A 142257-nucleotide genomic window follows, 5' to 3' on the forward strand; every position below is an offset into this window, starting at 1 on the left:
AGGATCAAGAAGGACTAGACCCACAGTGACTGAATTTTGTATTTACTCTGCCCACTTTCCTCCGTCCACTGTCCGTTCTAGTCTGAGTTAGGGCTGGAGAATGGGGCCCTTGGCTTCCTTTGTAGCTGCAGAGGATCCACTTATTCAGGAAACCAACCCCAAATCTGGAGGGCCACAGGAGGTGGTAGCCAGTTTGGCATTCTCCTCTCTGCAGCCTCCCCTTTGGGTCTGAATTATCTGAAAGTAGAATGAGGTCACTCCACTTCAGTACTCTTGCCTGGAAAATCACATGGGTGGAGGAGCCTGGAAGGCTGCAGTCCATGGGGTCACTAAGAGTTGGATACAACTGAGCGACTTCATTTTCACTTTTCACTTTCATGCATTGGAGAAGGAAATGGCAACCCACTCCAGTGTTCTTGCCTGGAGAATCCCAGGGACGGGGGAGCCTGGTGGGCTGCTGTCCATGGGGTCACACAGAGTCGGACACAACTGAAGTGACTTAGCAGCAGCAGAATGAGGTCCAGGTGAAAGTTCCCCCGACCTGCTATTTCCTTTCCGCAATGAGATTAGCATCCATTCCTGGGATCTAGCTGGCTGGGGCCATTTAGATAGATAAGGGCTCTCAAGTGGAAGCGTGGGTAATATAAGAGCAGCCATAGGGCTGAGTGTTAGGACCCCTGAGTTCTAATTCTGACTGATACCTGCCGCGCCTGTGGCCTTTGATCCCATCACCTAGTCATTCTACAAATACAGTTGCCTACTAGGTACTACCTATGGATCCGAAGGTGACAGGGTGGCTTCTGCCCTCAGAGAGTTCTCAATCTAGTGAGAAATAAACAAGCAAATCCTAGAGGTGGATGTATCCATGATGGGGGAGAACAGAATGCCCTTGGGGTGTATTTCAGGGGGGCACCTCTAGCCCTCTCTGGAAGAGCCTGGTCCGGGCAGCTTCCTGCAGACAGAGCATTTTAGGCCTAGACCTGAAAGATGTGAGACAGCCAGATGAATCAATATTTTCTCATAAGTAAGGTGAAAGAATTGTACAGTTGAATCTAAAATTTCCTTTCAAGCTTGATCTAGACGCTTAAGAAGTCCAGACTAATCTAGACTCCAGGTATCCCTAATACATAGCCCATTGCTAGGCACAAAAAGGCACTCAGCAAACGTTTATGAACTAAAAGAATGGATATACAGTGGAATTCAAAGACTCGAGGGATTTCCCTCTGTTCCCACCTAAACTGACTATTGCAGGGGTGGGGGCTGAGGTGCTGGTTGACAGTGGGGGGATCTCCTGTACCTCTTGGACCTTCCCCACCCCTACTTCAGCTTCCTTTGATCAGAATGTGAATCCCCTTTTAGGCGGCAAGCTGTGATAGCCAGAGTCTTCAGAGAAAAGAGACCGTCTCAGTTCCAGACAAGGTGCCGGCTGGGCTTTAGTCATGAATACACGTGGCTGCTGTCTGTCTGCAGCAGACAGGCTGGGGGGCAGACAAACAGACATAGAGCCGGAACAGCATGAGACTCGGAAATGATCCTAACTGCTGAAACTCAGTGCTCGGACTCCTGGAAGGGAGACCTGGTCTGTCACAGAGTGAGAATGCCTGACAGAGGATCGGATTACGTCAGGGAGCTCAGCTGAGGCAGATAGCGGGGAATTCCTGGGTCGTGTGTGTGGATGTGCCTAGGCGGCTGGGCTGGGCTGAGCTGAGCCCTCCGGTTGAAGGTGGGCGTGGTTGAAGGTGGGCGCGCAGGAGCTTACTCTTGGTGATCATGGTGTGAGGGGCTCTGGGATTAATGGTTTACTGAGCCTGCTAGATGCTTCGCTGGGAAGACAATTAGAAACACACATCCGTCCCAGCCCTGACACACTTCACAATCTGTGCCTGTGTCTGGGTGGGTCCAGATCAGCTGGAACGGATGTTAAGACGGCTCAGAGTAAGGACTGCCGTGATGGGTGAAGCGCAGGGTGCCCGTGGGAGGGCTGGTGAGAGATATCAAGGCCATGCTTTGGGGGTGAGGTGGGGAGTGGTGGGAAAGCAGTTCTCCTGGAAAAGAAATACATCTCAGGTGACTCTTGAGGGATGATCAAGAATTAGCTCCTTGCTCTCAGGAAGTTTACAGTTTAGCAAGGGATTTAAGATAAGTAAACAATTTACCATCTAATCCAAAGCAGACAGTGGGAAGGCTCTCAAGACCAGCGCATAACACAACATTGTAAACCAACTATATTCCAATAAAAATTTTGAAAGGTAAAATAAAAAATAAGAAAACTAGATAGGTTGTTGGGCCACTAGCACAAATTTAGGCACAAGAGGAGCACTTAAATGCCTGAAGAAAATATGAAGGAAAAACTTTTATATGTTAACCAAAAAATAAGCAGCTTCTTGCAGCCAGTTGCCCTATGCCTCATCTGATATCACAAATTTCACATCCCTGTATCTATAGTGTTAATTCTGTCATTCTCTTGGACAGATGAAAACAAACTATAATACATTTAAATTATGTATGTATTGTTTTTAAGAGACAGGCACAAAATGCCATGTACAGTTAAAAGGATGGGTCTTATTCTGGCTCAGGGGTTCGAGGGAAGGCTTCACAGGAGGCCAGTTGGACCAAACGGAGAGTAAACTGTGATGAAAGACGTCAGGGATGGGGTAGTGGGGTGAGAGAGAGCAGTAGGGGAGAAAAGTAGATGAGGGCTAGCTGAGCGCTCTATGGATCTGCTGAGCTTTGCAGGGGCTCCCAAGCTCTAGAGCATCTCCTGCCTTGGGATTTATCTGGGTATAGATACCTGGACCCCTTTCCTTTCCTCTGGGAAAAGGGCTGCTGCAAGCTGGAGGGCTCAGCTTACCACTGCTTTGCCTGAGACCACAATTATTGCATTTCCCTTCCTCAGAGCTCTGAGTTATAGCCCTCTGTAACTGTCACTCTCGGGTGGTGGACAGTATAGCCCTTTCTTTTTCAGGGGCTAGTGGAACTGCTTGATTATGAACCTGCTTATTAGCGGTGGCCTTCCAAGACTGGGAGGTGGGCTCTCAAAAGAGGATTGGGACTGAATTCTTCGTTGCTGACAAATTTGAGATTCTTGACTCAATTCTGCCCTCTGCTGACAAAACTAAGCCTAGCATGTTTTATGGAATGCCCAAAGCTGTGACCATCATCTGTTGGATCATAGAAAAAGTAAGAGAGTTCCCTAAAAACATCTACTTCTGTTTTATTGACTATGACAAAGCCTTTGACTGTTAGGATCACAACAAACTGTGGAAAATTCTTCAAGAGATGGGAATACTAGACCACCTGACCTGCCTCCTGAGAAATCTGTATGCAGGTCAAAAGCAACAGTTAGAACCAACATGGAACAATGGACTGATTCAAAATTGCGTCAAGGCTGTATATTGTCACCCTGCTTATTTAACTTATATGCAGAGTACATCATGCTAAATGCCAGGCTGGATGAGGCACAAGCTGGAATCAAGATTGCCGGGAGAAATAATAATCTCAGATATACAGATGACACCACCTTTATGGCAGAAAGTGAAGAACTAAAGAGCCTCTTGATGAAAGTGAAAGAGGAGAGAGAAAAAGTTGGTTTAAAATTCGACATTCAAAAAACTAAGATCATGGCATCCAGTCCTATCACTTCACGGCAAATAGATGGGGAAACAGTGGAAACAGAGGTGGAGTTTATTTGGGAGCTCTCCAAAATCACTGCAGATGGTGACTGCAGCCATGAAATTAAAAGATGCTTGCTCCTTGGAAGAAAATCTATGACCAGCCTAGTATATTAAAAAGCAAAGACATTACTTTGCCAACAAAGGTCCATCTAGTCAAAGCTATAGTTTTTCCAGTAGTCATGTATGGATGTGAGAGTTGGACCATTTCTTAAGAAAGCTGAGCACTGAACAACTGATGCTTTTCAATTGTGGTGTTGGAGAAGACTCTTGAGAGTCCCTTGGACTGCAAGGAGACCCAACCAGTCAATCCTAAAGGAAATAAGTCTTGAATATTCATTGTAAGGACTGATGCTGAAGCTGGAACTCCAATACTTTGGCCACCTGATGCGAAGAACTGACTCCCTGGAAAAGACCCTGGTGCAGGGAAAGACTGAAAGTAGGAGGAGAAGGGGACGACAGAGGATGAGATGGTTGGATGGCATCACCGACTCAATGGACGTGAGTTTGAGCAAGCTCCAGAAGTTGGTAATGGATAGGGAAGCCTGGCGTGCTGCAGTCCATGGGGTTGCAAAGAGTCGAACATGACTGAGCAATTGAACTGAAAGCTGTGACCACAAGTATATGTCTGCTTAGGCAATTTGTTCATTTAATGAGCCATTCATTCATTCATTCAACAAATATGTACTGAGCAACTACAATAATAGGTATAATATTATGCTTCCCTTGTGGCTTAGCTGGTAAAAAATCTGCCTGCAATGTGGGAGACCTAGGTTTGATCCCTGGATTGGGAAGATTCCCTGGAGAAGGGAAAGGCTACCCACTCTAGTATTCTAGGCTAGAGAATTCCATGGACTGTGTAGTCCATGGGGTCGCAAAGAGTCGGACATGACTGAGTGACTTTCACTTTCACTTTACTTTCTATATAACATTTATTGAGCCAGTTCTGGTTCTAAGCACCTTCAATATAGTATCATGTCCAAGACCACCCAGCCCTAGCTAGAAGTAACAAAGCTGGGAGGCAAACCCCATCAGTCTGACATCACAGCTCAAGTCCCTAAGAATCACCTTGTCTTGTGGGACCCAAATGGGCTCTGGAAATACAAGATGGAGCTACTTACAACCTAAATTCTAGTAAGCCTTACCAGGAGTTTGGGAAACTTTGTGCTACCAACTCTGAAAACAGTCCCCAAGCTATCCATTAAAACGGGAAATTTAATGTTATTCACAGGCCAAGCCTAGGAAAGATGTGACCAAGGAGAAGCTAGCTCTTCTCTGCAAGCCAGACAACTTGCACTGTCCCCCACTTGCAGCAGCAGGGAAAATACACATAGATGAACAGGAGTCCTGGGTGTTTTGGCAGTCCAAACATGGGTATTGCAGAAAGGAGTGGGTTTATTAAGAGCAGAGGTAACGCGAGGGCTGTGAGCACGGTGAGCTGACCTCCTAACAGCCCTGGGAAGTCGACAGGACACAAGTTAGAACAGCAAGCTGGCTCAATAGAGAGCTGACACTTCGTGGGTTGGTAGTCAATTTTTATAGCCTCAAAACAAAGATAATTCCCTCTGGAAAGTTGGCATAGGTGATTGGTTAGGGCGCTAGAGGGTGAGTACTGATGTGGGCACTTTTGCCAAGTGGGGTCAGGAAGCTGGTGGGTGATGATCAGAGGCCCTTTTGGCAACGGTTACAAAGGTGCTCAGTCAGCTTTGGAGGTGATGTTGGTTCTGGGCTCCGTGTCTGTGGCCTTGGTGAAAGGTCTTGCACCTGTGGCCTTGGCACAGACTCCACACTGGGTTCCAGGGAATTCCCTGGCAGTCCAGTGGTTAGGACTCCATGCTTTCACTGCCAAGGCCCAGGTTCAATCCCTGGTTGGGGAACCTTGCAAGCTGTGCGGAATGGGCAGAAAAAAAAAGTGTTAGTTGCTCAGTCATGCCCGACTCTTTGCGACCCCATGGACTGCAGCTCACCAGGCTCCTGTGTCCATGAGATTTTCCAGGCAAGGATGCTGGAGGAGTCCTGAATTCCAGCTTCCCTTTTACCACTATCCATGTATGGTCATGGCTGAGGACTTTCTCTCTGGAGGGCAGTTTCTTCATCTATAGCAAGATATTTGGATTGAAAAAATCTGAGTTCCGTTTCGACTCTGCTGTAACTTTTCCTGTGGTATTTAGCAACATATTAGAAATCTCAGTCACACCTTTTTTTTTTTTTTTTGCCCACCAGGCAACTGATCGCCTCACTACAGGACACTCAGGAGCCCTGTTCCTTCTGCTACCCCTGACGTAATGTCTTGGCTCAGGGGTCTGACACCCTGCGCGCCAAGCTCCACTCTGCCACTAATAGCCTATCTCTTGGCACCTCTCTGGATAAGAATTATTTTCTTTTGGGCTACCCTGGTGGCTCAGTAGTAAAGAAACTGCCAGTGCAGGAGACACAGATTCCATCCCTGATCTGGGAAGATCCCACACGCCTTGAAGCAACTAAGGCCATGAGCCACAACTATTGAGCCTGAGCTCTGGAGCCTGGGAACTGCAGCTACTAAGCCCACTACAACCACTGAAGCCTGGGCGCCCTAGAGAGGGTGCTCGGCACAAGAGAAGCCACCACAGCGAGAAGGCCTCGCAGCGCAATGAAGAGTAGCTCCCGCTTGCTGCGACTAGAGAAAAGCCCGTGCAGCAGCAACGACCTGGCGTAGCCAAAAATAAATAACATTATATAAAAAAAGAATTATTCCCCTTTGAACAGCTAACTTTCACTGTGCCCTAGTCACCGTAAGAATGAATTCACTCCTGATCACAGTTCTATGTAGATTCTAACATATGATTGTCCCCATTGCACAGATGAAGAAACTGAGACAGAGAAATTAAGTAACTGCCCTTGTGGGGTTACAGAGCTGGCAAGTGGTAGAGCCAGATTGGAGCCCAGGCAATCTGGCTCCAAAAACAGCACTCTCAGCCACCAGGCTTTGGCTTAGAGATGATTCTTTTTAATGGACTTGTTTTTTGACTGTGCTGGGTCTTCCGTGCCACTCGGGCTTTTCTCTAGCTGCAGCGAACGAGAGCTGCTTGCTCTCTTTTGGGGCACGTGGGCTTCTCACTGCAGTGACTCCTTCTGTTGCTGAGCCCGGGCTCTAGGACCTGCGGGCTTCAGTAGTTCCCAGGCTCCAGAGAACAGGCTCAGCAGTTGTGACCCACGGGCTCAGTTGCTCGACGGCACGTAGGATCTTCCCGGACCAGGGATTGAACGTGCATCTCCTGCTTTGGCAGGTGGATTCCTAACCGCCGAGCCACCAGGGAAGCCCGGAGAGGATTCCTGAGTGGCTCAAGTCTCCAGTAGCCTAAGCTAAGTCATAGTTCATTCAACCTGAAATGCTCCTCATGACCTCCTTGTGGGCTGGCTGTCGGATGAAACAAGACGTGAAGCTGTCAGACGGATGTTTCTTCAGCCTACTCGGGGTTTTGCTGGACTCTGGTCCTCCCAAGTCTCCTTCCTCCCAAACCCCCCATTCTGGCAGACACCCAAGCATGTGTTTCTGTGGATGGGAGCTGGGACAGCACGGGAGCTTATCAGACTCCCTGAGCTACAGATGATCTGATCTGGGACAAAGAACTGTCAGATAAGCCCAGTGCTGGGAAGTGGTCCTGGAAACCGCCCGAGGCAGGAGCTCTGTGCTGGGGGAGGGAGAGAACAGCCTTTCTGGGGTTGGGGGAAATGAGGGCCCTTGAATTACTCTCACTGCTGATTTTTAATGCAGACAAGTGCTCTTTCTTCGAGCTGGGAGGTGGGGTGGGTAGGTATTTGTGTCGATTTAGGTCTAGAACTTCTAGTCAGTATTTTGGAAAGGGGTCTCCTTACCTCATTTGTTAATGGCTAAATAAGAAGGTCTTTTTCTGCCCCTCACTTCTGTGTTCTTTTCTCAGTCTCTGAGGTTGTGTAACTCGCATTGCTGTGGGGTTGGGAAGTAGCAGGGGGCACTTACAGTTATGACTGGGGCAAAAGCTCTCACTGGATTCCCCGCTGGGTATCCAGTCACTAAGTTTGAATCCTTCCCACCAACCAACCCTAGTGAGTTACTGAGATGCTTGATGGACTGAGATGGAGAATAAGAAAATAAAAATAAACTCCTACCCAAAATAAAAATAAACTCCTACCTTGACAGGGGTCCATGCTTTCACACCCCACATTTGACTGATCCATCACTGACCCTATGAAGTCAGAGCCTTGGGTTAAACCCTAGGGCTGTTGATCCAGATGAAGCAGGGGGTTCATGAGACTCAGAATGGCAGCCAGAGAATGGGTTTCCATACTGAGGAGCCCCACCCCATGCTGGCCATGTGACCTGGGGCAGTTGACTCAGTCCCCTTGAGGCTAGGTTCCTGTCCATCAGAGGAGATCCTGAACTCTGATGCTCTCTGTCAGCTGGAAAAGGCTCCCCAGTGGTCAGGGATTTACGGCTGTGCCTACTGTGGCTCAGTGCTCAGTACTTCAGACTCCACTGAAATGCTGTTCCCTTGAAGGGGCTGAAGGCCCTCCTCTTCCTGGCCTGCGCCACAGCTGCCGCCCTGCACCCGGGGAGGTCCCGGGAGGTCCACACAGGGCAGAGGTGGGCGGGGGTGCCCAGGAGGAGGATCTGCCCGTGCTTGGCTCCCACCCGTGGCCTGAGCCCTTTGCCTCCCAAGCTGATCCTGGAATGTACACCCCTAGCCAAGCACATTCTTTCACCAGGTCACCAGCTCCTGGCCCTCAGGAAGGGATAGCAGCAGCTGGCACTTCCCTTGGCCCTGAATGACACTTGCACAGTCTGGCACTGGGGCTGTTACCTCCAGCCTGGATTAACCGGCTGGCCTTCACGCATAGCTTTGGAAAAGCCCAGTTCTTAACAATCACTCCTGTCAGAGCCTGAGGCAAAGGGCAGAGGGAACCTAGCCCTAAGCAGGAGGATTTGAAATCCTGCCGATTTCCTAGCTCTGGTTCCTTGCTGCACAGTCAGATATCTGTGCTCAGAGGATGGGGGGCTTTGTAAAGGTTATTCTCAAAGCTGGTGCTCTCTGAGCTCTTGGATGTCTGCCGTTCATTCAGTTCAGTCACTGGCTGCACTTTCACTCCATTCAGTTACTCACTTAGGCTCTGGGTGCCTAGCGAGGGTTAGGCATAGAGTATCGTGGGCCCACAAGGGTTACTGATATCGCCATGTCCTGAGGGGAACCTGTGTGCAGGGGGTGAGGTGGGTGTACACAAGGGAGGGGGCATTCTGTATTCTGGGGGCGGCCGGGCTGGGGATGGGAGCAGAGGCGAGCGGCAGGGGTGGTCCGGGGAGCTGCCTGCTCCCAGTGGTCTCCCAGGGGCTGCAAGGCAGAGGTGAGGAGGGGTGGCTGGAAGGGCAGGGCTTTGGTGAAGGGTCTTAGGAGCCGGGGCCAGGAATCACCCGGAGGACCAGGGAGGCTGGGGGACGGTGTCTAAGCTCTGTAACCATGTAGGTGAACTTGTAGACGGGAGCGATTTCCCAAAAGGCAGGGTAATCCAGCTATGATCTATTGCGGGCGAGGGAGGTTGGAAGAAAGCGATGAGGTGGTCGTTTTCCACCCAGGGTTGAGTCGACTTCCCTGAGGTGCTGGGGCTTGAGATCTGAGGTAAGACCAGGTTGGAAGGGGAGCTCCAATCCAGTCCCTGCTTCTACAGATGGGGTGCTGATCCGGACCAGGGAGGCTGGGAAAGGCTTTGGAAATTGTTCTTCCCTGATAAACATGTGTTGTTAAGAATGTGAATTGCTAACCTGAGTTGAGACCTCAGAGAGTCAGACTCCACTTTCTGTTGAGAGAAACTTTCTGGGAGGCCAGACCCCCAGCACTCCCTCGGGCCCTCCAGATAAGGCGGATAAGTCCTGGAGATAGTGGATGGGCCCGGGGCCCGGCCCTCCTGGGACACCCCCACCTCCACGGCTGACCCAGGCTGGAGTCTGGACGGCCCAGTTAGGGCCCCAGCAGGTGAGAAGGCCGCCAGCGGCAAGCCTGGAGCTCCCCGTCCACCTCGTCACCTCGGGACAGCAACTTGGACGGTGCAGGGAAGGGAGAGCAACCCCACCAGCCTGAGAGAGATGGAGCTCTCCTGAAGCCGCCCAGAAAACCCATCACTTCTAAAGTGTCACCTTAGGCATCAAATCTTCAGACATTTCTGGCCTCCAGCCCCTCACCCCACTGACCTTCTGAGTCATCTGTCAGATATTTCCTTTTCAGAGGAGGTAGATGGCTGGGAGGTTTTGCATGAAAAAAAACCATAGAAGTCTCAGGATCCAGGAGCATCTTGTCTGGCCAAACTAGGAACTGGGACTGGGGCATTAGGGTCTTTCCATACACTTGCTCGGCCCATGTGCTGAGCATGTGAAGTAAGCAGGGAAGACCTCAGTTCATTTCAGTTACTCAGTCGTGTCCGACTCTTTGCAACCCCATGGACTGTAGCACACCAGGCCTTCCTGTCCATCACCAATTCCTGGAGCTTGCTCAAACTCACGTCTATCGAGTCAGTGATGCCATCCAACCACCTCATCCTCTGTCGTCCACTTCTCTTGCCTTCAATCTTTCCCAGAATCAGGATCTTTTCTAACCAGTCAGCCGTTTGGCTACATCAAATAGCCAAAGTATTGGAGTTTCAGCTTCAGCATCAGTTCCTCCAGTGAATATTCAGTCTTGATTTCCTTTGGGATGGACTGGCTGGATCTCCTTGCAGTCCAAGGGACTCTCAAGAGTCTTCTTCAACACCACAGTTCAGAAGCATCAATTCTTCGAAGCTCAGCTTTATGGTTCAACTCTCACATCCATACATGACCACTGGAAAAACCATACCTCTTACTATGTGGACTTCTGTCGGCAAAGTAATGTCTCTGCTTTTTAATATGCTGTCTAGGTTGGTCATAGATTTTCTTTCAAGTAGCAAGCATCTTTTAATTTCATAGCTCCAGTCACCATCTGCAATGATTTTGGAGCCCCCAAAAATAAAGTTGGTCACTGTTTCCATTGTTTCTCCATCTATTTGCCGTGAAGTGATGGCACTGATTTAGGAAGAGGCAAGGAGACTCCCCCTCCCCGCCGGATTCCGGACCTCTACAACTGTGGGACGGTACATTTCTGTTGTTTTTGAAGCTGCCAGTCTGCTGTGTTTTGTTATGGCAGCCCTGGGAAACTCATCTGCCTGACCTGTCTGCGTGCTTTTATGAGCCGCCTCTTCAGCTCCTGCCTGTGCTCCGCCTCTTGCCTTTGCTTCTGCAGTTGTTTAATTCCAACAAGAAGCGCCTGCCCACGCAACTCTTTGATCTCACCAAGCAGATTTCTCCAGCTCTCTGGAGTTGGAGGCCTTTGACCTGAGCACTGGTCCTGCTCTGCAGACACTGGGAGTGGGGGTGGGGATGGGGATGCCATCTCTTCCTGCAGTGGGGGCGGAGGTCTACACGCCCCTCCACCCCCAAGCTAAAATTGAATCTCCTTCCCGTCACTTGTTAGCTGTTCATCGCTTGTTAGCTGTGCCGCTAGATTTAGTCACAGGGCTGCTGGTTTAGTCTCTTCTACAAGATGGAGGTTGGAAAAGGCCAACGGTACCCCATCTCCTGTGAGGGTCTCTATGGGCCAGAAAGCTCAATCAAACGCAGGAGATCATCAGAAAGAAATTCTGGGGCAGAAGCAGCAACGGAAAGGAGGGACTTGTCTACGCCCTGTGGTCCCAAACCCTCCTGCCACTCTGCACAGCAGGCAGACTTCCCTCCAGAGGAGGCCTGAAGGGTTTGGCCCACATGTTTTTCTGAGGATTCCAACACCAACTGGGCTTCATTCTTTTTTTAAAAAAAATTGTTACTATTGTCAAGCGAGTGTATGCTCCTCAGTTCTGTCTCGTCACAACAGAGATTTGGAGTGATGGACATTAAAGCCCTCGGCGTGTCACAGCTCTTGGGTCTTGGACAGACCGTGTTACAGCTCTCAGGTCTCGAAAGGACCATGTTATAGCTCTTAGACAAATCAGTGTTACAGCTCAATTTTATTTAGAAGATAGCAGGAAAATTCATCTTCAAGGCGTGAGGGCATGTCGACCCAAAAACAGGAGAAGAGCGCCCTGCGGGGGTGGCCCTTTGCTTCTCTTTTTATATGTTTCCCTTCCCCCTGGGCCTGCCCTATACAAAATGGGCTTAGTCAGGAGTGCTGTTCTACCTGAAGTGCTCACTCCGGTCCTCGGACCTTCCTTTGACCTTCCTCTGTTCTATCTTCGTGGGCTTTTCTCTTCCTTGTCTTTTGGACTCCTTTTCCCTATTCTAACTACCTAACATTATTATTATTCACATTTCACCGTGCTGTGTGTTCATGGCTGTGCACAGACTCTCTCCAGTTGCTGTGAGCAGCACGGGCTCTGAGCTGCGTGGGCTTCAGTGGTGGTGGCTTGCAGGCTTGGCTGCTCTTGGCATGTGGAATCTTTCCAGACCAGGGATTGAACCTGTGTCCCTGTGTTGGCAGGCAGATTCTTTACCACCGGGCCACCAGGGAAATCCACTGGGGTCCTTTGTGATCGTAGATATGCCCTGGTAATTTTACTTCATTTTTCTCCGGAGAAGCTCCCATGATGCTTCTCCAGTCAAAATCCTTAATTTGCCCCCAGTGTCCCATGTGGATCAAGCCCAGAGTCCTTCGCAAGGCACGCAAGGCACGCAAGGCCCCTAGACCGGCACTGCCTGCATCTCCCTGGATTCTCTATGTGTGCGCTGTCCCCCAGTGGCTTGAGAACACTTCTGTCCCTCCCCCAGCAACAGAAAATACTCATTCCTCAGGAAACCAAGCCTTTACCTTTTCAGGCTTGCCATTTTGAACCCCTTACATTGTGCAGTGCTGCTGACTGTCTTCCTTTTTCTACGTGCTATTCCATTTGAGGCAATGCAGTGCTGTGGTCACAGCTTTTGGAGTCAGACTTGGTTCAGTCACTTACTAGCTTGTGCTCTTGGACGAGTTATATAACCTCTTGGAGCCTTAGCTGTCTCAAATGCAAAATACCGGCTACTCCAGGGTTAACCTGAGGACGGAAGCACCGGGTGAGATGGCATGTCCTTGCTGTTGTTTTACAGGCTGGGAAGTGGAGACAAGAAAGCGGAGGGGCCCCGAGAGGTATGGGGATGAGAAGGTCTCCGGCGGGGAGCGGGTGAGGCCTGGTGCCAGGCCACTGGACCCGACGCTGAGCACTCTCTACAGCTCCACGGGGCACAGCTGCGACGCGTGCTCCTGACACCCCCTATTTCCCTCGCTCCTCAGTGAGCTCCCCCAGTCCTCCCAGCATGGACTCCAACAGGTGAGTCCTAGCAGACGCCAGCTTGAGTCCAACGGCCCTCACATTCCAGCGGTCAGTCCCCTATTCTCATGATGGGAAGAACCTTTGGGGCAGGCTGTACCCCCAAGGAACCCCGACTATTTGAAATGCCTCAGTCCAATCCACACGTCTGGTGCCATTTGGGGTGCTTGGAAAGCCCCCTACACACAGGCTAGGCTTCTTATCAGAAAGGGTGGACAGGCCCCAGTTGTAAATACCTTTCCTAGGGAGGGGTGAGAGGGAAGGAGGCAGGGCAGAGCCAGGAGGCAGCCAGGGCTGGGTTTGGCAATGCTCCCCACAACGTACCATCCATTCCTCCCAGTGTTGGCTTCCACGGCCCCCTTTCCTAGCAGTCTCTTCAGAGGGCGAAACTAAAATGGGGCGGGGGTTTGGATGCAGTGGGGAAGGCCTCCTGCAGTCTGCTCACCAGGGGGCACCCGCTGCCAGGCAATGCCAGAGTGGGAGGAACAGCTCGGTCAGCAGGTGGCAGTGTCCTTCCAGGGCCCAGTGAAGAAGGGCAGGTGCCCAGAGAAAGGGAAGAAAAACCCATCCTGTCCGGAACCTGGTTCCTCTTGTCTCTGAAGGTTTGGTGGAGGGGTTACCTCCTCCAGGAGGCTCCCCCTGGCCCCTCGGACAGGTGTTCCTGCCTCAAGAGACATAACGATACCCTTGTGTAGTGAGTGCTATCTGACCCCCACAGCTCCTCCAGGGCAGGTATTTTTTTCGTCTTTGTAGTCCTGGTGTTAGCACAGCTTTTAAAAACAACGTGGAATCAGGAAGAGGCACTGTACCAGCTAAAAGGAGGCTCATCCTCTACGTTTTCACATCAGTGAGCCGTTCTCTTTCTGCTCTGGGCAAAACAGAAATGAGCATGCTGCTGCTGCTGCTGCTAAGTCGCTTCAGTCGTGTCTGACTCTGTGCGACCCCATAGAAATGAGCATGAGCTGAGCGAAATGAGGCTAGGCTTGACAAAGGTCAGGTCGAGAGTGACCTGACAAAGAGCTCAGCTAACGAGCGCAACCTTTTCCCAGCACACCCGTGGCACGTCAGCACTCCAGAGACCGAAAGCATGCTGTTTTCCTAGGAGTGAGGCGACTGATCGGCGCGAGGTGGTTGGAAGGAGGAACCTTCCCAGAGTGGCCAAGAACGAGTGGCCCCTCAGGGTCCCGTGTGGCCTGAGAACGTCAGAGGGACTGCTTTATGGGGTCCCCTCCACGTATCCAGACCCCGTCCACCCAACCCCTGCATGAGGGTGCCACGGAAGATAGGAATATAGGTTTTAATCATTGTGCTGCTGCTGTTAACCAGAGTGCAATGAATCCACCCTTCATGGATGTGGATGCCACAGTGTAAATGAGCAAATTTCACACAGCCCATCGGTGACAAAGGGCCAGGCCTCTGGAGGGGAGGGGTGCCCGCAGGAGAAACGGGGTGAGGAGAAGGGTAGGGAGCAGACCCTGGGCTGGCAGTTTGCCCCTTCCACGTCGTTACATTCCCACCAGGACCCCAAGCAGGACCGGTCCTTTCCGGCCAGGGTGGCCAACCTGGGCCAGCCCCCGTGAACCCGACTTCCCTCCCAAGCCAGCCGCCTCCAGCCCCAGGGCCATTCTTGCTGAGCAGATGAGGTTTGGGGCAGGCCCACGGCCGGCCACCAGCAGGGAAGAGATGGAGCCCAAGGGAGGCAGGAGGGCTTTGAGACAGCCCTTGTCTGTTCTTCATCCCAGGAGACCCTCGGACGGGTGCAGAGCCAGGGAGAGGACAGCAGTGAGCAGCCATCCCCTGGGTCAGAACCCAGGAGATGGCAAAGGTGAGCCCACAGCAGGCAGGTGGCAGACGCTCCCGTAACTTTCTCTGCCTGAGCATAAGTGAGGACTCCCCACCCTGGTCACCTCGGCTCCAGTGGGGAGGAGGTGTGGCTGCGTCCCAGACACGTCTTCCAGTTTCCTCGGGTTGGTAGGGATTGGAGGTGGAGAGATCACTTAGAGCCCCGGGGCCTGACCCCACTGGCTGCGGACAGGAGCCGGTACCCAGGCAAGTGGTCCCAACTCTTGTTCAGAGCGGGTGGTCCAGTCTGGGACGCTGTGGCCGGGCCCAGAGACAGCTAGGAGTCTGAGACACACAGGGCCTCCACCGCGTCGCTCAGACCCTGGTTGACGCCGCCCACGGCCAGCAGGCAGTTCCTGAGGACGAGGCTGGAGCAAGCGCAGCGGGGCGTGGGCATGGCGGGGAGGGCCTCCCAGCGGCTCTTCCCCGGGTGGAACGCCTCGGCCGTCTCCAGGACCGTGGGCTGGTTCCCTGAAAGTGCGAGGGGCCAGGTCTCACCAAGCATCCAGCCACCAGCCCGCCCGGGGGAAGGGCCCACCTCCACCCTCCCTCTGGAACCACAGGCAGAAGGTGACCCACTGCCTGCCCTCCCTCCCTCCGCTCCGGGGGAGGTGACCCACCTCCCGCCTCCCTCGGGAACCTCAGGCAGAAGCCCAGCACCCTGGACTCCCTGAGCCTCAGGCTTTCCCCACCCTCTGTCAAACAGTCACTCTGCCCTTCCTGCCTTCTCAGTCCTTCCATCCCCTCAAGATGCAAGACGCAGTTTTCTTCCCCCACTGCCTGTTTTACTACACGTTTCTAGACACTACTGCCTCTCTCCTGCCCATGAGGAAGAAAGCTGCTCACACGGTCTAGCTCACGTCAAGTTCCTTTCCTGCATGGTAAAGTCGGGGAATCTGTCCACACTGAGTAAACTCTGGGTTCCCAGGAGCCCCACTGCCCACTTATCTCTCCCTAGTTGACGGTGGGACACCACCATCAAAGTTCCCTGATCTCTGGGAGGGCTCATCCAGCAAATCTTGAGTTCATCAGAACAGCTGATTTGATCAGACTGCTTTCCTACTTCCTGATAGAGCTGAGTGTCCAGGGAGAAGATAAAGAGGATCAAGGCCAATCCCTTCAACCTCCAGCCCTCCCTGTACAGGGCCCCGGGGACCTGGGCTCAGCCGGCCTGTCACGTGGTTCTCAGCATGTCCCTTATGCTCTCTGAGCCTCAGTTTCCCCCGTGTAAGAGGACAGAGAGACCACATCTGAGGCCCACCCACGGAGGCAGGACGTCGAGGCTGGGAGAAGAGAGTGCCTTGGAATCAGGTGGTAGGCAGGCGGTGTGCCAGGAGCCAGCACCCTCTTCTGCGCATGCACATCCAGAGTCCACGGAGCACCAGGCCACAGCCTGGAAGCTCTTTCCTTACCAAGCCCTCCAGCCACTATGACCCGACCACTCAGAGAGCCAGCCACAAAGTCTGCCCGCCGCTTCTTGAGGAAGAAGGAACGCTCCATCTTCAGCCATCCCCCTGCAGGCCGTGGGCGATGTCAGGAGAAACACAGAGAGAATGAGATGCTGACCGCCCCTGCCAAATACGCCCGAGTGCCAAACCGCTCTCATCCTGAGTGGCACCTTGATTCCATCTACCCTGTATGCTCAGGGCGTGTACAACGCCTCCTGCCGTGCGAAATGGCACTCAACCGACCCTCTCCATGCCTGTTGCAGGCCAAGGAACCATCAGCTCTTATCAGGAATCACCTTGCCCCACCTCCGTTTTCACGGACTTTAAGCTGGAAAGGCGGAGAGTGTCCCAGTCAGTATGCTCTGTTTCAAAGCCCTCCCTCATCTGGCCCTGGCTGGATGTTGTAAGAAGGAACAACAGCTGGGAAAGGCTTTGATAAAAACAGCCAGCCAATCAGAGGGAGCCCTGGACAGATGAAAGAATTTGATCCCAAGAGTAGCCCTGAATGGAGAGGAGCATTCAGACTTCTGAAAGGTTCACGCCGCTGGGTAAACGGGCCGGGGCAGATGGGTGGGATGGGTGTAAGGTGGGAGGAGGGCAGAAGGGAGGTGGGTAGCTAGGGCCTGGTGTCCAGCTTACCTTGCTCCATGTCGAACACATCCATCGTCCGGAGGAACTTGGGCTGCCGGTAGAGCCGGCCCTGCCGCAGGCCCCCCAGGCTATACAAGCGGTCGTCCAGGGTCACAAAGCTGGAGAAGGCCCGCTTGCAGGGGATGTTGGGGAACTTGGTCCAGGAGCGAGTCTCAATGTCAAAGACCTCGAAGGCGTTGACCGCATACTTGGACTGCCGTCCTCCTGGAGGCCAGGGCAGGGCACATGTTGGGCAGGAGAGTAAGCCCCTGGGGACTGGGGCTGGGTTCCTCCTTCTCACTGTTATTCAATCACATAGGAAGCTCCCTGAGGGTGGGGGGCTGTGTGATTAACCCCCAGTGCCCAGGAGATGCTGGGCACACAAATACTGCTTCTAACAGGAACTGGTCCGGGAGGGAAGGAGAGATGGACATGGGCCAGACAGCACATCTATGTCCTTACCCAGCACATAGATCTTGGAGCCTCGGAGGAAGGAGGTGGCGGCGTATCTCGGGGTGGGCATGTGTGCCAGAGACACCCACATGTCCTTGAGCATGTCATAGTGTTGGAGATGATTGTGTGGACGGAGGTCCAGGCCCATCCCGCCTGCTGCGTACACGCGGTAATCTAGGAGAAAGGGCACACAGCAGACACCGTGAGACAGGCCCGTGCACTCAGCCGCTACCTTGGCCAGGCTCTGTCAACCCCTTGAATCCCAGCACTGAAGCCCGGCCACGTTCCCAACCACTGCTCTGCCAGAGAATGGGTTGGTGGCACCATTAAAAGCTCCTGCCACACTCAAGCCTGGGTCTTCTTGAAGCCACGTCAGGCCTACGTGCCTTACCTTCCTTGGTGCCTGGCCCTTGGTTAAGCCCAAGATGCCAAGCCATGCCCAGAAGTAGACTGCGGTGGAGTCCAGGCCTGGACAACCCTTTGAAGGTCTTGTCCCCGCCATTCTCCTTCCAGGGCAGCCAGAGAGATGCCAAAGAGGGACAGTATTCCCCTGACGCCCTCCAGGAGCAGCCTGATGCCATGCACTCCCAGACCGGAACTCGAGACCTAGAGGGAGCCTCTGGAGATGAGGTCAGCCCTGCTGCCACTGGCCTTGTGGGACACTGGCCCGCTGCTGTCCTTTTCTTTCTCTGGATAGGGGAAGGCCATCCTCCTGGACACACAGGAAAGCTTGTGGGCTCCAGGAGCCAGCTTGCACTGAATGGGATAGGGCTGGGGGTGAAAGAGGGAGAGGCTTTGGACGAAAGAAGCTCTGAGCAGGCAGCGAGCTGGGCGCTCTGAGGAAAGGAGAGCTTCTCTACTCCTTGTGGCCGCAGGTGACACAGCACACCTGGAGGCCGTGCAGCCTCCAGGCTCCCCTCACCCCAGGACCTCAGGCAGCCCTCTCAAGACACAGCCCGACCCCCAGGGCCCTCTTCTCCCAGGGACCCATCCCTGCTCGGGGGATGTCTACTAGAGGCCAGTCCTCACCACTTCTGGCTCTAAGAGGCTTTTATTTTTCAAGAGAATTACAGGAATGAGTACTTCTTTCTACTTTCCAATCTTACTAAAGAGAGAAACAAAGAAATCCAAACCCTACACTGTGGCTAGGAGATGGGGCTTGCTAAAGAGACACTCACCTTACGCACACTCTGCGTCTCCCATTCCTCTTCTCACCTATACCTCTGAAGCTGGGAAGCTGCCCCTCCACTCCACACTACCAATCCTGCGTCCGATTCTTACTCATGCTTTCAGAATCACCTTGGTGTCCCTGACTGCAAGGCTGGGCTGAAGGTGGTGGCTCCTGTGGCCATCACCCTGCTTCCCACACTGTTACTGGGATAACCTTTGTATGTTTCTTTCAATAGATTGTTAGATCCTGAAAATTTGTTAATTTGTGGCCCTGGAATATGGTATAAAGCCTGGCACACGAGCATGTACATTTTTAGTAAACTAACTGCTGAGCCCATTCAGCGCCATAGTTAAAAGAGCACAGACTGGACCATCACCTTCAGGCTGTTACTTGGGCGAGTTACTCAACTTCTCTGGGCCCCACATTGCTTCTCTGTAAAATGAGGACAGTGGTACTACTTCCCTCATCTGACAAGTTCTGAGGGTCAAAGGGGTTAATACCTATTAAGCACCTATGGTAAGGACTCAATAAATGTTAGTTCTTAACTGTTCAGCACCACTTCTTGAGGCCTGGGGATAAAGGGCTCCCCTTTCCCTCTCCATTTCCCCATGGACCTCCAGGCCTTGCATCTTTCTTACTGGGAGTTCAGGAGGCGCTGTTGGCTACTCTGCCCTGAGGGCTTCTTGAGTTTCTCTGTCTGATCTTCACTGGTAAGACCTGGGCTCCTAAAGGCAGGGATCAGATCTTCTGCATCTTTCCTTCCCACCTGGGACCTAGAACTGTGCCAGGAACAGGGCAGGTGCTCAAGAAATACTGATTTCTGACCTACAGTAGACCTGACAGGGAGCTGAAATAATTTTGCAAGAGGAGGAGGTAAGGCTGCAAACCTCTAAGCCTGTCTGATCTGCATTTGGGGTTTTCTAACTCCTACTGGGCCATTTCCCATAAAACTGTGTTTTAGAAAAACAGTTTCCAGGGCCCATTCTCTGCTCTGGGCTATACCAGGCCAGAAAAGAAAGACAGGATGGGCTTGGAGAAACTGAGATAAGAAGCATAAAGCTATGTAGTGAGCACACACATGCCCTGAGAACCTAGTGAACCTGGGCAAGAAGCCGCAGGAGCATGAACCTCAGGAACGTTCTGGTCTCCACTCATCAGTACCTCTGAGATTAGGAGGCAGACTGTAGGGAGAAGGTCCTGGAATCAGGTCCCAAGACCCTCCCTGTGGGGCCTGGGTTGGTATGAAGATGGCATGAACAGGCCCAGGACCCCAAATATGTGTCTGGAGGTGGTGGCACCTGCAAGGCAGATTTCAAGGGATTTGCTACTGTGGGTGGGAGGCCCAACCATTCTGCTGAATGAAGGTATCCACAGGGATATGGACAGAGTGCCCTTTGGCTCTCCCCTCAGGCAGGCTTGCCCACCTTGCTGGGAGGAGGCTGCTGGGATGGAGTGGAGCTCTGGTATCATGTGGATTTACTACACACTTCACTTGTCTGAGCCGCAATTTTCCCACCTATGAAACCAGGCCAGAGGGTCTTTAGTTTCAGTGCCCATGTAATGTGACAGTGGCCTGCAGTCCAGGGCTGGCTTCCACCCCTTTTCCGGGGCCTCCCACCCTTCCTCCGCCCGCCCTCAGCCCTGGCCCCACTCGCCTTTGGCGGTGACCGAAATGCCCATGGCGGCCTCGCGCAGCGCGCTCCTCTTCTTCCACTTGCCCTCGTCGATGTTGTACATCTCCACGACCTTCAGGGGCAGCTGACTGGCGCCCACACCCCCGATCACCATGATCCGCTTCCCCAGGGCGGTGACGGCCACGCCGGCCCGGGCCGTGGGTAGCGGGGGCAGGGCGGTCCACTGGTCGGCCTCGGGGGAGTAGACCTCGAAGCAGTCCATGGGGACGCCGTTGTCGTCACAGCCCCCGATGGCATAGACCTGTCCCCCGGTTTCCAGCAGGGAGCAGTACACCCGGCGGCTCGGCAGCGGTGCCAGGCGCTTCCACTGGAAGTCCTTGACGGTGGGCACCTCCATGGCAGCCCCGGGGGCCCCGCCCGCCGCGCCCCCGCGGAGCGCGGAGCGAGCCCGGGGGTCGGTCAGCTACTCCGCGCCGCCCCTCGCCGTCTCCATCTCGCTGGGGTCCGCCGCCGCCCGCCCCCCGGCTAGGGCCCCGACGCCGGCCAGCGCTTCTCGGTCCCTCAAGACTCGGCGGCCCGGCGACGTCTGCGCTCGGCCCCGCGGGATGAGCCGGACGAATCAAGGGCGGCGGGGTCCCCGCGCGCCGCCTCCTGGCCTCCCAGCCCCCCGCCCCGGACAACTTTCAAGGGAAGACGCGGCGGGGTCTCCCCGGCACCGCTCTGTCCCCCGCGGGTCCGAGACCCTGGGGCCGCGCGGAAGACCGGGAGGGCCCCTGCGCGCTGGGCGCCGGGCGGCCTGCGGGCGAAGCGAGGAGCTGACACCTCCGGGCGCCGCCGCCCGTCCCCCGCGGCTCTCCCCGCCCGCCGACTCCCGCCCCCGCCCCGCGCGGCTCACACAGCCAGGCCGGAGGGTGCGGCGGGCGGCGGGGCGCGGAAAGCACATTACGCGAGAGCGGCGCGGGGCGCAGGGGAGGGGGCGCGCCGTCCTGCCCAGCGCGCGCCGCCGTCACCCAGGCGGATGCGGAGAACAAGTGAGCAGCCGGAGGAGAAGCCGAGCCGCCGCCGGGGGTGGGGCGGCCCCGCGCACAGCCTCCCTACGGCCGCCACACCTGTGCGGGAAGCCGCGTGCGCCCCGCGGCCGCTTTACATAAGCCTCGGTGCTACGGCCGCGGGGGAGGGAAAGGGCCCGGCGGGAGGCGCGCACCCCCTTGCCTACTGTTCGGGTAAAGCGGGGCCCTAGAGCCAAGTATCCGGATGACGGGCCGGGACTCGCTCCAGGGCGGGGTGGGCGGTTTGTGAGTGTTTGTTTTGGGTGAGGAGGCAGAGAGTCCAATTACCCAGTTTATCTACAATACACAGACCCAGTTCGTGACAGACTGGCTCAACAGTGGGCTCTGCTATGGGGGAGGTATTATCAGATGGTTTAACCTAATAGGAACGTGTTATGTGGGTGTGACACCCCCAGACCTGACACAGGGGCATCCGAACAATGTACACGCTAACCTGTGCACACATGCATAATTTACACATCGCCACCACACCGTCCACCCGGAAATGGTCATATCCACAGAGAAACTGACAAATGCACAGTTTGGCGGACACACAGCCAGCCAGAGACAGAAGTGGAAGGGCAAACACGTGAGTGGTCCCTTCCACATCATCCTTCTTTACACACCTTAGGAAGGGAAAACCTGGGTACCAAATCTGGGCCCTCCAGCACCAACCCACAGGGCTTGACAAATAATTCTTTCAAGACCGGCAATGGCCTTATCAGGCCAGCAGTCTGCAGTAACAGAGGTGCCCCTGAGGCCGGTGAGCCGCCTGGTGTGAGGAACTGCAGGCTTCTGGGGTCCCCCTATGCAGTTCTCCTGAACAGAGCCAAGTCTTGAAACACTCAGGCCTGGGAATCTGACAGACCTGGATTTAAATTCTGACTCTAAAAGAATTTAGAGTCTTACTTACTTACTCTGAACTTCAGTTTCCTTATTTTGTTTAGATTAAACTTTGTATTTTGAGATAAATTGTGGATTCCCTCGCGGTTGTAAGATATAACACCTTTTACCCAACTTCCCTCAATGGTAACATCTTGCAAAATGTATAGTATAATAATATCCTAACCAGAATATGGAAGTTATCAGTCAAGATACAGAAAATTCCCATCACCACAAGAACTCTTCATGTTGCCTTTTTTTAAAAAAAAGTTGAGCTATAATTGATTTACACTATGTTAGTTTCCGGAGAAGGCAATGGCACCCCACTCCAGTACTCTTGCCTGGAAAATCCCATGGACGGAGGAGCCTGGTGGGCTGCAGTCCATGGGGTCGCTAAGAGTCGGACACGACTGAGCGACTTCACTTTCACTTTTCACTTTCCTGCATTGGAGAAGGAAATGGCAACCCACTCCAGTGTTCTTGCCTGGAGAATCCCAGGGACGGGGGAGCCTGGTGGGCTGCGGTCTACGGGGTCGCACAGAGTTGAACATGACTGAAGCGACTTAGCAGCAGCAACAACAATGTTAGTTTCAGGTGTACATGTTGCCTTCTTATACCCATACATTCTTCCCTCTTGCCTCTATCTCTCCAACCCCTGGCATCCACTAATCTATTCTCCATTTCCATAGTTCTGTCAGTTCAAGAATGTTATGTACAGAATTCTCTGGCAGTCCAGTGGTTAGGACTTGGCACTTTCACTGCCGGGTCCTGGGGTTCAGTCTTTGGTTGGGGAACTAAGATCCCACAGTGATGGTCTACCACCGCACCCCCTGCAAAAAAAAAGAATATTATTGGGACTGGCTTTCCTTTTGCTCCCAGCATAATTCTGAGGAGATTCATCCAAGTCGCTGCATATATCACCAGTTCACTACTTTCTGTTTCTGAGTAGCATTCCATGGTATAGATACATCACTGTAGATTTTTGCAAAGATTAAAAGGGAAGACATTTGTAAAGTGTTCAGTTCAGCTTCTGACACACGGCAAGGGCCTGGTAAATCGCCATTAATGCCGTAACTATTACAACTACTGTCAACAAAACCAAGAAAAAGGAAATTTGCCCCTCACTGAGAAATGACTTCCTGTGAGAAACAGAAGTCACAGCTCCCGATAGGCCCATCTTAACATCTTGAGTTCTTGGCTTAAAAATTCCACTGCTTTCTAGTTTGAGTTTCCTGTACTTACATATTAAGCACCTCTAGAACCTTTCAGAAGACGGTTGTGCTGGGGCTCAGAGCAGCCCACCCCAAGATATACCACAATGGCATATTGACTGTTTTAAGTTAGTTATTTAAGAAACAGCAGCGGGAAAAAAATTGATGTTGAAAAACACTCTGAACTCCTTCTTTATCCCTGAAAGTGGGAAATAAATCTTCCATGTCAAAGTACCCTACCCAAACCAAGAGGAGAGAAAGCAACCTCACCACCAGAGGTAGGGAATTCAAGGCTAAGAAATTTGTATAAACAAATTTTGTTGTTTTATTAGTCTGCTACACCAGGCATGAATTCCTTTGTTAAATTTTCACAAATAGTGTTTATTTGTCTAAAAATGATATATAAACAACCTGCCCTGGTCACTTTGGGGGTCCCATTTCTATGGGATCTCTGGATATGTGAGTTAAATTTTTTATCCCTGCTGATAATCTTGTGTCCTTTTAAATATTAGACCAGCCGAAAGAACTCAAGATGGGGAAGGGAATATTTCCCCCTCCCCAAAAGTAATGTTCTGTTTATTTAATAAGAATGCATAAATTCAAAAAAATGTGATCTGCATTAATGAAGTTTCACTGGAAGCAACAAACATTTCTCTTTTTCCTGGAGGTCACAATCTGCCCAGAGGAACTGGGAACAAACCCTCAACCATCAACTTAAACAGTCTTCACAAGATTTGGACATGGTGATCAGAAGTATCGAAAGCCGTACATATTCCTCAAAGGGGTTTGTTGGGTGGGTCCACTTTCAGCCTCTGTTGCCCACTGAGCCTTCTACCAAAGCAGCGAGGCAAGGCTTCTTGTGGCCCCACCCACCCCAGCTGGGACAGCTCAGTGAGCAGGTATATAAAGCTCATACTACTTTATGTTTGCCTAACTTGAAATAAACTTGCACATCCGCTTCCCCATAATCTTGAAAACAACCCTAGGAAATGTTGTCAGTTAGGTATCAGTGTCTGCTTTTTAAGACGAGGACTCTGAGCCTTAGTGAAATGAAGTAATTGACTTATGACCATGTGAGCCGTTCAGGGTGGGTCTAGTTGGTGAATTCCGAATCCAGTGCCTTTCACTATATTCCAGTTAAATCACTAATGAAAGAATTGTATATTACTAAGGGCGTCAAACTTCTCTCCTCTCACTTTCAGCCCAGTTACAGTGAAGGAAGGAGCAGGGGCCCTCAGAGGTTTCAGGGACTACCCTCTCCCCGTTGCCATACAGTCTGGGCCAGGCAGCATAGCTGGGAAAGGACCAGAGTCAGCCCCCCGAATAGGACAGTTCTAACCTAATGTTCATGTCCTGCAATCATAATGCTCTTTGAAGGCTGTGGGATCCAGGGAGTCAAACCCTTGGAAAAGTACTAAGACAGGATGCCTTCCAGGCCACGGCCTCGTTGCTTGTTCTGGAAGTCCTGGCCTCTCTGCATCGCCCCCGCTCCTTCCCCCACAGCTCTTCCTCCCAGCCAGGTGACATCCTTTAGTCCTTACACTGAATGCACACTGAGGAAGCTTGTAACCTAGCAACCGCCACTTAGGATTCCCTGAGTCACCTGCCGTTTCCATGCCTGGGCTGAGTGCACCAGGCTGGGGACGTACGCAGTGCCAAGCAGAGGTGGGGGTCCAGTGATCCCCTTTGATTCCTCACCAGCTCATTCCAGTGAGTAACCACATTACCTGTCAGGAAGGTCTTCCTCTTTAGAGGAAGGATTTAGAAGCCTAAATCCTTCTTGCTTTCAGACTTTGTGTTGCATTGGTCTGGGTTTCTCTTCATTTTTAGATACTGTTTGAGTATTTGCCTTGGTTATAAGGTAGCACTGGAAAGGTAGGAAGGTGGGGAGAGGAAGTTCATGAAAGTCTCTAAACATGAAGCCTTGATACTCAGGAGCCTTTATTATTGTGATATTGATGCATGAGTCAAATTGGTTGAAGGGGTATTTAGCCTCAGAAATACTTATTAAGTATATTTTTAAAGAAGTCTCTTTTCGGGTGTTGTTTAGTTGCCGAGTCAGGTCTGACGTTTTTACAGCCCCATGGACTGTGGGGTCATCCATGGGACTTCCTAGGCTCCTCTGTCCATGGGATTTCCTAGGCTCCTCTGTCTCTAGGATTTCCTAGGCAAGAATACTGCAGCGTGTTGCCATTTCCTTCTCCAGGTTTTGGGTTTGTTAAGGCCTAATTTACATACAAGAAACTGCACAGTCTGACTCAGCATCAATAGAGTTTATTAGATATTCAGGGGCTGGCCTTCACTGAACTCTGTGGTAGGTAGTGGGGAAGCTGAGGGTGTTGGTGAGGGGACAGTCTCTGCCCAGGAAAGCAGGCAGAGTCCCAGCGAGGCATCCTGTGGTGACGTATGTGTGTGCAGGGCCTCAGGGGGCTGGTGGGGTGCCGAGTGCAGAACACAGTTGTGGTGGGAGTGGGGAAAGGAGAGTTGTATAGCTCTAAAGAGCTGCAGTAGCTTCTTTCTCCGTCTTCAGAAACGCAGTTTACCCTCCCGGGTGTGATGCTGGGGGACGGCAGCCTGCATTCCCCTGGGGCCCGTCTCTGTCCCTGTGCAGTTCTCTCTCCGCAGGCAGGCGGCCTTGGGAAGGTGTGTGGACTTTGGAGTCAGACAGACAGGGCTGAATCCTGGATCGCCCACTCCCGGCTGTGTGACCTTGAATGAGTCCCTGACGTCCTGAATCTCAGCTCCTCATCCGTGAGAAAGGGAAGAAGGAAACTACTTGTAGCACGACGTGCGGAACGAGACGCCAGGCGTGCCTCTGGGCAGGCAGCAGGTCCTCTGTAAAGAGCAGTGTGCTTTCTTCCCCTTGCAGGTTTCCATACTTCTGGCCAGAGAGCCTGAATAGCAGGCGCCAGTCTCACAAGGGAGGCACCTTACCAGAGCCCACACCTGTCCAGAAATCCAGCCATTTCTGGGTCTGTGTCTTGAACAGGATATTTCCTCCTAGCTAACTGGAATCTCTTCCACTGCAGCCTGAACAGTATTCTGATCAGGAGAACAGCTGGTGCTCTTCCTTTAGATAATCACCTTCTTATTCCTCATCTGAGGCTTGGGCTGGATTCAGGGAGCCAGGGAAGAGGATGACTCATCCGATTAGGACAGAGGCCACAGCAGACTAAGGGGAGGGTCGATCCCTCCCCAACTTGGAAAAGCCTCATTAGAGCCCCCTCCTGCCCAGCCCCGAGGAAGAATTCAGGGCTCGAGTGGACCTGAGTGGAGCCAGGGCGGCACCAGGGCAGCAGTCACAACCATCATCTGCATCTGTTCGCACGACACCACCAGCCTCTGGGGTGGCAGTCGGGGGTCCCTTAGGATGGCCTCGAATGAGAGGGCCTCACCTCCTGACCATGCAGCCTCAACTGGAGGGCGGAGTCAGCCACGTTCCTTCCGCTACCCGCACCCTGCCATAGCATGGAGCGCAGTGCACGGAGCGCGGCATGCAGCATGGCACTCAGCACAGAGAGTAGAGCCTGGAGCCTAGAGGGACGAAACGGGGGTCACCATACACGCATCAGTCTGCCTGGGAGCAACCTCTGCCCATTTAGGTAAAACCAGGACATTGGAAAGTGGATCACAGATAAGGCATTGGCAGGGTGGTCATCTTGATTTTCAGACTCACAAGATACACAATTTAGAAGGAAGAGTTGGGGAGCACAAATTCCTCTGCTCCTTAAAGCATCAGATGATAAAAGACAGCAGGAAGAGGAGCCTTCTCAGAAAGACCTCGGCTACTTCTCTGTGTTTATTGAGGAAATTGTAAGAGGAAATGGGGCTTGTAATAAAGCCTGAGGATCTGGGTTATAAAAAGGAAGAATTTCCTGCCCCGGGAGCATCAGAAAATTAAAATACCAGCATGAGGTGAGGTGAGAGACCATGGTGTCACTTCCCCTGGGAGGTACTGGAAATAGGAAAGACACAGGGCTGAGAGTCAAAAGACCTCTGTTCCAGCTCACATCTTGTCATAACCAGGCTGTGCACCTCTGGACCAAGCACATCTATTCTGGTGTCTGTAAAATGAGAGAGGAGGGAAGTAGACAGCGGCCTGAGGTCTGGCCCAGCTGGAGCGTCCTTCCGCAGCGGGCACGCAGGGTGGGAAGCCCTAGAGAAATAATCGTTTAACCAGAGTGACAAAGCAGGAGGTTCCAGAATGGACATCCTCACGTTCTTCTGGGTGGGGCAACCGTACAGAGGTCTGGCCTCCCTGGCTCTCATGGGTGCTCCCCACTCCCCAGGGTTCTGTCACCAGAAGGGACCGTACTAGGGACCTTCCCCTGGGGCTGTTGTGGCCACCAGCCTCGTTTCCCCAGCTCAGCCAGGGACCCGGGGACCTGGGCGAGCTGCCGCTGCGGCTGAGGACTGGCTCCTGGTAGACCTTGGGCACCCACCCAGAAGCCTGTGTTCTTGGATCCTGACATTTCCGGGGTGCCTCTTGCCTTTCCATAGGCTGCAGGAACAGGAGGCAGAGGACTCAGGGCTTAAGACACACTGATTCTGGCGCCTCCTCTAAAAGTAAAAAAATGGGAGCGTTTATCCCAGCTCACCAGGCCGGGGCATGGGGCCGGCCGTATCCTACACCCTTGCTGACCTGGAGGATAGTAAGGCCTTTGCAGGGGTCTGGGCGGCTCTGCAGAGGAGCTGGGGGCTGCCAGCTGGGGGAGGCAGCCGCGGAGCACTCAAACACAGCTCTTTAAATGCCCATTAGTAAGTTAATATCGCCATTTCCAGAGCCAGCCGCGTCCTCCATTCTTCTTAATTAAAAAGAGCTCCATGTCCTGGCAGAGCTGAGAGAGGGCTCTGAATGATTTACACACCATTCCCGCTGCTCCAGCTGGGAGATGGGCGAGGAAGATTGATTGGCAGATGGGCCGGCCTGCCTGTCAGGGCGGGCGAAGGCGTGCACGTGTGTGTGTATGCACTGGGGGCCCCGATGGGGGTGCTGGCTCTCCGGCTGGCAGGTTCTCAGTGAGCAGGGCAGAGGACATGCAGTCGGGTCCCAGGAATAAGGCGTTCCTCAACAAAAGGCTCGCCTGCTCACCTCCTGCAGGGGCCCCCACTTCCCAGCGAAACTGTCTCATGAGAGGACAAATGCTCAGGCTGGAGGCTGTTGTCTTGTCTTCAGCCAGGGCCTGGCCCAGAGGTGAGTATGGCTCACATAGCAAATCACACTTACTGCTCTTCTGTTGATCATCGCTGCTTACATTAGGAGGAGGGCTTCCCACGGCCTGACTCTCCTTCCCTGCCTCCCTAGGACCCCAGATTTTGTCTGAACCTGATGTGCAATGGGATTGAAGGCTCTGGGGCTGTTTATGGAGCTGCGAGGATGAGGACCGGGGTCTATGGGTTGGACTGGCAGGAGATGGCACTCAGTCCAGGGCCTCTAGAGAGCTGGGAGCTGGGAGCAGCTACCGTCAGAGGTCCTAGCATTTTTTGCCTCTCCCTTCTTGCCAGGCCTCGGGCAGCTTCTATTATTAGCTGAGCAGCCTCATTCTCCAGCCTGTGACTCTCACCTCCACCTCCGGGAGTCCACCATCTCCCACGGGTGCCCGAGAAGCAGGGTCGGCTCATCCTCCAGCTGGAAAGAGTGTCTGTCCACCCTCGTTGGGACCGTTATGGAAGAAGAGGGTGGTTTCCCTCTGGCACTGTCTCTCCTCACCTCCTCCCCTTGTCCTCTGTGCTCCGCATCACACAAGCGCACAAACGCACACACACGCCCTCCTCCCCAGAGGTTCTGGAGAAGGGACCAGGCGGAGGCACGTGGGGGTGGGGTGGGCACGGCAGAGCTGGCATCACCCTGTGCCCTGCTTTAACCCTCCCTCCCATGGAAGACCGGCAATCTGCTGCAGAAGCAAGGTTGCCATCTGGCGTGGTGACCTGCGTTCCCTCTGTGCTGGAGAAAGAGAAGGGAGAGGCGTGACAGGCTGGCTGCAAGTGGGCTTTGTGCGCGTGCATGCTTAGGAATAGAGATGAGCACCCAGCATAGGGGAGACGCAGGCCGAGCCGGGGTGAACCAGGCCATCTGGGAGGGCTGAGGCGCCCAGGGAGCGTGCACCGCTTGCCCAGTTGAGGCGAGAACACGTGTCACCAAGGATGCCGCCTGCTTGGTGCTCATGAGTCCTCAGTCCTCCCTGGACACCACCAGGGAAGTATACTGAGTGACACCTCTATTCGCGCCCTGACCCTGGGGTGGACACCCCGGCAGAGACCATCACCAGGGTCCTGTGAGTCCTTTTGCGTTCGACGGTCCTGGTCCAGAGGGTTGTTTTCTCCCTTGGATGACGCCACTATCCTGTGTCCCGGCCTCAGGAGTCATGTTCTGAGGGGTGTCTCAGTGCAGACTCTCCCGAATCACAGGTGAAGTTCTCTCATGACACTCTGGGGCTGTGCGTGGGGGTGTTGAGCAAGCATGACTCCTGGGCCACATCCAGGGCTCCACCTGTTCTTGTAGGGCATTGTGATCTAAGAACAGTTTTTACATTTTTAAATGGTTGGGGAAAAAAATCCAAAGGAAAATGTTTTGTGATACATGAAAATTATGTGAAATTCACATTTCATCGTCTATAAATAAGGTTAGATTGGAATACAGCCACGCTCATCGCTCACTCGTTTATGTGTCGTAGCGGCTGCTTTCCCACTGAAGTGGGGAGTGGAATCGTTGCAACAGAGAGCGTGTGGCCCGCAAAGCGTGAAATATTTACTATCCGGTCCTTTACAGAAAGTGTCTCTGTGCTGTCCCACATTTAGGCCCCTTTAAAGGGAAACTGAGGGATACCACCTTTTTCTTGACCACCTGCTTCTCGCTTCCCTTGACATGTTAAGCTGGCACAGGAATATCTTGTGGCAATGGAAGGAAACTAACCTTTGCTGGGCACCTACTGTCTAGCAGGCGCATTTCCTCTGTTTATCACATCCTCTTTACAGCAGTCTTGAGAGGGGCAAGCACTAACAGCTGCTTACATTACGAAGGCCTGGAGGCTCAAAGGGTTTCAGAAATCCACCCAAGCTCTTATGGCTGATCAGAAGAGGATTCTAGATTCAAGCCCAGTTCTGTCTGAAAATACTTTTCTTCCAAAGCCAGGATCATCCCCAGGCCAGCGTGATGCTAAGATGACTCCAACCACCCAGTGAGAACCCACCCCCATGGCTGCTGTCTTGGGCCTCCCCATGAACAGGGGGATGAGACTCTGGCTTCAGGGACCCAGACCCTGCTCAGGCTCAGAGCCTGGTCTCTGGGTGAGGGGAGTGTCCGTGCAGGAAGCAGGTCAACAGCACCACAGACAGCTGCACAGTCAGTGCCTCCCTCCTCGTTTCCTCATCTCTTGCCATCTACTTTCATCACTTATTAGGCTTCCTTCGGGAAGGCTCAATTTGCATTTAAATAGAAAACCTCCAGAATGGCTCTGATATAACAGTTAAGGTGTTAATTACAAATTCATTCCTCTTTAAATATTAAAGCATTTAGTACCTCTCTTGGGTGATGGAAGGCAGCAGGAATGAGCGGTTTTTATTGCTATTTACTGCAAAGCCCTTACAACTCCCCACCAGCAGAGGGCAGAGAGGAGGCGTTCTCATGGAAGGATGGAAGGATGTGTGTCTTGGGAACCTAAACTCACGCAAAAATAAACGACCAGCAGCAATCATTCTTGAAAGAAAGGAGAAGAGGTTCAGCAGGATGAAGCTTCTAGCATCGGGCAGAGGGACGTCTTCAGGTTGCCAGTTCCCTGAGTTGCTTATTCACCACCCTCTCCCATCACCAAGCCTAATGCCTGGCATGCAGTGGAGACTCCAGGAATGCTTACTGATTTAATGAATAAGTTAGCCAATCAGTCAGTTATGAGAGAGATCATTCATTCAACTACCGTTATGACTCAGGTGCTGTACTAGGTGATTTTCATAAGCCTCCTTGTTAAATAGTTTATTCCTCTGCATTGCCCCCAGAGCCCTGCAGATGATACACTCATTCTTCTTCGTCTTGAGGAATTGTACTTTGTGTTTCACATACTGATTTATAAATTCACCTTCCTATGCCACGGTTCAGAGGATGAGATGGCTGGATGGCATCACTGACTCGATGGACGTGAGTCTCAATGAACTCTGGGAGTTGGTGATGGACAGGGAGGCCTGGCATGCTGCGATTCATGGGGTTGCAAAGAGTCGGACATGACTGAGCGACTGATCTGATCTGATCTGATCTGATGCCATGGTGAATAATTATAGCAAAATTGAGAAGTGCACCAAGTTTTATTATTCCCATTTCACAGGTGAGAAAACAAACCCAGGGGAGGTGAAGACGTGAGCCTCAGAGCACCCAGTTCAACTGGAAGCTCAGTCAGAACCTGAACCTTAGTCTCGGGGCTCTCAGCCCAGATCTCTTTCAAGTGTCACACTCCCCTCCTCTCTGGCTGGGCTGGTTACTCCAGAACTTACAATGTCACACCCCAACTTGGCCCTTGTCCCCAGGTGCTGGGGCCCGAAGTCCAGCTCAGCCTCTCAGCCAGGCTCAGGGCCCGGTCGTGGCTTGCTGCTCTCTGCTGGGTTTGTGCATTCTTGCTTGTTGAAGTCCTGTTCCTTCTCCAGTGCTCAAGCTCAATGTCACCTCTTCCAGGAGCCTTTCATGATCCTGGCAGGCAAGAGCAATCTTCCCATGTTTCTGTAGAATTTTATCTGTGACTTACAACAATTTTCTTGCGTGATAATAACCACCACTGATATTCAGAGCGCTGTTCCAAACTCTTTACATATTTTTTATCATTCAAATTTCATATGAACTTAATAGTAGTTAACAAGTATATAGTGATTATTAGTGTTTGTGAACAGTTTTATATGTGTGTGCGTGTAAATTTTAGCCTGTAAGATAGTTACTATTATAGTGACTATAGTTCTATACATTTACTACTACTACTACTACTAAGTCACTCAGTTGTGTCCGACTCTGTGCGACCCCATAGATGGCAGCCCACCAGGCTCCCCCGTCCCTGGGATTCTCCAGGCAAGAACACTGGAGTGTGTTGCCATTTCCTTCTCCAACGCATGAAAGTGAAAAGTGAAAGTGAAGTCACTCAGTCATGTCCAACCCTCAGCGACCCCATGGACTGCAGCCTTCCAGGCTCCTCCATCCATGGGATTTTCCAGGCAAGAGTACTGGAGTGGGGTGCCATTGCCTTCTCCGTTCTATACATATGCATGTGTATAATTTAGCCTATAAGGTAGTCAGTATTATCCCCACTTGGCAGATGAGGAATCTGAGACTTAGGTTAAGTGACCTGCTGAAGGTCAGAGAGCCAGAATAGGGAGTGAAATCCAGACTGGCTGACCTTGGCGTCCACACACCATTTGGGTAGAGGTTCTATCTGACTCACCAGACGATCAGCAGTCTGAAGGTGGGAGCCAGCGTTGTGTGTCATTCTTGCCATCCTTTCAAAACCAAGCACAGCAACTTGTGCATAGCTGGTATTCAGTAAATTGAGCTGAGTTCAGACCAGAAGCTAAAAGTTCTGGATATTGGTTGTGTGTTGTCCAATCTGGGAGCAAACCTTTAACTGCAAAGCTAGAGTGGCCCAGCTGAGGAAGAAAGGCCCTTAGAGACGCTCACCCCTCCCAGTCTCACATCAGCCTGTCTCTAACACTGCTGCCTGTCTCCCCAGCAGAGGCACTGGGAATGCCAAGGTGACAGTGCAGAGACGGATTAAAATAAAACTTACCTGACCCGGGGAGAAGGGTATCAGTGATCGTCTGCCAAAGACAAACGAGGAGACGGGGCTGGAGAGGCCTGGGCGGGGGTCCGCCCGGGGCCCCTCCGAGGAGCAGGCTGGGGGCAGGGACAGCAGGGGCCCCAGGATCCCAGGGCTTCCTCCAGGACTCGAGTCCCCCGCTGCCACCTCTGGCTGATGAACTAGGATCATGTCCTACGCAGAGGGCTGCCTCCAATGCCTGGGAGGGGGTCCTCCACTCAGGAGGAGTGATCCCCCACCGCGAGAGCCTCGGCCCTTTATGGAGCTGGGCGGCTTTGCCTGCCTCTCCCTCTGTGGGCCTCAGCTGCCAGGGCCTGATCTCTGAGGAGAGAGGGTGCAGGGCGGACACGCTCGCACACGCAGACAATGACTGCCATGGAAACTAACCAGCAAGAGGATTTAGGGACTCCTCTGCCAGGTGGGAGAGAAGGAGGGAAGAGAGAAAGCGGCTGGCCTTTGTGGCAGGACCTTTATGCAAAAATGACATGTCCACTTCAGCCCTGATCCAGTGATGGCCAGTTTCCCTGTTCTGGGCTGTGGGTAAAATGCAGAGGCGTGAGTTGACCTTTTGGTATCAGAGCCCCAAACAGCCACCCTACACCTTTGTCCTTCTGTGCAGAGTGGGCATCAGCATTCAGAGAGGGGGAGCAGCTCCCTCGAAACACCCAGCACTGCTGGAAACGTAAGGCACAGGCTGCCAACCTTTCAGGGCAGTTTGGGTCAGTTTGCTTGAGGAGATGGCTTGCAGAAATGATGAAAAGTGCAGTGTCCCAAGGGGTAGCCAGATAAGGCTGCATTTTAAGCCCCATCTCCTCTATGGGGCGCAGCAGACTGTCCAGAGCTTGAAGACAGACAGCGGGGGCGATTGCAGAGATGTGGTACATGTGGCTTCTCCATTCTATGGCTCTTCTATTTTGGGAGGATTGTCTCTCTGGGCAAAAGAAAATCTAACTAGGGTAACATTTTTTTTTATTCTCTGAGGAGAAGGTACTATTGGAGTAAGACCATCAACTGAGCCCCAGAAATCCCACCAGCTATTCAGCTGTGAGACTTTAGACAAGTATGAAAGTGAAAGTCTCTCAGTTGTGTCCTACTCTTTGAGACCCCATGGACTTTACAGTCCATGGAATTCTCCAGGCCAGAATACTGCAGTGGGTAGCCTTTTCCTTCTCCAGGGGATCTTTCCAACCCAGGGGTCGAACCCAGGTCTCCCGCATTGCAGGTGGGTTCTTTACCAGCTGAGCCACAAGGGAAGCCCAAGAATATTGGAGTGGGCAGCCTATCCCTTCTCCAGCGGATCTTCCCAACCCAGGAATTGAACTGGGGTCTCCTGCACTGCAGGCAGGTTCTTTACCAACTGAGCTAGCAGGGAAGCCCTAATAGACAAGTTTATCCATCTGTAAAATGGGACTGGTGGGGTTGTGGAGGGGATTAAGTGAGGCAATCTGTGAGCAGAGTATTAGAATAGTACCTGGCCCGCGGTGCTTACCATTGCTGTTGTTACTGTCGGTAGTTTTTCTGGTCTTCTGTTTCCACAGCTATAAAAGTGAGCCAATAACACCAATATCTCTCATGGGAATTAAACGGGAGGATTATGAGATTATACTCGATGGCATGGTGATTATCACAGGGTATACATTTGTCAAAACCCATCAAACTGTGGATTTTATTGTGTGTAAATGACACTTTGATTTTTATATGACTTTATATAAACAAGTGCATCAGTCACGAGTGTCTAGAACACAGGAAACATTTTCTTTCCCCGATCTCTCTCCATGAAGACAGAGGCGGACAGACAGCGAATACTGGGAGAGGAGGGCTGCGTAGGGAGGGGGCGTCCATACACGGGCCACATTGATTTCGGAGGTAACGGACCACCTGTGGAGACTCAGATATTCTGGATTGAACGTCGGTCTCTCAGTTACAGAGGCAACACCCGGGTAACCAAGTTTCCTTTATTAACCCAGCTCCTAATGTCATCATCTGGTACAAGACAGAGCTGCACTTCAGCTCGCTTCACCTGCCGGTCCAGGAGCCATCTCCCCTCCACGGCCTCTGCTCTGTGTCTCCCAGACTCCCCGGAGCTGCACTTTGCCCCCTGAGCAGGGTGGCATGGCGACGGTTGGCTGCAGGCTGTCACACCTAATGAAGCATTGGCCCGGGGAGACAGCTGTCCATCAGAGCAGCCCGAGAAGGAGCTGTGTGCCACATCAGAAATGCCTGAGAGAGGTTGCTACAGCCAATTAAAGAAGCATTGTGTGTGTGTGTGCGCGTGTGTGTATGCATGAGCACATGTGTAAGGGGACTGGAGGGAGTGAAAGTAGAATACAATTAAGAATCAAATAAAACTGATCCCTGGAGACAGATTATAGGCCACAAGCAAACAGCTTGCCTGAAGGATAGCTGCTTGGATGACGCTGAAGACAGAATCCATGCTGCCAAATGGCCCCAGAATCTCCCTTGTTTGTTTGTCCTATGGACTGGTGCCTATAAATAAACATATCTCTAATCCATAATCTGAGAATAATTTTAAACTCAGTCTGTGACTATCCATTCTAAGCCAATGTTTGGGGGCCCTGGCGCTTCTTGCTTCTCTGTATTGTTTGGGGATACAAGACTGAGTAAGAGACAAATGCAAAGAGGATGACATGCTGAAGATGTTTCAAACGTGAAATCCTCTCAGGATTACTTCCTTCATCTCTCCAAAGATGCTTATGTCTAGGGACAGGGAAGAGAAGGGGACAAGTTGGGATCGTGACAACTAAAACAGCCATTAAGATCATAGCCCTAAACTGCAGTTCTGAATGTGAAACCCTAGCGATGAGAGGGTCTAATGTTCAACCCAAACCTTGCCAATGATGAAAACAAGCACTGGGTCTTTTGGCAGTGGTGTGATGTTAGGTGACGAAATAAAGCAAGTTCCAGTTGAAATTAGCAGGCTGGGTCCAGGTTAAAGAGCAAACAAAGGAAGGTAGCGCAGAGTCAGCTGGTGTCCTGGGATACAGTTAAGTCACAAAGCTGGGTTTATCTGCGGGTGTCAAGATTGAGCAGCCTAGGGTCTATTCCAGAGAAGGCAATGGCACCCCACTCCAGTACTCTTGCCTGGAAACTCCCATGGACCGAGAAGCCTGGTAGGCTGCAGTCCATGGGGTCGCTGAGGGTCGGACACGACTGAGTGACTTCACTTTCACTTTTCATTTTCATGCATTGGAGAAGGAAATGGCAACCCACTCCAGTGCTCTTGCCTGGAGAATCCCGGGGACCGTGGGAGCTTGATGGGCTGCCGTCTATGGGGTCACACAGAGTCGGACACGACTGAAGTGACTTAGCAGGGTCTATTTCCAGGGTTCTTCTCAACTTAGCCATCCCCTCCTCCCGAAAAAGAGGCCCAAGCTGGAATGTAAAAAGGTGCTGGGTCTGAAATCCTGCCTAATTTAAGCTCTGCTCACAAAGGAGGCCAGAGAGCACAGGGAGGGGTGGAAATCAAGTGAGTAAATGTCAGCTCTGCAGTTGGGAAGAAGCCATTAGGCTGGCAGAGCATCCAATTAGCAGCCATTGAATTAGAGCAGCAAAATAGGGGCCTGACATCAAGGCCCGGCGGGGAGGGACAGTCTAAGTGGGCAGGAAGGCGAGCAGGCGGCGGTCAATGGAGGATTACCGTAAGATGTGCAAATGGCAGGCACAGACGCCTACCGATGACAGCCCCCGTCCAGACACCCTTCACAAAATGCCCACACGATGCCTTTGTCCTTCCTCAAATCCTGTCTCAGGGAGCCCAGCCATCTCATGGCGATTTTGGAAAACATTTCTCCCTTCTGTCTGAACCCAGAAACAAAATAGGCAGCTCTCAGCCACTCTGGGATTAGTCAGAACAGACAAAGAAGGGGAGCAAATCCCTCAGTAAATAGCGCCCCGGAGATTTCATTTTTCTGCTTTTCAGTACAAACCTGACTCAGACAGATGCTGGAATACATCAGTCTGCCTGTGCACGCGAGAAAGAGAACTTTGTTCACATAGAGACATTTTCATTTAATGCTGTATTTATTTCATTTTGTAACCAGTGGTTTGCCAATGCTGAGTCTTCCCCACCCTCCTCCCCACAAAACTCTCGATTCCTTGTCCAGAGTCTTCCCCCCTGCCACCAGCCAAACTCTCATTTCCTTGTCCAGAGAAGAAAACGATTAACATTTCTTCCCTTTATCCTAAATTGTAAGAGTTCAGTTAAGTCTCTTAAAAGCCCCATATGGCAGTGGTGCCCAGATTCTAGACTTAAAAGGGAAAATCCACTCTGAAAATGAAAATAGAAAGCAACTCTGATTTAGGACAATTGAGTCTCATTTTTTCATTTAACAAATAGCTATGGGGCACCTCTTGAATCAAAACACCAGGTGGCATTTCAGGTCTGGTTTGTGGATTCAGGAAGCTTCTAGCTCCAGGGGAAATAAGGTACAGGATGCACATATCCAGAGTAGAAGCAGGTAAGTGATGCAGGATCAGTCTGCTCTGTGTTTTGAGAGTGGAGAGGAAGAAGAAAGCAATGCTCTGAGGGTGCCAGAGAAGACCTCCAGAGAGAGGAGCCAGTCCTTCAAACAGGTGGCAGATTTCAGCAAAGTAGAATGGAAGGCATCCAAGCAGAGACGAAGGAATAGATCCAGGTTTGTGCAGACTGGGGTGTGGTTGAAAAAAACACCATTGGGGGTTGACAGGTAAGATACAGAACACTCAGCTACATTAGAATATTTAGGTAAACTAGAAAATTTGGTCATTTATCTGAAATTCTGATTTAAGTGGGTATCCTGTATTTTTATTTACGAAATCTGGTAACCTTATGGCAGGAGCCAATGTCTAGTCTCATCCATCAAGTCCTTGCAATTTTGCAGGCGCTTAGAAGTGTTACTTGTAACCCACTGCAACTATTTCTGCAAAGTGAGTATCAGTATATCCATCTCACAGGTGAGAAAACTAAGCCTTCTAGAGTTTAAACAACTTGTGGCTCTTGCTGAGCAGTTGACATGTGACGGGATTCACCCAAGGTCTGACTGACGCTGCTGATACCTTGGAGTACTGAGAGTCCAGGTGAAGGTAAGACGGTGAGATAGAATTGATACATAACCTACGGAAGTCTAAGGTGTACAGGTGAGTTGATACATGTATAAATTGCAAAGTGATGAGCACAATAAGGTTAGTTAAGACTCTATCACCTCACACTAATTTCCTTCCTTTTTGTGAGCATGTGGTAATAACATTTAAAATATTCTCTTCCATCAACTGTCAAGTGTATAATACACAGGACAGTATTGGTAACTCTTAGATATGATACCAAAAGGAGGAGCATTAAAAAGAAACAAATCTTCTACCTCGGAACTTTGTTTCTTTTTTCCCTCATAACCTTCTATTGTATGAATGACATTTTTTATCCATTCATTAATTGATAGACGAGTTTCTTTTTGGACTTTCCTGATGGCCCAGACATTGAAGAATTCACCTACAGTGTAGGAGACCTGGGTTGGGAAGATCCCCTGGAGAAAGGGAATGGCTCCCCACTCCAGTATTCTTGCCTGGAGAATCCCACGGACAGAGGAGCCTGGTGGGCTGTAGGCCATGAGGTCACAAAGAGTTGGACGCAACTGAGTGACTAACACTTTCACTTTTCACTTTCAAGAATGTTCTGAAATTGATTGTAGTGAGGATTGTGCAACTGTTTGGTAAAAGTCATTGAATTGCATGCTTTATGTGGTTGAATTATATGGTATGCTAATCATATCTCAATAAAGCCTTTTTTTTGTAAAGAGTGAAGTCTTAAGATCAAATTTTAGTGTCAGATGGGTATGGGTTTGTATCCCAGTTTTCCACTTGATCTTGAATAAATCAACTTTCTGGGTCTCAATGTCTTTAGCTGTCAAATCAGAATTGTTATAATATCATTATTTTTAATCAGTTTTTATTGGAATATAGTTACTTTACAATAATATTATAATAATATTACGTCACAGTTGCTGAGAGAGTTAAATGAAATAATGCCAGTCATATACCTAGCACAGTTCCAAGCATATAATAAGCTTTTAATTAATGTTACTTATGCAACCAAGTTCAGATGAGTACCAACTTTTGTGGGTGACCACAGACCATCCTTAATTCTAGCATATTAAGTGTTCTCTGAAATCTTTATGGGACTGTTTATACATCTGAGGAAGTTACAACTGTGCAATTCCATATAGCATGACAAAATTAGGAAAGATTCCTCAGTTGTTGAAACACAATCTTCAGAATTAGAAGACTCAGAAGACACTGTGAGTTAAACTAATTTTGGTTCAAGATTGCACAGCAAACTTAGCAGGGAGTATTTATATTAGCTTCACATCCTTTGAGTGGAACTCTATGAAGGTAATTTTGATGGGTATATGATTGGCTAAGAGAGGGTATAACTAGGACTAGAACAGTAAGGAAAAGTTCTACCACAATTTCTGTAGCCTCCACACAGTGGTGTGTTTTTTTTTTTGTCACTGAAACGAACTGTGAAAATTAATTACCTGTCATGCCATGAAAGCATAACTGCCTATGAACATATGAAAAGACGGTTAACTAGTTCGACTGGAAAATAATGTAAAAAAGTATATAGCAAAAAAGAAAGTCTAGCGTATCTAGAGTATCAACTTTAACAGTTTCAATTTTTCCTAATCCTGCTTCCCAATTTAAATGGGGAAAGGCTTGCAAGTGTAGAAAAGACAAGGAAAAGGGGTGTCTTCAAGCACTGTGTATATTCCTCTCATGATTCTCGTGGTCTGTAACCTCCCCACTCCAGGGGTTCAGCTCAGTCGCTCAGCTGTGTCTGACTCTGTGACCCCATGGACTGCAGCAGGCCAGGTCTCCCTGTCCATCACCAACTCCCCGAGCTTGTTCAAACTCACATCAATCGAGTCGGTGATGCCATCCGACCATCTCATCCTCTGTCGTCCCCTTCTCCTCCTGCCCTCAATCTTTCCCAGCAGCAGGGTCTTTTCCAACGAGTCAGTTCTTCGCACCAGGTGGCCAAAGGATTGGAGTTTCAGCTTCAGCATCAGTCCTTCAGGACTGATTTCCTTTCGGATTGACAAAACATGGCCCACTAGACAAGGGAATGGCAAACCACTTCAGTATTCTTGCCTTGAGAACCCCATGTGAAAGTCGTTCAGGCATGTCTGACTCTCCGTGACTCCACGGCTATCCAGCCCAGGGAATTCTCCAGGCCAGAATGCTGGGGTGAGTAACCTTTCCAAGGAACTACACCAGGGAAGTAGTTTAATCTTTATTTGTGGCATTCCATTGTGTGGAATCAAAATTGAATTATTTATTCTCCTTTTTATTTTATTTTTTAAATTCTATTTTTTTGGTCTTTTTTGTATTTATTTCCTTTCTATATATTGTTTAAAAGATATTTATCATATCTTTATTACTTCCTTACAAACTTTCAATAGATCGCAGCGAGGGAGCTCCAAACCTCGACCCAGAAGCAGGTCGTCGTCTGTGAATGGTTCAGCACCAGGTTCCGCACGAACCTGCGGTGCGGGACCTGCGAGGGGGCAGCCGCCTTTCCCTGCAGCACCTCGTGTCTCGGGAGGAAGAACTTTGAGCACCGGCCCGTTCCCGCGGGCGGCAGGGTGCGCCACGCACGCCAGGCCATACCCAGAGGGCATTCTCCTTTTAATGGCCCATTCTTCTTTTGATGGAATTTTGTTTTATTGATATTTTTTCCCCTATGTGTGTTATTTTAAATGAAACTGCTATTAGCTTCCTGTAAAAAAAAAAAAAAAAAATCTCAATCTGGCTAAGGAAGCACTTCCTGTGTTAATAATAACTACTAACATATATTTATATATACACATATACCCATGTATATAGCCTCTTATTAAGCCTCCTTTTATTTTCTAATTCAATTTTTATTGTATATTGGAATAGTGTTAGAATGTTGTGTCGGAGAAGGCAATGGCACCCCACTCCAGTACTCTTGCCTGGAAAATCCCATGGATGGAGGAGCCTGGAAGGCTGCAGTCCATGGGGTCGCTGAGGGTTGGACATGACTGAGTGACTTCACTTTCACTTTTCACTTTCATGCATTGGAGAAGGAAATGGCAACCCACTCCAGTGTTCTTGCCTGGCGAATCCCAGGGGCAGGAGAGCCTGGTGTGCTGATGCCTGTGGGGTCACACAGAGTCAGACACGACTGAAGCGACTTAGCAGCAGCAGTAGAATGTTGTGTTCATTTCTGGTGTACAGCAAGGTGATTCTGTTGTACGTATGTAATATTCATTTTTTTCAGGTTCTCTCCCCATACAGGGTATCACAGAATATTGGGTAGGGTTCCATGTGTTACACAATCGGTCCTTATTGATATCTACTTTATATACAGTAGCGTGTGTATGTTAATCCCAAACTCCTAATTTCACTCTCCCCTCCCACACCTTTCCTCTTTGGTAACCATAAGTTTGCTTTCTAAGTCTGTGAGTCCAGTAACGACTACTGTTTGAATACCTGTTATGTACTGACATTTTCCATGTATTATCTACTGCACGATACCCATTTTATAAATGAGAAAATTGAAGCCCAGACTTCGCTTCCCAAGATCTAGAGGTAGTAGGCGGCAGGGCCAGCGCCCGAGCCCCATGAGTCTGATACCATGTAAAAGTTTCTTCTACTTCGTCACTAGGGCCTCCAGAAATCTTTCTACTTATTTTCATTTTGGCTACTCTGGATCTCCATTGCTGCGCACGGACTTTCTCTAGGTGCAGGAGCAGCGGCTACTCTAGCTGCAGTGCACAGGCTTCTTTGCGGTGCTTCTCTGGTTTCGGAGCTCGGCTCTAAGGTGCACGGGCTTCAGGAGTTGTGGCGCGGGGGCTTTGCTGCCCTGAGGCATGTGGAATCTTCCTCGACCAGGGATCGAACCCATGTCTCCTGCTTTGGCAGGCAGATTTTTAACCACTGGACCACCAGGGAAGTCCTGCAGAAATCTTAAAGTCACACTCTCTGCTCCTCTCTGAGCTCAGTCTTTGGAAATCTTTTAATCTTCTCTGCGGGGATCTTCATCCAAGGCAATTCATTTCCAACATTGGCGACTTGTGTCCCTCCCCCAGAGATTCTGAGCTAACTGGTCTGGGGGACAGCCTGGGCACCAGACCCAGGATTATTCTGATGGGCTATGAGGCTGAGGGCCACTGGATTCGGGGAACCTGTGTGGTAATGATTTTGAAAGGAGATGCCTCCATTTCCACTGAGCTTTGGCCAGATGAGTTTTGCACACAAGTTGCTGGACCTTTAAGATATGGAAGAAATATATTTCCCTACTAGGCCTAAAGGCAGCCCAGAAGGACTCTTGCACTGTAGGTTCCTGTTAGATAAGAAGACCAAACCCAGGCTCCCAGCCAGCAATCCTAGGGTCAGGCCGTGTTTAACCAGTTTAATTGTTGTGCGAACAAAATGTACCACTGCAGCACTTTGTAGAGTTTGATCTCAGAGGGGCCATTTCCCCTCCCATCCCTGCCTGGTGGCCTGAGCAGTAAAGACAGATGATTAAGCATCCTTGCTTTCTCTCATCTGGCTCCTGTCTGACTCTCCAAAAGCAAGAGACAACTCTGCCCAAGAGCAGGCCAGGAGGATCTGTGTCATTTAGGGAAATGGACAAGGAAGACATCAAAGGGGAATGGCAGGAGGGTGATTAGGAGCCACAGGGAGCAAACAGCATGTGGCTGTTCCCTTGGGTTTCTCTGTTGTTTGCAAAGCCCGTCATGTTAAGACACTCTGCCCATCGTGGGGACTGTGGAAAAGAAAAGCAGCATTTTAGCATTCGACATCCTAGTCCTTGTATTAACATTAACTGGGAGATAAAATTCGCTTTCTCCTCTCCCCTTTCAGTGTCCACTTATGTAATAAAACCTTTTTTGATCACAAAATCTTTTAACCAGAAGCTTCAACCATCCAGAACAAAAAAAATGTGGACTTGATTTTGTAGCAGAGGTTTAGGCCCTCATTTTGAGCCTCTTTATTTACATTTTACTTTCAACCCTTAAGAGCATATTTTAACTAGCATTTATTGGATCCCTACTTTGTGCTGGCCCTAGACTAGCTGTTAGAGACTGATCAATGGTTCCAACATCATCTGCAAGCTCTACGAGGCCATGGTCTAGCTGAAAGCTGCCCAGCTACAACTTACCACAAGACGACTCAGACAGGCCAAGGGATCTAATAATGATGTTAATATTATTAATAATAAACCCAGTCAGAGCTAATACGTCTGATTAGAGGGTTTCTACAATCTATAGCAGATAAGTCAGAAAATTCAAATGTGGGAAAGAATTGTTCCAGATAGTTGAAAACCTGAAGGCAGAGGGAGGAACAAATTCAACAACTCAAAGAGCACAGTGGTCTGGGACCATGTGGTACAGGGCGAGCCATCTGATAAGCCTGTAGAGATGTCCCTGTTTTAATACAAAAGCAAGATGCTAGTATTAATAGCTGTGATTTCTTGCTAGGTGCTGCACTCTGTGCTTCAGGACAGGGTATTTCGTTAGTCCTCACTACAACGCCGAGCTAGCACCACTTCCCATTCAGATGAAGGAACTGCAGCTCAGCAAACCCAAACAGCTTGCAAGGGCCCTCAGCTGTTCCATGCGAAGTCAGAATTTGAACCCAGGTCTGTCTGTCTCCATTCCATCCCCAAAGTGATGTTCATGGTTACAAAGTCAAAGACACATAAGATTTGGCAGGGAAAATGTCTCATTCAATGACCCTATTTCATTGAGGAGGAAGCCATTCAAAAAATGAAAATTATATTTCTATATATTTCATTGAGGTATAATTTAACATATTAATTTCATTGTACAATGTAATGATTCAATATTTGTATGTATCACAAAATGACAACCACAGTAATTCTGTCCCCATATAGTTTTTTCCTGTGATTAGCACTTTTAAGAGCTATTCTCTCACTTTTAAGAGCTATTTTTAATGTTTAAAAAATGCAATATTGCATTGTTAACTATTGCCCCCATGCCATATGTTAACATCCCCATGACATTTATTTCTGAAATGTGTATGTTTTGACCTTCTTCACCCATTTTTCCCACTGTGCACGTCTACCTCTAGTAATGACCAGTCTAATATCTGTATCTACGAACTCGGGCAGGTTTTTTGTTTTTAAAATCTTACATGTGAGTGACATAAGTACCTGTCTTTCCCTGACATCTGACTAACATAAGCCTTCTAGCACCATCCGCGCTGTTGCAAATGCTAAGATCCATTCTTTCTCATGGTCAAATAGTACTCACTGTGCTGTGTATACACGTTTTTTCCTCTCTTTATCCAGTCATCCGCCAGCGGACACATAAGATGTTTCCATATCTTGGCTGTTGTAAAAATATGCTTCAGTGAACACAGTGGTTTCATGTATCAGTTCAGTTCAGTTCAGTGCAGTCGCTCAGTCGTGTCCGACTCTTTGCGACCCCATGAATCGCAGCACGCCAGGCCTCCCTGTCCATCACCAACTCCCGGTGGTCACTCAGACTCATGTCCATCGAGTCAGTGATGCCATCCAGCCATCTCATCCTCTATTGTCCCCTTCTCCTCCTGCCCCCAATCCCTCCCAGCATCAGAGTCTTTTCCAATGAGTCAACTCTTCGAGTGAGGTGGTCCAAGTACTGGAGTTTCAGCTTTAGCATCATTCCTTCCAAAGAACACCCAGGAGGTTTCATGTATAATTCCAAATTAATGTTTTTGTTTCCTTCAGATAAATACCTAGAGGTAGATTGCTGGATCATATGGTAGTTCTATATTATCAGTAATTTTTTAAAGACTCTCCACATCATTTTCCATAGTGGCTGCTCTTATTTACATGCACAAGGATTCCCTTTCCTCCACCTCCTCACCAACGCTTGTTATTGCTTGTCTTTTTGATAATAGCCATTTTAACAGGTGTGACGTTATATTTCATTGTGGTTTTGGTTTGTATTTCCGTGATGATTAGTCATGCTGAGACCTTTTTATGTGTTTGTTGGCCATCTGTATGTCTTCTTTAGAAAAATGTCTATTCAAACCCTCTGCCCATTTTTTAGGCATTTGATTTTGTTTTTTTGCTACCGAGTTCTATGAGTTCTTTATATATTTTGGATATTAAGCCCTTATCAGATATGTGATTTGCAAATATTTTCTCCTGAAAAATTATATACTCAGATTCTTTGCTTAAAAAGGCAAAAGAAAAGTATAACATTTCATGAAGATTCCCATTAAATATCATCTTCATAACCCTGTCACATGTTGGGTTCCCTAGAATCGGAGTCTGAAGCCTGTGGCTTATTGCAGAAGTGCTGTTCAGAAAACCTGTATGGGTCTGAAGCAGGATAAAGGGGAAGCGGCCACACGAGACTCTGGTCCCAGGTACAGCTAAGCCTTGGCCTGATTCAGGGTGGATGGGTGGGACGTGGAGACCGCTGGAATACAATCAGTACCACAGAGGTGTCCCTTCCCCTCCTTGATGCCAAGGGGCTGGCCTTTTGTTTTTCCAGATTGGTCTTTGGCTCTGGGCTACCCAGGTGGGTCTCACTGATCAGGAGAAGCAGCCCCCATCAACTGAAGGCAACTCTCAGGAAAGAGTGGTACCCATGAGTCTGTGACAGGAACCCACACAGCAGGGAAGGGGCTCAGGGCAGAGCACCAAAGAGCATTCATTCACACAGACTCTGGACAAGTCCTCTGCTTCCCCCGCTAGAGCATCATTACAGTTCAGCTCCTAGTACAGGGTCTGGTACACAGTAAGCCCTTCATAAATGCCAACAAAATGACACATTGTTAGGAAGGAAGTTGCTATCTCTCAAAGAGGTAAACTGAAGTTATCTGGAAAGAAGTTTCCAGCTGAATGAAGAATCACTGAGCATAAGGTCACCGTGGCCCACAGGAGCAGGCAGGCAGAAAGACTCATTGAATACAGAGCCACGACCTTCCCATCACCAGCAGGATTTGCCGAGAGTGCAGATCTGTTCATCTAAGCGATGCTTCTGCCTCCCCACTTTGGGAGAACATATCACCTCAAAAAGAACCTTTTGATGGTTTCTCACAAGTGGAAGTATGTGCTGTCACTGAGAATTAATTGTAGAAAGCCTGGCCTAAGGAAATGCCCCAATTTTTCCTTTTTGCTACCAGAATTGGTATAAGCAAGAAAGATGCTGGCAGGTGATTAGTGGTGTATTCCTTGCACATCTCCAAATGGCCTACTTTTGCAAGCAATATCCCACCTTTAAATAAAGCTGCTAGCAAATGCAGAAAACTGCCTATGTTCTTTTGCCAAGTTGCATATTGGGCTTATAAGTGAAATATAGTAAGGCAGCCTCCAGCATCTAGATAGCTGTTACTACTCTGGTAACATAAAATCCCTTTACCCTGGGGTCTCATACACTGGGATGTATTTTCCACACTCATCAAAAATTAAGAAAGATACATGATATCATCTGACTTCTGAATATGGTAATGAGAATGGACACCAGAGGTAGCAAGGGAGTTGATTAGTTTCAAAGCAGAAATCAAGAGATGCAAGGCATCAAGTGTGATGGGAGAGTCAGGGTCTATTTCACTAGGCCTCCATTGCTGCTGCTAAGTCACATCAGTCGTGTCCGACTCTGTGTGACCCCATAGACGGCAGCCCACCAGGCTACCCCATTCCTGGGATTCTCCAGGCAAGAACACTGGAGTGGGTTGCCATTTCCTTCTCCAAAACATGAAAATGAAAAGTGAAAGTGAAGTCGCTCAGTCGTGTCCGACTCTTAGCGACCCCATGGATTGCAGCCTTCCAGGCTCCTCCGCCCATGGGATTTTCCAGGCAAGAGTACTGGTGTGGGGTGCCATTGCCTTCTCCTTTAAGGAAAGTTAAAAAAAATCATAAGAGTTAGTGGAGTTTGGAGCTAGACTATGCATATAAGTACCCCCACATCTCTGATGGACTCTGTTAGAGCCGTCGATGTTGACTCCAGCTTACCTGCTTGTTATCGGTGAAGTATATCCTGCCTGTTCTGGCACATTCTGGTTGGGTTTCCACGGGCACACGGTGTGGAAAGTCAAGAGACTTACCCTGATACAGCTTGTCGTGGCCACAATGTTATTGAGGAGGTAGTGGGGCTGGGATGCACAGAAGAAAGGAACCCAGATGGTACATAGGGCTCACCTACACAGGGGGGAAAAGTCTGCAAGCAGAATAGAAGCTGTAGATGTATTTTGTTTGTCTCACAGTTTTGAGGGTTTAAAACATTTCTTAAATTAGTTGCCAATTTGAAGAATTCAGAGATTTCACCCAAATATCCAGAATTTTCACTCTTCTTGAAAAACCGACTCACCTTCCTGCATGGTGAGTCCTGGCTGGGCTGGGGAGCTGTTGCCCCCTCTGGGGCGATGTGTACTGAGCAAGTCACAGGACTCACTCATTCACTTACACAATTTGCCTGGGCCCATGGATGTTTGGGCTTCCCTGGGGGCTCAGATGGTAAAGTGTCTGCCTGCCATGGAGGAGACCCGGGTTCGATCCCTGGGTCAGGAAGATCCCCTGGAGAAGGAAATGGCAACCCACTGCAGTATTCTTGCCTGGAGAATCCCATGGACAGAGGAGCCTGGTGGGCTACAGTCCATGTGGTCACAAAGAGTCGGACACGACTGAGCGACTTCACTTTCTTTCTTTCTTTCTATGGGTGTTTGAATTTGAGACCCCTGATGCTGTGAGCAAATGCTATGAATAATTGCTTCATTTCTTTTTTATTTTTTAAAACTGTGGCAAATATACATAACACATAGCTTCCCTGGTGGGTCAGACAGTAAAGAATCTGCCAGCAATATGGGAGACCCAGGTTTGATCCGTGGGTTGGGATGATTCCCTGCAGAAGGCAATGGCAACTCACTCTGGTACTCTTGCCTGGAGAATCCCATGGACAGAGGAGCCTAGTGGGATACAGTCCGTGGGATTGCAAAGAGTCAGACACAACTGAGCGATTAACACTTTCATACATAACATAAAATGTACCATTTTAACCATTTTTAGCTATGCAGTTCGGTGATCCTAAATGCTGCTGTGTGACCATTACTCCCATCCATTTCTGAAACTTCTCTTATCCTCCCAAACTGAAACTCAGAACCCATCAACCAACAGCCCTCCACTCCCCCACCCCTCAGAAACTGGCAACCACCATTCTGCGTTTGGTCTCTCTGAGTCTGACTATTCTCAGTTCAGTTCAGTTCAGTTCAGTCGCTCATTCGTGTCTGACTCTTTGTGACCCCATGAATCGCAGCACGCCAGGCCTCCCTGTCCATCATCAACTCCCAGAGTTCACTCAGACTCACGTCCATCGAGTCAGTGATACCATCCAGCCATCTCATCCTCTCCCGTCCCCTTCTCCTTCTGCCCCCAATCCCTCCCAGCATCAGAGTCTTTTCCAATGAGTCAACTCTTCGCATGAGGTGGCCAAAGTACTGGAGTTTCAGCTTCAGCATCAGTCCTTCCAAAGAAATCCCAGGGCTGATCTCCTTCAGAATGGACTGATTGGATCTCCTTGCAGTCCAAGGGACTCTCAAGAGTCTTCTCCAACACCACAGTTCAAAAGCATCAATTCTTCGGCGCTCAGCCTTCTTCACAGTCCCACTCTCACATCCATACATGACCACAGGAAAAACCATAGCCTTGACTAGACAAAACTTTGTTGGCAAAGTAATGTCTCTGCTTTTGAATATGCTGTCTAGGTTGGTCATAACTTTCCTTTCAAGGAGTAAGTGTCTTTTAATTTCATGGCTGCCGTCACCATCTGCAGTGATTTTGGAGCCCCCCAAAATAAAGTCTGACACTGTTTCCACTGTTTCCCCATCTATTTCCCATGAAGTGATGGGACCAGATGCCATGATCTTCGTTTTCTGCATGTGACTGACTATTCTAGGGAATCATAAAAGCGGAATCATACAGCACCCGCCCTTTTGTGGATGGATTATTTTACTTAGCACACTGTCTTTAAGGTTCATCAATGTAGTTTCCAACTCAGAAGTCTGTTGCTCATTTTACAGAGGAGGCAACTGAGGCTCCAGGCAAGCGTCCCATGCCCACGGGGGCATGGTGAGATTGGAGCCTTGATCCCCTGAGTTCCATCTCAGCACCGTCCCCCGTGCCAACCCCCTCGGGCCAGTTTCAACGTTCCAGCAGCATCAGGGAGAAAGACGTGCTCCTCCTGGCAGCAGAGCCCCCCTGACTCAGGCAGGCTGTGAACGTGTCCTTCTTGCTTGCCCCACACCAGTCTTGGGGAAAGCAGAAGAGAGGCCAACAAACCCTAGTTGCAACCACAACAAAGCAAATTCATCCTGTCCCCTCAGGGTATTTTTAGCTAATCCCTCAGCTCCGAAGAGAATTTGACAATGGCTCTCTAGGAACTGGAGTTGTCACAGCGTTCTCCCGTTGTCAGGAGACGGCGAGGCACCCTCGTCCACGCCTGCAGCGTACCTAGAATAGCCCCTGCTGGCTCTCCAGGGAGTGATTCATTAGGCAGGGTTGTGTTTAGGTCACACCCACACATGAGAATTGTGCGGGAGCCATCGTTTTTCCGTGAACGTGAACCACTGCTGGGTCCTGTGTATCTGCAACGCCTCTGCATATTTCTTCCTGCTCTGCACTCACCTAACTTTGCCAGCAGGAAATGGGCAGGAAGCTGTCTGTGTGCACCAACGGGAAGACACCCCGATGGCACTTGCTTTGGCTTCCACGTACCTTCTTACTGGGTACATTTCTTCTGGAGCAAGCTTGCTCAGAGTTAGCGTGGCTTCACACAAGCTAATTGGCTTCCCTTTCATGTTCTGCCATCCAAGATTCTAGGGGGAATCTTCCTCAGAATCAAATGCTAAATTGGTTTGGCACTTTCTTATTTTAGTCTTGAAATTATTTCTTGATTTGGAAGAGAGTAACGTTTAATTTTACTTCAGAGATGAGCCTCTTCGTGTTACTCTAATCAGCAAGGCTTTTCTTGGCTGGGGGGTAGTGGTGGGGTTTGAGGACAGAAGGAAAGGGCGGGGGGGAAGCAAAAAGAAAGACCTCCCAAACATCAATAATCCCTTTTCTTGCATGTAAGAATTATTATCAATACCCTAGATGTGAACAATGTGGTCTAGCACCTTCTTTATTTATGACTGTGGCAATGAATATAACTTGGTACTTAAGCAATTATTTTTAAGAGGTGGGAGCACAGTATTTCTTTGAATGTTGAAAGCCAGAAATAGAACCTTTAAGAATTTCTTCCATCTGCCAGCCTGAACGTTGGCTGCATAGAGATTTCAACAGCACACGTCATAGAATAGGACTTGTTGCCCCATATGCAGAACACATGCCCACGAAATCCAACGCCCCTTGGGACATGAAATTAGCTGAATCCTGTGTCACCAGCCAGCGCTCCCCTTAACTGCTTGGCGACCAGAGGGAGAACAGTCACTCTGGGTGGCAGGTCTCACCCAGAGGTAAGTGACATTTAATCCATGTCACTACCCGTGAGCACTACCCATGCCCGGGAAGGACAGACTGCTCAGGAATAACACGCATAATGATGCCTTTCAGCAGCAGTTTGCTCATTTTAGGAACTTCTCACAGGGATAAGTAGGAGGTGAAATCTAGGGTATTGCTTTTGTAGTTTCAAATGTCTGTTTGGGTTGGAAATGGCTTGAAAAGGAAGTGGGCTTGTTCTGGATGAGTCAGGACTTTTAAGAAGAGATCCAGAGACGATTAAGATACAGTCCCCAACCCAAAGAGCTCCAGGATTTGTAGGAGAGGCAGACAAGTAGTTGGAACTGGGAAAATAAAACACCCTGATGACTTGGAGTTTGCCCTTGATGAGAGAATAAATCTCTACACCAGTTCCTTTCCTATCAGTGAGACTAGTGGTGGGGGGTGGGGAGCTCCACCTGAGAATTCAATTTGGCCTAAAGTCAAGCCAATCAGTATCACAGCTTTTGCTGCGGTGGTGCGTAGCTGAGAGTGGGGTTGGGCAGGTAGATGACTCAGAGTTGGGAAGGGCACCAAAGTAAGGCCCAGTTCTTTCCTCTCCACATTTCAGATTCCTCATCATGTCTACACTTCCATAAAAGCCTGCTGCACACACAGCCTTCCCTGCACCAGCTCCGTGAGGTCAGTTTGGTGGCAACAGTTTCCTGGAGACAGAGGACAGCAGTCCTAGAGGACACAGCTCCCCTCCGTATACACACTCTCCCCGGATTGCCAGGGAAATGGGAGCCTCACAGAGACAATCGTGAAACACTTGGGTCACATCATGAAGATTCAAGAACATGGCAGAGGTGTGCGTTCTCTACGCATAGGGGTTTCAACGGCCCCCTGTCACCCCTACCCTATTTGCTGGGCCAATTGCAGCAGCTCCTTCCTCGCCTACAGGGAGTTCCACGAAGGTGCCTCGTGTGTGCACACCAACAGCAGGGAGCATCCCCTGACCTCCCCGCTCCTGCCCCTGCTCCTGTAGCCTTGCGGGCGTGGTGCCCTCGCCGAGGGCGACACAGGAAGTGCATGTCAGAGTGTGCCCCCTCCCTCCCACCGAGGCAGGGCTTCCTGCTCCTGTCGCTGCCGGGGCCCAGCACCCTAATAACTGCCCTGTGTGCCCGAAGTCTCTCAGGGGCCTGAGAAAACGGCTCCTTCGGTCTGATGCCTCTTTAGAAGCCTTTCTCTACCCAGTTCTCAGGGGAGGCAGGGATGGTTTGTTCTTGGGTCTTCTTCTGCGTTAGCCCTGGGATTAAAGACCTTAACACGGTCCCCGAGGCTCGCTATGATCCAAACTCTGCCTTCCTTTCCAGCCCCATTCCTCACCACCCGCTTCAGTCTCATGGTGCTTCTCGCCCGCCCTGCCTCCCCTACCAGTCTCTAGAGACACTGTGCCCTCGGCCTGGAGATGGCCCTTTCACCTTTAGCCTCACCCACGTTCCTCCCACTTCTGTTGATCGAATCCTACTCCTGCTGGGTTCAACTGTGATACCACTTGCTCCAGGAAGCTACCTGTGTCTACTCCCAACGCTGGAGAAAGTCGCCTTCTATACTCCCTGTCCTCCCGTCAAAAGGAGGTCACTTAAACATTGCAATGTCTGCTGGCATCTCCTTCTCCCCTACCAGTCCCTTAAGAGTGGGGACTGTATCTTACATTGATTTTATTTGCCCTTCTATTGAGAGGGTGCAGGAGATGATAAATTATCGGATGGATGCATAGTGACACATTTCCCGAGATCAAACTCGCCCCCCTGAGTCTCTTCCTTTAAGACGCATTTTTCTCGAGGAGGTAGCCAGTCCCCAGTGTGCACAGGCCCCCGATGCACCCGCCCTGCTGGTCTTCTGGCCTCACGCTTAGGGTCAGCCTGGCTTAGGCTTGAGCTAGGGTTCCTCCCACATAAGCACCTGATGGGCATGAACCACAGCAGTGCTTCTCAAACTTTACTATGTGTAGGAATCCTGGAATCCTGTTAAAATGCAAATTCCAGCTTGGTAGTTTGGGGTAGGGCCTGAGCTGCCAATGCTGCTGTTTGGAGACCGTACCTTGAGTGGTGAGGCACTAATTAGAGGTCTTGTTCAGTCTCCAGAGACTGATTCCAGGATTCTAATTTACAAGAAATAATTGGCAAAGATTCAAAGTACTGAAGAAGGCTTTCTAGGAGAGATTTATTTATTTATTATGCTTTATCTTATGACAACTGAACAAGTGGCCATCACTATAAGGTTGCTTTCTCCTGTTCTTATGCTCAATCCTCTACTCCCTTGTCTAACAGAGGCTGCTAAATTTCAAATGCCCACTCTCCTAGCCTCCCTTACTGTTCTGCATGCTAAGTCGCTTCAGTCATGTCTAACTCTTTGAGACCCTATGGACCATAGCCTGCCAGGCTCCTCCGTCCATTGGATTCTCCAGGCAGGAATACTGGAGTGGGTTGCCCTCCTCCAGGGGATTTTCCTGACCCAGGGATTGAACCTGCGTCTTCTGGGTCTCCTGTATTGGCAGGCAGATTCTCTATCACTGAGCCACCTGGGAAGCCTTACTGTTCTGAATGAAATTCATAACACAAGCTGGGGATAGGAGGCGGTGAGTTCCTAAGTTCTGCCTTAAAATACTAATGCAATGGGCTGCGTTTCAGAACTAATTTCAGGAGTTTAAAGACAGCAGGCCAATATCTTTGCGATTCTCTTAGCCTTCCTCTTATGCTTTTTAACTTGTAGTCACAAAATAGCTGCTGATGCTCAGTAAGATCAAGCATCTCTAAATATCGCCATATATCTAGTCAGTTTCAAATTTTCATGATCATAATTTTTTCTACAGTTGGTTTGAGTCAGGATCGTATTACATTTGGTTATTTAATAGTATTATATGCTTTATGCTCCAAATTTCTTTTTAAGAGATAAAAATAAATCGCTGTTTAAGCCAGCTTTACTGAGTTTTATGTTCCTTACAGCCAAACTGTAATACAGTATACATTTTTTTAAATTAAAACTTTCCTGAATTGACACAAACCAACACACTCTGCTTATAGAAATCTTTAAAAACATGGAATAGTAGAAATAAAGAAAATCAGAGCCCCATTGTTGACGTACTATTAACATTTTGACATATTTCTTCCAGTGTTGTTTAGTTGTGATAATACAGTAGTAATGAATCTGCATCATTTTTGCTTACCATTTAAAAAAAAAGCATTTTAGGGGTGATGAAAATATTCTAAAATTGATTGTGGTAATGGTTGTATACCTATGCATATTCTAAAATATGGATAGGTGATGGTTGTTCAACTATGCATACTCTAAAAATCATCGAATTGTACACGTTAGGTGAACTGTATGACATGTAAATTATATCTCAATAAAGCTGCTTATTGCTGCTGCTGCTGCTGCTAAGTCACTTCAGTTGTGTCCGACTCTGTGTGACCCCATAGAGGGCACCCACCAGGCTCCCCCGTCCCTGGGATTCTCCAGGCAAGAACACTGGAGTGGGTTGCCATTTCCTTCTCCAATGCATGAAAGGGAAAAGTGAAAGTGAAGCTGCTCAGTCGTGTCCGACCCTCAGCGACCCCATGGACAGCAGCCTACCAGGCTCCTCCGTCCATGGGATTTTCCAGGCAAGAGTACTGGAGAAAGCTGCTGACAATTTTTTTAATAAGCATTTTATGTTATGATAAACTTTTAACTATTTTTAATTCTTACACAGTCATCTATTGAGAGTCTAAATAAACCTCAACTGACTAAGCCCTTCCCCTGTTGTTGGATATTTGAGTTGGCTCTACCTTTTGACTGCCGTGAAAATTGCTGCAGCTGACTTCTTGGTACTTAAGACTTCTCTCTGTCTAGAAGTGGCTCTTCCCAGAAGCTGAACTATTATGCCAAAGTGTAACAATGCTTAAGCATTTATTGAACATTTACTGAGGGCTTCTACCAGTTAGCTGTGAACAACAATAAGTATTATATCAACACTTTATATGTGCAATTTCTTCAAATTCTTCATTACCCTAAGAGTTTCAGTTCAGTTCAGTTCAGTTGCTCAGTTGTGTCCGACTGTTTGTGACTCCATGGACTGCAGCAGTCCAGGCTTCCCTGTCCATCACCAACTCCTGGAACTTGCTCAAACCCGTGTCCACTGGTGATGCCATCCAACCACCTCATCCTCTGTCACCCTAAGCGTCTATTTTATCCCTGTTTTCAGAAGTTGAACTGAAGCTCAGAGAAGACAACTACCTCCCCTGAGCTCACAAAGCCAATGAACAGAGGCGCTCAGGTGCTTGCCCAGCCCTGCCCACTCCCAGGGCCGTGATCACTACACTCCTCACCAGGTCTTAATCCTTCCAAACCTTTCTAAGCTCGGTGGTGAAAACGTAATCTTGTTCTGAGTGCTTTTCTTGTCATTACTGGTGATGGTGGCTAGTTCTTTGGGTTTGCCAAAGCAGATACGGTCCCTTTTTTTGTTCATCACCTGTGTGGCCTTTCCCATAGTCGACTACCCAATTTGAAGAATGAATAAAATGTGATCCACAGCTTATCACCATAGTTAGAAAGAACAACTCCAGGCACAGTTTCCTTCTTAGAGGTCTGCACAAACGTGAAAGTACTTTTAATGATGGCCAACCTGACTCGGGGAACTTCCTACTATCAAGCTCTTTGACACAAATGCCTGGCTCGCTCCCTCATCCCTGCCACCTGTCTGGAGCCTGGCCTCAGACCCTTCAGCTCAGCACAGGGCACGGGAAGGCTACCCGGCTGTGGGGCTGGGTCTCCACCTTGAGAGGAGCCTCTGCTCCCTCCTGAAGCAGAGGGCTCGCAGCAGTACTCAGGCACGTGCTCATCACTCTGCTTCTAAAGCACTTAACCAAAGAGTGACTTGCTTTCCATAGTTATGTAGACAAATATCACAATAACGAGGATGCCAAACACAGCAAGCGTCAAGCCCATTGGAAACGTTTCTAGGTCACTGTCCCCAGCTCTCCTGTTCACTCTGCAGCAGGCTTTCTCTTTGAGGTTCCTCAGTGCTTTGCATCTGATGTTTGATGTTCTTGCAGCACATCTGTGAAAACAGTAGGGGCCTTTAGGGTTCTGTACAACTGCTGCTTGAGGACCCCTTAAAATGCTTGGGGCTTCAGGCCCGAGGGAGCAACCATGGTGAGACTTCAGGAAGCAACCCTCTGCTCATTTAAAACCTAAGCTAATTTCAAAGAGTAATATTAACAGGATATCATCAACGTGTGAGAGCTCTAAAATCCCACAGAACGTGTATTTATCACACCGTGTGTGCCGTCTTCCGATGGTGGTGCAAGGCCAGGCTCAGGGCCTTACAGTCCCCTGGTGCCCGCTGGGGATGGGCACTCGCTGATGGGGGCATCTGTGCATTGGCCCTCTCCCTTTTCTCCACAGGTATGAGCACTGATTTTTCAGGGAGGAGATGGGAACTACTTTTGAAATCTGCTTATTTTACATTGCCAAAGGAAAAAGGGGAATTTCTGATCTGCTAGTCAAATCCTGGCAATCGGCCAAAATTTATTCAGAAGTTAGGAAGTATACCAGAAGGCTTTACTGTTTTGACCCATAAAACATCCTGTTTTGAGCTCTTCTTTCAGCTCCTTGCTCTTTTCTTTTTTTTTTTTCCTTTTCTTTTCCCTTCCCTACCAATAGGAATAAAGGTTTCTAAATGACTACCAATGTTTCTAAGTGACTTGGGTTCTGGTCTCAGCTTACTGTAATTTATGCTATCCTCCTCAGCTTCTCCGGCCCATTTCCTTATCTCTAAATATGAGTAGTGAAGTGCAGAGTCTGTAAGGCTCCTTAGACTTCGAAATTGTGAGAGATCACCAATCTTTCTCCTTTCTCCACACATTCCTTTCAGACTCAAACCCTTCACAGAAATCTGAATAATGAGTTTTTTTCCAGGAGTTGCATAAGACTCATATCTTATGTACATACATATCTTCTCATATGTTAAGAAAAGCATTACCTTCTTCCTTCAGTACGCTTAGAATCCGAACAGAAGATTTCTACGGCTTTTGGTTTACTGGTGGAAGTCTTGCATCTCTAACGAACAGAAACAAATATCAAGAATTTATAGTTTCCAATATTTTATACAAAGAATTTTTTTTCTAGGAAAAGTCACATAATCTGAGAACTGATACGTTTTTGGTATATCAGGTAGTTTGTGTGTGTGTGTGTGTGTGTGTGTATGCGTGTGTGCTCAGTCGCTCAGTCGTGTCTGACTCTTTGCGACCCCATGGACTGTAGCCCGCCAGGCCCCTCTGTCCATGAAATTTTCCGGGCAAGAATACTGGAGCAGGTTGCCATTTCCTACCCCAGGGCATCTTCCTGACCCAGGGACTGAAACCACGCTTCTTGCATCTCCTGCATTGCCAGGGGGGTTGTTTACCCCTGTGCCATCTGGGAAGCCCATGGGGTAGTTTAGTACCTCATAACAAAAACTTTCAGTTAACCTTTCTTTATTCAACAATTAGGAAAAACATCCAAGTTCTGTAGTGTAATATTTTACTTCAGTGACTCAACACGAACAGTAGACACGCCGGTGACGAGGGTCACGTGATGCCAGCAGCATGCTGTTCTTAAACATCAGCTCTTTTTTTCTCTTTTATTTGTACTCTTTATTGCTTGAAACTTTTTTTAATGAGCCCGCATCATTTTTATACAAAGAATAAAGTTATTTTAAAAGACCAGTTGGCAATGAACATGGATTAGAAAATAATTTAGGAAAATGAAAATGTTCTGTAAGAGGGGTAGAAGGAGAGATAATCATGGCATTTCTGTTTTTCCTTTTCCCCCAAATTTCTTTCATACTGGTATATTGTCAATAAAGTCAAAAGGCCCTTTAGGCCTTTGTCCCCTCTCTGTGAAATAGAGTTGTAAAGATTAAATGATTTAAACTGTATGAAGTGATGAAAACATCTGGCACACGGTAAGCATTCAGTAAACATTAGTCATGTGATTGTGAGAATGATAACATTAATTTCATGCTGTCGTTTCTCCTCATATGTCTGGTTTCCCTTGACTGTCCACTCATACTTAAGATTCAGGCCTCATCATCCTCAAATGTCTGCAGTGTCCAGGGGGTGAGCCCCAGAAAGGTGACGATGCGGTGTCAGATGGTGTTGCTGACCGCCGTTTATCAAGTTCTGGGTCTCATTTCCCGTGAATGCACTGAGCCTCCTCGACCACCTTGCCCGCACTTGTAGACACTCATTGCTCCATGTTAGAGATCGCATATTTGAGGCACAGAAAGGTTAAGTAAGTTGTCTAAGGTCACTCAGTATTATCAATGGAACTCTACACCAAACTCCTCTTTTCCCTCCTACAAGAAGTCTTCTTCACTGCCCTTATCCACTCAGATCACTCATCTGGTCTATATTTCTTTGACCCTCATGTACATATTCTATACCTGACCTTATTGACCTGAAGTTTTATTTATTTGTTCAACAAACTTTGTACTGTTCTGCAGAGTACCAGTCCCCATGCTGGCAGTGAGGATTTTCAAAGAGACCACCACACCATCCTTGTCCTAAACAGCTAATCACCGAGTGTGGGGATTTTGTGTGTATTCTGCACTGACTTCCTTCTCCCCAGCCAGACCATCTGCTGGATCTCACAGAGCTGTCTTCTATTTCTTTCCCCCCCGACCCAGTTTTATTGAAATAATTGACATACATCGCTGTATAGATTTAAAGTGTACAGCAGGATGGCTGGATTTTCTGTTTCTCTTTAATCAAGCCATATTTTCTACCACTGGGGGTAGATATTTGTCCCCCTCCCAGGAGCCCAGCACACCTGAACACAACAGGAGCCTCCGACAGCTGCTGTGCTGCTAGAGGCCTCAGGAGGCTGTCGGCTAAGGGTCAGGGGCTCAGGCGCCAAGAGCAAGACCGGACTTGCCTCAGCGAGGGGAGGACTGACCCATACCTGCACAGAGCAATCAAAACAGGATCCAGAAGGGAAGTCCAAAGGAGGCGTTCCGAGACTGGGAGCGAGATGGGCTGACTCGAGGGTGACGGAGGCGGTGGTGGGGGCAGGAGAAGGAGCCACTGGGCCCGCGTGTGAGTCACAGAACGAGCAGGAGGCAGGAGAGCCCTGGTCTCAGCAAGTGTGTCGTCAGGACACCCAACAGAACACACAGCTTAGTGACTGGACAGCCACCTTCAGGCGGTGCTGTGTCAGCAGGCGTGATGGCCTCAGCCCAGCGTGAGTGGGAAGGGCCTGGCCTGCTCTGCGACCGTCTACTGGGGGTCACCCACTCCCGGCAGAGACCGCCAACAGTGAGGCCGTTGTGGCCTCCACCGTTCCGCTCTACCCACTCTAACCCACGTTCTTAAACAAGATGTTCTCAGCAGCGGTGTAGTGGTATCCGGGCAGGGTCTCTGCAGATGGTAGGAGCTGTGCCTGGCACAAGAGTTTCACGTCTGAGGGAGCACTGTTTCCAGCGAGGACATCCCTACAGGAAGAGTTAGGTACCTGCACTACATCAATTTCCTGGAGGAAGAAAGCAAGGCTCTGGAGGTAGAAGGACTTTGAAAACTCCCACGTGTGGGCTGCGGGGGCCTGCTCACCAAGAGACACTCAAACTATTTCCAAGGGGGTTGGAAAAATCTTTTATAAGCACATTCTTTTCTTTAAACCTTTTTTAATTACAGAAGTTTCAAACATATACAAAAGTAGACAATAGTATAATGAACCTCTGTGTACCCATCACATGCAAGTTCTTTTTAATTCTCTTACATTTAAAAATAGATACGTTAAGTAAAGCATTGGGGAAGAAATCTGTTGCAAAATCAAATTATAGGATTTCACAGTTCTCAGGCAATCACACACTCCCCTCCTATCTTTCCTCCTGTCATAGAAGGTGTAGGTCTTTGATTTCTTTTTCTTCTATAATTTATTGCCCTTACTTGTATTCCTAGAGTTCTCCTACAGTATGTAAAAGGTGAACATTTTGATTTTCAAAAAAAGAGTAATTATGCTTATCAACATGACTCTGCAGCCATCAATAATAATAATAATAAAGACTATATAACAGGGAAAGAGTTATCAGCTAAAGTTAAACACAGTAAAGTACAAAATGCTGTGTGCACATTGACGACAGCGGTGTAAACACATACTGCCTGTGCACATAAACAAAAACGAGAGAAATTGAAAAAATTAAATCAGTTTTTGCATGTTTGTAGTTGATTTATTTTTTATCTTTGAACAATTCCTTTAATGTTGCTGTAATATGATTTTCACTGTAAGCACCATTTACAATGGAACTAAAAAATATTGGTGCTCATTAAAGCCATGGCTTAGTGAGGGTAAACGGCACCCTTGGGGAAATGGAATATCTCTGCTCCTTTCTCCCTACGCCCGGAGCTAGATTCTGCAAAGGCAGCTGCTTTTGCAGAGCATTTGCAGCTGATACTGAGGGAATGCATGACCTCCTCTGCTGCTCCACCCTCTTCTGTACCCCCCTAGCACCGAAATCAGAAAAACACACTCATCCACATATTACTGATCAACTCTAGATATAAATGTAGTAGTTCTGAGATATACCAGTGCAATAAACCATGAGTGTCTCACTGCAATACCAGCTAACGCTTACATAGCGTTTCCCGTGTGCTAGTCCCCGTTCTAAGCATTTCCCAGAAATAAACTCACTTAATCCTACCACCCTATGAGGAAGATGCTTTTATAATGCCCACTTTGCAGATGAGAAAACTGAAGTACGTATGGTTTAAGTAGTATACCCATGGTCACACAGCTGGAGAGATGGTGGAGCCAGCGGCCAACCAGGCGGTGTGGCCTCAGAGTCCCCCCTCCTCATACCACGCTGTACTGCATAATGATGGTGCTGCTTTACTGGAATTAGAAATACTGTGCTCGAACGTTTAATATCTTGGGCACTGAACGTGCCTCGGTTCGTTTAATCTTTCTAACAACTCTAAGAGCTAATCGTCACCATTTTATAGGTGAAGAAATAGAGACTTATGGGCTAAATTATTTACCCCAAATTACACAATTAGTGAAAGGAATAGCTGTAATTTAAATTCAGATATTCTGGCTTCGATGCCTATGTTTCCTGGTCTTTAGTCTTGGAATCATATTGTTGGGGAAATTCATTATTACAAATACATCAAAAATATTTCTGAAAACTGATATCATTAATTGATAAATAATCCAATCATCAACTAATTTCCTGAAGAAGTAACACTTGTAACCATCAGATCTCTTCTTAAATATTTCAGATAAATTGGCTTTTTAATAAGCTTTTTCCAGGTAGACTATTTTGTGCTAATTCTGGCCTACTTATCTATCAATTCAGTTTAGTTGCTCAGTCGTGTCTGACTCTCTACGACCCCATGGACTGCAGCATGCTAGGCCTCCCTGTCCACCACCAACTTTCTCAAACTCATGTCCATCAAGTTGGTGATGCCATCGAGTCGGTGATGCTACTTATATATATGTGTGTGTGCGTGTGTGTATGTGTATATATATAGATATCATATTGAATGTGAAAGTGGATTGTGTATGCGGTATTATGTCATACTCTGTTATGGCTAACTCTAAAACACTGGGCTGTTTTCTAGAGCCAGAAAGCACAGTAATCATTTTGTATCCTCATTAAATCATCACTCATCCAAAAATGTACTCGCTTTTGAAAATAATCTACCCTGACTAAAGCCATTCATACTTGCCCATAAAGAAATGCAAGTTTGTTTGCATTTCCACAAGAAGTGTATTTTACAATGCAGACCCAAACCTAGCCAAAAAGGTCATAGGCTGACACCCACAATTACAGGCAATCAAAGGGGTGCCACACGCTGGGTTTCCCACCCTTTTTTCCTCTTATCCTCCCGTGACTTCTAACTGTTGGACTCTGGGGAGTCTAGAGGCAGTGAAGCTCCTGGGGGTGGGGACGAAATTCTCTCCTAATCACTAATGCAATTAGTGATTCACTAACTCACTAAAGCAATTTTTTGGAAAAGGCCTACATGTAGAACCAGACTTTTTACCAATGACTTGGCAAACTGGCAGTTTGTGACCCTGCTTAAAGAAGAAAACCTTTTGGTTTAGAACTCTTTAAAATTGAGTTAGCCCAAATCCCTTTATTGACTAAAATGATTAAGTTAATAAAAGATTTTACAATAATCTCAGACTCTTACTTTATTGTTTTTACTTCAACTTTGATTTTAATAAAGCTCTCATCTAAAACATTGTGTTCTTTTAACCTGAGTAATGATTTTGAATTAATTTAATAATCTGCATCACATTAACAAAAGAAAGGTTAAAAACTCTGTGATCATTTGCATTCTCGATTTTTAAAACAATTCTCAGCAAACCAGGAATAGAATGGGAATTTCCTCAACTTGTTAAAAGGTTTCTTCTGACACCAAAAATCATACTCAAAAGGAAAACATCATAAACATTTTCTTTTGATCAGAATCAAGTAAGAATTCTTACTATTATCCCTCTGACTTAATATTGTAATAAAGAGGTCTTAGGCAGCACCATAAAACAAAAAGAAATTAAAGGTAATCAAAACGAACTAAAGAGATTTACAGAAAAATGATTATGATTGCAAAAAGTTCATTGTTAGAAAACCAATATACCAAAGTCAACTGCATTTCTATCTACAAGCAACTAACCATTTAAAACATAATTTTAAAAAGATGCTATTCCCAATACTAATCACAAAGAGTCGGACACGACTGAATGACTAAGCATAGTACAGCACCTAACACAGCTACCTAATAAAGCTAACAAAAGCAGAGCCTGACCTTCACTGAGAAAATAATAAAATCTTACTGAAGGACATTAAAGAAAATTTCAATAAATGTAAAGAACACGAACAGGAAGACTCAGCAGACTGAAGATCCAGCTTTGTCCAAATTAATTTATTAAGTCAATACAATTTCAATCAAAATTCCAATCTACATTTTTCATGGAACTTGATAAACTTATTCTAAAACTTATATAGAAGAACAAAGGGACAAGTAAAGACACCATTTAAAAACAAGGTGGGGAAGGTATGCTAAGGGAGTTAAGACATTCTGCTCTCAGCACAGGCCAGCGAATTATCAGAATAAAGACTCCATTGTATTAATCATAGATGTTTATTTCCTGTATTTTATGATGCTTTGACATCTTGGGGCCTTGCTAATCCAGGAGAGACTGTAAAGCATGCCGTTTCATATGCAAACCAACCAATCCAAACCCACCAATCCCTAACCACCTCTCACGCACCAAGCTAATTTTTCTCCTGCTGTGAATCAGCCCCGACTCCGATAATGGACAACTAGGAATCACCCTATACTATAGCCCAGGCCCACTGAAGTTATTCAAACGAGCTAATCCTAAAATGCTTACCTTGCCTGACCAATTCCTTCCTGCAAACATCACACTAAAGGCATGAGACCATGCTTTGTTCCACTCCCGCCTCCTGCCTGATTCTGATACTTCTCCACGTGGCCGAGCATGGCATGATGCGCCCATTCCTCTTGGGAACTGTAGGCAATAAACTCTTCTTTCAAAGGCAGTTGTCTCCATGTCTGTCACCTTAACATACTTGATTAAAACAAATCCTGTGTACATTTTAAAACACCCACGTATGTTTAGAAATTGATGTATGATGAGAGTTAGCACTGCGGATAAGAAGAGAAAGGACAGACTGTTCCAAATGGCGCTGAGGATGAGACGGGATAGAGGTGCTCCTCCCGGCCTCTTCAGTTAAGTGTAGCCCAAACCCTGGAAGTCACATTTGTGCTCAGTCGTGTCCAACTCTGCGACCCCATGGACTGTAGCTCGCCAGGCTCCTCTGTCCATGGGATTCTCCAGGCAAGAATACTGGAGTGGGTTGCCATTTCCTTCTCCAGGATGTTATAAATAAAGCAAGCATAAAAAGACTCTGAGAGGTGGAGAGAAGCAAGGAATGACATGTGGTGAGTGCTCTGAGTTTTCTTTTCAGTTGGTAAATCCTGGACTGGGTGCTAGAGAAGCCATAACCTGCAATCAGACCCCAAAAAGCTGGCTAAAAAGCCAAAGGACTAAGAAAAGGAAAAGGAACAGTCTAGAGTCGGACATGACCTAGTGACTTCACTTTGACTTTTCACTTTCATGCACTGGAGAAGGAAATGGCAGCCCACTCCAGTGTTCTTGCCTGGAGAATCCCAGGGACGGGGGAGCCTGGTGGGCTGCCGTCTATGGGGTCGCACAGAGTCGGACACGACTGAAGTGACTTAGCTTAGCATAGCATAGTATAGCAAGACAGAAGACTTTTGACAGTAACGGCCCTACTCTGCCAAACGGCATACTCCACCCGCCACACAAAGGCACATGAAAGCTTGGACTTCCGCTTCCATGTGTCAGAAGCCCCCACCCCAGCTGGGGTGAAGGCCAGCTGGGGGCCTCACTCCCCACAGCCCAGCAACAGTAAAGCGTGTACACCTACCAGGGCGGCAGTGGAGGCCCAGTGGGACCCTGGGCTTCTATTCGCACCAGACGGCAGAGAGTTGGCCCTCCTCTTTCCCACCAGTGTGGAGCAGGCCCGCTAAAATAGAAGACTTAAATAGCATCCAGAGCCTCATAACTCAGGCGAGAAAAAACTAACAGAGGCCAGCACCAAGTTGACACACATACTAAAATCATCTGACCAGGATTTCAGAGTAACTTCCACAAAGCGCTTCAAGGATCAATGAGACATGTTTGAAACAAATGAAACACTTTCAATTCTCTACAGAAATGGTACAATATATACAGAAAAATCAAGTGTAAATTTTAGAATTGAAAAAATTCAACAACAAAATAAAAAATTTATTTAGATGGGCTTGACAGCAGAATGAAGAAAACAGAGGAAAGAATCGATGTCCTTGGAGATAGAAGAATATATCATCCAAAACAAACAATACTGAGAAAACAATAAAAAAAAGTCTCAGAGTCTTAATGGATTATAAGGTCTAACACGTATGTAATTAGAGTCCCTAAAGTATGGATGTGAGAGTTGGACTGTGAAGAAGGCTGAGCGCTGAAGAATTGATGCTTTTGAACTGTGGTGTTGGAGAAGACTCTTGAGAGTCCCTTGGACTGCAAGGAGATCCAACCAGTCCATTCTGAAGGAGATCAGCCCTGGGATTTCTTTGGAAGGAATGATGCTAAAGCTGAAACTCCAGTACTTTGGCCACCTCATGCGAAGAGTTGACTCATTGGAAAAGACTCTGGTGCTGGGAGGGATCGGGGGCAGGAGGAGAAGGGGACGACAGAGGATGAGATGGCTGAATGGCATCACTGACTCGATGGACGTGAGTCTGAGTGAACTCTGGGAGTTGGTGATGGACAGGGAGGCCTGGTGTGCTGCGATTCATGGGGTCGCAAAGAGTCGGACACGACTGAGCGACTGAACTGAACTGAAAGCAGAGGAAGATGAAGTCAGGCTAAAAAGGGTATTTGGAGCAATAATGACTGACAATGTCCCAAATTTGACAAAAGGCACCAACCTACAGAACTAGAAAAGTCAGTTTTCATTCCAATCTCAAACAAGGGGAGTGCAAAAACTACTGGATGATTGCATTCATTTCACATGCTAGTAAGGTTATGCTCAAAATCTTTCAAGCTAAGCTTCAGCAGTATGTGAACCAAGACCTCTCAGATGTACAAGCTGGGCTTAGAAAAGACGAAGGAACCAGAGATCAAATTGCCAACATTCACTGGATCATAGAGAAAGCAAGGGAATTCTAGAAAAACATCTATTTCTGCTTCATTGACTAAGCAAAAGCCTTTGACTGTGTGGATCATAACAAACTGTGGAAAATTCTTAAAGAGATGGGAATATCAGACCACCTTTCTTGTCTCCTGAGAAACCTGTATGAGGGTCAAGAAGCAATGGTTAAAACTGGACATGGAACAACTGACTAGTTCAAAATTGGGAAAGGAGTATGACAAGGCTGTATATTGTTAACCTGTTTATTTAACTTATATGCAAAGTACAACATGCTAAATGCCAGACTGGATGAATCACAAGCTGGGATCAAGACTGGTGGGAGAAACATCAACAACCTCAGATACGCAGATGATACCACTCTAATGGCAGAAAGCGAAGAGGAACTAAAGAGCCTCTTGATGAGGGTGAAAGAAGAAGGTGAAAAAGCTGGTTAAAACTCAATATTCAAAAATCAGATCATGCCATCTGGTCCCATCACTTCATGGCAAATAGAAGGGGAAAAAGTGGAAACAGTGACAGATTTTACATTCTTGGGCTTCAAAACCACCATGGACATTGACTGCAGCCATGAAATTAAGACTGTTGCTTCCTGGAAGGAAAGCTATGACAAATGTAGACAGCTTATTAAAAAGCAAAGACATCATTTTGCTGACAAAGATCCATACAGTCAAAGCTGTGGTTTTTCCAGTAGTCGTGAACAGATGCAAGAGTTGGACCATAAAGAAGGCTGAGCACCGAAGAACTGATGCTTTTGAACTGTGGTGTTGGAGAAGACTCTTGAGACTCCCTTGGACATTAAGGAAATCAAACCAGTCCATCCTAAAGGAAATCAACCCTGAATATTCACTGGAAGGACTGATGCTGAAGCTGAAGCTCCAATACTTTGGCTACCTGATGTGAAGAGCCAACTCATTAGAAAAGACCCTGATGCTGGGAAAGATTGAGGGCAGGAAGAGAAGAGGGTGGCAGAGGAAGAGATGATTAGAATAAGCATTACCGACTCAATGGACATGAATTTGAGTAAACTCTGGGAGATGGTGAAAGACAGGGAAGCCTGGCAGTGCTGCAGTCTGTAGGGTTGCAGAGAGTTAAAACAGTACTTAGTGACTGAACAACAACAGCAACTAATCTACAGATTTAAGAAGCTGAATGAATTCCAACAGAATAAACCTAAAGAAAGCTATGCCAAGATATGTCATAATCAACTTTCTGAAAACTTTTGTGATGTTGAAGGGTATCATAAAGAAAGTGAAAAGGCAACCTACAGAATGGGGAAAAAATATTGGCAAATCATATATCTGATAACAGTCTAGTATTCAGAATATATAAAGTCTTATAACAAAAAAAACCAACAAACGATCTGGTTAAAATGGCTTGAATAGACATTTCTCCAAAGAAGATACACAAAAGGGAAATAGATATTTGAAAAGATGGTTTAGCATCACTAATCATTAAGGGAAAACGCAAATCAAATCCGCAATGAGATACTACACCCACCAGATGGCTATTAAAAAACTTGGAGTGGAATAAGGAGAGTTGACAAGGATATGAGAAATTACAACTCTCATACATAGGTGGTAGGAAGATGCTGCAGCCATTACCGTATGTCCCAGCAATTTCGCTCCTAGGCATGTACCCAAAAGAACTGAAAACAGGCACTCAACTATTTGCATGTGAATATTCAGGGTGCCACTATCCAAATGTCCTTCAGTGAATGAATGAATGAATAAAAAAATTGTGGTATATCCATACAATGGGCTTCCCTAGTAGCTCAGTTGGTAAAGAATCCACCTGCAAAGCGGGAGACATGGGTTCGATCCCTAGGTCAGGAAGACCCCCTGGAGAAGGGAACGGCTACCCACTTCAGTATTCTGGCCTGGAGAATTCCATGGACTGTATAGTCCATGGGGTTGCAAAGAGTCAGACATGACTGAGCGACTTTCACTTCACTCACATACAACGGACTACTATTCAGTCATAAAAGATACAGATACATGCTACAGCGTGGATGAACCTTGAAAACCTTATGGTAAGTGAAAGAAGTCAGTCACAAAACATCACATACTAAATGATCCCATTCATATGAAAAATCCGGAGGTAAATTCACTGAAACAGAAAGCACATAAATTGTTGTTAGGAGCGGGGTGGGGAATAACTGGCCACTGGGCGCTGAGGTTTATTTTGGGGCGATGAAAATGTTTTGAAATTAAATAGAGGTAGTGGTTTCACAGCATTATGAACGTTCTAAGCCATTGTTCATTTTAAAACAGTAAATTTTGCATTATGTGAATTTAACCTCAATTTTATAAACGTCCGACTCCTGTCGTTGTGCTGTGCGTGTCTCTATGCAGTGGTCCCGGCCTTTTTGGCACCAGGGACCACTTTTGTAGAAGACTGGGGAGGGAGGGGAGTGGTTTTAGGATGAGGCAAGAGCATTATACTTATTGTGCCCTTTATTTCTATTATTACCACATTGTGATATACAATGGAATAATTATCAGCTCACCATACTGCAGAATCAGTAGGAGCCCTGAGCTCGTTCTCCTGCAACTAGACGGTCCCACCTAGGGGTGATGGGAGAGCAGTGGGAGCGGCTGTAAATGCAGATGATTTCTTCAACTGCCCACCACTCAGCTTTTACTGTGCAGCCTGGTTGCTAACAGGTGGTTGGGGACTCCTGCCTTTATATCTTTAGTCTAAGAAAATACATAATAAAGTTTTGGGGAGGGAGTAAAAGGTCATAATGTCTACAGTTTAGTTTGAGAAACAGTAATATACGAACAAAGCTAGTGGAGGTGATGGAATTCCGGTTGAGCTATTTCAAACCCTTAAAGACGATGCTGTGAAAGTGCTGCACTCAATATGCCAGCAAATTTGGAAAACTCAGCATTGGCCACAGGACTGGAAGAGGTCAGTTTTCGTTCCAATCCCAAAGAAAGGCAATGCCAAAGAATGCTCAAACTACCGCACAATTGCAGTCATCTCACACGCTAGAAAAGTAATGCTCAAAATTCTCCAAGCCAGGCTTCAACAGCACATGAGTTGTGAACTTCAAATGTTAAAGCTGGTTTTAGAAAAGGCAGAGGAACCAGAGATCAAATTGCCAACATCCAATGGATTGTCAAAAAAGCAGAGAGTTCCAGAAAAACATCTGTGTGCAGGTCAGGAAGCAACAGTTAGAACTGAACATGGAACAACAGACTAGTTCCAAATAGGAAAAGGAGTTCGTCAAGGCTGTATATTGTCTTACTTTGCTAACTAAAGTCTGTCTAGTCAAGGCTATGATTTTTCCAGTAGTCATGTATGGATGTGAGAGTTGGACTATAAAGAAAGCTGACCCCCAAAGAATTGATGCTTTTGGACTGTGGTGTTGGAGAAGACTCTTGAGAGTCCCTTGGACTGCAAGGAGATCCAACCAGTCCATCCTAAAGGAGATCAGTCCTGGGTGTTCTTTGGAAGGACTGATGCTAAAGCTAAAACTCTAATACTTTGGCCACCTGATGTGAAGAGCTGACTCATCTGAAAAGACCCTGATGCTGGGAAAGATTGAAGGCAGGAGGAGAAGGGGACGACAGAGGATGAGATGGTTGGATGGCAACACCGACGCAATGGACGTGAGTCTGGGTGAACTTCGGGAGTTGGTGATGGACAGGGAGGCCTGGTGTGCTGAGGTTCATGGGGTTACAAAGAGTCGGACACGACTGAGCAACTGAACTGAACTGAACTGAATAGATAAAGTTATAAAACAAATGTGGTAAAACATTGAGACCTGATATTTCTAGGTGAAGGAACTCACCAACAAACTGGAACTCCAACAAACAGGAACTCTTTGTTGGAAACTTTGTTAAGTTTGAAATCATTTCTTTTAAAGACACCAAGAAAAGAGTAAGAAGACAAACCTCCTGATGGGGAATGTCCCTCTCTAACGGGAGAGGCCGGGCATGTCACAGGGCAGGAGTTACATGGGAAATCTCTATCTTCCTCTCAATTTTGCTGCGAACCTAAAACTACTGCAAAAATACTTGTCTCACAAAAAAAAAGAAAATCTCAAACTACTAGAAGATACATTCTACACTAAATGACTGACAAAGGATTAGTATCTAAAATATACAAAGATTTCTTACAAATCAACAAGAAAAAGGTAAACAATCTAAGAGAAAAAAATGGGCAAGAGACATGAACAGGCATTGCCCAGATGAGAAGACACAGACGACCAATACACGTGTGTAAGGATGCTCAACTTGCAATAAGAAAAATACAAATTACAGTCATAATGAAATACCATCTTCCACCCACTGCATTGACAAAAATTAAGTCTGTCAATACCTCACTTTGAAGAAGATTTAGAACAATGGAGCTCTTACTATACCGCTGGTAGGAGCGTAAAATGTTGCAGCTACTTTATAGAACAACTTAGCATATTCTCTTAAGTTGAAGAGAGAGAGATCCTTGGATTCTGCTACTAGTGGAGAAGGTCCACTTCTCGGTATATTCATTCAATCAGAAAAAATTCTCATGCATGTACACAGTGGGTCATGCGCCCCAGTGTTTGTGGCAGCACTGATTGTATCAGAAAAACTTGGAAATGATCTGAGAAGTCCAATAAATAAAGAATGGATAGAAATGTTTTCATAATAACTATATAGCAGTAAAAATGAACTAGAGCAACAGATAGAGTGAAGCTCACAACATAATACAAACTTATAAAGGAAAGTTGCAGAAGAATACTTGGGCTTCCCAGGTGGCTCAGTGGTAAAGAATCCACCTGCAATGAAGGAGACACGCTTTCAACCCCTGGGCCAGGAAGATCCTCTGGAGAAGGAAGTGGCAACCCACTCCAGTATTCTTGCCTGGAGATCTCATGGACAGGAGCCTGGTGGGCTACAGCCCATGGGGTCGCAAAGAGTTGCACACGACTCGGGGACTAAATCACCACCACCACAGAAGAATACTTACATTGTGATATAACCTAAATAAAATCCCAAATCACGGGAGACTAAAGTTTGTGGATACTGTAAAGAAAACGAAAAGAATGAAAGGTAGAAAATTCAGGTTAGTGGCTACCTTGGGGAAAGGCAGGAAGGGAATACGGTCAGGGAGGGATACACTGGGGTCTTCAACTGAATTAGAAATGATTTTTTTTTAAATCTCTGGAGTGGGACTCTAACTATTCATGTGATTCTCTATACCTTTTTAAATGCATAAGATACGTTATAACAAAATGTCAAAAAAAGTTTTTCAGGTTTGAATTTTTTTGTCCACTTGGGAAAGTTCCGGGTACCCATATGCATATACATCAGCCCATTTTAACTCTCCCGATTTCTGTAGCATGGTTTAATGAGTGAATGGAAGGATGGATGACAAGCGCCTCTTTTTACAAAGAAAGTCTTTGCTTCCATGGGTGAACATGGAGTCCTTCTGCGATACAAACAGAAGAGACACTGGGGGGCGCTGTTTCACCACTCAGGCGCCCAGTTGTTTTTCCGCCCCTTTGAAAGCTTGACGTACTGGAAAGGGCAATAGAATGGAAATTGGGAGGCTGGAATTCTACTCCAGCTTTTCTTCTAAATCTGTGGTTTGGGCAAGTCATATTCCCTCTCTGCTTGTTATTTCATCTCTAAGATGAACCATGTGCAAGGCTTCCTCCAAGAAGCCTTTCAGTTAGGAGATTCCATAATCAATAATTATCTCTACTAAATCATGCCTAGACTCATGAATTGTGATGGATAGTTTCTGGTGCTCACAAAGCCCTAACAAGTCCCAAGAAATTCAAATAACTTAGGGGTCCTCATGTGAGTAATTCCTATCCCCCAAATGGATACATATATCTACTCATAAGGCAAATTATAAATTAGTTAAAGTCGGTGTGGTTATATTCTTAGATGAAAGGGAATAGAAAGATGTACATCCTAAACAAATACATATTTTTCCTATAGAAAAAGACCACCACTGCTCATAATTCTGTTTTATGAAAATAAATGTTTACTTTTATTATCAGCTTAGAATTACTATAATCAGAGTTTGGTTTCACTATCTCTTCCTGCTGCTCTTGTATTTCAAAAACTGGGTTTTACTACATAGAAAGAACCAGCATGTAACCAATAAGATAAAGGCAAAAAAATAAGATAAAGGGACATTGATTATTAAGCATATCTTCCGGGAGGTCAGTATTTTTAGAAGAACAATGTTAAATTACATTCCTTGTAAAGATGGCATTTAGCTCCCATTAGCACATGTCATAGGTAAGAACAAAGGGCTTATTAAATAGTTATAGAATATGCAATTTACTCTTCACTTTGACTCAACTGAATATACAACTATTATTGGGAATAAGGATGTTTCTCAATTAATTAAGAAACTATGGTTTCCTAAAATCTTTACATGCCACTCAAACCACACACTTGATGGCAGTCTTAAGAGTAGCATATTCCCTCAGTATGTAGGGTCTTCTGTTTGCAGCGCTTGGGGTAGGCTCTGTACATGATACTTACAGGCCTACAAGGCATATTATCAGCAACAATTGCAATTGAGACACAGAGCAAAAAATCCTATGAAAGTCCTGGCACAAAGACGTTGAAGCCGATCTCAGAATCAGAAATGGAAAAGACATGAAGCTTTCTCTCCTTTCCTTTTCCTTCCCCGGATTGTCAGTGTGTTCTGCACTGGAAGATGGGAGGTGGGGACAAGGACGCGGAGTGCCAGCCTGCCTGAAGGTCAAGGACGTGGAGCCGGGGGCTGTGTGTATGGGTGGGACTTTGGGGGTACCTGATGGGTAACGAACAGGAACTGAAGGGGAGAGAATGGCTTGGAGGCTTTGTGTACTCTCTGTCCCAGGACAGAAAGACAGCAAGGGGAGGGCCACATGGAGGTGTTGGCATGTCCAGGGGTCAAGGAAGTAGTGATGGGGGCTGTGCAGACAAGGAGCTGGCGATTATGATTGTGAAATTGCTTATGCTGAGAGAATTGGAAAATTGAACAAAAATGTAAATACACTGAGGATAATGGAAGGCAGGTTTTTCCCTGTCAGAGAAGTGACTTAACAAACACAGAAAGGGGAAAGGTTAGAAAGAACACTGCAATGCTGGATTGTAATTGAAAGCCCATTGTGAAAGTGGAGAGTGAAAAAGTTGGCTTAAAGCTCAACATTCAGAAAACGAAGATCATGGCATCCAGTCCCATCACTTCATGGGAATTAGATGGGGAAACAGTGGAAACTGGGTCAGACTTTATTATTTTGGGCTCCAAAATCACTGCAGATGGTGACTGCAGCCATGAAATTAAAAGATGCTTACTCCTTGGAAGGAAAGTTATGACCAACCTAGATAGCATATTCAAAAGCAGAGACATTACTTTGCCAACAAAGGTTCATCTAGTCAAGGGTATGGTTTTTCCTGTGGTCATGTACGGATGTGAGAGTTGGACTGTGAAGAAGGCTGAGTGCCGAAGAATTGATGCTTTTGAACTGTGGTGTTGGAGAAGACTCTTGAGAGTCCCTTGGACTGCAAGGAGATCCAACCAGGCCATTCTGAAGGAGATCAGCCCTGGGATTTCTTTGGAAGGAATGATGCTAAAGCTGAAACTCCAGTACTTTGGCCACCTCATGCGAAGAGTTGACTCATTGGAAAAGACTCTGATGCTGGGAGGGATCGGGGGCAGGAGGAGAAGGGGATGACAACAGAGGATGAGATGGCTGGATGGCATCACTGACTCAATGGACGTGAGTCTGAGTGAACTCCGGGAGTTTGTGATGGACAGGGAGGCCTGGCGTGCTGCGATTCACGGGGTCGCAAAGAGTTGGACACGACTGAGCAACTGAACTGAACTGAACGGACTCATACTTTTAAAATGTATATAGAGAGAGATATAAAAATAGTGATCGATGCATAAGTCTATGTGTACATAGAAACAAACAATTTCTAGCTCTGTCCACTGAGAGGGCCTAGAAGCAATGACTCCCCAGTAACAGCGAGCTCACTGAAGATCTTGGTTTCTGAATATCGTTCTGCAGTAAAAGGAGCCAGCATTCTTGGGAAAGAAAAAGCACAAGATGGGTCTGAAACCTCTTGTTATGTTTCAGAAATGAAGGAAATGCTCAAGGAATGATGAGCACATGTCTTTTTGTCTTTGTTTTGTCTTGTCTTGCTCTCACTGCACTGCATGTGGGATATTAGTCACCCCTTGTTGTTATTTAGACACTAAGTCATGTCTGACTCCTGCAACCCCATGCGCTGTAGCCCACTGGGCTCCTCTGTCCACGGGATTTCCCAGACAAGAATTCTGGAGTGGGTTGCCATTTCCTTCTCCAGGGGACCTTCCCAACCCAGGGGTTGAACCCACGTTTCCCGCAATGGCAGGCAGATTCTTTACCGTCTGAGCCACCAGAGAAACCAAACCAACCAACCAACAAACAAATAAATGAGGGTGAAGGGAAAGTCTTCCTTAGAGTAAAATACCAACTAATAAACGTAGAAGAGATAATAGAAATAGAAACTTTCAACGGGCCATCCTGATGATGGAAGTTGAATTAGGCAGTCATTTCTGAGTAGTGGGCTAATGAATACTGGGTTTGATGAGGTATCATTTCAGAATAGTTTCCCTCAAAACTCTGTTCAATTCCAGAGAGAGAAATGATAGCTTTATGGAGGGGCCTGACAGACACCAACTTTTCCAGGTGATTAAGGCTAGCATTTACCAGCAGTGGGACAGAATGACAAGAGCACACCATTTCTGAGGAATTCCTGCCTGGATACATGGGCTGAAGGAAAGTCAAAAGAAGAATCACCCTGCAAAATGAAAGGCCTACCCTCCTTAAAACAGTCCAGGACATTTGACAGGGAAAGACTGAGGCACTTTGTTTCAGATTGAAGGAAGCTGCAAAGACTTGACAGCCACAGGCAGCACGTGCTCCTGGATTGGCCTTGGGCCAGAAACCAAAAGACATAATCGGAACAGTTGGTGAAATCTGAATGGGGTCTGAACACTGGGTGGTAGCACTGAATTACTGTGCATTTGCGTGTTACACAGTGGTTATGTGGGAAGGAATCCCTCAGGGGCAGGCGGAGTACATGCTGGAGAACTGAGGGGCTGTGCGGCTGCTGTTTGCTCTCGGTGGTTCAGACATAACGGTGGGACACACGCACGCGTGTGCATGTGCACATATGTGCACACACACACAAAATAAGGACCTGCTGTATAGCATAGGGAGCTATACTCAATATTTTGTAATAACCTAAAGGAGAAGGAACATATATGTATATATACAAAAACTAAATCACTAAAACTAACCAACACTGTAAATTAACTATAGTTCATTTTTTTTTAATGTGGTGAAAGGTAACCATTGGATTTTCTGGGATACAGGAATTCTATTGAGTTGGTCAGAAAGTTCTTTTGGGTCTTTCTGTAAGATGTAATGGAAAAATCCGAACGAACTTTTTGGCTAACCCAAAACTGAAACTCCAGTACTTTGGCCACCTCATGCGAAGAGTTGACTCATTGGAAAAGACTCTGATGCTGGGAGGGATTGGGGGCAGGAGGAGAAGGGGACGACAGACGATGAGATGGCTGGATGGCATCACTGACTCGATGGACGTGAGTCTGAGTGACCTCCGGGAATTGGTGATGGACAGGGAGGCCTGGCGTGCTGCGATTCATGGGGTTGCAAAGAGTCGGACACGACTGAGGGACTGAACTGAATACTATTCTTGCAACTTTCCCCAAGTTTGAACTTATCTCAAAACAAATTATTCAAAAAATATTTAAAGAGGCAGGGATAGATTTACATCTACGATTGAGAAGAAGGAATCCTATGTACTGATAGAGCACATATAACATTTTTTTTTAAAGTTTGATCTGCCTCATTCAACACACAACACTCACAGAGAGCAATGTTTAATTATATGTGTATATTTAACTGTATGAATACATTTGTGTGTGATGCGATAAGTCACTTCAGTCATGCCCGCTCTTTGTGACCCTATGGACTGACGAGCCTGCCAGGCTACTCTGTCCATGGGATTCTCCAGGCAAGAACACTGGAGTGAGTTGCCTTGTTCTTCTCCAAGGGATCTTGCTGACCCAGGGATCCAACCCATGACTCCTGAGTCTCCTGCATTGGCAGGCAGGTTCTTTACCACCAGCGTCACCTGTAGGCAACTGTAAATCACATTCTATGGCACTTGGGAGCTCGATACTGAAGATTCCATTTCCATTATATTATTTTTCACTAAGTATATTGCTTTGTATTGCAGATAATTAAATATCATGCCTTTTATATAATATTAATGATAAGAATATTATTTATTTGTACTTATATAACTCCTTATTCTCCATCACTTCTCTATTTTACCCACTCCAACTTAATCCTTACAGAATTATATGAAGTTGAGATTATTATCATCCATATTTGCGGATGAAAAAATGAAGACACAGAGAGGGCAAGTGTCTTGTCCAAGTTAGTGGCAGAACTGGGATATGAGCCCAGGCGGTACAGTCCGTATTTTTTATATACATGTTCTTTGTTTCCGGAGCTCTATTTAAATTTCTGCAAGACAGAAACTATGGCTTCTTTTGCACCTATTTTCTTCCTAATGAAGGTCTAACACAACACCCTATATACAGGGTGAGTAACTGTATATGCCCTATATACAGTTAAGAACCAAGAGTAGTCGCTAACTCACACGCTGAGAGCCGGTGGAAGCTCTGCAGTCACGACCCCCTGGGTGGTCATTACTTTGCTCTGACCCAAGTACTGTCTCTCGAGAGACTACAGTAAGGTGTGCCCAGGAGATGGCACAGACGACGAGGCCAGAGAGCCAGGTCATCATCGCCAGTGCAGGTGAAGCTTCCCTGCAGGTCAGCAGCAGGGACTGAGCAACTGCCCCAACCCACACATGCCTGGCGTTGAGCTAAACAGAGGACTCAGATACAGTTTTTCACCCTCAAAAGTTGACTGCCTGGAACACTCCTGGGCAGAGGGTGGAAGTAGGGGTTGATTGAAAAGGCAGATTCCTAGAACCAGACCCACAGAGCACATGAGGAGAAACTGCTGGTGGAACGTAGTACAGGAGAGGCGGCAAGATGAGAAGAAGGCATTCCAGGCTGGGAGAGCAGAATGAGCGGGGATTCTGGCCGAAAAGAGCACGCTCTGTCGGGGAGAGAATAAGGAACCCAGATGGGACCAGGAGCACACACCTTCCAGGGCCAGCTGCCCTCTGGGTGTTGCACACGGCAGCCCCCCCACCCAAAGACGTGTGCATGCACAAACACGTCACCCTTTGGAACCACTCCCAGGCCCAGGGTGACCATATGCCCTGTTTTGCAGAACAGCCCTGTTTTTACTTCTGCTATTTCAGCATCCCTTCTGGTTTCATTCTCAAACGCATCCTGTTAGGGATAATAAATTATATGGTCACCCTACTCAAACCCCACTGTATGCAACCTCAGTGCTTAGATTATGTTGCCTCCCTACTTCCACCCGAACACTGTTTTTCCCTCTTTGGGAGAAGGGGACTTAGAGCCCGAGTTATACACACGGGCCCAACTCCTTCCTCCATCAGTGGAAGCCCAAACTGTGTCTAGAGTCTATCCGATGGAAAACACTCAGTTCAAAATGTCCACCTGGCTTTGCTGGTAGTCTTAACCACCGAATCAAATGGGCCATACATGTGGCTTGATAACACACACACACATATAGTACTCAAAAGTGTGCAGAAATTGACACAATCCAAATCTCAAAGTGGTTTGTATTCCCCTAGAAATCTTCTGAAATAAGAGGGAAATGTGTGCTCACTGGTGTTTCAGAGAAATGTAAACACTGCCCTTGCAGGTACTTAGAGGCCTGTTAGGTACAGACCAGTGCTTTTAAGTAATTAAAGTCTATGGTGTTCGACAAGTGTCTCAATAAACACACTTTCTACCACATTGTACATGGAAATTTAAGTGCTTATTTACATTTACTTTCAGACTTAAAGTTGAAAAGATGTCTTGGGGCCCTTCCAAGAATCAAAATGGCTTATATAAATCCTTCAGATCAAAACATCTTATGCCATCACAAACTTTCTATTAAATTCTATTGCTCATTTAAAATATTGACATGTTTTATTTCGGGTCTCCGTAAAGCAAAGCATGAAGGGCATTGGTCCCACCTGATGCATTTTAAATACTCAGGCTGCTATTTTTTTCTGTAAATGTCTTTGCAGGAACTATACAAAAGGCTTTTTCTGTGGAAATGAGGTTTACTGAATGGAAAGGATTCCTTTAATGAGCCATTTAGAAGAATTTAAAAATCCTTTTAGAAAATGCGTAAGATATCAGAATTCCTTCATCAAATTTGAATTATGTTTCCGTGGGAAGCTGAAGCTAGAGTGTACTGCAGGAATGTTTACATGGGGGCTCCTTTTCACTCGGTATTTAAACTGAGCAAGTAGTCTACACACTAGATCACATTGGTAAACTTACCCATTTGTCAACAGAACTGTTTGGTAGATTTGATGAGGTGAGCTTTGTGCTCCTACTATGCGCAAGAGCCTGTGGCAGCCACTGAAGGGGACACAAGGCACCTGCAGAGGGACGCGTTGCACTGGCCTTTGAGATGCTCCTTAAGTCATCACAGGATTTTAACAGGAAGGAAAACGGGGAGCAGGTGGGAGAATGAAAAGAATTCCATGCAAAGAGAACAGCTGAGGCAAAGGCCTGTGGAAAGAAAGTGAGCGAGGTGCAGAAACAAGTAATTACAGTTGAGTCTGATGAGGGTGATAAAGTTACTGGAGACACTGGTGTCTCCTCACGGTGTAGAATAAGCCTGCATCCTGTTCTACAGCCTCCAGGCAAATTAGAAATATGATTTAATCTCTACTGGTAGGTTTGAGCCGACTCGGTAAAGTTGGAGGAAGAGGCCAGGTAGGAAGATGTTGCAATTGTTCAAATTTTTAAAAAAAGTAGATGAATAGCAATCCCACTGCTGGGCATACACACTGAGGAAACCAGAAGGGAGAGAGACACGTGTACCCCAATGTTCATTGCAGCACTGTTTATAATAGCCAGGGCATGGAAGCAACCTAGATGTCCATCAGCAGATGAATGGATAAGAAAGCTGTGGTACATATACACAATGGAGTATTACTCAGCCATTAAAAAGAATACATTTGAATCAGTTCCAATGAGGTGGATGAAACTGGAGCCTATTATACAGAGTGAAGTAAGCCAGAAAGAAAAACACCAAATCAGTATACTAACGCCTATATATGGAATTTAGAAAGATGGTAACAATAACCCTGTGTACGAGACAGCAGAAGAGACACTGATGTATTCATCAGTCTTATGGACTCTGTGGGAGAGGGAGAGAAAGATTTGGGAGAATGGCATTGAAACATGTATAATATCATGTATGAAACGAGTTGCCAGTCCAGGGTCAATGCACGACACTGGATGCTTGGGGCTCGTGCACTGGGATGACCCAGAGGGATGGTATGGGGAGGGAGGTGGGAGGAGGGTTCAGGATGGGGAACACATGTATACCTGTGGCGGATTCATTTCGATATTTGGCAAAACTAATACAATATTGTAAAGTTTAAAAAAAAAGAAAAGTAGATGAATGCAAACCAACATAGCAGCAGTGGAGAGAGAAGGAGGGATAATTAAAAACAAAACTCATAATTCTAATCCACAGGACTTGGCAATGATGTATGTGTAGGAAGCTGAGGACTGTGGACATCCCACAATAACTCAGAGGTTTTGAGCTGGAACAGTGGGAAGGCAGTGAAGCCATCAGAATGAGCAGAGGCCACAGATGGAGGTTGGGGTGAGTGAGAATGAGCTGCTGGGATATAACCGAAGCGGGGGAGTATAAGCACATCTATCTAATCTGTGAAATGTCCATGATTACAAGCATTTGTTGGGTGAATGTGAGAAATGGGGAAGGAAGGACAGGGAGGAGAAGAAGGAAGGAGCTCTCCAGGACAGGAGGCAGTTGGATATGCAGACCCAAGCCTAGGAGAGGGTTCTCTGTGTAGGCCATGTAGAGACACCCCAGAGAGAGGCCGGAGGGGAAGAGACAGAAAGGGAAAAGACGCGGAGTGAGGGGGAAGCGGCTGAAGGCAGGCTCGGGCACCAGCGCCTGTAGGGGCCAACAGACAGAGACCCAGCTGGGAACAGGAAGAGGCCAGAACCAAGAGCCGAGAGAGCACGGAGCTGCCAAAATCTAAGCAAACAGGCATCTCAGCAAGGAGGGACAGTGATCAGAAGGCTGAGAAAGCGGCTCTAGAGTTGATGGCCCGGAGTTCACGACATGGGCTAACAGTGCTCCAGGTCCGAGGCGAGAGCCTTCCCCTTCCCAGTTGCCCTGTGTCACGGCACAGCGATCCAGCTGCACTCGGGGAGGCCTAGAGCTGTTCAAGTCGCACAACCAGCAAGTGGAAGGGCGGGGCTGCTAACCCAGCGGGGCTTGCCCAAACCTGTGACTCCCACCAACCGGCTGCTTGTCTCAGTGGTGACAAGGGTGGAGGGCAGACCTTGGTGTCCGGGAGACAGAGAGAAGGGCACGGGAACTCACACTCACCCCATGCTCACTGTGGGTGTACGTGTGACCGCAGGCGAGAGGAGAGACAGGGGACGACCGCTGGAGGGGGCGAGGGTGGCTATTCAGGGAGGGGCGGGAGACACTTACTCTGGGCCCTGTGCTGGGATGTGGAAATACTTTCACAAAACAGAAACCTGCATTAACAGGGGCTTTTTAAAACACTAGGATTTTACCATTATAACTGAGTGTAGCGGACTAGCTATTTCCTTTGCTAAGACACATGAAAAGTGCTATTTCCCATATTTAATACATGTGTAAAAGTATTCATGCATTAGAATTGTACATACATTTTTGGGTCCCTTGCTTTTTTCTGATGAGGGTGTGATATTTCGTTTCAAAATGATAGTGGCATTAAACTCTGGATGATGGGAAACAAAAGGAAAATCGGCCATGAGAACATACAAGCTAGCAAAGGGAATATACACCAATCACAGGAGTGAATCCTCTCAATCACAGGGCAAAAGATTCTTGTGAGGGGGAGAAAATTCATTTCGCCTTCTGAGAGCAGATTCAGCACTGGCCTTTGTGGAACACACAAGCACGCTGCGGGCTCCTCCCTGGGAGGCTGCAGTCAGCTTTGTGTGCCTCTAAGAGAACACGCTGCAGAGCCAGAGCTGGCTGCTCATCTGGGCGTGTTTTTGGTCTCGTCATTGCCCTTTCAAAGTGGCTGTGAGCCTCATGCATCTCTGATTGTCAAGACAGGGCAGAATTTGTCCCGTATTCAAAGGAGCACCCAGAGGAGGGAAGGCCTGGCCTGTGCTGAAAAGGCTTTAAAATCAGGGGAACCACCATGAGCAGAAACCGCCATGAGGTTGTTAATCAACTCTCGGCTTCAGTTGGTGGAGAACTGTTTTGATCAACTTGGAGCAACTGTGTGCTGTTGGACTTGCAGCTGAGGTTTTCTTGCATAGGATTTTACATGAGTCCTCTAAGTCAAAAATATTTGGGACGTTTGAAGAGGTTGTGAAAACTGAAAGTGGAGTCGCTCAGTCTTGTCTGACTCTTTGTGACTCCATGGACTGTAGCCTACCAGGCTTCTCTGTCCATGGGGTTTTCCAGGTAAGAATACTGGAGTAGGTTGCCGTTTCCTTCTCCAGAGGATCTTCCCCACCCAGGGATCAAACCCAGGTCTCCCGTACTGCAGGCAGACGCTTTACCCTCTGAGCCACCAGGGAGGCCCCTGAAGAGGTTAGATCCACCGAATGCCAGCACAGTGAGTGAGAACAAGAAAAACCGAATCCACTCATTGATTGGACGACCTAATGCTCAGCCTCAGGTCTGGTGCTGCCCTGTCCCCTCCACCACAACCCCACCCCAGGACTGCGTGCTTCTGTGAAACAGCCAAGGCCGAATGTCCACAAGACCTCCTGAATTCCATGACAACCTCTGCATTCTAACGGCACCAGGGTCTATGAAACTCCTCCAATGGGCAGATTCAAGCGTCTAATTCAGACCTGGCCTTGAGAAGCAGGTTTTCTGCTTGTACTACCCACTGGCCATTGACTCTTGCTTTACAAGAGCAGGACTGAAGCAGAGCTTCCACTCTGATTGCCTGCAGTTGGCTAGTGTTGGGTGGACAGTAAAGCAATAGCAGAGCTTGCAAACCGAAGGTCCACCTCCCTCCTAGACCTCGCGTAAATGCACCTATGTGGAGAACCTGCCTGCTGAGAACCAGGATGGCTTGGCTTGAGAACACAACAGCTTGGTTGTGTAGCTCTGACCTGCAGTCCTGGGCAGTCATGAGCAGTGAGCGTACAAGCCTTCCTCTCTGGAATCTTCTAGGCTCACCCTGCATTTCATCAGAGGGCTGGTCAGGTCCCTTCAGCTCTTGTCTCTGGCAGGGTACAGTGGTAGCCCCAGATCTGGATCAAGACTCTGAACACACCCCACCTCCAGAAAAACTCTGCAGTAGCCATTTGTCCTGAGGGACCCCCATGCTAACTACTCTGCTCAGGGGCCAGTGAGGTCCGTCCCCAAACTCTGCTGCCATTTCCATGAGGTCATGCCGGGCTCAGGGAAAGCCTCAGGGTCTGCACCACCAACACTAGGTATTCCAGGGGATTCTTCGGGGGCCCCAGGCATTTGTCGAGTTCTTAATTTGAACTATATGAAATTACCATTTTTTGTAGGTCAGACAGGATAAAAATGTCATATGTTCATCCTCATAATGGAAATTATGAGAGAAGTGTAGAGTGACTTCCTGCTGTGTGCACAGTATTGTTCCAGGACCTGGACACTTAGTGATAATGAAGACGGATGGGCCTTGCTCTTCGTGGCACATTCTATTGGGAGCTGATTTTCTGGGGCCACTTCCGAGCTATATGTTAAGCCGGCTACTTGGCCTCTCTGAGCTTCACCTAAGTATTGTGAGGGTTAAGTGAGATAATGTATACTAGGCCAGAAATGCATCGATGGCCTTCAACGAATAATAGTTCCTTTTATTTTACTGTGCTTCACATAGGACTCTAATCAATGTCTATTGAACAAAAAAAGCCTCAGAATGCATTGTGGGACTCTTAAAGCCCACCCCCTCAGAGCCTAAACTAGACACTCCTGCAGGAGAACTGTAGCCCTACAGCAGGGGCCCCTGAAAAGAAAAACCACGGATCCCAGAGTTCACCACTCCCTACCCACCCTGGGGCCTGGAAGAGACCAGCTGTGGTCCACCCCCATGAAGTCAGGAAGGCAGGAGGCACAGGAGGACTTTGGGGAGGTACAATTTGGTTCATACGTCTGAATGGACGTGTCATCATTTAGTCTGAAGAAAATAACTGCCAAATTTATTGCTTGAGGCAAAGCAGAGGTTGAGACCTCAAAGGAGACTAGGAAATTACCTGTCGGAACTTCTGGTTTTAGAAATCAAACACAGAGTTGGCTCTGATTAGTAACAGAATGTGCAAATTGACCAGTCCTTTCTCCAACAGTCCACCCACTGAGTCACTGGCATGACTGTAGATGTGGCGTTAATAGATTCCTTTTGCAGCCCAGGGGCCTATTTTTCGGCTCTGTGTGCAAACAGGCCACAGGGATATTTCACAGGTCACCTGGCATAGCATTTAAGGCTGCACAAACCGTACCGTAAAGGTGTGAATAAGTGCACAGCTGCTATCTACAGGTCAGCTTCTGATGGTACCTTCACTGTCGTCATTGTCCTGAGCTCTGTTCAGTTCTCCGGGTCCATTCTTCTTGGGTGGTGCACAGGGAGTTGAGACCAACAATTGCACTAGCTTCTTCTCATACACTTTTCTGGTGGAAGCTGAGCAAGAATGTGGGGAGCAGTTAAGTCAGTCTGTGATTCAAAATATTACACAACTTAGATTTTTATTCTTACATTATTGGGAAATTGTGGCTTTTACAGTAAGGTGGACCCCATACCTACTGGACTCACTCCTCGCCTTCCACCAACACTTAAGGTGGGCTTCTGTGGACTGGCCACAGAGTTAGGTGTCGTGGACATTGGAGAAAAAGACTGACAAAGTCGTACATCCTATTTATGGGAAATATGGACAAGGACATAAACAGTTAACACGGGCACATTCTAGAAATGTAAAAAGAGCCCAGGGTGATATAATCAAGAGTAACTCTCACGATTGTAAAATATCAATACTTTCTCTTCACTAATCTGTGAGTAAGAACTGGGTTACTTATGGTCTCTTCCTTCTATATGGTTTTCTGGGTTTTAAAATTTTTTCCTATTTCTATTTTAAAGTTTTTTATTGCATATGTTCCTTCCATTACAAATAATTTTCAGGCTTTGGAGTTAGCTCACAAGTAATCGTTGAGCAGCCTCTAATAATTGCCGCATACGTACGTAGTATTGGGCCAGGTGGAAATCCAAGTTTGTGGAGTTCATTCTGTAATTCGTCATCACTCAGACACTTCACCTCCACCATGGTGACAAAACTTGGGTCCCTTTTCTGACAGTGGAATCCTTGAGATAGCAAGACGTTAAGTTATAAACGAGACTTGTAAATGAGAACTAAAACTTTACCAGTCCACAGAAGTGTTTACAGCCCCAGCTCCCCAGCTGTGGAGGTGCAGAATCAATAAAGCAAAACCCACCATTTTCTGCTGTTTGTCTGTCATCAATCTCTTCTGGCCTTAGTGGCCTCAGTGCAAAGCTTTGGTAGGGTGTCACTTTCCCCAGTGTCTTTGGGGTTCAATTATTTCTAACTTTTCTACTCAACTAATGTAAGAAAAATCTTCTACACAAAATGAACAGATATTTCGATCACTGCTTAGGAGCTCTGAGTAAGACACAAGCTCTTAGAAGATAAGTTAATTAAATATGAAAGAGCTGAGAGAGATTTTTTAGTGAGTTAAATAAAAGTTATTTATCCCCGCCCTCCTTTTGATGAGAGCACAGAGTGTGCAGAGCACTCCGCTACTGCAGACAGTAGTCTTTTCACACTTGTAATTCAAGTCTGAACATAACGGACGGCAGTTTTTAATTAGCTGCCAACAGGCTTTGTAATTGCTGAATTGGCATTTGAAAAAAAGTCAGCTATTCATTCTCTGGCACACAAATTGATTTATATAGATTCAGGCAATTCTTGATATGGCTTTCCAAATCTGCAAAACCTCAGGTTCAATCAGTTTTATTTCATTGATCCCTGTATCCCCTAAAACTGACCTTCTACCTACTTAATCTGAAAAGACAGATGCATTTGTCAAATCTTTGTTTATTATACCTCATTTTTATCATGTTTCCAGTCTTCTTAATATTGCAGTGAAAATGACTTCAGGACAATTACTCAGCATATCAGGATCTGAACCAATTTTAAGTAATGACTTTGAACTTTGTTTGTTCAATAAAGCTATACTTTGACCAGAGTCACATTCTGGCACATAGTAGGTACTTGGTAAATGTAAGTTTCCTTCTTTCCTATGTGTTTGGAAAGCTGAATTGACACTTTTAGGGCCGCTAGTAAATGACCTAATGTTATGAAAGAAAAGGATGATGCACCTCAGATATTTTTTAAACTGGAAGCTAGCTTAGGCAGATCCTATGACACTTGTTCCCAAGAACAGCTGTCTGTTATTTCACCACCTTCCCAAAAATAACCTCCAAAAGAGCCCTCATCAATTTCAAGTGACAGCAGACAATTGCTTAAAGGAACACCCATATGGAAGAAAAATTCAAATAGAATCCAGTTGAATGATTAACTCACTTACCCGTTTACATGGTTGTCTAAAGTCTCTGCAGTTGGGTAGTTACTAAAGCTGGGTGAGTTTCACCCAAGGATTTCCACTAGCAACCAATCCCTTTCTGCCTGTTAAGTATTATGGTAATCATAATACTGACATGTGACATCAGAAATCCCCCTGGCAACAGACTGATGTGAAAGTCAGATGATGAATTTAACCTGACTTCAAACAGAAAGGGGCACTGGTCAACTTCATAGGCCAAGTGCCATGGTAAAATATCAAGGGACGCAGAGAGACTGTCGTGCATAGAAGTGAGAAGGGTCTGTGACCAAACCAAATGGTGCTCAGGAATTGGGAAGATAAAGGAGAAATCAAACAGACTCAAGTGTCCAGGCCATCATCAAGACTCACAGTAGTAGATGGGTAATTTGGCCATATACTCTAGGGAAAATGGGAAGGTAGAAGGAACTCATATTAACTTGTTAAGGAACTGCTCATGTAGGAAAAAGACTATTTTGGTAAACAATGTTTCAGAACTTTGATGGTTTTGGCCTTTTCAAAGCACTCTCATCTCATCTCATTTCACCCTCCGCACACTCCTGAAAGACCTCTGGCACAGATATTATTTATTATCCATATTGCAGAGGCTAGTTTTTGTTGTCGTTGCTTAATTTTGTTTAAGAGAGAACCCTCAGACTATTAGCTTGGGTATTTCAAAAAATACTGCTGAGACTTTAAAAACAATTATGCAAGACAAAATATAGCTTTGTGAAAACACAATGCCTTCATTAAATACCAGGGGTAGGAGGAAATCATTGGGAGGGCTTAAGAGGACAGTGGAGCCAGCCTGGCTAGAGTCAAATTCCAGTTCTGTGTCTTACCAGCTGAGTGCCCCTGGGTGGGCTAAGTTACTAACCTTACTGTGTCTCCTTTTCTTCATCTGTAAGACGGATGACAGTGGCACCTACCTCACAGGGCTGTTACGTGGATTCACTGAGTGCTTGGCATATGAAGTGTTTGGCACATGAAGTACTTGGCACATAGTAAGTAGTATATAAACGTTTTCTGTTGTTTTGATTTTTCATGAGCTCTATTGCAGAAAGTTTCTACAACCAATGTCTTTCTTAGAAGTCTCCACCCCACTTACACTTGCCCATGGGACTCTATCATGTCAACACTTTGCAGGTTCTGGGAAGGGACTGAACATCTCTGTGTGCATGGTCAGGGAGTCTCACTGAGGGATCCCAGACTGCGGTTCCAAGGGCTCTGGCTCCCAAGTCTGTGAATAAAACATCAGTTTCCAAACAAACATACAATGCAAACATTTGCCAACATCTGAACACTGGGTTTACCAAACAAAGACTTTGAAAATTGACACATGTGTTTCAAATCAAAGCAAATAAATGATAGGCTTGGGTTATTAGGATGCACAAGCATTTTATTTACATTTCCCAGAATTGCTTTAAACAAAGAAAGCAGCCAGCAGGTGGAACGGCTTCCACTGAAACAGACTCTTGGGAGAAAGTAGCATTTCTAAAATACTTTCTTGGTCAGACCTCTGGAGCTTAAAACAAGCTAGGCTGACAAAGAGTTTAATCAGATGGTATGATTGGGTTGACCCCCCTATTATTCGCAAACCATTCTGTCTGAAGCGTATGCATGATTCTATTCTCAGTGTTATTCTGTTTAAAATTTCCTGTGCTCTGCGATTTCCTGAAATATTTGATTTTTATGTTTACATCACCCACTTCCCTTGGTTTTATCTGTGAAGTCCTGGTCATTAGCTTGTTTTTTGTTTTATTCTCTCCATGACTGCAAAGATGTTTTATTCCATTTCTCCAGGGAAACAAGTTTTAATTGCCAATCGACTAGGTATTCAACATGATAAGGTATCTAAACCCTGAGAGCTTCCTCCTTTCATTAAAATGTAGATCCAATTTCTTTTCCCTTAATGCCACATGCTGTTATTAAACTGAAATAACGGAAATACTAAAAGCCAGATGTCACTTCAGTCTCAGGTTTGACATGGGGCACAATTTCCTCTCCTCAAGCTTAATCTGATGTTATTTACTAACCCCATCCTTTGGAAGAATGCACAATTTAAATGTAAATGCAATTTACATAGGGGAGCAGAGAGTAGATAGGCAGTTTCAATTGCCAATAACCATTTGCAAAGGGGGAAATCAACTAAAGCAAGGATCAGCAGCTGTCAGGCTGAAGTCTGCATCACTTGCCATTCTCTCCCAACTTTCCTTCTAAAGCCAGCTGCCTCTGAGCCACAGCTATGCAGGTACAAGGAAGTGGAGAACTGAGGCATTTTCTCAGATATCTCAAGCTGCACTTACTATGGACTGAGGGACAAAGGAGGAAGTTTGTTTCAGTGAGCTAATCCGGTTGGCATCACTATTGAAATTATGAACTGACCAATTTCTTTCAACAAATATTTATTGGTCATCTCCTATGGGACAGACTTTATGCTTGGCCTAAATTAGGGAGACAGAGAAGAGAAAATACAAACATGCAAAACCCACAGTCCTTTTAAGGAGCTCATTCCCTTAAAGAGAAAAGAAAGCAAATAATATCAAGAAAATAAGATAAACTGTTAACAGAGTGCTCCAGGAGCCCAGAATTGGAATTTTCTAAGGGCTGAAAGTTTCATTTGGGCTGAGGCTTCTAGAATAAGCCATAGTTTGCCCTGTAAAAAGAGAACTGGGGACCGTCATTCTGGGATGTGGTGAGCAAGAAGGAAATGAGCCTGGTGGACAGGTTGGGCCAACTTATGAAGACTTCTGTGGCCCATGCCAAGGAGTTAACCCTTCACCCCTATGCACATTTGGAAGTTCAGAAGCAGCGCATGGCGTGACTGTGTTTGACTCTGGGTTGAGGACAATGCATTTATGCATTTGATACAATTTCAGTTTGAGTTTGAGTAGAGAATGAGTTGGTAGGGCAGAGTCTGGAGGCCTCTTGGGGAAGTTATTACAATAGTCCAGAAAAGAGTTGACTCAGACTGGACCAGGCCAGTTTGCAGGAGGACTAGAGAGAACGACATGTGGTTTGCGAATGGTTTAGGAGCTGGAACAGACTGGACAGGATGTCTGATTGGAGGTTTCCTCTGCCTCCCTTGCACGGGAACTATTTCAGCCTAAATCTTTTGTCTCAGCCATGAGCCTACTTCTGGAGTTTGGTCTGCACAGCACTGACACTTAAATGATTATTCTTTGCTCACCTAGTCAACTCTTGATTCTTCACATTGCTTGAACGCAGCAGCAAAGCAGATAATCCATAACTCTCCGCTATTTGGCTTTGGAATTAATTACACTTTTAAGAGCAAATTTGCCTTCCTAATTAATCTTTCTTAGGCTAATATTAAAATTAACTAATATTCCTGGAGCCCGTGACAGTCGGGCAGGGGAAGAGGGGAGCAGGGGAGGGGAGGGCAGGGGAGGTGTTCAGCCTTAGGCTGTGAAGCAGGAGAAAGACACGCCACACCCACAGTCCATGTGGATCAGCCACAGAGGCCACGAGCTGCGCCTGGCTCACTGAGAGAGAGCTGCATAGCTAGAGACTCAGGTCCCTTGGGACATCAGTTACTGAACACCTACTGCACACCAGACACCCTGCTAAGACTGAAGATGAGAAGATGGGTAAGGCAGAGTGTCTGCTTTCAAAGAGCTGCCTCTTTAATGGGGACAACAGAGGACTGAACAATTGTTTAACCAAATGCAGTGAGGGCTCTGGCAGAAGCATCTTCTCCTCAGGAGAATAAGGCATGAACAAGGCTAACGGAAAAAAACAAAACCAAATTTCTGTGAAACAAAGAGAAGAAAGTTGCTTAATTGCCATTTTATAAACACAAAGCAAATATGTTTTTAATAAGATCGCGTGCATACAGTCTCTTCTTTCAGCCTCCAAGTTAGGAGATGCTGCTTATGTGAAGTAAGACAAGATGGATCGTTCCCAGTGGTTTTCAAGATACAATGCTGCATCCCCAAGGTTCCCTCCAAGCTGCTGCGGAGGCGGGTGGTGAGCACAGAGCAGCCACACTCCAGGGCGGTCAGGACGAGTCTGCCTCTGCCAGCTTCGCATGTTGGGCTCCTATGAAGACTGCTTTTAAAGGCAGAATTTCACTGCTGTGCAAAGTTAGGAGGCTACCCATCCACCCTGTTCTCTGTGCTGCTTCTTAAAACCGAAATGAATCTATCCTCTAGTTCTCTTATGAAGACAAACCAGCCCTTAAATGCTGACAAATTATTATCTTAAGCACTCCCTTTCTGGTATCCTGTAGGTCTTGCATACGAGATTTATTGTGCATAACTAATGTACAAAAAATGTTGGATAATCTGTGGACAATAGAAAGAGATCAAAATGTGATTTTTGTCTTCAAGGAGATTATGTCTACATGAAGAAACAAACTCCAAAGACACAAGATTAAAAGTAAGAAGTCAAAGTTCATAATTGGATACCAACATAGTACCCAAAAATGTTGCAGAAATTCAGAAGCAGAGGGGAAAAAATCACCCCTGGTTAGGGGTGGGAGGTGTTCAGGGAGAGCTTCCTGGAGAAGGTGAAACTCTGACTGTGTGTGTGTGTGTGAGTCGCTCAGTCATGTCTAGCTCTACGACGCCATGGACTGTAGCCCACCAGACTCCTCTGTCCAAGAGATTCTCAAGGCAAGAGTACTGGAGTGGGTTGCTGGAACCTACGAAACAAGTAAGGTGTGGGTAGGCAGAAGCAAAAGGTTGGACCTTCCAGGCAAGGACAGACACATTACGGACAAAGAGTTAGAGTAGGAATGGGGATTAGAGCAGACCAGCTTCAGCAAAGGATTTGCTTTACACAGGGATGGACACGGTTGAACAAGAGCCCTAGGATTTCCTACAAAGGTGTAGGGCCCCAGGTCCCTTCTGCCTCCAGGAGCCTCCCATTCTGGGGCTCTCTGATGACAATGATGGGTTGTCCCTGGAGGTACCTGACTATAAGGAAGACTAACCTGACAGTGCAGGACAAGATGAACCACAGGGGAAGAGCGGCTGTGGGGAGGGAGACGTGGGGTCCTTCACCGTAGTCTCCCCGTGAAATGATAATAAACAGTAGCAAAAGCAATGGAGGGAGGCTGCGGACTGCCAGAGTCTCAGCCGGGAGCTCAGGACCCTCCAGAGGAACTTAGAGGCAAATGCAGAGCGATCAGGAGCCGACTCGGGCCAGGCTGCCTCTGCTTCTATCCTGGACCCGCCACCTACTCTAAGCTCTGGGATTCTGTGCCTTGGCTTTCACATCTGTGAAATGGAAATGCAATAAAATTACCTTCTCCGCAGAATGCCGCAGGACTGAGGTAATGCACTTCACGTGCTTAATGCACTGTTTTCAATAGTGCCCATGGTAAGGGCTCAGAAGTGTGAGCTGTGAGCGAAGCCCCGTTACTCTGCAGGGGCAGCAGCGGCCTCTTGCAGGGCTCTTGGTGGGGCGGGGACATGGCCTCACGGCCTCACAGCCTCACGGTCACAGCCCACCTCTCCCTGTGAATCAGGGGAAACTGAAGGTAGCTTGTCCTCCTTTAAGGACCTGCTTGTATATTTTGGAGATTAATCCTTTATCTGTTGTTTCACTTCTTATCTTCTCCCACTGCGGGCTGTCTTTTCACCTTGTTTCCAGTTTCCTTTGCTGTGCAGAAGTTTTAATTAGGTCCCACTTGTTTATTTTTGTTTTATTTTCCACTCCTTTACAGGGTGGGTCATAGAGGATCTTGCTGTGATTTATGTCATCGAGTACTCTGCCTATGTTTTCCTCTAAAAGTTTTATATTTTCTGGTCTTACATTTATGTCTCTAATCCATTTTGAGTTTGTCTGTGTGTGTGTGTTGTCAGGAAGTGTTCTAATTTCATTCTTTTACACGTAGCTGTCCAGTTTTCCCGGCACCACTTATTGAAGCGTCTGTCTTTTCTCCCTTATATATTCTCACCTCCTTTGTCAAAGACAAGGTACCCATAGGTGCATGGGTTTTCTCTGGGCTTTCTGTTTTGTCCCATTGGTCTATATTTCTGTTTTTGTGCCGTACCATACTGTCTTGATGACTGTAGCTTTGTGGTATAGTCTTAACCCTCTTGCACTGTTGGTAGGAGTGTAAATTGATACAGCCACTATGGAGAACAATATGGAGATTCCTTAAGAAATGAGGAGTAAAACTACTATATGACCCAACAATCCCACTACTGGGCAAACCATATATCCTGAGAAAACCATAGTTGAAAAAGACACATGTACCCCAGTGTTCATTGTAGCACTATTTGCAATAGCTAGGACATGGAAGCAACCTAGATGCCCATCGACAGATGACTGGATAAAGAAGCTGTGGTATATATATACCACAGAATATTACTCAATCATAAACAGGAACACGTTTGAGTCAGTTCTAATGAGGTGGATGAACCTAGAGCCTATTATACAGAGTGAAGTAAGTCAGAAAGAGAAAAAATATCATATACTAATGCATGTATATGGAATCTAGAAAGATGGTACTGATGTACCTATTTGCAGGGCAGCAATGGCAATGTCCGCATAGACGGCAGACTTGTGGACACAGTGGGGGAAGGGGAGGATGGGACAAATTGAGTGAGCAGCACAGAAACACAGGCGTTACTATGCGGGGATCTGCTCTATGACACAGGGCGCTCAAGCTAGCACTCTGTGACGACTTAGAAGAGTGAGATGGGGCGGGAGGTGGGGGATAGGGTCAAGAGGGAGGGGATTTGTATGCCTATGGATGACAATGAATTTAAATAAAAAGGCCAGTCAGGGATCTGCTTTTACTCTAAGGGACATTTGAGAGAGAGAGAATGCACTGGAGGGAATGGGCTCACATCACAGGGAGAGAGTGTTGTTCAGCGGAAGGAGCAACTCACAAAAGAGAGACCAAATTTAATAAAAGATGAGACAAACCAAGATGAAGAGGGCATGGTGGGACATCCATTCCTGCCCCTAAAACCAAGGAGAGGCGAATTCTCACAGCTTGAAGGAGACTGTATCGGCAAGGGGTTGAAGACAGGCATAGAAAGATAATCAAGGTAGAAGCAAAGGAAAAAAGCGGGAGCATAAAACGGAACCAAGAACGAGGCTAAGAGAGATGGAAACCCTAATGGCCTAAATATCCTTTTACAGTCCTTGCAGGAGAAGCTCTAAGCTGACCCTACTTTCCAGCAGCCACACACACAGACACACACACACACATCTACAATTCTACACTGGTAAAATGAAAACAGAAAACTGTTCCAGCGAATTCTGAGTCTTCCTGATGCTAACAAGTGTGGCTGTTTCACGGGGATCCTCTCAATGTACAAAGCAATGAGGTGACTGCTGAGGGTGAGGCTGGAAGCCTGGCAGGGGCTGGAGAGTGAAGGGCGTGAGAAAGAGGAGCACCGAGGCTTTACCCTGAGGACAGTGGGAGCCACTGAAGGTTTTACAATTTTTTTTTTTTTTGCTTCCACAGTTTTCAAATTCAATTACTTTAAACGGTCTCAAACAGTAGTAAATTACAAGCAAGTAAAGTGGAAGTATGATAAAATCCACACATACCCTTCACGCTGCTTCAACAGTTGCCAGCGTTTTGCCTCACCAAAGGGCTCTGAGCAGAGGAATGACTCGGTGACACCGATGTTGGAGGAAGATGCCTCTAAATGTGACGGAAAGAGAAGAGCAGGGCAGGGCTGGGCTACCATGAGGTGGTGGCAAGCTATTCACTCACTGATTCATTCATTCCTTCAACAAACATTTCCACCACATGCCTGGCACTGTTCTTGGTGCTGAGGATTTAAGGGTAAATAAAGCAGATGGGGTTCCTGTCCTGCTAGAGCTTGTGCCCCTAGAGGGGAAAGCAGAGAAACAAGCAAATGGAGTGAGGAGGGGATTCAAGAGTGTGACGATGAGACTGACAGGCGACAGAGAAGGACTTGGGAGGGGAGGGCCTAACTGCTAGAACGGGCGGCCAGGGATGGTCACGTGCAGCTGGGGCACCACGAGGGCGGCTGGAGAAGCGCCAGTGCAAGGGCGGTAGAGACAAGATCCAAGGGCGAGGTGAGACGAGATGACAGCTTGCACCAAGTTGCTGGCCGTAGAGATGGAAGCAGGTAGTTTCAAGGGAGATTTAGGAAGGAGAGCCCACAGGCATGGTGATGGGTTGAATGTGGGGGCGGGGGTGGAGAGTGGGGGGACGTCAAGATGACACTCTGGCTTGAGTTGAAGGAACAGTTCTGGCTTGAACAAGGGTGCCCATCACGGGGTCATGGAGGAGTGATGGAAAAAGTCCAGGTGGCCCCTTCACAGCCTTTCAAAATGACCTGGAAAGGTGAAGCCCCTTCCACCACTAGACCCAGTCAAGAATCAACTATCTGTGTAGCTTTTGGGTGGGACAGTTCCTCACGCAATTCTGAGCGATCATACCCTCCACTCCAACCCTCCAAAGTAGGACCAACCTGCCTTCACCCCCCAACCACTGACAAGTACGGAAGGACACTTCTGAGTCCAGCTTAGCTGGCCCGGCCAGCAGAGAAGGCTAAGGCCATGCCGCAGCCGGGATGGGACACGGCCTGGGGAAGGGGCGAGCACCGAAACCCCCAGGTGCGGCGGCCAGCAGCTGGGCGAGGCTTTTATCGCAGTAGCAGCGGGCCTCTGAAGCCATGTCACTGTCTCATGCCACCTTAAGGCTTCACTCATCTCAGCGTCCCTTGTCTCAGGCAGGGATGAGGGCTGAGATTTAAAGGGAGCAGGATTTTGCTGGGAGGCAACATACAGGCCTGGCTGGAGGGAAGTCTGGAATTAGAACACAGTTATACCCTTATCCGTGAAAGTGCTGCACTCAATATGCCAGCAAATTTGGAAAACTCAGCAGTGGCCACAGGACTGGAAACGGTCAGTTTTCATTCCAATCCCAAAGAAAGGCAATGCCAAAGAATGCTCAAACTACCGCACAATTGCACTCATCTCACACGCTAGTAAAGTGATGCTCAAAATTCTCCAAGCCAGGCTTCAGCAATAGTGAACCGTGAACTTCCTGATGTTCAAGCTGGTTTTAGAAAAGGCAGAGGAACCAAAGATCAAATTGCCAACATCCACTGGATCATGGAAAAAGCAAGAGAGTTCCAGAAAAACATCTATTTCTGCTTTATTGACTATGCCAAAGCCTTTGACTGTGTGGATCACAATGAACTGTGGAAAATTCTGAAAGAGATGGGAATACCAGACCACCTGATCTGCCTCTTGAGAAATTTGTATGCAGGTCAGGAAGCAACAGTTAGAACTGGGCATGGAACAACAGACTGGTTCCAAATAGGAAAAGGAGTACACCAAGGCTGTATATTGTCACCCTGTTTATTTAACTTATATGCAGAGTACATCATGAGAAACACTGGACTGGAAGAAACACAAGCTGGAATCAAGATTGCCAGGAGAAATATCAATCACCTCAGATATGCAGATGACACACCCTTATGGCAGAAAGTGAAGAGGAACTCAAAAGCCTCTTGATGAAAGTGAAAGTGAGAGTGAAAAAGTTGGCTTAAAGTTCAACATTCAGAAAATGAAGATCATGGCATCTGGTCCCATCACTTCATGGGAAATAGATGGAGAAACAGTGGAAACAGTGGCAGACTTTATTTTTCTGGGATCCAAAATCACTACAGATGGTGACTGCAGCCATGAAATTAAAAGACGCTTACTCCTTGGAAGGAAAGTTATGACCAACCTAGACAGCATATTCAAAAGCAGAGACATTACTTTGCCAACAAAGGTTTGTCTAGTCAAGGCTATGGTCTTTCCTGTGGTCATGTATGGATGTGAGAGTTGGACTGTGAAGAAGGCTGAGCACCGAAGAATTCATGCTTTTGAACTGTGGTGTTGGAGAAGACTCTTGAGAGTCCCTTGGACTGCAAGGAGATCCAATCGGTCCATTCTGAAGGAGATCAGCCCTGGGATTTCTTTGGAAGGAATGATGCTAAAGCTGAAACTCCAGTACTTTGGCCACCTCATGCGAAGAGTTGACTCATTGGAAAAGACTCTGATGCTGGGAGGGATTGGGGGCAGGAGCAGAAGGGGACGACAGAGGATGAGATGGCTGGATGGCATCACTAACTCGATGGACGTGAGTCTGAGTGAACTCCGGGAGTTGGTGATGGACAGGGAGGCCTGGCGTGCTGCGATTCATGGGGTTGCAAAGAGTCGGACACGACTGAGCGACTGATCTGATCTGATCTGATCTGATCCCCTTATCCAGTGACTTGAGCATGATGAACAGATTAGAAAGGACATAAAAGGCGGCCTCTGAAGACAGCTGGGCAGGGGAGGGGAAAGACCCGAAAGAGCAATCTAGGCAGGAGATCACAGTGGTTAGGGCATGTGTCTGTTCTCGAAAATGACTCCACTCTCTGGTGCCGATTTCTGGCTATCCTCTGTCCTTGCAGCACCTTGTCCTAGAAGGGCCTTTCTTTCCAGCTATCAGGGGAGGGGGGTTGGCAGGGACGGCGGTGGGGTCATCGTCTGGGAATGAATCCTGGACAGCAGGAGGCTGCTGCCCTGACTCCTCGTCGCCCTCATCCGTCACCCAGCGAGGGCGGCGGGCAGCCAGGCTGCGGGCTGCCTAATGAAGACGGAGAGGCGGCTCCGGCTGTGCGCAGGGCCGCCTTCCCATCAGCAGAGGTGACATTCCCAAACAGCACTCATTACAGAGCAGACGTTGGATAGGGCTGGGACACATATTGATGGCAGCAGAGCCAGCCAGCGTCTGTCTCAAATCCCACTGCCCCTGAGAGAGCGACCCAGAAAGAAAGCGTCACAAGCGTCAAACCCGCAGGCCCCTCACTTTGCCTAGAAAAAATTCATTCTTGCCATTGCTGACATTTAAGGCGAAGTCACTCTCTCCACTGCTTGCAGATCCAAGGGGCCTTAGCTTCAGGCCTGTCCAAACGTTGACCAGCACCTTCCTTCCCGGGAGTGGCTATGCTGTGGATGCCCGTGTGTATGTGTGTGTGTTGTGGCGGGGTCGGGGGGGGGGTCCTCAAAATGACAGCTGGATCTGGAGCCCCAGAGGTCCTGCTTTATAGCTCGGTGGATCCAAGATGCAGCTAGGAGGGATGCCGGTTGCTGAGTTGGGGACTGAGGTCATCAGGGGCTGGGGCAAGGGCACTCTCCTTCCCAGGGGCACAGGACAGACCTCCATCCTGGCTCGGGGGGATGCGCGGTCACCCCTGTCGGCTCTGGGAAGGCAGGCATGGCCGGTTTGGGTGTCCGCGCCTCCCGAAGGTCGAAGCTCGGGGCAAAGCGGCCGGAGGATGAGGCTACGGCCACACGCCCGGGCTCAGGTACACACAGCCCCCGGGAGCCCCAGCTCCGAGCCGCTCCGCGCGCCCGCCGCCCGCGCTCCCGGCAAGGCGCCCCGCCCCCGCCCTGCTCGATTTTAAGCCGCAGCAGACGGAGCTCGACTTAAAAATAACTATTTTGACAGTTCGGATGTAAATATGTGAGCTGCGCGTGGGGCTGTTTTCCCTGCACACTCCCCCTCACCCTTCGCTCCCTACCCCAGCCCCAACTCGACCGGCGCGCCAGCGACCGGAGCGCGCCGCCTGCAGGACGCTCCCCGAAGTGCGGCGGGGGGAGCGCCGGTCCTCGGTCTCCAGCCCTGGAGGGGGGAGGGGAGGGCAGGAAGCGGCAGAGGGAGTGACTGGTCCTCGATTGCTCAGCCTGGGGTTGGGTAGGGGATGGAGAAGGTGAGAGGTGGGGAAAGGGAGGCGGGGAGGGCAGAATAAAAGAGGAACCCAGGCTGGGGTTGGAGGGAGGGGGGATGGGGGAGGGGAGGGGAAGGGAAGGTGGGGAGGGGAGGGGAAGGTGGGGAGGGTGGGGTGGGAAGTAGAGAATAAGTCAGAGGAACCGCGGCTGACTTTTCAGCACACCACCCCACTGTGCTAAAGGCAGTACATGTGTGAGATAAGGGCAAAATCTGCCATTCTTAGCTAACCCTCTCAGTTAACTCATTGAACTCGTGCTTTATGCCAGGCAGTGAGCTAAGTAAGCATTTTAGCACATGCTGTCTTTTGTTTGATCCTCAAAAAACATGCGGTGGGCATTATTATCTGCATTTTACATATGGAAAACAGAGGGGTGGGGTGACTGAGTTCTCTGGGCTGCCACAGCTAGTGAGGAGAACTGAGATCAGAACCCAAGTCTTATGTTCTTGCCCCCATAGCCAGCTGAGAGGAAGGGAAGTGGAGGCAGAGATCCACCCTTTCATAAGGAGGGAAACCGGAATTCAGACAGATGAAGTTACGCGTCTTCCTGGCCACCAACAAGCATCTTAGCTGGGGCAGGGCAGCTTTAGGACAGGCAACCCACGCCTCTCTCCCCAATCTCCTGGACCCTGGCAGTGTGCTGGGACATGATGGGACATCCTTTGGAAGGAAGCTGGGGGGAAAGTACTTGGAGAGAGAAAACAAGAGGGAAGGGAAAGGAGGGAGGAGGTCTAGAGAGTGAAGGAGCTTAAGTGTGCATAGACTGCACACCTTGGCGCAGAGCCGTGCCATGGGGGAAGCTCATTGTCAGAGCTCCCAGCCACCCTTTGCTTCGTCCCTCTTCCCCACCAGGTGCCCCCTGCCCCGTGACCACCAACCCATGCCACCCTGGGACCAGATGTCCACTGACGCTCCTGTGCTTTTCTCCTATCCGAGTGAAACCTGCTCCGGAAGACAGCCTGATGTATTCTCTGATGCTGTGGGGCAAACGCCTGATAACTGCTCAGGGTTCCCCTTCCTCCTGGAGGACAAGCCTCAGGGAATCAAAGCCTGAAGAGGAAGAAATGTCAGACTCCTGGAAAGGAAAGGAATTTGGGAGCAACAGGGCCCACCTGCGACAGAAGAGGCTCTGTATGGCACTTGTTTGCAAAGTCACCGCATGTGTGTATAACCATGGGCAAACGTCCTGCTGCTGCTGCTGCTGCTGCTAAGTTGCTTCAGTCGTGTCCGACTCGGTGCCACCCCAGAGATGGCAGCCCACCAGGCTCCCCCGTCCCTGGGATTCTCCAGGCAAGAACCCTGGAGTGGGTTGCCATTTCCTTCTGCAATGCATGAAAGTGAAAAGTGAAAGGGAAGTCGCTCAGTCGTGTCCGGCTCTTAGTGACCCCATGGACTGCAGCCCACCAGGCTCTTCCATCCATGGGATTTTCCAGGCAAGAGTGCTGGAGTGGGGTGCCATTGCCTTCTCCTGCAAATGTCCTAGATGCTGGCAAAGAGAGAGGGGTCCTGGGATCTGTGCTTTGAGCATGCCTTCCTCTCCATCTTTCAAATCTCAGCTGGAAGTCCATTTCCACTGTGAAGCCTTGTCTGATCCCTCCCCACTCTCTGAACGGTTGAGAGAGTGTTTGGAGGCCCCTCTCAGGCCCCTGAAGCCTCAAAGCACTTTGCTTGTGCCCTGCATCTTGAATCCTTCAAGTCTTTTTGTTTTATTAAATTGTGAGTTCCTCAAGGGCCCAGACAGTGTGTGATTTCCCCGTGTTTCTCCTACGGCTCTTCCCCGAGGGCCTCGCACAGTCAGGACTCAAGTCTGATAGGACAGATTAATAGACAGCAGTATGCCACACACATTTCCCCACACGAGGGGCAAGGACTGGGATTCTGACAGCAGAAGCTGACACTCCAGCTGACTCCTGAAGGCTGAGCGGCGTGGGGCATTTATTTATATCAGACCATCAGCAACCACCATTGCGAGCCTGTTACTAGCTCTGCAGTGGCTGCACCAGGAGAAGGGGCGGGCCGCCCCAGGGCATTCAGTCGGCTCTCCAAGCTGCAGCAGCCTGAGACACTTCAGTGCCCCCCTGCCCCAGCTACCCTGGGCGTCACAGGAGGTGACTCTGGGTGAGACCTGATGGCTGTAGCTCTCTGGCCTCCTCAGAGCCTCTTCAGTGATGATTTGAAATCGCTGGCGTTCTAATCAAAGTGGAGTTATGATATAATAATCCTTTTAAAAGACAGTTTTATTGATATATAATTCACATACCGTATGATATAATCATTCTTGTTCCTAATATTATGGCATCTTTCTCTCCTTGTAAGTCTGAAAATTCCCATTTGTCCTGTCAATAGTCCCGAGAAGTACACCTAAAGGTCTTTATTTCTCTTGTAAAAAATATAAGCATCTTCATAGCCATGTGCTCATGCTGTAGTCCCAAAGCACTCTTCCTGTTCCCCACGTCATCTGCTCCAGCCAGCTTTATCCCACTGTTTCTCTGAGATGCTCGGAGGGAGAAGGGCTGCCTTCCTCCAATTTCTAGATAGCACAAGTGAGGTTCACGGCCCAGGGCTCTGTGTGTCTCCCAAAACCTCCTCCAGGACCCCATCACTTCATGTTCATACTCCTCTTTTTCCCAGTCTCCCTTCTCCCCAACAGAGCTGGTGGAAATAAATGCTTAGCTTTTACTGCTGCAGTGTATTACAATGTGAAATAAACACGGATGCCCCATCTACCCTGACAACATAATTCATTTACTGCAAAGGGATATAATAAAAGTCTGTTTATTACAGCAATTAACAGAGCAGCATTTGCCGGCATGCTTTTCCGAGGCAACCAGGAAAGTGCTTACTCCAGGTGCATAGATTGTGGAAACCATGCATCTTGAGCCAAAATGAAACCCATTAGAGGCTAGGTGAATGGGTCCCAGCCACCCTAGAAAAATTAGCCATCCAGGAGTCAGTTCACCTCAGTGCGAGAGTATGACACAATACGATTGTACTTTACTGGGTTAAGACCTGGGACTTGTCTCCAGGAGCATGATCTTAAGGACATGCAAGAAATGCTCACTCTGAACCCAACTACCCCAGCTGGAGGGCTCAAATCTCACTGGCCTTCAAAGCGTATCAGTGGGGAAGCTTAGCACCATTGGCTCTCAGGGGTACCTTGCCACGGGAGTGGGTGGGGCGTAGGGAGAGAATCAGAGGCTGGGCCAGGGAGGAGAGGCTAAAAAAGCTTTTCATTAAACCCAGCCTTCAAGAGCATCATCAACAAGTTTAAGACTTCAAGCCTCTGGAGAGAGACAGCTGTTGAGGGGTTAGAGGGAGGGAAGGCGACAAACCCAGACTAGAGAATATATGCTAACAGGCTTTGGGCATGAAGACTGGACAAAGGTATGATGCCCAGTTGGCCCAGTTCTTTGGTGGAGGGGCAGAGGAAAGGGAGGAACCGTTAGGTTCCCTAGTGATGTCCAGTACATCTGATTGCTAACTAACCAAACTTAGCTCTCCAGCCCCTTTCAGGGGGCCAGGGGTTGGCTTGTATCAACAGGACATTCTTCAGAACCAGCTCTGGTTTTCCCAAGAAGGGCAGCAACCCCAGTGTGTGGGAAAAACTCATTGCAAGCAGCAGCTCTTCCTTTTTCTCTGGAGCAGCCTCTCAGGGAGACCATGGGGAGTTTTGATCTCACTGAAAACATAAAACTGAGTGCGTAAGCCAGCCAGAAAACAAAGGCTCGCAGGTGCAGAGGAAAACTGCTGTCAGGCAGTCCCCCTGGCTGAGGGTGGCCCAGCGGGCTTTTGTCCCGCCATTCCGCTTTCCCCTGCCAGGCCTCTGGGAGAAGGTGCTGCAGTGAAGGATGAGGGCAGAAGCCCGCCTGGCCTCTCTCTGGAACAGAGAGTCAGAGCTTTGAGCGGCATGAACAATGGGATAAAAATAGCAGCGTTGCCATGGCAACGAAGGCTGGGAGAGTCCTGAGGATCTCTGGGTCCTGCCATCTCCCCCTCCAGCCTGCCTCCCACCTCTCGGGTGGAACTCAGGGATGGGCAGAGGGAAAAGGGAAGGCTGCCCAAGGGGAGGGAGACAGGAGAGTCACACACTAGAAAACCCCTGAGCTCTAGAGCCTGAGGTTTCCGCCAGAGCCTGGACTGCCCAGTTTGGGGGCTCTTGGATTTTTAAATTTCTTCCTCAGTATAATAAGTCCAGGGTAGCCCCCATACTGCACCCTCCTGGTGGACGGTCCTGACCTTCTGGGCTCCCCTGTGAACAGCCAAGGTTACTTTTAAGTCTTCACGGTCTGTGGTTCTGATCCCAGGCAGGACTGGCCACAGCAGCCAGCGCAGCGCGCACTGAGGGGGTAGAGGGTTAACGCCCCTGTTTCTTCGTTCAGTGCCTTGGCCTTAGGGAACTGTGTGTCTGGAGCAGGGTGAGGGCAGGACCACTCCCTCTTGCTCTTGCTTCTGTGTCTGAGGGGTTGAGTTTGCTCTTTGGAACAGATTCTGGTTCTTGGTTCTGGTGGTGGTGTCAGCTTCATCACCTGCTGGATACAGCGGCCACCTTCACAGTGAACATCACGCTTTCTGGACCAGCATGCCAAGGAGTCCACCAGACCCAGCAGCCTGAGATTTCCTTCTCTGGTGAAAGCCCATCTTCATGGCTATAAACCAAGTGTCTGTCTGCAAAAGTTCAAGCCACTGCTGGGCACATCTGATATAATGTACGCCTTCCTATGAGGTAGGGAGGAAATGGATCTGGTCACCACCTTTCTTGGAGGCCCGGAGAGCGGAAGCGGGCTGCCGAGGTCAGGAGTTAGCCGTGCGGAGCGTGGGGAGATGCGGGCCACAGCTCTCCATCCAAGGACAGTCAGCGCCCCATCCCAGAGCGCTGGGCAAAATGCACGTTCAAGTCTGTAGACAGCAGATTGCAGCCTGAGGCACTTCCCCTTGCAGAAGGCAAGGTAATAACGTGGGCCGGGTCAGTCAGCTTGGAGATGGGGCTCACCAGCAGCTGTGCAAGGGGTTGCGTAAAGTGCGGCAGGGAGCAGACCCTTGAGACCCATCTGCAAGGTGTGTGTGTGTGTGAGAGAACGTGCACGGAAGTGGCACTCGGGATGGCCCCGACAGGGCCTGGAATTGGAGTCCTGGCTACAGGAAGGAGACAGAACTGCAGGGTGTCCTGGCTTTGAGCTGGGGGCCGGGGCGGGCGGGATTCTAGCAAAGGCTCTGGGTGCCTTGGCTTTTCCTCAGTCCTCCCACCTTTTCTTAGATCCACCTTATCACTCCCATCCCCCGTCCCCATATTTGCTACATGGACAAAGCACTCCAGTGGGGGCACAGGAAATCTGCCAGTGCTCTGGTTCCACAGCCCCGGGCCCCACTGACCTCCCAGACCCACAGAACCCTGGAGTCTGGAGGGAACTTAGAGGACATTAGTGCAGTTCTCTCTTTACAGTTGAGGAAACGGAGTCCCAGAAACACAGCATAATTAGCCTAAGGCCAGACCACTGTCCGTGACCAAGCAGGGCTGGAGCCCAGGAGTCCTGGTTCCCAGCTCGATGTTCTTTGCATCCCACTGTGCTCACTTGTACATACTGCACTTAAATTACTGCTTTTTTCCTCAAAACAGAATAATCTCCCTGTACTGTCCCATTGACTCATATGCTCCGGAGAAGGAAATGACATTCTAAAAAAAAAAAAAAAAAGACCTGAGACAAGAAAAAAGACCCCTGGGGGCCCTCCGGCCAGGGTCCCAGACAACAGTCAAGTCATGGGAGACTCAAGCACCCTTCACGTCTCTTTATCCTGCCGCTCAACAGCCCACATGGAGGGGAAGTGCGCCTGGGGAGGTCTCCCTTTGACAGACGGGGATACTAAGGTTTCCCACGTGTCCACAAGGACTCATGCCACGCGGCAAGGCCAGGAGGCCCGACCCCTCCTCAGAACCATCACCTCCTCAAGGTGGGGTCTGGGAGAGAACGCTGGACTGGAGGGAATTGGAAACGGGGAGGACACAAGTACCACCTGATCTCTGGGAAGGAGACTTAGGGCAGGAAGCAAGGCGACAGACCCCGCCCCCCTCCACACACACACACACACACACACACACACAAGGAACAGGAGGAAGAAGGGCCTGGGCTCCAAGTCCGCTGACCCCCCTCCCCCGACTCCCTTCCCCACCACACACACACAAGGAACAGGAGGAAGAGCCTGGGCTCCAAGTCCGCTGCCCGGGGAGCGTGGTCTGTGGATGCCGGGGCTGCTTCTGCCTTGTGGGGTGAAACCCGTGCCCTGGGCTCACCTTCGAGACTCTGAGAGGAGTGAAGTCCCCGTTTCCCTGAGATCGAAACTAAGGGACAGTAGACGGTGGGGTAAGCTGCCAGGAAGCTGCCGCCGCCTCCTACTCAGCTGTTGGGTTGCCTCAACCTCAGCGTGGGACGGAAAAGGGGCCAAGGCTTGGAGGCGAGGCCAAGGGCAGCTGTCTGCAGGCACAGCTGGGCCGTGACCTTGGGACCTTTCCATGTTTCCAGAGCGGGGGCTCAAGGTATCCAGTATCCCTCCAGAGCCAAGGGAGTTCCCCTGGGGGAAGCAGCTCTCCCCAAACCGGCTCACGGCCAAACCCCTGCAGCTGAAATCCCTGCCGGGCCTGAGAGCAGAGAAGCTCTCGTTCACCACCCCTCCCGCGTGTTCCCCACTCTCCTGACCTTTCCTCCAGGTCAACCCGTGTGGTCAGGACAGGACACCCAACACCTCGGTCTCTAGGGATACAATTTCATCCTCCGCCACAGAAGTGACTTCGCTGGGGCTGCAGCCTCGCAGGCAACTGCCAGAGCTGTCTCCAGCCACCCGGAGGGCTCTGTGGCCTCATACCAGGACCCTGGGAAGCTTTTGCCTCATCTGAGGCCGCTACTGTTCAGGAGGCCGAAGAACCAGGGAGGTTTTCTTCTGTCCCTTGCGACCCCAGTGGCCATTATTACTCCTTCCTCGAGGGAAGGATTTGTTTATAATTATCTGGATGTAAAAGGAAATAACAGATTGTAGAGGGCTGGGGCTCGGCGGTGAGGGCAAAGGAGGGTGCTGGAGGCTGGGAGGAAAGAGATCTTAAGCTGTGCTCTGGCCTTGCAAAGAGGACCTGGAATCCACCACATCTGCTCAAAGCTCAGGAAATGCCCCTGAGCGTGGGGCTGGCGGGACAAAGGCTGCCAGGATGGCACAGGCCCTTGCTTCCAGAAGAAACAGCAGGTCTCCTGCCCTCCCCCACTACCCAGAGATGGGCACATTCCAAGCAGAGGGTGCACAGCCCCTTCTGTGCTGACCCTGACCTCCTCTACCCAGGTCACTTGTAATGTGTCAGCAAGGCTATTTTGTCCCTGGATGCAGAGTGTGTTCCTGGGCTGAGTTGTTCCAGTGACGAAGTAGACGGCAGACTCGCTCAAGACGCAGAATCTGCTTAGCGTGCCTCAGCTGTTGGCTTCGCTGTGTGTGACCCTCTAGCACCTGAGAAGTCCAGACACAGTGACAGAAGGCCAGGTTTCATCAAAACGAGAGGACAGAGGAAGGCAGGCAGAGAAGGAAGGAAACGGATTTTCCTTTGCTTCCCGCCTCCTGGAAACAGGCTGGGAGTGGGGATAGATTCTGACCCTGAAGATAGGATTAGGGGACACGTCCAGGAGGGTATCAGAGTGTCCCCTAAAGGCACCACATGCAAGCATTCCCCGCTATGGCTTCTGAGAAGACAAGGAAGGGACAGGTGAGTGAGGCGAGAAGACGGGAGAGCAAAGGAGGGGCTCGGTTTAGTGCAGGAAAGGGGTCCCTCGGTCTGGGCCCGGAGGGCAGTCCCTGAGGAGGCCCCGCCACATCTGAGCTGCCGTTGAGGAGGCCCAGTGGAGGCGAGTGAGGCCAGGCTGGGCGGAGGTGAGCTGGAGGGAAGGCTGCACTCCATGGTGGAGGAGAGTGGGGCAGAGGACAGGCGGCCCGCTGAGCTGAGGACAGACGTCTGTCTCTGTCCCTCCATGTCCCTGTCCCTCTACCGCGCTCAGGGGGCCTCCCTGCGGCAGGGCCCAGCGGGACGCCGGGAGGGTATGGAGGGCAGGGGACTCAGCTCCTGGCCGCACTCCCGCAGAGGTGGCTCCAGGCTCACGTCCTGAGATCCCAGGGCAGACTCCATCCTAGGCTAGGAGGGGTCTGCCTCACGCTTCCACCTGCTTGAGGCTTCCCCGGGGTCAAAGCTGCTGGAGTTTCTCTGGCAGAGAGGCCGGTTTCCTACTTTGCAGCAGCTCTCCTGGCCCCAGGCAGTATGTCCCTCATGGGAGTGGTTGCTCTGGGCAGAAGCCTCCAGGGCAGGAAGATGCTTCACTCTTGGGGCCTCCCTGGGGCTTCTCTGACTCTGGAAGGCCCACAGCAGATCCTGGGCTTCCCCTGGTGTGACCGGGGTCTCTCTTCAGGGAGCTCTTGGGACTGGAAACTCAGGGGCAGGAGGCCAGGCCACACGGAGGAGGCTGCTGTCTACAGGTGAGATGGGGTCAGGGGTCACCTGAGAAGAGCCCCGGTCAGAGGGAGGCTTCCTGCTCCAAGCCTCAGCCAGGGGCAGGGGCTGAAGAAGGGCCCCCGGTTCCGCTCACACTGCTGTTTCCCGCTGCTTGTGAGCTTCCTCCTTCTTCCTCTTCATCTTGCAGAAACCGTGGAGGCCACAGAAGCAAGCGAAAGTGAACTGGGGCATGCCCTGGGCCAGGCCGGGGACTACTCACCAGAGATCTGCAGGGAAAGGCAGAGGAGGAAGGGGGTGGGAGAGAGGCAGGAGAGAGAAGCAAGCTGGGGTTCACCCCGGGGACCCCCAAGGCTGCAGAGGCCCCGTGGGGCCTCTCCCGGCGCTGAGGGTGGGGCCAGTCACCAAATGGCGGTCTCTGACAGCTCCTCGCGTCCTGGTCTCTGTGGAGCTGAGTCCCGCCTCAGACTGGAGCCGGGCGAGCCCAGGGAGAGGGGGCCCTGGCTGCAGCTGCCTCCTCGTCGCCGCCCACCCTCGGCCTCCCCATCCCCGCACCTGCGGCTGCCTCGTCCCCGCACACCTGCGGCTGGGGGCAGGCAGCATGCCAGCTCAGAGTGAGCTCTGCGCTGTGCCACCGCGGGCATCGGGCGTCCACCGGGTCCTCGGGACCACACAGTCTCGCGATCCAAGGGCGGCCTTCGGGGGCCTTGAGGGCAGCCCCTCAGCCAGCACCACCCGACACCTGGCACTGAGTCTCGGATTCCCTGCGCCCCTCACAGCCCTGATTTGTCTGAGGCCCTTTGGGAAACCTATGGGGCACAAGAGGCACTTCCCCTGACCAGCCCGAGTCCACACCCCCCTCAGCAGAGAGCAGACAGTTATTTCAGCACCCTGGGCTATTTTATTGAGCACTAGGCAGGGCAGAGGGGTGGGGGTAAGAACATGGGGTAAGGACAGGGCTTCTTCCCTGGTGCAAAAGTCTCAGCCTGAAGTACAGGCTGAGGCTGGATCTACCCCACTGTACCCCTATTCCGGCTGACACGACCCTTGTCACAGGAGGCAGGGGCCCCTCTGGGGTTGGGAGGGGTCATGGCTCCTCAAGGCCAGCTCTCAGTCTGTGAAAGTACCCCCTTCTCCAAACAACAAGGCCTCCCTGGCCGCGGCCACCCGCAGACGCCTCTAGCTCGCTTCTCTGCCCTTCCTCTGGCCCTGGAAGAGCAGAAGGGACAAAGGAAAGCCCCCTGCATGGAAGTCAGGCCCACACACCGGGCCTGCTGTGATCACTTCTCTTTTTGCAAGGAGCACCAAGGACAGCCCAGATACTGCGAGGAAGCGGCTGAGAACAAGCAGGCCCGCGTCCCTGCCTCGGCCCCTCCAGCTGTAGACAGAGCCCGGGATGGCCAGCCCTGAGTGCTGGGCGCCCGGACTGTCTCCATCATCTTTGAGGAACCTGGCAGGGCCCAGGTGGTGGCTCTCCGGAGAGTTCCACGGGTCCTGCCAACCTTGCTCCTCTGAACAAACTTCCTTCACGCTTCTCCGGGCAGAGCGGAGTGCCCAGCTGGCTGGCAGGTCCTCCCTAAGCGCAGCACCCACAGCGGACTGGGTCCTATCGGGATTCTCTCCTCCCTCCTGCGCTCAGGATCCCGGTAATGCGGATAATGACTGTAATGAATAGGTGCGGCGCATTTCCAATGGCCAGCTGGGTGGGCAGGAAGCCCAGCTTGAGTCAGCATGGGTAGGTAGACTGGTTATTTAATCACCCGCTTTCCAGCACCAGCCACACACCCACTCTTCTGGAGTATATATAGAGAGCAGAACACAATCTCCAGGATATATATAGACGGAGCCGAGACACAACTACTATATCTATCTCCAGATTCCTCCCGTGACAAACCTAGAGAGACACAGGGATCTTAATGGGGGCTTCGACGGCCTGGGTTCTATTCCTGGCTATGACGCTGGCGTGTGTATCACCCTAAGCACGTGAGTGTGCCTCTCTGGGCCTTCATTTCCTCATTTCAGTGTTCCAGGAGATTAATCAAGGTTTAACAAATTAGACCCCAAAGCTAAGGGGCTGAAAGGGAATCCCAGCCTGATCAGGAAGAGGGCGAGAGTCGGGGGTTCCTTGTAACCAGTAATTGTTAATGCACACACTTTCTTTGCTGCAGGATGTGGAGTGTATCACGGGTACTATGGACAAAGTTCAGGAGAAAGTATAGGGGAGGAAGCAGCAGGCGCAACAACTTGATCTGGGGAAGGAATTCACAACGGAAACAAGTCGGGAAGTACCTTTGACCGTGGCTCCCTCACCTCCACCCTCACAGTCTCTGGTCCCAGTGTTCAGAGATCCTTTTCCATCCCCACCCTACTTCCCTTCCAGTGCCTGCTTTCTTCAAAACAGCAAAATGCACACAACCACCCCAGCCCCAACACGCACTCCTAGCTAGGCCTGTGACTGTGCCTCCCAGGGGTCCTTTGGGGAAGATGAGAACAAGCTGAATTTTCTGCGCCCTGTAAGCAAGGTGGGGGATGGGGGAAGGAACCAGGACCTACACGTTAGAGAAAGCAGGGTTAAAAAAGCCACTCAGAGCTGAGCGAAGGGCTGCAACCTGGCTCTCCAGGTGTGGATCTGGGGACCGCCTCCCTGGGAAAGCCAGGTCCTTGTTTCTAAAGGTGGAAGGTGTATCGGGGGAGCCTGGTTATTCTGCTCAGGGCTTTGACCGGAAGTGCCTGGCTGGCCTGCCATTCTCTCCTAGGGCATGCAGGGTCTTCACTCCAAGCCCTTTCAGCAGCAAGTCCCTGGGCATCCCCGGTGCCCACTCAGTGTCTGGCCTGCTGAGAGCCCCTTTCCTCCTCCCTGAGTCCCTCTGCCCCACCAGCAGGAACCTGGGTGCCCTCTGTGCCCCTTCCTTCTTCTCTTCACAGTAGCTGGAGGGCTCTCCGGAGAAGCCAGACCTTGAAGAACCTCCTCTTCCTGTTTCTAGGGGGAAAGGGTCTGAACGTTTGAAATGAATGGAGTCTGAGAGTCGCAATGACGCCGGCAGCGGGGTGGGCATTCCCCGCTCATGTGTGTGATGGAAACTTCCCTTCCCACTCTGCAGCCTTCCCCTCCAGCCTCAATTCCCCTGCCCAGGAGGGGCACGGAGTTGAAAAACAGCTCCCAAAACTCAGAATAGGAAGGAAAGGGACGTGAACACTGGACAGATGCCTGCTCTCCCATGCTAGGCTGCATCTGACTGCAAGCTGTTGGCCTTGGTTTCCTTCCCATCCTCCTCCCTGGCTGGACCCCAGCTCAGGTCCAAGATGGTCTGGGGTACCGGGCAGACCCATACCAGTCAGATTCTCTGCCAGTCATCTTTGTGGGGGCTAAGCAGAAGCGCTGCCCACCCCCAGATCATCATCTCCAGCCAGGAGTGTCCCCGCCTCCCTGCCGACCCCTTCCCAAGCCCTCACCCCCCTTCACTCCGAGAGGACCATGCAGACACCCTACACGGTCTTCCAATTCCAGCACCTTCAGCAGAAACGGGGCAGTGGGTCAGAGAGGGCTTGAATGGTGGAAGAACCAGAGGTAGATGGGAGCCAGAGCTGGCCAGAGACTAAGACTAGGAGAAAGCCAGGGTTCCAGCGGGCAGACCACAAATTCTTAGGTGTCTCAAATTTTGGTAATGTCCTTCACCAAGGTGGGCGGGAGTGGGGGTTGGAAGGACAGGAACATATTTACAAGTGTTGAGACAAGCCTGGAATTCTCTGACAGGCTAAAAAGGGATATATCCCTCCCCCCAACTCCCCACCCCCTCACGCCCCCCACCTCCTGAAGCAGGGTAGCTTCCAGCAAGGCACTCCCTTCCGCACTCTGCCCCAGCCCCACCCCAGGTAAAGGGCAGAAGGGGAATGACCCTGAGAGGAGGGGTGCCCTCAGCCTCCAGAGTACTTCCGAGCGCCGCCCCCCACCCCCTGCCCCTCCCCAGCTCCCCTCAGCACCGCGTCTTTGTAATTAAAATATGGATTCACCTTCCCTCCCCGCGCCATTCATCACAGGGAAGCAGCTGCGGCTTAGCAGACCGGATTTGGGGGATTAGATCGGCACGGAGCAGACACACCAGGAGAGAGAATTAAAGGGGAGTGAACTGGGATTTCTCTCCACCTCCTCCCCTCTGCCTCTCCCTCCTGCCACCCCAGAGCCTCACACCCCACCTCTTCCCCCTGAGTCTGGCCTCTGTAGGTTTCTGGGAACTGTAGTCTCCAGCCTGTGTTGATAAACAAGGCAGGCCAAGGGTGGGTGGTGGCACAAACTACAGATCCCAGGCCTTCTTCCCAGAGTTGGCAGCAGCAGAGCTGGGCACCAGCCTCCTGTCTCGGAGAAGTTCAGGTCTCCTTGGAGATTAACTCCTTCTTGGCCTGCTTGAGACCACGTTCCAGCCTCTGGCTCACTGAGCGCCTGGAATCTGAAGCCAAGGTCCCCTCTGCCTTTGCTGACTCGCCCAGGGCAGCCCCCACCCTTGTATCTTGCTTGCCCGCTTGCTTACAGAGATGGAGGGGAAACTCCATCAAGCTTTCAAAACTACAAGGGCAGCCCCTCATTTACCAGTAGTTCTGGGGAACTTGGGGGCCTTAGGAGCTCAAGTGGTCAAAACACTAACAGTCTTGAAATGTCTTTATGCCCTAGCTTCCAGGGTCTTCCAGGCCTGCTTGTCTGAGGGTGGCCCACCCCCAGGGTCATCACAAGAGTGACTGGGGTCATCAGCATGACATGGTGACATGGGCCCCCAGATGTCAAACCTTAACGCCACCCCCTTCTAAAGATGGGACAGAGACTTTTTTCCGATAGTCTTTGCATTCAGAAAGCAGAGTTTTAGAAGTCCAACTCCATTTCCACTAAAAACGGGACAAATATGGCCAGAGAGATTCACTTGAATCTCAGCAGCATTAAGCACGGGCCCACTCTCCCAAGGGAGGCCTTATGCTGGGTAGCTCTGAAGACTGTGAAAAAGACTTAGATTGCTCAGAATATTTTAGGTTTCAGCAGTCTGCAGGCAGAGGACTGGATAGATGCAGACTTCTGATCTGCACGTCGTCCGGGAGAGGGCAGGAGGCCAGCTCGCCTATTCAGTTCAGTTCAACGATTATGTGAAATATTTAACTGCCTATCTCTTCCAGGCCTGCCCCACTGGCAGGGGCCAAGAGACAAAGAAGAGAAAGGAGCTGCAGTTTTGTAAACCCAGAAGCACCCAGCCCCAGGCTCTGCAAGGGGGGACTCTCCGGTGAGTGGTGGGCTTGCTCCTGAGCCCGTTAGTGGCTTCGACCCCTCCCTCCTGCTCTCCCGGTTCAGGATTTATTCAGCAAACATTTACCCAGCAACCCCTGCTGAGAGTCTGCCTTGCTGGAGCGTCAGAGAGGGATAGTAATCCTTGAAGGGGTCATCTGTCCCCTTCTTCCCAGGCCCAGCCCAGTGTCCGGGGCCTTCCTGGCAAATTGGGCAACAGGATTCCTGGGAGAGACTCAGCTTAGGCAGGAAGGGGACACTGCTCCAACCTCTGTTAATCTAGGAGACGGGGAGCTAGAGGGAGCAAATCAGGTGCCTGGATGTCCTGGAGGAAGAGCACCACAGACTCATGGGAGGGGGGCGGAGGAAGGAGATGCCGGCCCCCGCCCCCACCCCCACCCCCTGCCCCGATCTCTGGCCAAGGGAGCTCAGGGGGAAAGTGGGGAGCCCTGGCAAATCCTCATCCCGGTTCCTGCACCGTCTAAGCTGGGGCAAGAGGGGAAGTGACTGGGATGAGCCCCAGCAAGAACCCAGCTGCCTCGGGCTTTCTCTCGCTTCTCCCATTGTTTTCATTTCCCCCCTCACTTCTGATGGAAAAGGAAAACCTGGATGATTAGAGCTGCACCTGGGGGCCACTTGTGCCTGGTGAGGAGAGGCCCGGTGTGAGGCAGCGCTTTCCCATGCCCTCGGCCGTGGGCTCTCCCGGCACCCAGGATGACATGGCAAGAGCATCTATTTGAATCCCAGCCCCGCCCCTTTCCAACCACACAAACTTGGGCCAGTTCCTTAGCACCCTGTGCCTTGGATTTCCCAGAAGTAAAATGGGATAATAACAGTATCCTTTTCATGGGGTTGTTTCCAGGATTAAATGAGTTAGTCCAGGTAAGTTAGAATCATGCGTGGTACATGGCAGGTAAATGCTGGCCGGGGAAATTAAGGGCTCTGAGACATTATAAGTAGCTTGCCTTCTGATTCTCAATACCAAACAGATGACCCTCTGATCCTTCAGTGGTCTTAGACAGACCGGGGGCTGGAAGAAGGACCGAGGAGAAGGTGGTTCCTCTGCTCTCTAGCCAGTATTTCCATCTGTTGGCGTCTTTCAGGATGGAGTCAGGCAGGTTAAACACAAAAGCAGAAAGAGCCCTGGGGAGCCCGGCAAGAGGCATGACAGGCAGGTGGGTGGACGGAGAGCAGGCGCCATCCGGAGACCCAGAAGGAGGGCGGTAAGCGCCTGGACTGGGCAGGAGCCCAGGCCTGGGCACCAACTCACAGCCTTCCCAGCTTCATTCTGTTGCCTAAGCTCTCTCAGTTCAACCCCTGAGAAGTCCTGAGGTCTCTCTCACACAGAAAAAGGCTGAGGATCCCGAGCTGACAGGAGGCGTCAGCAAGGCCAAGAAGCAGAGGCCAGAGTGCTGTGTGGCCCAGCACCCCGACTCCAGCCCCCGCCACCCGCCGATCCCTGAGAGCACAACAGGCCTCAGGAACTTGGCAAAGGGAGAGGCACCGGCCCAGAGAGCCCTGCACCCCTGTGCACCCCTGCACCTCTGTGCTGAGGGAGCCTCCCTGGGGAATCCCTCGTCCAGCCTCTTCTTATCAGAGTGAGAGACCGAGTCCAGAGAGGGGAAGTGACTTGGCTAAGGTCACACAGCCTCCCGATCCCAGGTTACCAGACCCCCCACATGCAGAGCCCCCTCGCAGGGCCCCCTCGGTACCTGCTTTGTGGCTGCCCCCAGCCTGGTCCTGGGGGAGATGCAGGTGGTGCGGGAGTAGGCGCGCGCCCCTCACTGTAGCCCATGGCTTTTAGCCCTACATGAGTTTGGAACAGTAATCACATAGGAATGAAAAGCCATAGGCCACAGCAGAGCTGGGGGGAGGGGGCTGTCCAGCGGCAGGAATCTCAAAAGGGAGCTGGGGGTTTCTGGGGAGCGCTCATTCATCTTCCCACAGACCCACCCGCACCGCCATCGCCTCCCTGGATAGGATGTACAAGGGCCCCCCAAGTTACATTCTCTTACCATCCCCCACCACCTGCCGGGGCCTCAGCAGCTTTAAAGCCATCCCAGTAATGAGTTTCCAGTTCTTGCCCTACAAAGGCCCCACACAATGGGTCTCACACTGGGGTATGAGGAGGGGTGGCTTCCTGGCCATAAAGGACCTCCTCAAATGTCCTTAATGAGCCTCCAGCCCCCTGCCCAGGGTCCTTAACTACCTCCTCCTCTAGAGAATAAGGCCGGATATTTCATCGCCACTGCTGCCTGCGCCCAGGACCAGTCCCATACTGGGCTCTCTCCTTACAAAGCTTAACCCTTTCTAGTCCAGCCACCGGAAGCAAAGAGGGCAGAGGACGGCCTGGGTTTACAGGCGTGAGCAAGTTTCTTAAGCAACCCCAAGGCTGGGGGCCAGCCCACACTTCCTAGACTAGTGCGGGTGGCTAGCAACTGCATCCATTCTTGGGTGGCCCCAGAGTTGGGGAAAGGGATCTGTCTTCAGAGCTCACTGGAGGCAGGGAAAGGCCAGACCTCGAAATCACCGCAGCCGAGGGCAGCTAGCTTTGGAGCCATCCCTGGGCGATGCTGGGGGAGAGGGCTCCTGGTATTCTGCCTCTCTCACTGGAAGGATGTGTGGTTGGCCAGGCACCTCTAGAACTAGGGTGAAGAGCTCAGCTGAGATGAACCAAGGTCTCAGGACCCCAGAAAAGATGCTCTCGAAGCCCGAGTACTGTGTCTTCACTGCCTTTCCCGTGATGGGTCAGTTGTGGGCATGCATCAGCCTTGGAGGGCACAACTGCAGGGAAGCTCCAAGGGGTTCAGATCCTTGAGCTGGCCTTGACCTCGCTCAGGGACCCCCAGCAGGACGGGAAGAGGCCTCAGGACCGGATCCGGCCGGCCCTGTGTCTGCCAGGGAGCAGCAGTACCCCCACGGCAGCCCCCCACCCAGCCTCGGGGCCGACTCACTGGCTCTCTCCTGCAGGACCCCGGCCAGGGTGGCCTCCTCCCGCTAGGCCACCCGCACGCCCCAGCAATCCACACAGTGCACCCCAGCCTTGCCCAAACTTGGGGGCAACCTCTCACCTGAACTTGGGTCATTGGCCCCAACCCCAGAAGCCTTTGGTTTCCCTGCCCTTCCTCTCCCATGGGGCCCCAAACCCCAGGCTCGGGACCTGTAAACACCTGTGGGCGCCAAGTGGCATGCCCGCAGCCCCCTCCCAAGGGACTCTGGGCCCTGGGCTGGGGTCCAAGGAGCTGCTCACCTGGTGGGCCTAGTGGGGCCCCTTGTCGGAGGCAGTCTCCCTCACATCCCTGCAGAGCCACTTCCTGCCTTCCAGCAGCCACTGACTCTCACTTGCCCCCAGAAGCTCCAGGCCCAGCCCCCGCGGGCAGGCCTGCTCCCTCTGCCCGCCCACCGCGGCCTGCCTAGCGGTGCCCAGCTAAACTTGACTCGTGAGTGGGGACCCAGCCGGCCGCCCCCGCCGGGGCCGGGATGGGGGCAGGACCAGGAGGTCAGGTATTCCTTCAACCCTGACTCGGGCCTGGGTAACAAAGGTCTCATTGAGCTCTCTGGCTGTCTGGTCGGTGAAGCACAAACCTCTTGTATCTGCTTGCTTTTGATCTCACTGCCTCTGAACCAGCCATATATTACTCACGTCCCCCCGCCGGGCTATTGGTGTGGAGGGGCTGTTTGGTCTCCTCCCTCCCTCTCCACCTCTTTTCTCTCTGTCCTCCCCCTGTTGCTCCCCTCCAGCTTTTTTATGGTTTAATTTTTGGCAGGAGACCTGAGGCGGCTCCCTGGGGGCCCCCTCTCCTGCCTGCCTGCCCCGCCCTCCCCCCCTCCGTCTCTGCAGCCCAAGCTCCTCTCTACACTCACCCCTCCTCCCTGGGGCCCCCCACATCCTCTGCCCCAGCACTGCCCAGCGGCCTTCTGTCTCAGAGAGCCTCAGACCGGCTCAGGGCGGGTCCTGCCCTCAGGTTCGCGGGCCACAGCTGGGACCCAGGGTTGGCTTGCCCACTGTGGGAACGGGACAGGCTGAGTCCTGGGCCTGCCAGCCCCAGCCCACCTGGCAAGCCCCTGGTAAGCTCTGGAGGTGGGCAGCCCCTCTCCACTGGTGTTTCTGGGGCCAGAGGATTGGAGGGAGGGGGAGGGGAAAGAACAGGTATCAAGTCTCAGGTACTGGCCTGTCCAGAGCTCCTTGGAATGTGCAGGAAGGGAAGGAGGTCCCAGGCCTCACCTGCTTTTCTGCTTCCTCCAGGCTTGAGAACATGCTTTCTGCTGAAAGACCACCACTTGCTGAGAACCCCAGGGATTCACCCTCAAGCTAGGGCCACACCCCCTCTATTCCTATCTCCTTTGTGGCTGCCTTTGAACCATCTGAAGCTCTGTGTGGGAGGGTGAAGACTGGGTAGGGCCCAGGAAACTCAAGGAGAAATACACAGAAACCACCCCACAGGCCAGTGGCCTCCTTTGTCCTGTTCCCCAGGACAGGCCACTCCAGGGAAAAAGACAGTCATCTTTGCGGTCTGAGCTCTCCCCAGAAACGCCAACAGACGCTAGAAACACCAGGGAACCCTGCGGGTCCCCCACGCCTACACCCGTGGGGGCTTCCCCCACTCCTGGCCCCTGGTATTCCCATTCAGCCAAGCTGAGGATGTGGGAAGCTTCTCCTGCCACGACAGAGGCGCCATCCTTCCTGCTGCTGGCTCCCATCGTCCCTCATGACTCCACACATTCTTGGGCCTCCAGTGAGAAGCCAAGCCTGCCACCGGCCGCCCAGCCCTGCTCCTGTCAGCACAGCCTGGGCCTGGAGGAGGGTAGGGGGCGGAAATAAGAGGGAGTGAGTGGAGGAGACAGAACAGAGGAGGGGAGGAGACAGCAATGGGAGAGACAGAACAGAGACACTGAGAGAAACTGAGAAAGAAAAGGAATGACGTAGGAGAAAAAAGAAAAGGAACTCATATTTTATTGAGTGAAAGCTACGTATCATGCAAGTGCCAGGCCCCTGTTAATTATAATCATTTGGTCATGCAAACGCTATCGTTCTTCTTCCCATTTGGTAGAGAAGGAAACTGAGGCTTGCAGGAGCTGGGTGGGCATTCTGCTCTTAGAAAAGAGGGCAGGAGAACGCTGAGAGAGAAAAAAGGAGCAGGCAGGCAAAGGAAGAATGCTGACCACGAGGAAAGTGGAGGGCTGCAGTGGGAAACAGGCAGAACAGGAGGAAGCAGAGAGGGGTGGGGGAGCTGGCTGCTGGCTGATGCCCGGCTCGTGGGAGCAGACCTGAGGTATTCCTGACCTCCTGCCCTTCCCCCCAGGGCCATCTGACTGACCAAGCGCAGACACCCTGAGGTGTGCCATCCCCTTGCCAGTAATGAGTCCCCTGATGCCCACTCATGGGGCAGAACAGATGTCCGGAAGCCTGGAGACTGAAGCCTGTCTCACAGGGGAACAGGCCACAGCAGCTCCGTTGCTGGGAGCCCCCAGTCCCACCATTCCCTTCAAGAGCACACAGCAACACTTAGCCTCAGCCCGCACTGGGGCCCTGGGGCTGGAGACGGTTCCAGCTGAACTGAAAGCAAGGGGTGTGGGATGCAGACTGGGCTCAGCCAGAGAAACGAGAAGGAAACTAGAACTCCAGCGGGGCCAGTGTGCTGCCAGCGAAAGCCAGACACGGTGCAGAACCACTTCTCAAGCTAGGTGCAAGGCAGGCACTCAGAACCAACACGCTGGTGGGGAAGGAATATTTGCACCTGGAAGTAAGTTAGAGCAAAACTTACTTCCCATCAATTCCAAGACACTGAACCCACACCAGAGCTGACTTCTCCTAACTTTTCATAGACTTTTGTACTTTGGGGGGGAGCGGTTTGGATCCAAGCAGCCTTGCCTCTTCGCCCATGGTGGGACATTAGGAAGTCTGATGGAGGTACTGAACGGCAGGCGGTCACTCCCGCGTGAAGAGTTCACTGGAAACACATTCACCATGAGGATGTTGGCTGAATGGTGTCGGTACGGATTTGTTGAATGAAGGAAGAAGTTTGGAAGCAAGGGCAAGAGATCTAGGTAGTCCCATGGTTCAGGCGTGGTGTGTGTGTGACGCTCCCTCATGCCTGTATTCTCTGGGGGGAGAGTCCCTGTACTGGAGCAGGTTGTGGGTGGGGAACTCCACCCACCACAAGGGAGGGAGGGTCAAAGTACTTCAGAGAATTTGTAGGGATTTGATTCTACTGCCTCTGTCCCAAACGGACCTCCAGATTTGGAGCTGCAATTGGACTGCTGCAGTCCCGAACCAGAACTGACCCACATGGACCTGGCAGTCTCCTGTGCCTTACCCTCCAGACCTGAGCCAGCCCAGCTGCATGCTTGCTACCAGAGCAGCATGGCCATCCTATTATTACCCCAGCTTTCCCCATGGCTCAAATTTCCTGTTTCCCAGCTCCGTCTCTACTTCAAAGTGTGACCAGCTCGGTTCCCACTTAGTCACTGACTTGGGAGCCCCTGCCCAAGGGTTGGGGGGGAGGGGGGTGCTGCTCCACTGAGCAAGAAAGCAGAGAGGTCAGGCACGAACTTTCTTTTTCCCAAAGGCTTCCTCTAGTAGTCTCAGGAGCCCCAGTTCTGAGCCTTCTTGGGCAAAGACAGGAAGCTTCCCGCCTGGTGGCAGGGTCCCTGGGCTCTCAGGCAAGGAGAAGCCAGACCTGGTGACAGCCTCAGGCGACAAAAGCACAGTGAAATTAGGGAAGTAGAGAATACAGGCAGAAGCTGGGGCGCAGGGGGTGGTCCCTACAGGCTTGACACCTCTGGCCCCTGCATCTGATCTCTAATAATCTCCAGGGCTGGGCTTGTCAGAGACAGAACGCTGTTAAAGAAAAATACAATAACAGGTCATTGGCAAATTCATAGGCACATCGACCTGAGCAGTTGGTGAACATCAAAAGGTTCCAGGGTCTTGCCCAGGCCCTATTCCCCCCCGACTCCTTTCTTTCCACGCCTTCCTCAACTCACATAAGGCAACGGTGGCTCCTAAAGAACCTAAAGAACAACATGGCTAGGCTCTTCCAAACCGCAGTGGACCACCTCTCAGAGAAGGAGGCAGGCAGAGAGAAAGGATGGGAGAAGGTTTAGCACACGTGCACCAAGCTCAGAAGAGGGGACAGGCGCCGTGCTGGGTGCAGGGAGACATCGTTCGCAACGGCAGGGCCGAACAGGCAGTCCAGTGGCGAGACAGGCCCAGGTGTGTGTGCGCACGACTGCATTCAGCCCCACAGCCCTACCCTGCTCCTCCCCACCCCCCAGAGTCCTCACGCTCCCTTTGGGGGTTAAACTGAACTTGACCCTTCCCCCAAGTTGAGGGTGGGTCCTGCCTCGTCATACCTTCAGGAGAGTGGCCTCAGCTGGACATTCTCTGTGTGTGTTCAGGTGTATGGGCACGGTGAGCTGTTCTGAGTCTCAGAGGGTGCCCAGCACCACCTGGAGGAAGTTCTGCCCGGTGTGGTGTGTGTGTGTGTGTGTGCGTGTGTGTGAGGGAGCTCCTCCTCTCTCTCCTGTGACAGGCCCCGTGGGGTGATGGGAAGGTGGAAATGAGTGACAGACACAGAAGCTGTTCCCAGCCCCAAGCTCCAGCTGTGTCCTCCTGGAGGCTGGAAACAGGGTTTGCAGGCCACCAAAACTGCTCCCCAAGGGGGCTTCTTAAAGGACAATCATTTCGGAGTTCTCTGGTCCTGGGGCTCCGGTCTCAGACTCAAAAGAGCCAAATTTCTCTCTAAAGTCAGCTTCTTAGAGGCTTGCTTATGTTAGGCTAAGTTGTTCACCGGCAGATGAAGATACATTGAAAAACCACCAGGAAAAAGTAAATTCAAACCTGAAGAAGAATCTGTTAACGAGGGTTGAGAGGAGAAGAGCAGGATACTAGAGCTTTCGAAAGAAGGCTATGGAATGTCCGTCAGGAAGGGAGGATTCTCCCTCCGGCCCCCAGGCGCCCTCTCCTGACCAGTTCGGCAGAGGCCGGGGCTGGGGGCCAGCCGGGTTCCAGGAGCACCCCATCGCGGACCCTCTCTCAGGAAAGGGAGCCGCTCTCCCCTGCGTCGCGGCCTCCCCAGGCCCCACCCAGGCCGGCGTTCCTGCTCCTCTCGGGATGCGAGGTTGAGGACCCAGGCAGGAAAAGGATCCAGGGCCAAGAGTTGGTTTTGCCCAAGGAAATGGCCTCTCCAGCCTACCGAGCTGGCTCTTGAGGACTTCTGCCCCAGAGTTCCAGACACCTCTGCTTTTCCTGTCTTAGCGCCAAACAAATGCACCGGGGTCACGAAGTCCTGATCCTGGGCTTGCTCACAGCCCCTTCCGCCATCCTACCCTACAGCGAGGGGAAAGCAAAGCGCGGAGGCACCCGGGTCTCTCCCAGCCGGGAGAGGGAGACTCGGCTCCCTCCAGAACCGGGGCTCCAGCTCCCTCTCACACTCCCCACTGAATCCCACCAGGAGCAAAATCCTTTAAAGGGAACAAAGACAATGCGGGCGGAGCGGGGGGCTTCCCTTCCGCGGACCCGGGGCGGCAGGTTGACGCAGCCCGGGGCTGGTCAGCGCCGGCTTTCAGGTGAGTGCCTGAGCCCGCAACCTGGGGTCCGCCCAAAGCTCAAGAAGCCCTCATCGCTCAGCCAACCCCCCCGCCGCCACCCCCGGCCAAGAAGAGGGTCCTCCTCAGCCTCTTGGCCCTGAACCCGGCCCAGGGGTTTGCAGCACTTTCTGCCTATTTGTTTTCGCTCAGTACTCACAGTTCGGATGCTAAGCCGTGTCCTCTCTCGCACTCACTTCCTTTGTCTCTTTCTCTCTCTCCCCCTCCTATCTCTCTCTCTCTCTTCACTCCTTGTCTTATTCTCTGCTGTAGCTTCCAGTGGAGAAAAATAATTATTCTTCTCAATGGGTTCGCACGGGGCGCACGCACACACGAGCGCGCGCATACACACACACACACACACACACACACTCACACCGCCGTGGAACCCAATCAATGCACAAATCTTCGGGGTCCCTTTAACCTCTGCGGATGCTCCGGGAGTTAATTATGAAGCCTATTTCGGCGCAGCATAAATATGCATTAAGGTATGAAATGACAACCGATGCGCTGAACTTCGGGGAATTGGCATTTAGACACACTTAGTCTCGCCGCCTCCCATGCCCTCCGCAACCCCACCAGCAGCCCCCGCAGCCGCGCCCCTTCCCCGGGCTCGCAGGGGCCATCGTGAGCTCCCACCCCCGGGCGGGGAGGCCCAGTGGCGGCGGCGGCGCCGCGCTCAAAGCCCAGAGACACCCCCCAGGTGCGCCCCCTGCGGTCAGGGCAGATCCTCTGCAGGAGGTTCCACTCCCCCAATACCCGCAGGCCGGGCCCAGGCCGGCGCGCCCCTTCTCCCCCGCGCAGCGCTCGTCTGTGAACAAACTCCGAGCTCAGTCCTTCGAGAAGCCGGCGAGAGCGGGACGGCTACCTGCTCGCTCGCCCGAGTTCGGCGCAGAGTGAGAAAGACCCGGCACGCGGTGCAATTCCCCTCCCTGCCAGGCCGCCCGGCGCCCTCGGGCCCCGCCGCCCCCGGCCGGCCCCGACCCGCACACGCAGGCATGCGTTTTCACACGCGCGCGCATATCGGCACGCACACACTCGCGCACAGGCACTCCCGCGCGCGCTCACACTCAGGGTTATAACAAAGGAAGAGGGGGCAGCGCTGCCTTACTTTTTCCTGTCTCTTCTCCTCTCTGGGGCAGCCCCCCAGCCCCGGGGCCGGCGCGCCGGGCCCCCCACCCTGCCCTCCGCGCCCTACGACCACAGCCGGCGGCCGGCATTCCGGGGCGGCGGGTCCGCAACTTCGCGCCCGGGCGCCAGCGCCTCGCAGCCCGGCGGGCGGGAGACAAAAGCTGCGGCGCCGCCGGAGGCCGCGCGGCTAAGGTGTGCTCGCTAATTGTCAGGAAATGTGTGTGTGCGCGCCGGGCGCCGGCGGGGGCGGGGAGGGGGCGGCCGGCGGGGGCGGGCGGGGAGGAGAGGACCCCCCTCCCGGCCCCCGCCACTCGCCAGCGCCCGGCACCCGGACCGGGATTAGAGAATAAATTATCTGCTCTCTTTTCATTGGGCTGCGGCCGAGGACGCCGTCGGCTGCGCGGCGCTGGGCGCTCGCCTGGCTCTTTGCATTCACCGCACAGCCCCGGCTCGCCTCGCGTCGTGGGGCCCGAGAGCCTGGGCCTTGGCTCCAGCCGCCGGAGGACACTGGGCGCCTTGGCGCGCCGCCCTTCCCCCGCCGCCCGGCCCGAGCCACCCGCTTCTCATCCCAGCTCTGGCTGATGCTTCAGGGACTGAGGGACGGGGTGGGGACGGGGGAAAGCCCAGAGGGCGGCGGTCTCAGTCACCCCCATCTCGCACCCCGCCCCAGCTCTTTCCACCTCCCCCGCCAGAAGGAGACCGGCGAGGGCAGCCGGGGTCGGTCCCCTGAGCCAGGCCCATCCCAGTGAGAGACGGGGCTTCGAGAGCCCTCGGATAGGATCCCTCCGGGGACCAGGGCTCCTCCCTCGGGGCCATCTCCTGCCCTCCACACCGCAGCAGTAACAGCGGGGAGATGGCACTCAGGCTCTCTGCTCTCTCCTCTCTCCAGCCCCATCAGCTCCCACCTAATCCCGTCCCCCATTTCCTGGGCCCACCTGATAAGACTGCTCCTTAACTGTCTGCAAAGGAAATGCCCTGCGGTTAGAGCAGCTCCTTGCAAGGAATTACCTCCTTTATTCCTTCAGCAAGCAATCGGTGTGCAGGAACACCCCTGTGCCGTGATGCCGGCTGGGCACCAGGAATATCAAGGGAGAAGATTCAGATGAGACAGTCGTGTTAAAAAAATAGAACTCCAACTGTGTGAGAAGTGCTATAACAAGGTAGAAACAAGGTTTGAACCCAGAGGTAGGAGGGACTAACTTCAGATGTTCATTCAACAAATACTTTAGCATGTCTTAAGCTCTGTGCTGGGCGTTGGGGATACACAAGCAAATGATGGGCTTGGTGCCCACTCCCCTGGAGCTGACAGTCTGGTGCACAAGATGGGTACTGACTGGTGATATGAGCTAATCAGGAGAGATGGGGGTGGGGTGGGGGTGGTGAATAGCAGGGGCTCCTAATCTACGCTGGGGAGTCCAGGGAAAAAAGCTTCTCTGAGGAAATGGGATCTAAGCGGAGGCCTGCAGGATGAAAAAGGGATAGCCAGGTGAAGATGGGCTGGGAGGGGCACCCAGAGAGTCCTGGCAGAAGGAACTTGTAGGAAGGCCCTTGATCTGCTGGTAACATACCCTCAAAGGCAGGTGAATATCTATCAGGCAGAGAGCGGGGTGGGCCTGGGAAGCCTCAGAGCCTGCAGGCTAGTGTTTTGAAAGAGACTCAGTTGTGTGTTGTTCTTTTTCATTCTAGGCCAACCCCACAGGCTGCCCACATTTTACTTCTAGTCACAGTCTGTTGCAACCTACCCTGCATGCTAAAGACAACCCTGAAATAAAGAGCATCGTGATGGTAACCCTGTTTCAGTTTATTGCATCCCAGCTCCTTGTTCTGTGCTGTTGACTTCATCTGTCAGTGACCCTTAGCCCTCACACAGGGAAGCCGTCCATAGGAACGCCCTGGACTCCTTCCCATGTGCTGGGACTGTATGCTTCCCAAGAACTTCTGCATTCATTATCCCTAGATTCTGACAACAGCCCCTTGAGTCAAGTTCATCAGATGGTTAAGCTTTCTTCATCAGACAGATAGGGAAACTGACAGTCAGAAAGAGAGAGTGGTCTGCTTAAGTGCCATATACAAATCCTGTGGCCAAGCCATGTTTGTGAAATTTCGACCTCCCCAGCTCCTCCATAAGCCTGGTGAGTGTAGAAGCCAAAGTGATCCCTGGCGTCTGTGAGAGTCTTCAGCACCTAGGACAGGGCCCTGCACACCCGGGCTCTCGAGCCAACCCTGCTGAGTGAATGACTGTGGAAGGGAAGGGAAGAGTGAGCTGGCTGAATGGGAACCTGTTAGAGCAGCTGTGTGGGCTTTGAAATTACACGTAGCTCAAGTGGAATTGCCACTGCTACTAACACACTTTGTGCACTTTGCCTAGCCTTTCTGAACCAAAGGGGATTCACAGAACCCACCTGAGAAGGCTGTCGTGAACACGAAGTGAGACTAGATGTGTGCAGAACAGCTACAGAAAAATACACGAGACAAGGTAACAGTTGGTTCTGGGAAGGGGATCTGAGTGGGTGGGGCACAGGAGTAAGTAGGGAAATACAGTGTTCATGGTTTACCCTCCAGTAGTTCTGATATTGTACCCTGTATGGATATTACCAGAGAAGGTAATGGCACCCCACTCCAGTACTCTTGCCTGGAGAATCCTATGGACGGAGGAGCCTGGTAGGCTGCATGCGGTCCATGGGGTCGCTGAGGTTGGACACGACGGAGCAACTTCACTTTCACTTTTCACTTTCATGCATTGGAGAAGGAAATGGCAACTCACTCCAGTGTTCTTGCCTGGAGAATCCCAGGGACGGGGGAGCCTGGTGGGCTGCCATCTATGGGGTTGCATAGAGTCAGACAGGACTGAAGTGACTTAGCTTAGCTTATGGATATTACCTGTCCAAAATGAGTAATGAAATAACTTAATGAGATAATAGGTGAAGCAATGTAACAATGACAATTTAAAAAGTCACTCTGTATACATAGGTTGGACTGAATTGACTTTTGCAGTTTAAAGCACCAGGATGTGTTACCAAGAAAAATAACAGAGTCTTTTACAGAAAGTGACTCTGGTCTGAAGGTTTGCACGCTGTTCTTTCTACACCCAAAGGCAAGGATGTCTAACAGGATGAGCTGTTTTCCAGCCCAGAAATTCTGTAGTTCAACTCTCAGTCACAGAGGGGAACAACCTCCCTGCAGGCTCATTGTTCTACTGAAAGAATCCAAATCCCTTCAAGAAACATGAGCAGGATGGGGATGGAGCGGGGGTGATGGGGAGGAAAGGCCGTGGGGTCTGGGCAGCCTCTCTGCAGGCCCCATTCTGTCTGGAGAGGACAGGGCAGGAAGGGCTCCTGGACCTGCTTCCTAGGGTTGCTCTTCTAAGGCTTAGTGAGTGAGCTGCCTGCCCGGGCACCCTGTGGCCCCCGAGGAAAGTTGAGAGCAGCAGGTGCAGAGCCTAAGGAGGGGAGTGGGCTTTCTCCTGTTACCTTCCCGGTATTGAGGTCCTAGACAGGACAGGGCAGCCTTTCATCAGCCAGCACAAAGGGGCGCTCTCTCAGCCACACGGGGACCAGGCCAGGTCACCTCAGACACTGGGGCATAACATCAGCGGGAACCTTAGAGGCCTCTTAGAGAAAGATCTGGACTCATAGCTAATGGTGTGGGGGAGGGGTGGGGACAGGAGGGAAGCATTATTCTGGGGAAGAAAAGGCAGAGATTGAGCCCCGGCCTCAATGAAGCAAAGAGGAGGCAAACAAAATCCGAAAGGCTAGAAAAAATAAGAGTTAAAAAATTAGAAATCATTTATTCTGGGGGAAAAGCAGCTACAGGGAAAAGGAAGGGATGTCAAAGGCCAGGGCAGGAGTGGCTTCCTCAGTCTGGCCAATGAATGCACCTGTTCTGTGTCTCCAGAGCAGGGCCTGCAAGGAGGTTTTAGTCTGGGGCAGAGATTGGGGGACAGGGCTGTCTTGCAGCTCCAACCTTGGACAGGTCACCTTCCTATCCCCACCTTTGCCTCAGCCGTCCACACCTTGCCCATTAAGGCAGAACACAACCACATCTAGACCCTGGTGAGTCTCGAATGCAGGAGCGGACTTTCATCAGAAGGGCTAAAATGCAAACTAGTTCCATATTAAGCATCAAAGGTAGTAAGAGATCATCACTATCTGCAGGATTCCGAGCACCTATTGTATGCAGTGCTCTGGGTTATGACCCTCTCCTGTTACAGTCACCAGAGCATCAAATACACGGAGTTTTAATCAATGAATATGCCATGTGCCTGGCAGGGCATTGGACATCTCAAGGATACAAGGGCTCATTTCATTCGTCCTTTTCTTCCCATACTTGGCAGCTAAATACACTGGACTGGATGTGGCTTTAACTGATGATGATACGGCCAGAACACACCCGTCACGCCTCCTATCACAAGTCCTTGCTTCCCACGTTATCCGTAATCCCAGACCAGAATCCTCAAACCACTCCGTATAACTACGAATTGAATCCCATCTCCCACCTCTTCCCAGCCTCCCTAGCCTTTCCCCTGTATCCCCTGGGGTGCAATCTGTCACCAGCCCAAGCCCCTCTGTCCTGAAACCTACCCCTGAGCGTTCCCTTCCAGTCTTGTTTTACTGGCACCTGGATGTCTCTGAAAATGCTGCCTCTTCCACAGCCCCGCCTACCGGCAAGGATGAAGGGAGACAATAGTGAAGGGTGTTTTTTCTCTTGCACCTCACACATCTTGGGTCAAGGGAGGTGCTTCCAAGCTACTTCTTCCTCCTGCAAAAACTCCAGCATCTTTGGTAATGAAGGGGTTAGACCCCACCCCTTGCTACCTTTTTGCTATCTTCTCCACCCACTTGTATTCTCATACCTAAATGTTGCTCTCACCAATATCTGCACCTCCAATAAGCTCATTTCAGGCATCTCAGTCTCTGATGCCTCCTATCTTTCCAATTAACTTTTTTGTGGAACCCCCATTCCAACTATTCTTGGATCTCATAGCGACCTAATCCACCAAATAAGTTTTTATTGTACACCATGCTCTACATGTGAGCGCTTCTTCCTTATCTAGCTTGAATTCCAAGGTTCATTACTGTGATCTGTCTCTCACAAACATTCATTTTCTTTGCCTCTCTCCATTCGGGAACTCGCCGAAATCCAAAACTCTGGTTAAATCTAGCTAGCCACCCACCCCTCTGTACCCAAGCAGTTGAATATTACTGAAGAAAATCGCACAACCCGGCCTATTGACTGGTCTCAGTGGAAACTTAGCACTTATTTTTTTTTAGGTTTTATTGAATTTCTTACTATACCACTTGTGTTTTATGTTTTTTTTGGCCACAAGTCATGAGGGATCTTAGCTGCCTGACCAGGGGTTGAGCCCACACCTCCTGCCTTGGAAGGTGAAGTCTTAACCACTGGGCCACCAGGGAAGCCCTGAAACTTAGGACTTTAAGTCTCAAAAGAGCACTCTCTCCAGCAACCTTCTACATTTCCAAGCTGTGTTCGTTTCCTCTTCCTCTCAAAGGACTGTTTCATACTTCCTCTTTCTCCTCTCCTATATATATATCCCATATGTAATATATTCACTAATACAATAAATACCAAGAAATGCAAACAAATGAGAAGTACTTCATCTGCCCACCACCAAATCTGCCATCCTGCCGGCACGATCTCGACTCCGTTTTCCGCCATCCCTGCAGTTAGAATAGAGGGGAAGTCTCTGTTTTCATCCAGGGCCAGTTCCCTCCTGATTGCATTGGCCCCTCCACTCCTGCCAGGACTCTGCTCCTAGCGGTTGTCCCGTCTCTCTTCTGAACCATTCGTCACTCACTAACAGAAGAATATGCCTTAATAATGCCTGCCTTAAAAGAAAACCTTCCCTTGAGCCCTATACCTTTTTTCAGGAAAGGCCCATTTATTTCACAGCAAAATTCAAAGCAGTTCTCTGTAATCACTCTAGACTTTTAAACTTACATCCTCTCCTCAGCTCGCTCCAGCTTGGCTTCTGTCTCCACCACCTGCTGACATCTCTCTTGTCAAGGTCATATGCAGCCTCCCTCGTTTATTATTTTTTTTTCAGCCTCTCTCTTCCCAAGTCTGAAGTACAAACAAAGCTGTTTGACTTGCTCTGTCATCGGTCTTTGAGACAAGTGACCAGGCTCTCCTCCTTGAAACATTCTCTTCCTCCTTGAAACACCTCCGCACCCTCCCCCACCCCACCCCACTGCCCACTCTCATCTCTCAGAAGCCTCCTTTCTGTCAACTCTCTCTCATTCATGCTCAAGGCAGACTCATCTAGACCTATGACTGGAAATATAACCTCTCCCTGAGTTCCAGGTTTCACATCCAGATGCCCACTTGACCTCTCCACTTAGATGCTGTGCTAACTTCCTAGGGCTGCTGTAAGAAAGCACCTCACCCTGGTTGGCTTAAATAACAGAATTTTATTTTCTCACAGCCCTGGAGTCTGGAAGTTCAACATCAAGGTGTCGCAGGGCCCTGCTTCCTGGGAGTCCTCTAAGGGGAGGATCCTTCCTTGCCATTTCTGATTTCTAGTAGCCCCGCTGGTAACACCATCACTCTGGTCTCTGGCTCCATCGTCACATGGCCATGTTCCCTCCAAATCTCTTTACATGGTGTTTTCCTCTGTGCTTGTTTGTCCCCAGATTTTCTCTTCTTAAAAGAACACTAGTTATATTAGGGCTACCCCAATGATTTCCTCTTAACTTTTATCTGCAAAGGTGCTTTTTCCAAATAAGATTATGGGCATGAGGGGTTAGGATTTCAACATATCTTTGGGGAAGAAACACAGTTCAAATCATAACAGATGTCTATCAGAAATCTCAAATTTAACAGTCCACAGTGGAATTCTTGATTTCTATACCTCTTGCCCCCAACCCGTTCCTGCTCCATTTTTCCCATCTCAGTTAACAGCACCATCAACTCTGTCCAAAAGCCTAGGGAATATCTTTGATTCCTGTTTTCCTCAGCCTGTGCATCTAATCCATCAGCAAGACCCGGTGCCCAAACCAAGTTCCCTCTCCCATCTCCCTTGCTAGCCCTCGAGTCCCGTGAGATTGGTCGGGGCTGGGTTCACCACATTTCCTGGACCACTGCACCGGCCTTCTGTCTGCTTCCAGCCCTCCTTCCCACCCGAGTCTACTTTCTGTCCAAACACCAGAGTGATTGTTTTAACGCGTAAATCAGATCACATCCCTCCCACTGCTTAAAACCTTCCAAAGACTTCTTACTGGAATTAGAATAAACCCCAAGCTTCTTAGCTTGGCTTATGGGGGTTTATATGATCTGACCCCTCTTCTCTCGTTTCCCACAGCTCTCCCCACACTTGCCTCCTTCTGTCTCCCTCCAACATTCCGAGCTTGTTCCTGCCTCACGGTTTTGTGCTTGCTGTTCCCTTTGTCTGAAACACCTCTCCCCCTTCTTGTCAACGAAGAGCTTTTCCCCTCATTCCAGTCAGATTTCAGATGTTACCTCTTGAGAAAAATCCCCCACTGCAACAGACACACCCTCTCCCTTTACTCTGTTCCTTTAAATTCAGAACTTTACTACCATCTGAGACTGTTTTATTTGCTGATTTCTGTGTTTGCTAGCTGATTCTCCTGTTAGGCTGCAATTGTCAGAAGGGCAGGTGTCTAATCTGCTTTCATCACTGTTGAAACCCCAGAACCTACAACAGAGCCAGTGCAGAGTAGGTGCTCTGCATTATTAAATAAATGTACCATGGTATACCAGGCATTGTACTAAGATCTAGGTATTCGGTGATGAATGAAAAACAAAATCTACTCCTTTTCCATGAATTGGACAGTGACCGTCCCCTCAAGGAGCATATTGCAGAGACAAGGAGCTCGTGACCAACGTCTTAGCAGCATGATCTATGACGCTGGGTACATACCCTCTAGCCAAAGAAGCTTCGCCAAAGCTCCACTGCCTCCTCATCTCAGTGGAGGATGAGGCCGAGAGCAGGAACTCCAGCCTCTACCCGCCCTTGCCTGCCTGCCCTCTGGAAAGAACGTGGCTTTGCAGCCAGGCGGCTGTGGGAGCCAGCCCTGGGTCTGTGAGAGCTGGAGACAGATGGTCTAGTCCAGGAGTCTCAGTTCGCCCATCTGTAAAGTGGCCCTGATGGCCCCAGCCGCGTTAGCTTGTCCGGAGAATCAAATGACACCCAGTGTCACACGTCTATTCACTGACGCTCAGCGGAGGTCGCCTTCCTTTCCTGACTCCTCTCCCTGCTCCCACCATGAGGTAAATGTTATCGTTCGACAGTGAGGAGACTGAAGGCAAGACCTCGTGCGCTTGTGCTGAACCAGCTCGGTTGTGTCTGACTCTGCATGATGCCATGGGCTGCAGCCGCCAGGCTCCTCTGTCCATGGGGTGCTCGGCAAGAGTACTGGAGGGGGCTGCCATGCCCGCCTCCAGGGGATCTTCCCCACCCAGGAATTGAACCCCAGTCCCTTATGTCTCCTGCACTGGCAGGTGGGTTCTTTACCACTAGAGCCACCTGGGAAGGCAAGTCCACTGGTGTTCAAGTGTGCCCGTTAATTTACCCGAAGTCACACTCGGCTCAGTGGCAGGCCCCAAATGAAATCCCAAATCTCTGAATCCAGACCCGGAGCTTCTTGCTCTACTGCAAGGAGCAGACATAAAGACAATCGTGTATCTTTTTAATAAAGCCAAATTGATTCAGTCTAAAGAATAGTCCTTCAGTCTGACATTTTGTCCTCTCTCTTTCTCTCCTTCAGTGTTAGAATGTCCTTTATCTTAAGAAATTATTGTATTTTTCTCATCACTTGGGAAGAAAGCTAGCTCCCACACCATCCAATACCACTATTACAAAACTGCCCCAGATATGCACGCGGGCTGCCACTCACTGCCTCCGGCAGAGGCATTTGACCAGGCTGAGAGGGATTTTGGGGTTGGAGGGAGGGGGTTTAAGAGTTGAGTTGAAGCTGGTTGCTATTAACTTTGGTTTGGAAAGATTAATGGAGATTTCAAAGAAATCGGAGTCTCTCCCTGGCCACCCTCTGTGACTGCAGCATCCTGCTTACACAGGCGCAGACCCGTCTGAGAAGGAACATCCAGCCGCTGGACACGCCGCACCCTCCCGGGAGGCCTCCTTCCCTGGCTGATCCTAGAACGATCTCTGCCTTTTTCCTCTGAATATTTTCCAGCAGGCCCCATGGGGAAAATTTTGGATTTGAATGGGGAGCATAAAAATGTAGTCAGCATATTGGCCCCGGTATTTTATTTTCTTTATTCCAAGCAACCCACCCCGGGAGGTGACTGACAAGTTGGGCCAAGTGCACAGCACCAGTCTCTGTGCGTCCATAACTCCTGAGCCGCACAGACCCCTGAGGACCCCGCAAGGCAGCAGAGAGCCATAAATCCAGCAAGCGGGAGGCTGGGCGCTCACTGATTGCATTGGCGAAAAGCAGTCCTATCTGAGTGCTACGTGAGCTGGAGAGAGAAAAGGTGGTGACTGGAGTGCTGGAAATACAACCACTTTGGAACAAAATGAAGCAACAGAGAAATGGGAGGAGGGACCGTGGTTTTTTCATCTGGACAACAAAGGGGCTGGATTAGACTGCATCTGAGGCCCTTTCATCACAGACATTCTGGGTTCCACTTTGTAACCAGGGCAAGTGTGATCAGGCAGACGTGGGAGGGGTCAGGGCAAGAAAGCAGATTAGGGGACCCAGAGAGACCAGAGGAGGCAAGGAGGGAGAGGAGACCTTTATTAACCAGTTACTGGGTGGCCATAATAAAGAGCCTGCCTGCCAGTGCAGGAGACATAAGAGATGTGGGTTTGATCCCTGGGTCGGGAAAGACCCCCAGGAGGAGGGCATGGCAACACTGGCCACTCCAGCGTTCTTGCCTGGAGAATCCCATGGACAGAGGAGCCTGGAGGGCTACAGTCCATAGGGTAGTGAAACACAGCTGAAGCGACTTAGCACACAGGTACGCACGTCATATTTAATCCCCCAACTAATACTAATTACCCCCATTTTACAGGGAAGAGTGCTGAGGCACAGAGGCTAAATTTACTTTCTGGGATCCATTGCCAAGTGCTCGGGCTGGGATTCTGACGCAGCGCCTCCCGTCTTGGGCATGGGGCTGTCTGGTCTGAGTATGCGGTGTGACTCGGAGAACACCAGAAGAAGCACTGCCTGACCCTGTTTCTCTCCACTCTGCAAAAGGGAAGTGGAAAACAGAGGTCGTCGAGGAGGACTATCCAAGATATGTGCTTGTTGTCTGGAGGAGGTGAGTGTGTGCACGTATGTCTGTCTGTCTACGGGGGATATGGCAGACAGAACCACAAATAGTGTCGGTGAAAACATTCAAAGCAATCAATGTAAACTCCTGTCCCTGGGCACGGCATTCCTGTTCTGCAAGAATAGGATGGGGGCGTTAGGACCAAAAAACATCAAGCTACTGGTTTCATCTGACAGCAAACTCAGTTGAGTCACCAGTGTGGTGAGGTTTCCACCTTGGGGCTGCATCGACAGAAGGGCCGTGTCTTGAACCAGAGAGGTGAGGGACCTGAAGGCACCCTTGCAGGGGTCGAGTCCCAGGCCCTCTGCTCTGAGAAAGGTGGGCAGGGCTCCGCAGGATGCAGAAGAGGACACCTGGGACCCAGATGGGTGCTAGGGGAGCGGTGAGACACTCACCAGCTGAAAGAAGTAAGTGACCTCGTGCAAACTCTGCAATATATGACTGACTCGGTTTTCTCATCTGTGAAAAGGGTTTAATATTAATGATAGGGGTGGCATAAAGAATCAGTGAGGTAATATATGTAATACAGGAACGGTTATTAAACACTGGGTATGCTCCTCTTAGGGAAGGGGAACTATCAGAGACATGCTGGAGGGCCAAGGACAGGGGTCTCCCTGCCATCGGTGTGCCCAGAGACACTAGCTTTGGGGAGCAGATGAGGGCGTCCAAAGGCCCGGGGGTTGGCTTCTCATCCTACAACATCAGCTCTATTTGACCTCAACAGCCTGTTCTACGTGTCCTGGTGAGCCCTCTTGGTGATCAAAGCAGAGACTGTCTGGGCAGCAATGGTCCCTCCTTCCCAGCAGGCTGGTTGGGTGGGCAGGGCACCAGCAGTGACCCAGTGGCTGCCAGGGTCTGAGTGCCCCTCCTGTTTGCTCACTCAGCCCTTCCCGCCCTGCTGCCTCCCCATCCCCAGCCCACTGCCCCCTCTCCCCCTCGCCTCGCCCTCCCTGCTATTCTGCTGGGAGCAGGGACAGTGATGCTGGTCTGCTCTTTGGCTATTCCCCTAAGCCCTGACAGCTTCAGTCTCCTACACGGGCAAGTGGGTGGAGACGGAATGCTTAGACGATGGAGCAGTATGTCACAGGCTGTCAGATTGGAAAGTGCCTACCAGATCACCTAGCTTGATCCTTGGTCTGGGTGGTTTCCTGACTTTACTAAGCATAGGATTGTTGGTGGTGGTGTTCAGTTGCTCAGTCGTGTCCGACTCTTTGTGACCCCATGAACTGTAGCACGCCAGGCTTCCTTGTCCATCACCATCTCCCAGAGCTTGCTCAAACTCCTGTCCATTGAACTGGTGATGCCATTCAACCATTTATCCTCTGTCGTCCCCTTCTTCTCCTGCCTTCAGTTTTTCCCAGCATCAGGGTCTTTTCTAACGAGTCAGCTCTTCTCATCAGGTGGCCAAAGTATTGGAGCTGCAGCTTCAGCATCAGTCCTTCCAATGAATATTCAGGGTATTAGTGACTTTACTAAGCATAGGATTACTTGGGAACACTGTTAAGATGCAGATTAATGGCCCCCAACCACCTTCCCTACTGAAATACAATCTCTTGGGTGGCTCCCTGGCAATGTCATTCGTAACCAGCTCTAGCAGGAGGTAGTTCATACAGGTGGCCTGGGGGGACACTTTGAGAACCACTGCTCTGATTCATGACCCCTCTCTATATTCCTACTGTATCCCTGGACCCATGGGGAAACCACAGCAGCTACAAAAGTCACCATCCTCAAATGGCTCACAGTCCAGTTGTGTAAAGGAGAGTCCGGGGGCATCAGTGCTAAGGTCCTGACTGCAGGTTCGTGCTCTGAGACCTTAGAGGAGGCAGAGCTTGAGTGGGGTGAGGACGACCAGGCACAGTTTCCTTCCCCAGGGAGCTAAGACGTGTTCCCCCATGGAGGTGCTCAGCTAGCCACTTAGGAATTCCGCATGTCTAGTCTAACTGACTTCCATCCACTCCCCGTCCTTCCTTTCAGAGGGAGCCTCTGTACTCGGGGACATAAGTACAATGTCTGGCCTATTTCAATGAAGGCAGACATGTACAGTCTCTGTATGTGGCTTCTCCTATGTTGGAGATGGTTGGGATGGGGACAGGGGTGGGGGCAGGCAGTTCCTTGGGGGAATGAGAGCGTGATATAACCCCACTTCACACTTCCATCAAGCGTCTCAGCTCTCGAGGCCCATTCACATATATCTTCTCTTCCACTCTGCCACCCTGTCACAGCGGCTGTGCATTTCAGAGCCGTCTGTGCCAGCAGAGTGTGCCCACATGGCTTTAAAATGATGTCTATGTTATGTCAGCTGAAATAAATCAGTATTTCCATCTCAACGAACACATTTAGCTGGGCGTTCACACACCAGGATACGGGTTAACTCACATGAGCCCACCATCAAAAATCAGTCGTTAGGGAGTGAGTTTTTAATTTCTCTCATTGTTCATAGTGATATTCTCCAACCTCTAAAAAATAGTGCATGTTAAAACCAGAGAAATGAATGAATGACAGATATCCCAAGAGTATACATCAGTCCCCTTGGTCTTGGCAGTAGATCTTTTTATTGAACATTTATCCCAAATTCAAGAACAGATGGATAGTGGGTACAGGAATAGAGAGGTGAGAGGCAGGTTTCCAGTTGTTCAACCTGGTCAACCAGCTCATTTTTCTTATTCTCTGAAAGGGGATGAGAAATTTAAATTTTTACAGTTCCATTTTACAGGTGAAATCGTCAAGACTCAAAGACATTACATGGATGCTTAATGCCACGCAGGTAAGAGTGGTGTGGGGCTCAGTGTGGGGGTGTTTGTTTCAAAATTCAGTGCCTAACAGTCCAAGTGTCCATCAGCTGATGGGCGAGCAGATAAACAAATGAGATAACCATATTGTGGAATATTATGCAACCAGAAACGATGTACTGGTACATGCTAAAACACGGAATCACCTTGAAAACATGCTGAGTGAAAGAATTCAGACAGAAGAAGGCACATATTGTATGATTCCATTCATATGAAATGCCAGAAGAGCAAATCTATAGACACAAAGCAGATTAATCATTGATTGCTGCCAGGGGCTGAGGGGAGGGGTGAGAGACCAGTGATGAGCGTGGTCCTTTTGGGGTGATGAAATGTCCGGTAGCTAAATACTGGTGATGGTGCACAAGTGTGTGAGTGCACTGAAGGTCTGTAATGATAAATTTTATCTTATGCATATTTTTCCACTTTAAGAAAAAAAGAAAAAGAGAGAGAGGAAGGAAGGGAGAAAGAAAGGAAGAGAGATACAATCAGAGACACACACAAATAAATCTGCTCCCTTCTTCCCTGGAACTGCTGTAGCCACGGCCTACAGTCTAGCATGGCCAGGGCTTGACACACAGTGGGCGCTCAGGAAAGTGTTGACGGAATGGGGAGGGGCGTGGCTGCCGTTCAGAGAGCTGCCAAGGGACGGGAAACCCCAGAGAGGAGAGTGCACGGTCAGGAGGCTGAGGGTGGACGGGGGCAAAGAGAGAGAGAAGGGAGGTGGGAGAGCTGCGGAAGGTTGGGCCAAGGGAGAAACGGGGAAGAGAGAAGAACGGAGTGGAGAAGGGGAAAGGGACTCATCCCAACGGGGGGCGGGGGGCAGGAAGGAGGACTCAGGTGGGCGGGGGGGGGGGGGGGGGGGGGAGGGTAGGAGAGGGAGGGCGGGCAGCTGCCAGCCACAGCGCTGGCTAGCAAGGCGCTCTCCCACCCCCGCCCCCCTCCCTCCTCCAGCAGGAGGATGAGCAGGGCTGGCCTGGGATCATCTGTCTTCATTACACCATCCCCACCAGCTCCGTCACTTCTTGCCAGAAAGCTCATCAATATTCCCCTGTGCCCGGGCAGACTCAGCCCCCCTGCCCTGCCCCCAGGCTGGCCCCTCCCCCCCCCCCCACCAGGCTGTGTGCGGACCGCTGACGGGCACACCTCCGTCCTCCACCCTGGGGGCCCTTTTGGCTCCTCGGACATCCAGCCGTGACCTCTGTCCAGTGGCAGGTTTTCTGGATGCCTTCCCTGGAGGTGGGGATGAAGCCTTGGGGAGTCAACCAAGCTGAGAGCGCTGTCCTTGCGTTATCAGCTCCTTCAGGAGTCATCCTGACACTTCCCTTTAAAATACCTAAGCCCGGACCCCCAGCCCACACTCTGTACTCCTGTGTCCCCTTCATTTTTCTGTAGTCTAAAGCCGTGATCATTTTCTAATGAGTCATATGTTTAGAGCATATTTGACATATTTACGTTACTTGCCCATTAGAATGTATGCTTGGCGAGAGAGGAGTTTAGGTCAGATGCTCACTGCTGCACGCTCAGCACCTAGACCAGTGCCTGGCACTATTAAATGGAACGAGTGAATGTTTAGGGGGTGGTTGGATGCCCAGTAGCGAGCTGTTATCGCGTTTGGCAGCCTAAAGGGCTCATTAAATGTTGGGTTAGGGATTTTCAATACTTCTAGAACCCAATGGCTTTGATAGCAAGAAACCAAAGTATAAATTGATAGGAAATTTCCCTGCTCTCACCCATTCTGTGGCCTCTGTTTTACCTCTAGGACAAAATCCAACGTTGTTTCCCAGCCTGGCCCCTGGCTGCATTTCTGGGGGTTCCCACTGCTCTCTGCCTTTTTCGCTACCAGGACACCAGCAGTATTCCCTGCTCGGGCTTTGAGCACGTGCTGACCCCAGAGCCCAGATTCCAGTGCTGCTTCCATCAGACACCTAACTGGCCTTCAGATGGCCTGTCCCTGGCTCCGTTCAGGTGTCTGCTGAAAGCTCACGTCCTCCGAGAAGCCGCCCAGACCCCCTGAGCTGACGCAGCTCTCCTAACCTCCCTTCGTCCCCTTCCCTGCTTTATTTCCCGTAGGGTGCTACCTGACCGTGCACCGCTTATGCTTGTCTGAGTCTCTCACTGCAGGGTAACCCCTCGAGGGCAGGATCTGTGCTCCACCCCCGGTAGCAGATGCTGCTGATGCCCCGGCTGGCTTCCTCTTCCCTACCACCGTCACTGACCAGCAGGCTTGGCTTCAGCTGCCAGCATCTGCATTTCTTTGCCTGACAGATTTTTCTTGCTGCACTTGCTTTGCTTGCTTCTGCATCAAGCAAAAGAGAATTGGCAGGAGATTCACACGTAGGAGTACTCAGCCAGGGCTGTTAGGGATCTGCGCCCCTCCACCCCCATCTCCCCACCATGCTCCTCAGGTGGGATACCTAGTTCTAGTTCTATACTGGCTCCCAGACGGACTTGCAATGGCCTTAGGCTTCGATTACTTTCAGTGGTGATTCGCTGGATAAGGATCTTCTGTTGGCTGCCTTCCCTTCTTTTTCTCCCTTCCATGTTTCCTACTGGTGTTTCCTGGGATCACTTTCCAAATAAAATCTTGTCTCAGGTTGGTATGCTCATGCGTTGCTGGTGGGGATGTAAAATGGTACAGCTGCTTTAGAAAACAGTTTGGCAGTTTCTCAAAATGTTAAACATAGAGTTACCTTATGACCCAGCAATTCTGCTTCTACGTATGTACTCAATAGAACTGAAAACATATGACCACACAAAAATTTGTACACAAATGTTCATTGGAGCATAATTTGCAATAGCCAAAAAATAGAAACACTTGTCTGTCAACTGATGAATAGACAAGCAAATGTTGTACAGCCAGTGTATAAAATGGAATAATATTTAGCCATAAAAAGAACAAAAAGCCTACAGATGTTACAACATGGGTGAACCTTCAAAACGTTACATCAGGTGAGAGAAGTCAGTCTCAAAGGATCACAGACTGTATGATTCCAGTTATATGAATATCCAGGGTGGGTAAATCTATAGACAAAAAGTAGATTCACAGCTGCCGTGGAGCAGGGAGGAGGAAAATGGGGAATGACTGCTGGTGGGTATAGGGTTTCTTTACGGGATGAGGAAGATGTTCTAAAACTGATTGTGGTGATGGTTGCACAGCTCTGTGCACACACTAAAAATCATCAAATCATTCCCTTTAAATGTGTGTTATCTCCATAAAGCTTTTAAAAATTATCTTTTAAAGCCCTTATCTCGAGACCAACCTCATGGGAAACCCAAATGAGATCCCCAGAACCTAGAACTGTGCCTGGCACGTGGTAGGCGTTCAGCCAATGTGGAAACATATCTTGCAAGACTCAGTGAATGGAAAACAAGTGCAAACACAGCCTGGACGACAGTCACGCAAACAACGTCAGCAGAACCACAGCCGCTGGGGCTCCTCTGGAGGCCCAGGGGTTAAGGCTCCGCGCTGCTTCCTCTGCAGCAGCATCCCTAGCCAGGGAGCTAAGGTTCCTCATGCACAGAGCAACGACAGCAGCAAAAAACAGCTAAGAGCAGCAGCCACCACCCCCTCGAGCTGGCCATTAGCCATCACCTTATTCCTCACTGGAAACAAACTCAAATCTCACAGGCATGTCTGGAACCGTCTAAACCAGTGAAGGGGGCAGAGTGGTGTGTGTATGTGTGTCGATGATTTGGTAAGGGTGGGAAAGGGGTGTGTCTATGTGAGCGGAGTTGTATGTATGTGCATACATACATGACTGTGTGAGGGTGCATATGTGTTTGCATAATGGTGAGTGGGATGTTTATATGTGTGTGCGGTGATGCAGGAGTCGTCATCGTAATGTGCATGCGTGTCTGCTCGGTCGGTTCAGTCGTGGCCGACTCTTTGCAACCCTAGGGACAGTACTGCACCAGGCTCCTCTGTCCATGAGATTCTCCAGGCAAGGATCCTGGGGTGGACTGCCATTTCCTCCTCTAGGGCAATTTCCCAACCCAGGGATCGAACCCTGTTTCCTGTGCCTCCTGCATTACCAGCGGATTCTTCACCTCTGAGTCACCAGGTAGGAGTTGCCAACGGAGGTCTCTGAGCTGCGGGAGACCACTTCCTGAGGCCTGAAGGACAACCAGCTCCCTCCCAGTGCCCTTCATGTCTCCTTCCGACTCACAAAGCTCTATCAGAGTCCCTGTCCACTGGGGTCTTTGCAGCAGGTTGCCATCATTTCTGCAGGATGTTCCAGCCAAGCGGGGCTTGGCCAACATGCCCAGCTGTTCACTCTTCACTGGTCCCATCTCTAGGGATCAAGGACTAAGAGAAGGAAAAGCAGCCCAACTCTGTGCAGGTCCAGAGAGGAGAGGGCGCCGCCTCATGCATAATCCAACAGTCCAGGCCCTTCCCCTGGAAATAGAACTAGTTCTTCGTCGATAGAACACGGTCCCCCCTAGAATGCACTTCTGATCACCTGTGACTCCTCAGCCCACTCAGCTGAGTGAATTCCTGAGTGATGTCAGGGCCCCCTGCTCTGCCCGTCCAGGCTCTGCCGGGCTTTAAAGACTGAGGTCCATGCGGCCGTGAGCGTCTGTGAGGCTGTGTGACGGCTGGGAAGCACACAAGGGACCGGGGTGGGAGCCCTGAGAGACGCAGAGCAGGCCCCCACTCCCCTGCAGTGTGGGCAGGGCATGGGGCAGGCTCTGCTGACAGATGGTCCTGTCTGTCGGGGATGGTGCCCCTCTCATCTTGGTGGCCACTAGGGCCGCCCCCTCTTTCCTGCCCCCTGTGGCCACTCCAGGGTGCCTCACCCATCCTGCAGGGCCCTGTGGACTCCCTCTAGCTGTCCCTGGTCCAGCAGCTTAGTGACAGGAGCGTGAATCCTCTAGACTGGCTCCGCTCTACCTCCCTGGGCACCTGCCCTTCCTGCCCTGGCAGATGGTCACAGAGCACTCGGGAGCTGCGAGCAGGAAAAGAAAAGTATGACACCCAGACCAGGTGGCCACTGACGCGCCTCCTGTGACTCGGACAGCTCCCCTCAGACCCCTGTACAAGTGCCCCGCCCAGCCCTGGCTCTACCCAGCCTGTCCCAGAGCTCCCGCCGACCCCTGAGTCGGTCATCATTCAACAGATATTTCGGCCTGTCTGCTCTGAGTCAGGCCCTGGGGATACCAAGATGAATGAGGAAGTCAGAGGGTCCCTGCCCTCAAAGACTTCGGGAGAGGCAGACAAATAGCACATGATACATCATGGTGATGGCCGAGGTAGTGCTCATAAAACAGAGCTTACACCGTGCGATCCCTGTTTTGTTCGATCACTGTTTTAAGCACTTTATATCTTACATGTGTGGATATTACAAATGCAAAAGCTGAAGCTCAGAGAGGTTAGGTAACTTGTCCAAGGTCACCCAGCTAGTAGTAAAGGAGGTGGGGAGTGATTCAAACCCAGGCCACCCAGCTCCAGGGTGGAGGTTTTGAACAATACTAGACTGCTTCTGGATGAGTCCAGGAGGGAGAATCCCAGGGGCCAGGGCATCCCAGCTGCCAGAGGGGTAGTGAGGGATTGCGGATGGTGTTCCTTCTCTTCCCAGACACCTTGAACTACACTGAACTGGGTCTAAACACAAGGGACTGGCAGGAGTTTGAGCTTCACGGTGTTAAGTCCTGAGAGGTGCAAGCTCTTCCCCGCACTGAAGGGCAGCAGAGCCCGTCCTCGGCATGGGAGGGCAGCGAGGCAGCAGCATTGTGGTGCCAGGGGTCTGTGCCCGTGAGGACCACAGACCCATTACCCGCCCATGAGCAGGGTTCCTGGGGACCCTATCAAGGCCTGTCCCCCGTTTATCTCATTCATGCTATTACACTCTATTTCTTGGTCATAATTCACACTTCATGATTTCATTGTCTGTTTCATAACTCTCCGAGTTCCCTGGAAGTATGTCTTAAGCAAAGGTCTATCCTTTGCAACCAGGGCCATGCCTGGCATAGAAGATACTGATCAAAGTTATGGAAAGGATGGATGGATGGATAGGTAAACAGTAGGCGAGTGGACGAATCTGAGCCACACGACTCCTCGGGAAAGGTGGAATAGGTATTACTACCCCCTGTTATGAGGCTCAGGGCAGTGGCACGGCAGAGCTGTGGGACCGTCTCCATGGTCTGACTCCAGACCAGGGAGCTTTGTTGCGGCACACCAGGGGCAGGTGCCAGGGTCCCAGGAATCGCCGAGGACCCGAGGAGAGCTGGGCGACAGCAGACTTCTCACCACTCGGGTCCTGTCATCCTTCCCCTTGGCCCTTCCCCTAGCTTGGACCATCACTGTGTTTTGATGCCCTAGCTTGGACCACTGTGTTTTGATGCCTGTTACAGTATGGTAGACAGCCTAGGGGAGTGAGACAAATGTTGAGGTGTATCTCTGGGACTATGGTGACACTACAAAGTCCCCCTACACAAGCACCCTCGCTACAGGGCAGACCCACACTCAGCACTCTAGGGGCGAACGCTCCATTTGTTCTGTTGGTCAACACACACCCCTCAAGGGCATGCTGTGTGCTGGACAGAGTTCCAGCACCAGGGACCCAAGCCTGCCCGCAGAGCTCTCAGGCCAGCTGGGGAGACACACAAGAAATCAGGCAAACATGCCAGCAACACGAGCAACGAGCTCGGTGGGCACACTGAGGTCGGGAATAGGACACAGCCTCTTTGAAGGACCCAGGCACTAAAAGGAGAAACAGCACAATTTGCTCCTGAGGTTTTTGCAATTCTACAAGAGACTGGCTATTGAAGCAAATGTGTGAGGCAGAGAGGGGCAGCGAGGCGAAGTGGAAGGGGAGATGGTAACAGTCCCAGTTCTAACTGCTTAGCACAGAAAAACCCTTTTAATCCTCACAAGTCTGTGTGGCAGGGACTCTTTTGAAAAAAATATTTATTTATTTATCTGGCTGTGCTGGGTCTTAGTTGTGGCATGCGGGCATGTGGGATCTTAGTTCCCCAACCGGGGATTGAACCCGTCTCCCCTGCACTGCAAGGCAGAGTCTTCGGACCATTAGGGAAGTCCCAAGGCAGGTACTCTCAACATTCTGATTTCATAGATAAGGAGGCAGCAGCACAGAGAGGTTTAGTGACTTGCCCTTGGTGAGGGGCGATGCCAAAGAATGTTCAAACCACCATACAATTGCACTCATTTTACATGCTAGCAAGGTTATACTCAAAATCCTTCAAGTTAGGCTTCAGCGGTACATGAACCAAGAACTTCCAGATGTACAAGCTGAGTTTAGAAAAAGCAGAGGGTCAGATCAGATCAGATCAGTCGCTCAGTCGTGTCCGACTCTTTGCAACCCCATGAATCGCAGCATGCCAGGCCTCCCTGTCCATCACCAGCTCCCGGAGTTCACTAAGACTCACGTCCATCCAGTCAGTGATGCCATCCAGCCACCTCATCCTCTGTTGTCCCCTTCTCCTCCTGCCCCCAATCCCTCCCAGCATCAGAGTCTTTTCCAATGAGTCAACTCTTCGCATGAGGTGGCCAAAGTACTGGAGTTTCAGCTTTAGCATCATTCCTTCCAAAGAAATCCCAGGGCTGATCTCCTTCAGAATGGACTGGTTGGATCTCCTTGCAGTCCAAGGGACTCTCAAGAGTCTTCTCCAACATCACAGTTCAAAAGCATCAATTCTTTGGTGCTCAGCCTTCTTCACAGCCCAACTCTCACATCCATACATGACCACAGGAAAAACCATAGCCTTGACTAGATGAACCTTTGTTGGCAAAGTAATGTCTCTGCTTTTGAATATGCTATCTAGGTTGGTCATAACTTTCCTTCCAAGGAGTGTCTTCAAATTGTAAATGTTTATTGGATCATGGAGAAAAAGAAAGGAAATTCCAGAAAAACATCTACTTCTGCTTCATTGACTATGCTAAAGCCTTTGACTGTGTGGATGACAATAAACTGGAAAATTCTTAAAGAGATGAGAATACCAGACCACCTTACCTGCCTCCTGAGAAACCTGTATTGAGGTCAAGAAGCAATAGTTAGAACTGGACATGGAACAATGGACTGTTTCAAAATTGGGAAAGGAGTACATCAACGCTGTATATTATCACCCTGCTTATTTAACTTATATGCAGAGTATATCATGAGAAATGCCAGGCTGGATGAAGCACAAGCTAGAATCAAGATTGCTGGGAGAAATATCAAATAACCTCATATATGCAGATGTCACCACTCTTATGGCAGAAGGTGAAGAGGAACTAAAGAGCCTCTTGATGAAGGTGAAAGAGGAGAGTGAAGAAACTGGTTTGAAACTCAACATTCAAAACCTAAGACCATGGCATCTGGTCCCATCACTTCATGGCAAATAGAAGGGGAAAAAATGGAAGCAGGGACAGATTTTATTTTCTGGGGCTCCAAAATCACTGCAGATGGTGACTGCAGCCATGAAATTAAAAGATGCTCGCTCCTTGGAAGGATAGCTATAAGAAACCTCAACGATGTATTAAAAAAGCAGAGACATCACTTTGCTGACAAAGGTCTGTATAGTCAAAGCTATGGTTTTTTCCAGTAGTCTTGTACGGATGTGAGAGTTGGACTAAAAAGAAGGCTGAGTGCCAAAGAATTGATGCTTTTGAGCTGTGGTACTGGAGAGTCCCTTGGACTGCAAGGAGATCCAACCAGTCCATTCTGAAGGAGATCAGCCCTGGGGTTTCTTTGGAAGGAATGATGCTAAAGCTGAAACTCCAGTACTTTGGCCACCTCATGCGAAGAGTTGACTCATTGGAAAAGACTCTGATGCTGGGAGGGATTGGAGGCAGGAGGAGAAGGGGACGACAGAGGATGAGGTGGCTGGATGGCATCACTGACTGGATGGACGTGAGTCTTAGTGAACTCCGGGAGTTGGTGATGGACAGGGAGGCCTGGCATGCTGCGATTCATGGGGTCGCAAAGAGTCGGACA

At 49.8% G+C, this 142257-nt stretch overlaps 3 protein-coding genes and 2 long non-coding RNA genes across 5 annotated transcripts; 2 read left to right on the plus strand and 3 right to left on the minus strand.

Moving 5' to 3' along the window:
* Positions 1-14269: 14269 nt before the first annotated feature.
* KLHDC8A (kelch domain containing 8A) lies at positions 14270-21274 on the minus strand. The gene is made up of 5 exons (XM_019976009.2): positions 20186-21274; positions 17369-17533; positions 16916-17131; positions 16241-16342; positions 14270-15299 (listed from the first exon to the last, which is right to left on the minus strand). Exons 1-5 carry the CDS (start codon positions 20559-20561, stop codon positions 15106-15108), a joined length of 1053 nt encoding a protein of 350 aa, XP_019831568.2. The 5' UTR covers positions 20562-21274; the 3' UTR covers positions 14270-15105.
* Positions 21275-24925: 3651 nt separating this feature from the next.
* Positions 24926-35607, plus strand: LOC139176542 (uncharacterized). The gene is made up of 2 exons (XR_011561004.1): positions 24926-25016; positions 35059-35607. It is a non-coding gene; the product is annotated as an uncharacterized lncRNA (long non-coding RNA).
* An 18795-nt stretch (positions 35608-54402) lies between these two features.
* Positions 54403-85151, minus strand: LEMD1 (LEM domain containing 1). The gene is made up of 6 exons (XM_019976033.2): positions 85064-85151; positions 83700-83819; positions 83022-83144; positions 80176-80246; positions 56569-56645; positions 54403-55644 (listed from the first exon to the last, which is right to left on the minus strand). The coding sequence occupies exons 2-6, from the start codon at positions 83779-83781 to the stop codon at positions 55446-55448; spliced, it is 552 nt and encodes a 183-aa protein (XP_019831592.2). The 5' UTR covers positions 83782-83819; positions 85064-85151; the 3' UTR covers positions 54403-55445.
* Positions 85152-85273: 122 nt separating this feature from the next.
* LOC139176543 (uncharacterized) lies at positions 85274-97980 on the plus strand. Its single transcript, XR_011561005.1, has 3 exons — positions 85274-85459; positions 85984-86079; positions 97660-97980. It is a non-coding gene; the product is annotated as an uncharacterized lncRNA (long non-coding RNA).
* Positions 97981-102987: 5007 nt separating this feature from the next.
* On the minus strand, positions 102988-105545 carry BLACAT1 (BLACAT1 overlapping LEMD1 locus). The gene has a single exon (XM_070767817.1). It carries the CDS (start codon positions 105509-105511, stop codon positions 105410-105412), a length of 102 nt encoding a protein of 33 aa, XP_070623918.1. The 5' UTR covers positions 105512-105545; the 3' UTR covers positions 102988-105409.
* Between the last annotated feature and the right edge of the window lie 36712 nt (positions 105546-142257).

The sequence above is a fragment of the Bos indicus genome, chromosome 16, assembly GCF_029378745.1.
Source record: "Bos indicus isolate NIAB-ARS_2022 breed Sahiwal x Tharparkar chromosome 16, NIAB-ARS_B.indTharparkar_mat_pri_1.0, whole genome shotgun sequence".
NCBI classification, from domain to species: domain Eukaryota; kingdom Metazoa; phylum Chordata; class Mammalia; order Artiodactyla; family Bovidae; genus Bos; species Bos indicus.

Coding starts and splice junctions, on each gene's coding strand:
- KLHDC8A (XM_019976009.2), bottom strand. CDS start 20,561: ATGGAGGTGCCCACCGTCAAGGACTTCCAGTGGAAGCGCCTGGCACCG. Junction 17,132..17,368: donor CTCCAAGATCTATGTGCTGG/GTAAGGACATAG, acceptor CCTGGCCTCCAG/GAGGACGGCAGTCCAAGTAT. Junction 15,300..16,240: donor CATAGTGGCTGGAGGGCTTG/GTAAGGAAAGAG, acceptor TCGCACTTTCAG/GGAACCAGCCCACGGTCCTG.
- LEMD1 (XM_019976033.2), bottom strand. CDS start 83,781: ATGGTGGAGGTGAAGTGTCTGAGTGATGACGAATTACAGAATGAACTC. Junction 83,145..83,699: donor TCCACCTGGCCCAATACTAC/GTACGTATGCGG, acceptor ATTCTTGCTCAG/CTTCCACCAGAAAAGTGTAT. Junction 56,646..80,175: donor AAAGCAAGGGACCCAAAAAT/GTATGTACAATT, acceptor TCTGTTCGTTAG/AGATGCAAGACTTCCACCAG.
- BLACAT1 (XM_070767817.1), bottom strand. CDS start 105,511: ATGCCCCAGTTCACTTTCGCTTGCTTCTGTGGCCTCCACGGTTTCTGC.